Source organism: Mobula hypostoma, chromosome 12 (genome assembly GCF_963921235.1).
Source record: "Mobula hypostoma chromosome 12, sMobHyp1.1, whole genome shotgun sequence".
Lineage (NCBI taxonomy): Eukaryota > Metazoa > Chordata > Chondrichthyes > Myliobatiformes > Myliobatidae > Mobula > Mobula hypostoma.
In genome coordinates, this window is record NC_086108.1 from 53,155,883 (window position 1) to 53,281,870 (window position 125,988).

Consider the following 125,988-nt stretch of genomic DNA (forward strand, 5'->3'; position numbering starts at 1 on the left):
GGCAGCATCTGTAGAAAGAGGACGAGTTTCAAATAAAAGCTCTTTTATCAGAAATTATTATTTTGTTTCATTATTCATGTGTGGTACACAGCCGTTACCTCCTGGATGTATTGTAGAAGTGGAAGGAAAGCGATAAGAGAAATTCCAAAATCACAACCCATTTGTTTATCTTCTGAAGACAAATCTAGCACATCGCTCCTCATGCTAATTTACCATCTCCCATGGTACGAATTTCAAAAATGAATCAGCAGTGTTTGTTGAAGGTGGCTATGAGGGAGTTATTACTCTCCAAAAAAAGGGCGAGTGATAGCTAAACAGATGGTGATTAGTTGAAGAGGAGAGAGACAGGCAATGTTCATGAAAGAAAGATTTTAAATATCTCATCTATTACATGTGCCTTTGATGCAAATGTACCTGACTCCATTCCATGGCACTTGATCTGGTCAAATCTCATCCTCAACCCAGATGGACAAGAGATCAAAAAATATATACCACATGAAAAAACAGCACGCCTTCACAGAATGACCATCAGTTTCATTACTGACATATGCCGTGAATTTGCTTGTTTGTGGCAGCAGCGTTGCAATATAAGTTACAATAAGACATATATATTTAAAATAAATATCAGTGCAAAAAGAGAGCAAACTAGTGAGGTAGAGTTCATGGGTTCATGGACTGGGCAGAATTCTGACAGTAGAGGGGAGGAAACTGTTCCTAAAAATATTGAGTGTGCTTCGTCATGCTCCTGTCCTTGATGGCGGTGATGAAAAGAGGGCATGACCTGGATGTCGAGGGTCCTTCAAGATGGATGCTACTTTACTGAGGCACTACTCTCTGAAGATACCCTTGGTGGACTGGAGGCTAATTCCCATGATAGAGCTGGCCGAATCTACAACCTTCTGTATTTTACCTTAATCCTCTGCACATGTGCCTCCTTACAAGATAGTGATGCAACTAGTTAGAATGCTTGCCACCATAAATCCATAGAAATTTGCTGGAGTCTTTGATGAATAATTCTCTTCATATTCCAAATGAAGTATAACCGCTAGTGTGCCTTCCTCATGATTACATCTTCATACTTCCTGATACCTATCTTGCAAGCGGAACAAGTCCCTGCCCTTACACCTCCTCCCTCACTACCATTCAGGGCCCTGAATAGCCCTTCCAGGTGAGGTACACTGCACCTATGAGTCTGCTGGGGTCACCTACTGCGCCCATAGCACCGAGACCACTCCTGGTATGGTCTCCTGTATATCGGTGAGACCCGAAGGAGATTGGGAGACCACTTTGCCAAGCACTTACACTAAGTCCATCAGAAAAAGCAGGATTTCCCAGTGGCCACCCATATAACCATAGAACAATTACAGCACGGAAACAGGCCATGTCGGCCCTTCTAGTCTGTGCCAAACTCCTACTCTCACCTAGTCCCACCAACCTGCACTCAGCCCATAACCCTCCATTCCTTTCCTGTCCATATATCTATCCAATTTAACTTTAAACGACAACATCGAACCTGCCTCAACCACTTCTACTGGAAGCTCGTTCCACACAGCCACAACTCTCTGAGTAAAGAAGTTCCCCCTCATGTTACCCCTAAACTTTTGCCCTCTAACTCTCTACTCATGTCCTCTTGTTTGAATCTCCCCCACTCTCAATGGAAAAAGCCTATCCACGTCAACACTATCAATCCCCTTCATAATTGTAAACACCTCTATCAAGTCCCCTCTCAACCTTCTACGCTCCAAAGAATAAAGACCTAACTTGTTCAACCTCTACACTCCAAAGAATAAAGACCTAACTTGTTCATTTTAATTCTACTTCCCATTCCCATTCCAACATGTCAGTCCATGGCCTCCTCTACTGCCGCAATGAGAGCACACTTTGGTTGGAGGAGCAACACCTTATATTCCATCTGGTTAGCCTCCAACCTGATGGCGTGAACATCAATTCCTCAAACTTCTGGTAATGCTCCCCACCTTCACCATTCCCATTCTCGTTTCCCTCTCTCACCTTATCTCCGTATCTACCCATCACCTCCTTCCCTTTCTTCCATGGCCTTCTGTCCTCTCCTATCAGATTCCCCCTTCTCCAGTCCTTTCTCTCTTTCACCAATCAACTTCCTAGCTCTTTACTTTACCCCTTTCCCCTCACACGATTTCACCTATCACCTACCACCTTGTACTTCTTCCTCACCTCCCCCCATCTTCTTACTCCGACTTCTTTTTCTTTCCAGTCCTGATTAAGCGTCGCCACCCAAAATGTTGACTGTTTACTCTTTTCCACAGAAGCTGCTTGGCCTATTGATTTCTTCCAGTAATTCGTGCGTGTTGCTTTACATCTTCATGATTACACTCTGGAGCAAAATGTGCTCCTGATGAATTTCTAAGTCCCAGAGAGCTACCAACACAGAAACCAGTCTCCAACCAATTTCATTTATTCCACATAATACCAAGAATTAGCTGGGAGCACTGTACGCAGCAAAGACTATGGAACCAGACAACACCCCAGCTATAATATTCTTCTAGTATATTTGTAATACTGGCATTTACTCAATAATGTGAAGAATTTCCCAAATACATCTCACCAGCATAAAGCAGGACAAATCCAATTGGGCTAATTACAATCAGTCTACTCTGAAACGTAAACAAAGTTTTGAAAGCTGCTGTCAACACTGTAATCAAGCAGCAGTTGTTCACTGCCATCCTGCTCACAAATGCCCAATATGGGTTTTGTCAGGACCACATGGCTCCAAATTTCATTATGGCCTCGCTTGAACATAGGTTAAAAATCTGAATTCTGGAGGCGAGGAGAGAGTGACTGTCCTTGAAGTCAAAAGAGTATTTGACCAAGAATGGAGTCAAAGAGCTCTGGTTAAATTGCAAGCAGTTGACTCCAAAAGGAAAATACTCCAATGGTTGGAGTGTTATCTTTCAAAAAGTTAATAGATGTGGTTACTGGATGTCAGTCACCCCAACTCCAAGATATTACTGCAGGAGTGCCTCAAGGCAGTGTTGTGGACTCATAAAACCAGAAGACATATGAGCAGAATTAGGCCATTCAGCCCAATGAGTTTTCATCATGGTTGATTTATTATCCCTGTCAACCCCATTCTCTGCCTTCTCCTTTTAACCTTTGATATCCTTACTAATCCAGAACCTATCTAACTCCTCTTTAAATATAAACAATAACTTTGCCTCCACAGCTATCTGTGGCAATGAAATCCACAGATTCACCATCCTCAGGTTAAAGAAATTCTTCCTCATCTCTGTCTAGAGGGACATTCTTGTATTCTGAGGCTGTGCCCTCTGGTCCTAGACTCCCTCACTACAGGAAATATTCTCTTTACATGCACTCTATAAGTTTCAATGAGATCGCCCCTCATTGTACTATAAAAATAAATTCATAAATTGGTTTATTATTTTTTAGAAGTTTGTAAAAATTCGGCAAGTCATCTAAAACTTTGTCAAACATCTACAGATATGTGCTGGAGAGGATATTGACTGGTTGCATCATGGCCTGGTATGGAAACACCAATGTCATTAAAAGAAAAAGGCTACAAAAACTAGTGGATACAGCCCAGCCCTTCGTGGGTAAAGCCCTTCCCACCATTGAACACATCTACAAAGAGCACTGTCACAGGAAAACAGCAAGAAAGTGAATCTCAGGGCTGTATATGGTGACATATATAGTGTATATTTTGATAATAAATTTACTTTGAACATGTACCAAGATACAATGAAAATCTTGTCTTGCATACCACTCACACAGATCAATTCATTACAACAGAATATTCAGGTAGGACAAGATAAAATATAGAATAAAGTGTTACAGTTACAGAGAAAATGCAGTGTGTGTATACAGTAAGCTTGAAGGTCATAAGGAGATAGATTCTGAGGTTTGGAGTCCACCTTATCGTATTAGGGAACCATTCAGTATTGCTATAATAGCGGGTTAGAAGCTGTCCTTGATCCTGATTCTACATGCCTTCAGGCTTTTGTTTCTGCTGACTGATGCGAGGGGGAAAAGACAAAATGTCCTGGCTTGGTTGGGTCTGTGATTACGCTGGCTGTTTTCCCAAGGTAGCAAGGTGCAGAAAAAGTCCATGGAGGGAAGGCTGGTTTCTGTGATGTGCTGAGCTAATGTCCACAATTCCCTGTAGTTTCGTGCAGACATAGGCAGAGTAGTTGTCATATGAAGCATCTGGATATCTATGGTGCATCAATAAAAATTGGTAAGAGTCAAAGAGCACCTGCACTGATGAGTTTTCTTCGCCTTAGTCTCAACATGCTTGGACCAAAGCAGGCCATTGGTGATGTCCACTCCAAGGAACTTGAAGCTTACAAACTCTCGACCTCAGTACTATTGATGTAAAAGGAGCATGTGAGCAAACACCATCCCCCCCCCACCCTTCCTGAAGCTGACGACAAGCTCTTTCATTTTGCTGTCATATAGAATAAGATTGTTGTCTTGATACCATGTCCTACCTGTACTCTGACTCATCGTTATTTGAGATACGGCCCACTACAGTGGTATTACTTGCAAACTTGTGGATGGAGTTAGAGCAGGCTATGCCTAGATAGTCACACATGAGTAGAGCAGGGGAATGAAGGCACAGTCTTCTGGGGTATCAGTGTTGAGGATAATTGTAGCAGAGGTGTTCCTGCCTATCCTTACTGATTGTTGTCTGTTGGTCTGAGAGCCAAGGATCCAGTTGCAAAGGGAGATGTTGAGTCTTCGTCTAGGAGTTTGGAGATAAATTTGCTTAGAATTATGGCATTATGGACTGAACAGTAGTCAATAATAATGCCCTCACCCTTTCCTCCCTCCACCCCACCAGGGATGGGTTCCTCTTGTCCTCACCTACCAACCCGTCAGCCTCCGCATCCAGCACATAATTCTCCATAACTTCTGCCATCTCCAACGGGATCCCACCACCAAGCACATATTTCCCTTCCCCCCACTTTCTGCTTTCTGCAGGGATCGATCCCTATGTGACTCCCTTGTCCATTTGTCCTTCCTGGTACTTATCCTTGCAAGCAGACTACTTGCTACACCTACCCCTACACCTCCTCCCTCACTACCATTCAGGACCACAAACAGCCCTTTCAGGTGAGGCAACTTGAACTTTAAGTGTGGCAATCATGCAAATGTATGTACCCTTATCATCCTGGAGACCAACATTGCTGTTCCAAGAGGGTACCTCCAAACCGGTGAAGACACCTGAGGCACGAATCAGCCAATCAATTTACAAACGTCTCAGCCCGAAACAGCGACTGTACTTTTTTCCATAGATGCTGCCTGGCCTTCTGAATTCCACCAGCACTTTGTGTGTGCATTGCTCAGCCAATAAATTGTTCAATTTCACGCTGTTGTCATTTTGAAGTCCTTGTTGGATTCTGTGGATGTCTTAAGAAGCAAGTTGTTGACTTAGGGCAGGCAGCTAGCGTATCTGCTTTGAGGTACAACTGGCTGGCAAGATACAGAGGAATGACAAAAAAATGGCAATAACAGTAGGAAAAGTAAATTGGAGTATAGATATAAAAATTTAAGGCGACACATCAGCTGTGAGTCTGTTAGTATCACCGTAAATCTGCTTCAACGTAAGTAGATTGAAGAGGGTCACGGTTGTCTGGGAGGCTGAATTTACAATTGTGCGTGCAATGGCCAACCTTGCAAAGCAATTACTGATGGTAGCTGTCAGAGCCACTGGCCAGTAGTCATTAAGGCACATCACCTTGTTTTTCTTAGGTACAGGGATGACAGAGGTCTCTTTAAAGCAGCTGGGAACTTCAGACTGGAGCAGGGAGACGTTTAAAATGTCTTCAAGTAACCCTGCCAATTGATCTGCACAGGAGCTAAGGATGCAGCCAGGGACTCCATCCAGGTCAGATGCTTTCCACAGGTTCACTCTTTGAAAGGCTGGGCATATTGAACACTCTCAATAGTAAGTATGGGTTTGGTGAAAGCAGACACAACTACAAGATTTTACACACTATTAGAGAGACACTTGAAGAGGCAAGACATAAGAGAATATGTAGCTAATGTGGACAAATGGGATAAGCACAGATCGGTATAGCACTCAGCATCGTCTTCTCTGTGAATGCTGAAGGAATCAATCACAAATGTTATTGGTTGTACAACTCAAGCATTTTTTTTAGCTTAAAAAGGAGAAAGACACATAGAAAGAAATTGAAATGTTCTGTGTAAAATGCAAAGAATTATTTGATGTTTTGGATGGATTTGTACAAATTTTTACAGTGACATTTGATAAAGTAATGGAAATCTTATGAGTCATGAATTAAGTTGCATTTAATTGAAACACTACCCTCGTAAGTAACTTGAGTGATTCTGAAATAATTAATATTAACTCTCTTAAAAGTAATAACAGTATCTCCCTCAGAGGTTGTGTTGTTAAGTGTCTCACCTACAGTGAATTTCAGTCATACAACCAGTGAAGTCTCAGGTTCAGGAGCTGGTCCGAAATACCTGATTTCAAATTCAGCAGCAGCTCTAGTGCTTCAACAGGTCTTAGATCCCCAAGGCTAGAAAATGAAAGGTTCCTCAATCTCATTTCCATTTACTGAACTTTTTTAGGGAAAAGCATGTGGATTAATGTAAGATGGGAGCTTCATCAGGCTTTGCAATGATACCCTCCATGTTCAAATATATCACTATTACCTAGGCAAATCTTTTAGAAAATGGCAACTTAAAGAGATGCTAAAACATACTTAGTACAAAATACAACCCACAGAGACAAAAAAAAAGCAGTGAGAAAATGCTTATTTGAAGAAAGGTTAATAATTCTGAGAAAGAAAACAATGCTTCAATAGACCCCAAATGATTCTGAAAATTAGCAACTCTACTGCTTCAGAATAAAAAAAAGTACTTTCTCCATGTTCATTCTCTCGAGAATACACTTACAGACAGAAATTATTATTGATTTTCTTTGATTAGTTTGTATTTCCAAGCAAAATTTGCTCCTCTACAGAAAGTTAATTTCAGCGACAGGCATATTCAACTTACTTTTGACAAAAACTTTTTTTCCTGGTCAGTTTATATGAAGCATCTTATTGACTATTTGTTTGGTGGTGTAACTTAAAAGACAAACTCAACCAAAGATCCGCTCACAAACTGAAAAAAATGCTACTGTGGTAAAAAAGTGCAAAAATAATAAATTAAAAATTTTAAAGAATTATAATACTCTTAACTTCAGCAATACTTACTGTGGAATACTTACCATCATAGCATCATGGAATGCTTTGTGAAAGTTTTTGCTCCAAAACTTTACATGTTCATACATCAGTGAAGATTGTTAACAAAAGTCTTTGCATATTTTTTCATATTTAAAAGGTATAGGACTTGAATCAAGGAGCAACTATCGATGGAAATTGTACCACAATGTAAAATATGGGAGTAAATTACAGAAGTCAATAGATAAGAGATTAGTAATCCACAAATCATAGAAAATTTTAGACCTTTAATCAATTTGTAATGGCTTCTCCACATCAGGGGGGCTGAAATCTAAGTTGACTTTGCTCTGTACATAATATGATGGTTGAACAAAAGGTAGACTAGAAATCTGGAGGTCTGAGCAAAACTACACCCGTGCAAATCCCTGCAGCATCCGGTGACCCTGTGACCTCTGTCTCAGAGGATGACATCAGAACATCTTTCAAGAGGATGAACCCTCGAAAGGCTTCAGTCCCTGATGGTGTACCTGGGAGGGCTCTGAAAACCTGAGCCAACCAATCTGTGGGGAGTGTTCACGGACATCTTCAATCTCTCACTGCTGCAGTCGGAGGTTCTCACCTGCTTCAAAATGTTGATAATCATATCAGTGCCCAAGAAGAGCAGGCTGAGCTGCTTCAAAGACTATCGCCCAGTTGCGCTCATATCTGCTGTACTTTGCGAGGTTGGTCAGGCCAGAATCACCTCCTGCCTAAGCAAGGACCTGGACCCGCTGCCATTTGCCCATCGCTGCAGTAGGTACAGAGGATACAATTTCACTGACTCTCCACTCAGCTTTGGATCACCTGGACCATAGCAATACCAACATCAGGCTGCTGTTTATTGATCTTAGCTCAGCGTTCAACACAATCATACTTTCAGTTCCGTTCATCAAGCTCCAAAACTTGGGCCCTGCACCTCCCTCTGCAACAGGATCCTTGACTTCCTCACCAGGAGACCACAGTCTGTGCAGATCGGAAATAACGTTACACCTTGCTGACAATCAACACTGGTGCACCTCAAGTAGGAGTGCTTAGCGCACTGCTCTACTCTCTCTACACTCATGACTGCGTGGCTAGGCACAGCTCAAATGCCATCTATAAATTTCATGGTGTCACAATTATTGTTGCCAGAATTTCAGAGGCATACGGGAATAAGTTAGATCAGCTAGTTGAATGGTGGGTTGCAGCAGCAACCTTGCACTCAATATCAGTAAGACCAAGGAATTGATTGTTGACTTCAGGAAGGGAAAGTCAAGGGAACATGAGGAATCTCATCATTGAGGGATCAGAAGTGGAAAGAATGAGCAGTTTCAAGTTCATATGTGTCAACATCTCGGAGGGTCTACCCTGGGACCAATATATTGAGGTAATTCCAATCAAGGCATGACAGCGTCTGAATTTCATTAGGAGTTTGAGGAGAATTTGTATATCACCAAAGTCACTCTCAAATTTCTACAGATGTACCCTGGGGAGCATTCTAACTGGTTACGTTACTGTCTGGTATGGAGGGACCACTGTACGTGATCAGAAATAGCTGCTGAAAGATCTAAACTCAGCCAGCTCTATCATGGGCACTTGCCTGCCTGGCATTCAGGACACCTTCAAAAGGCAATGCTTCAAAAAGATGGCATCCGTCATTAAAGACCCCCATTACCCAGGACTTTCCTTCTTCTCATTGCTTCAATCAAGAAGGAGTACAGGAGCCTAAAGACACACACTCAATGTTTCAGTAACTGATTTTACTCCTCTGCCATCAGATTTCTGAATGGACAATGAACCCATGAGCACTACCTCGGTATTTTCCCTCTCTCATTGCACTACTTATTTAGTTTAATTTTTTTAAATATATTTCTCTTATTGTAATTTTTTAGGTTCATTATTATTATGTATTGCTATGTATTACTACTGCAAAACAACAAATTTCACAACATATGACAGTAATATTAAACTTGATTCTGATATTCTGAACTAACAACCTGAAGACCCGAGTTCAAATCCAAGCATGGGACTTAAAGTCTGTAAATAAGGAGTTTAATTAAAAGTAATCAGAAGTAATGATAACCACAAAACTATTGGATCTGGCGTATGATTGTATCTAGCTGTATATGACTCCAAACTTGCAACATTGTGCTCAGTCTTTAACCGTCCGCTGAATGGCCCAGCATGCCACTCGGTTACAGTACGTGATCATTTCTACATTTAAATAAAGAACTGCATGCATCTCCTGATTCAGACATTACAAAGTCATTCCAGCTCAGTCAACCTTGCGGAGTGCTCCTCACAAACATCTGGGGACTAATATCCCAGTTGTGAGAATTGCCTCAGAAACTGGTCAAGTAACAACCTCACCACAAAGAATCATACCTTTCAGATAACGAACCAGATTCCTCCTTACAATTCCCACCACAGAAAGGAGCAGCAGGAGCAAGCTGTCATGATTGTGGATTAAATACTAAAAATGGTTAAATGGTCCAATCAGATTGGATAAGATGAGCAATCAAACATTCTGGTAAGTGAGTTTTATCGAAGCTATCCATTCGATCTCCAAAATATCACTGCTTACACAATCCACCTTGCAAATACATCATCCCATAAACAAGAGATTCTGCAGGTGCTGAAAATGCAGAGCAACATACACAAAATACTGGAGGGACTCATTAGGTCAGGAGTATCAATAGAAAGGAATAAACAGTTACGGTACATCATCCCTCTTTGTCTACATGATTCTGGATAAACAGCCTACAAAGTGCAGCCCAACTACATGATGAAACTTTGCAAAAAGATACAAAGAAGTACAAATAGCATGATACTTGTAAACTTCTGTAATGTTTCCTTCAACTGAAAAGATGGTCATCTGCATGGAACTTTAAGTGTGGCAATCATGCAAGTGTATGTATCATTGTCATCTTGGAGACCAACAATGGTGTTATAAGAGAGTGTCTCCAAGCCTGTGAAGGCTCTTGAAGCACAACTCAACCAATAAGTTATTCAATTTCACACTGTTGTCATTTTGAAGTCCCTATTGGATTCCATGGATCTCATAAGAAACAAGCTGTTGACTTAGGGCAGCCAGCTAGCGTATCTGTTTTGAGGTACAACTGCCTGGCAAGATGCAGAGTAACGACAAAAATGGCAATGACTGTAGGAAAAGTCAAATGGAGTATACATATAAAAAATTAAGCAAAAGGTCAAATGAAATGTGTAAATTACAAGAAAGTCAATCATGGTAGTGAGAAGCTCCAAGATACAGAGCACAAATTAACATGTATCACACAAAAATATTAGCTATCTCAAAAAAAACAAAGAAACTTTTGCCAAAACAAATCACAAAAACAATTACAAAAATTAAGGTAAAAAGATTTCCTTGAACTTGAAGAGGAAATGGAAGCTATAAACAAACTGAAAAAATGGAAAGGCACGGGGAGTGATAAAACAGTTACTAGCAATCCCAGAAAATACAGTTACCATTAATAGGATTAGTGAAGCTGTACATAAGATAATAAAGGAAAGAAAATGGATTTAGAAATGAAAGGCTGTGCATTAATAGGACCTTTATGTTACATGGAATCACTGAGAAAGTTTTGAATAAACAAGATGACAGCTTCATCATTTGGGTCAATGATTTTTGAAAGGAGCTTTGGTACTCAAAATAGTGGTACTTAAAACTGTTATGGATTTTCTTGTGTATATAGTTAAGAAGCAATGATGAAATTGAATATTACAGTAATTTAAAATGACAAATAAAACAATAGAGTGGTTCAAAATAAAATTAATGTATGACAAACATGTTTTATGGATTGCCAATATATCTCAATGTAAATAGTGCATCAGGAGGAAATCTGGACTCAGACAGACAAAATACAAAACAAGAAATCACTGATGGTATCACACTTTAGACAGGAAAGAAGAAATGCAAAGAAAAGTAAACCTTTTGAACAAAATTGAGTGAGGTCAGAAGAAAAATTACTCAACAAAGCATGAGTTGACATAAAGCTCAGAACAGTATAAAAGGTTGTTCATCAGTTTTGTAGTATAATATGCTGCATGCTCACGTTGGACTCCTGTTAGTAGATACAGTTGGGAAAACAGCAAAGGCATTTAACAAATTCAGCACCTATGACAGAAATAGCCAACTATCAAAAAAGTCATATCAAATGGCAGTAATCAGCATTAAAAGTTGGCCAAAAGCTGGAGAATGAACTATTGCTTTTGCCATCAGTTGTTTTCATTAGATACTCAACTTATATTAGGCAGAAAATGTGACAAATAATGTAAAAGAAAAAGGCAGTAATGATTATAAAACACAGGTTGGGTAGTGCGATGAATGTGAAATTACAAAATAGTAAACTAAACATTGAAAGGTATTTGAAGAAGAGAAATGTGGAAGTCCAAGCACTCTGAGAACAGTCCCTACAAAAGCAAGGAAGTGGTATAGCTGGTAGCTAAGATCATGTAGAAAATTAGTACACTGTAGAACCAATAAATGGTATGCAACCAACAAGCTATATAGTAATTAACTGTGAGTTGGTCATAGGATTTCTAGCTGCTAATGGAAATGCCAGTGGTTGCAATTCATGGTAAGCAACATAAAGCAAAATGGTTTGGATTCATTATTTACTGTCAATTTTTTTAGAATGCATGACAGAGGAAAGGAAGTTCATGTGAATGTTTGAAGCTTGAAATTCACAGTTTCTGGAAGCAATCACCTTCAAAGCTATAGATCTCCAGATCAAATTATGTGTCTTCACCAGAGCAATTAGATTTCCTTCCTTTGCAACTCTCTTTACTTCTTCATGTAGTATTGTTCAAGGAGCGCTATCAATTCTACTTCACCTTGCCCAAATGTATATTGACCTTTGGTTTTGATTTTTGAACCCCCTTTTCCTCATTCAACTAAAGACCAAGCTGGTGCACTATTGACATGGAGAATTTCCTTAAAGTTGTTAATTTTTGTTGAGAGAGGTGCCCTCTGATACAGAAAGAGGTTCACATTTTCCAGAGTCCTGCTGTGGACATTTACTGTTCAGGAGGAATGTTACACAACTGGAGAAGGTTGGTAGAAGACCTTTACTTTGTATATGTTTTGTGTAAAGCCCATTTTCTCCCTTATGCTTCTTTGAATAAGTTGACAATGATATGGAACTCAGCCCCAGCACATGCACATTTACAAGTACCAATGCTTACTGACTGAGGCTGGAGTGACCCTGGTCCTGAATTGGAGATTGAACAGCTTCTCACTCGTCCTGTCCATTAGCGTCACTACTGAGAGGAGCCATGTTAGGATGAAAGAGATGGGGAAAGGTACTGGAGTGATCACACAGCCTTGCTTGATCATAGTTTTCAATGGGATAGCGTCTATGATGCACCCATTGGTTAGAGCCCTGGCCTGCATGTCTTCCTGGCAGCATGGCAACACAAAAACACCACACGTAGTCTCAAAGTTATAATGGCCTACGCTTAAGTCTTCTGTCCTCAGGTGCTGTCTATATGAACTTTGCATGACCTTTCTGTGACTCTGTGGGTTTCACCTGGGTCTTTGGTTTCCTTTCACATTGCAAAGATGTACTTGTTGTCAGATTTATTGGCTAATTTAAATTTCCCCAGGTGTAGATAGATCGCAAAAGAATCAGTGGGCTATTCATGGACATGTGTGAAAGAATAGATGGTGGGCACATAAGTGGGGGAGTGAGACTGATAGAATTGCTCTCTAAGAGTGGACTTTGATACAGTGGGCCAATTTATAACTGCTAAGTGTTGAGGAAGCAGGGAGTCTGCAGAAGGATTTAGACAGATTAGGATAATGGGCAAAGAAGTGGCAGACGGAAGTGTATAGACATGCACTTTGGCAGTAGGAATAAAGGTGTAGACTATTTGTAATCAGGAAGCAAATTCTGAAAGATGAAAATAGATGGTAGAATGCTGGAATGGGAAGTGAAATTCAATGCTGAGAAATTGATAGTGTTGTTAAGAAGGGAGATGATGTATTAGTCTTCATTAGTCAGGGAACTGAGTTCAAGAGTCGCAAGGTAATGCTGCAGCCCTATAAAACTCTGGTTAGGACAAAGTATGTGACTTTGGGGCAAAGAGCTGATGGTGCTGTTTCCTTGTACCTGTTGCCCTCGTCCAGCAGGAGCAGTTACAAGATGCTGCTGAAGTAAGATAGTGAGTAGCCTTCCAATATAACAAATATAACTAGCCTATGAAGCATAATCATTTAGATGAAGATTTGGAAGATGGCCACCCCCACAGGTTTTGCAGTGGTGAGTAATTAGCTTAGGAGAAGAATTAGGATGCACAGTCACTAAAATCTGAACAATAGAGTAAGGATAAGAAATGGAATAAAGATTTTTGCCTTTGACCCTTGAGTTATCCAATGCACCAGCTCTTGGATTAAAGTAGATTCAGTTTTAATGTGAATCGTACAATCCTAGATCTGTGGAACTTGCAGAAATTGCTGCAATTCCTCAGAAATTGAATTCCTCAAATATAATTGAAATTATATTCAGATCGTGTCTGAAATAAGCAGTATCATGGATGATGGAAAAGCTAATTGATCTTCATTGTGAAAGCAAACAGCGCAAACCAACTGGTCTGAGTAAAGGGAATAAATGGAAGTGCAATAGTGTTCAGTGACAAGAAAGTAATTGCACTGCAGTTCCTAATTATTTAATAAGTGACCTTTATTGGTTCCACAAACACAATGACAATGCAGTGGAATTCCTTTTTCCCTCCTCCGATTTTCTCCCTTTCCCCTTGAAGAATCAGAATGACTCTTGAGTACAGAACGCTGGAGCTAGGAATGTATCAACACCCTCACTCCAGTACCCAGTCTCCATCTGTTGTCTTTGGTTCCTTGACTGATAATTCTTCAGTTATTCAATGATGAGAGTGCAGTTTAACCTGATACTCTGTGTATCCAATATCCTTACTTCCCTGCAAAAAAAACTTTCCATTTTAACAATAGAAACCCTGAAGTAAATATTAATACAACATTATGTTTGCTGCTATGATCCGGCCCTAACTTCCACCTCCAAATTATCAGCACAGTTTATACCCATGGATTGCTTTCACTACTCATTGATTAACTGCGACAAATGAGACAGAGAGCCCCAATTTTATTCCTAAGCTGGTTACTCTCGGCTGCAAAACTTATGAGGATGCTATAATTAGTCTCAAACCTCAGTACAAGGTAGAACGATCTGGACTCCTGCTGAAGATGTATGCAGATATGAATGTCAAGTCCAGACAGGATCCTGCTTGGTTTTAATTTACTCCAATGTCAAATCTCTAGTTCATAGCATCAATGGAAGGAAAATTTACTGGTTTATGCTATAAAATTGTGAGCCATCATCCCAGAATTTTCTTGCTATGCTCTAACCCCTGGCAGGGCATGGCAATTTGGCTGTAAATATTAAAATCTACCATAATGCCATCAAAAGAGATGGGTGGAAATGGAAAAGAAAAAAACAATGGGTATAAAATAGTGGCTGTCAGTGTTGATCTGCATATTCTCTTCAGGTCACCAGCTACATTATCTTAAACTCTAGAAAAAAAACCAATAAATTATAACTACAGGAAAAAATGGTCCATTATAACTTGCAATTAAAAAGTAATTTCATGCAACCTTGGGAATGACAATGTCAATTCATGCAGATGCTGCTGATGTTGAATTCTTCAAACACAGGCTGCAAAGTTAGGCCAAGATTATTATTATTATCATCATTACCTAAATTAGCTTATCTAGTTTAACATGAACAAAATACTCATTGTCATTCTGGGCAGAAAAAGAACCCTATAATATGAACATTTAGAAAAAATATTTGTGTTTTTTAAAACCTTTTCCTCACTGTTGATGGCACGAGTGCAATCCCCCCAGGATTAGAGGCTCCTGTAGCTTGTCTAGTAAGCCATTCATATTTAAACCCTGAAGTTGACTAGTTTTTCAATCATGGTAGGGTTACAGGAAATCTATTTCAGACCTTCATCAAAATCCAAATGTATTTGTCTCTATCAGCAATCACTGGATATTGATCAGGAACTATATGCTTGCTAAAAAATTTCCTCCAATTCGCTGGTACCTCTGTTGTCACTGATCAATTTACTCAATGCAGGCTGGTAATTCAGCAAGAGAACTTCATAGTTTTCAAAATTCTACACTTAAAGTACAGTTACTCAGCGAGCCAACCTGGAAATATTCTTGAATGTTTTCTTTCATGGCGCTTCCCTTTCAGCTCCATCATCCAAAATAATTAATTTCAGGATCTTTTAGCCTGATTTTGCAGATTTTCTCTGATATGTACAAAGACTTCCATTTATTTATTAACTTGTCATATCTCTTGGGAACCCTAAAGTCCTTATATATAATAAACTGCTTTACTGAGGTGTGTTACAGATCAACAAATGCAGTGTATAACAGAGGATGCCAATCGTATGAGAAATAATTTAACATCCTGCACACCGTCTGCCTGCTGCACTCAGCTGTCAATCTGCAGTGAGTGCTGAGAGCAACATTTATAATCAGTGGAGGTGACATAAATTTGAATCCAATTTAAACATATGAAACTGTATTTAATTTAAGACATGTATCAACATACAGTATATCTGTTATCCATAAAGTAAAATTGGGGGTTCCTCTGTTACCTGCTCTTATTCAGTTTTAATACAATAAGATCACGATTTTCGTTCTTAGAAAAGGGGATAAAATGATGGCTGTCTGTGATCATTTTCCAAAAGCTCAAACTTGATAAAAAGCCTTAATTGTTCAGATCAATAATTGGGAATTAAAGGAATTTGGGACATAAGAACATAAAAAGTAGGAGCAGGAGTAGGCCATCTGGCCCATCGAGCCTGCTCTGCTGTTCAATAAGATCATGACTGATCTGGCTACGGACTCATCTCCATCTCCTGCCTTTTCCCCATAACCCTTAATTCCCCATAACCCTTAATTCCCCTACTATGCATAAACCTATCGAAATTTGTCTTAAATACATTTACTGAGATAGCCTCCACTGCTTCACACAGAGAATTCCATAGATTCACCACCCTCTGGGAAAAGCAGTTCCTCCTCATCTCATCCTAAATCTACTCCCCCGAATCTTGAGGCTATGTCCCCTAGTTCTAGTGTTACCTATCAGTGAAAACAACTTTCCTGTTCCTATCTTATCTATCCCTTTCATAATTTTATATGTTTCTATAATATCTCCTCTCATTCTTATGAATTCCAGCGAGTATAGTCCCAGGCAACTCAATCTCTCCTCATTGTCTAATCCCTCATCTCTAGGAATAAACCTGGTGAACCTTCTCTGCACAGCCTCCAAAGCCAGTATATCCTTCTTCAAGTAAGGAGACCAGAACTGCTTGCAATACTCCAGGTGCGGCCTCACCAGTACCCTCTACAGTTGCAGCATAACCTCCCTGCTCTTAAATTCAATCCCTCTAGCAATGAAGGCCAACATTCCATTTGCCTTCTTGATAGTCTGCTGCACCTGCAAACCAACCTTTTGTGATTTATGCACAAGCACTCCCATGTCCCTCTGCACAGCAGCATGCTGCAATTTTTTACCATTTAAATAATAAACTGCTCTTTCATTTTTCCTTCCAAGTGCATGATCTCCTTTTTACCAACATTGTACTCCATCTGCCAGACCCTTGCCCACTCACTTACCTATCTATATCTCTCTGCAGACTCTCTGTATCTTCTGCACAGTTTGCTTTTCCACTCAATTTGGTATCATCAGCAAACTTAGATTCACTACACTCGGTCCCCTCTTCCAGATCGACAGGGGACATTTAACTCTTTGAGTGTGACCCACCCACCATTCATTTCAATATAATATTACTGCTTTCCAGACCTTTTGACACCATTCAAGTCTAGAAATGCATCTGTCCCATTCTTAAATGTATTTTGTGGTAGAGAATTCCACAGGTTTCTTTCTTTGAGTAAGAAATTTCTCTGCATCATAGTCCTAAATCTCTTGGTTTTTTTAACTTGAATTTGTAACCTGTGTTCTGGACACACCAGTTAAGGGATACATCCAGCTTAAATCCAGTTTATCTCACCTTGTCAGATCTTTCTATGTTTCAATTAGATCCCTTTTTATTCTTCTGAGCATCAGTACATACAAACCAAGTTGACTTAATTCCTCCTTATATGGCTGCCCCACCATTTTAGGAATCAGTTGTTATACTCCCTCTATTGGAAATACCCATATATTCTTTCTACAGTAAGGAAACCAAAATTGCACCACAATATTCCAAGTGTGGCTCACCAAGGCCTCATAAACCATCTTTGCTCTTGTCCCAGCATGCCTTTGCTTTAAAAGTCCACATACCATTTGCCGTCTTACCTGCTTGCTCCATGTGCATATTTTCTTCAGTGACTGGTGTACATGTAAATCCCAACACTTTTAGAATAAAATGGTGCCTTTTTGTTTCCTTTCTACCAAACTGGATATCTTCACATTTATCCAGGTTATACAGCATTTCCTTTCTTTTTGTCCCCTCATACCGCTCACTGATTTCTGCTGGACTCCATGAGTTACCATCTGTAACCCTTTAAAAGTCCTATTTATTTCTGTCAATAAGTTTTCAGACCATGCCAATACATTACCCTAGATCTTTCATTTTATACACTGAGCTTTTCAATGGGACATTGTTAAAGGCTTTCTGAAAATCTGAATATACCTCATCCACTGGTTTTCATAGTTCACACGACTTATAACCATTTAAGTTAATGGACAGAAAGTCATGGAGAACTCATCCATGGTTTCCCAATATTTCTTCTGAAAGGTACATCAAGAAATCAACAGGTTAACACTGCAAGCTCAATGGCAGAGAGAAAATATGATAAGAAGGCGTGAAGTAGATAACAACAATGCTGATAGTGTTTCTAGATGAATATATTTGTATCACTTATCCAGTGTTGACAGTTCTCTTATGGTCACTCCCAAAGACTTTAGTTGGTATTAGAAGCTCCATTTGTAAATACTTTTTTTTTGACAGCACCACAAAGAAAAAAAAATACCTACTTTATTTATTCATTTTTCAGGATCAAGTTCTTACTGAAAATGGAAGCATTTATTGCCCATCCTTGGTTGTCTTTGAGAAAGTGATGGCAAACCAATTTCAAGAACCGTTCATTTTGGTAAAAATGCTTCCAAGTCAAAATCAATTTTATTGTCATGTGCACAAGTGCAACGAAAAACTTACTTGCAGGCGCACATAGCATCATATAAGCAGTAGTTGCAAGAAAAACATAAATTAACTTAAACTATACACAATTTTTACAAGATGGAACACAATTACAACAACTTACAAAAAACAAAGTCAATTTTCATGCAATTTGATTGGAATGGTCATGGTGTTGCTTAACTGTAGTGATTATTGCTGTGCTGTTTGGTTCAATTCAGACTGAATGGTTGAAGGGAAATAGTCGCTCTTGAATCTGGTGGTGTGGGACTTCAGGCTTCTGTATTTCCTTTCTGATGGTAGCTGTGAGAAGACAACACAGTCCATTTGCTGGGGATCTTTGATAATGGACGTAGCCTGTCTGATGCTGTGCCTCTTGTAGATACTATTGATGGTGGGAAGAGATGTGCCCGTAAAGGATTGGTGACTCCATTGCTTTCTACAGCTTCTTGGATTCCTGTGCATTTGAGTTGCCAAACCAGACCCTGATGCAACTGATTAGGATATTTTCATCAGTATACCTACAGAAGTACTTTAGAAAAGGATTGCAGGATTTAGACTCTGCAACAACGAAGAAATTGTGATATACTTTAAATTCAGCATAGAGATACTGCATGCAGTAGTGTTCTTGTGCATCTGAAGCCCTTGTCTTTTCTGGAAGATAGAGGTGGTAGGTTTAGAAGGCACTTTCAGAGTACATTGGTTTTTACAGCTAATATGCACTTCAGCTAGAGGAGGAGGGAATGAGTGTTTAGGGTAGAGGATAGGATACATGGTACTGAGATGGAGCTGCAGAAAATTAAAGTGTATTCCATTACATTCCTTACTTGTGCTTTGTAGGTGATCAAAAGGTTTTGGAATGTCAGGAGGTGAGCCACTCGTCACAAGATATCCAATTTCTGATCTGCTCTTGTATGACAGTATTTATGTGACTGGTCCAGTTGAGTTTCTAGACAGCGCTGACACAGAATATTGATGGTGTATGACTCACTTGTGATAGTGTTATTGACTGTCAGGGTTAGTTGGTTAAACTCTGACTTGTTTGATATGATTATTGGCAGGCACTTTTGGTGGCATCTCTGCTTCTTGCCTCTTATCAACTCATATCTCAGTCTTGTCTTCCTGCATGGAAGTGGGCTGCTTCGTTTGCTGAGAAGTTACAAATTGTATTGAACCTGGTGCAATTATCAGTGAACATCCCAATTACTGATGTCTGATAGAGGAAAGGGCAACTTGACACCACCAACTGTCAAGTGCTCAACATTGTACGTTATCATTATTTTTATAACAGTAGCATTGTATCAGATTACGGGTTTCTTTCAGTCATCTAAATCTCAGAACCACAGCCCATTTCTCTTTACTCAATCTTTTATACAACAAATTCCAATAGACTACTACCTCTAATGATCTTTTGAACAAAGTTCTAGAATCAGGATAGAATGAATAAAGACGAAAACTACCTTATAAAAACCAATAAGGTCTGTAAGCAATACTTAAATGAAGTATTGTGCTGAAAAGTTGCTGGTAACATAAATATTGCCTTTAGTTTGTGTTTATATGGAACAGAAAGCGGTCTGCATCCTACCATTAATCCCCAGTATCAGAGGATTTTGCAGAGCATAAGACCATAGAAGATTAATTTTATGGCTTATCTGATTATGGGGGAAATGTTTATGGAAAAGAAATACTTTTAATTTCAGCTAATAACATTATAATAACGAAACTCATTAACTTGAATTCCGCTTACTAATTTGACGTAATCAAACGCCTAAAGGAACTGCATAATGTTACAAACCAAACTTGTACATAAGGAGGTATTGGGAAAAGTAACCAAAATTGAGGCAAAGATGAACAATTTAAGGAACACATTAGAAGTTGAGTGTCCCAGATAGAGAATCTAACGTGGATCGTATGTTTAAGGTTGTGGCAGCTGAAGACCACGGGTGGAGGAATGAAAATCAAAGAACTGTAATAGCCCAGAATGAAGGGAAGGAGAACCTCAACACAAGAGATTTTGCAGATGCTGGAGCTCTTGAACACACACAAAATGCTGGAATAACTCAGGATGTTAGGCAGTATCTATGGAGGGAAATAAATAGTCAACACTTTGGGCTGAGATGCTTCATCAGGACTGGTTATTTCATTCAATTATTTTTTCTCCTTTACACTTGTGTAATGGAAATAACATCAAACAATCCTGAATCTTCAATCATGAAAGGAGAAACTCAAAGGGTTAGAGAGCTGCAGAAGATTAGAGATGAGGAGGGACAAGGCTATGGAGAGATTTTAAATCAAGGGTGAGAAATTCAAAATGGAAGCTTGCTTTTAACTAGGAGTCAATGTTCAAGATAATGATTGAGCAGAACTTAATATGAGTGAGGGTCCAAGCAGCAAATCTTTGGAATTGTATACTTACTATGGAGAGAGGGTATAAGTGTGGATGCTAACCAGGAGAGCATTGGACAAGTCAATCCCAGAGTTAAAGAAGGTAATGCACAACATTTCCACAAAGATGTCCATCCATTTCCCCCCACCCCCCCATTACCTAAGATCATTACCCTCCCCTAGCTGGTTCCCTCTGCCCAACATTACTCCCTTATTTTGTTCCACCTTTCGCTTATCAGTCTCTTTCTCAGCAGTCCCCCTTCCCCTTCCCTCACCTGTCCATTAACCACCCCTGCAATCTCGTTCCACTTATCATCTACTAGCCTCAGTCTCATCCCACTCCCTCAATTCCATATACTGGCTATCAACTCTCAAAAACCCCTGTGTCCCCATTCCTCCACAAATGCTGTTTGACTCACGTAGTTCTTCCAACAGTTTTTGTTTTGCTCCAGATTCCAGATTCATCTGTCCCTTTCCTTAAAGGACCACATTCAGCTGAATGCATTCTCTGAAAATTACTTGAGGGCACCAATCAGAGAAGAGCTTGAAAAACTGCTGGAGGAACTCAGCAGGTCAGGCAGCACTTGTTGAGGGTTTATTTCTTCTCTTCATTCCTTTCCAAAGATGCTGCCCGACCTGCTGAGTTCCTCCAGCATTTTGAGTGAGCTGAGGGTATCCTGTGTCTCTAGAGAAAAATTTACTTTAGTGAAGAAAATGTCAGAGAGAAGTATGTTTTTACTGAAAATTGAATTGTTCTCATTTCCTTTATAACACTGGTGAACTCACAGCCAGTCTGATGATCTTAAAAACAACAACTGCTTACCCCTTGCTCAGCCCTTTAAGCGGTTTAGTTCCTGTGTCCATGGATGTCAGGGTATTCCCTCATTCCGGCATAAAATGAGGCTGACAAGAGGTGGCTACATAATCTCCTCCAGGTATGAGAATCCCCACACAACGCATAATGCACAAATAAGTTTCATGTCCTCACAAAATACGTAAGGATAAACAGCAACTCACTGTAGCAATCCATTTCAATTATTGGATCACTGATTTTTTTTTACGTTTTATAATCATTGGAGATGAAGCTGAAAAGCAGCAAGTGAGGAACCACTATGTCATCTGAGCTCCCTTACCTGATTATTACTGTGTGATATTGTTGTTAACCACTGGAGTGTCGTGAGGGTCACTTGACTTTATTTGAAGATTATCATTTTCTGGACTTATTGTCCCTCTGTCAAATCCTTTATATCCATGCCATCACCTCCTGGTTCTCCTGCTCATCTGCACGATGAGCGAGTGGATGCAGAGTGGGTTAAACCCGAGCTAGACTTCTTCCTCCTACTCCTATTGCTCCTGTTACCTTCAGGATACCTTGTGGCTCTTGCGTTCTGGGTCTCTTTGCCACTCACCCTCTGGCATCAGTTTGTTACACTGTGCAGTGCACAGCACAAAATAATAAAGTCATCACATTTGCTCCAGGCAACAGAAGCTCGTCTTTACCACTCCTTTGGCACTTTCCACCGTTATTCTTCCTACCTGATGACTCTCCCAGTCACTGCATTCAGTTGTTTTAGTTGGAGGGCACATTGGTGTAATGAGCCTTATAGACTTTGTCCCCCAGGATTTATGCCAACTACTGAGGATGTCTGGCACTGTGCATGTATTGAATATTGGGATTTATTTTTACATTGATCCACAGTATTCTGCACAGTGAGGGAGCAGAAACCTTTCCTATTCATAGACATATCAGGATACTAAAGGGATCCCTTAGAGCATACGAATGCGGTTAATGGCTATTTACATTCATGGAAAGCCACATCTTAGTTTCCAAGATGCCACTTCATCCTAGCTGAAATCCAAGTAGATGAAATCATTTATGAATGCAGGAGTCTGGATCTTCTCTCTGATTCTGACATGGCAGCAATCTGTTGCTACCATTTTTGAGGGCTCCTGTAGGGAGGGAGTTCAGGGTCAATAAGATCTTGACCTCTACGCAGCTTGTAGACCATATATGGGAGCACTGTCAAATGTCCTCATGGTTGAACGGCCAACTCAAGGTGACATGTACCTCAGTAATGACAGCCTGGAAAACTTGAGCATGTTAATACAGTATTCTTCAGGAGGATGTGGTAATTATGCAAACTAAATGTGGGGAGGCTGTTCATTAAAGAGTCAACCATTGCCTTGTGATCCAAATTGCCTGACCCATCCTAAGTAGGTAGCGATAGCCATTTAATAATGGAGCTCTATAGTAGTGACATTCCTGAATTCCCATTGCATGAATGTGTTGACAACCAAATGTGGGAAAAAATACTGCTTGTTAGTTGCAGTACACTCTATAAAGCTGCCCAGTGAGGTCTCCTAGTGTCAGCAGACTGTCTCTCTAAAAGCCAGAAATGCAACAAACTAGTGTATATGCTCTTTGTTATAATAACTTTTTCAGCCTCGGACATGGGTTGCATTTTAGTTTATGTCTAGAAAGGCAGAAAAGGGCATTATACCAAGGGTATATCATTAAGTGTGAGTCTGGTGCCTGAAAGAAGGTCAGAGGATGACAAACATTCCCATTTCATCCCAAAATGGTCACTTTCAGACTACATTCTGTTTGAAATATATTTTCATGTCTTTAGCTCCTAAAAAATGGATGCAAATTGATCCAGTTTGTGGTTTAGGAATCCAAAAGTTGCTGCAATGATAACATGCTCTTTCATGGACTGCTCTGTTGTAGTCTTTATGAAAGCAATCAACATGAATCCGTAATTTGATGTGAATTTCATTTTTTATCACTGCCCTTATAGTAAATTCACTGAAAATATTAAGACATTAACATGAAAACATTAAACGTGGTTAACATGAGATTTTGATGGTGTGCTGGACATAATTGCTACATAATAGCATCTCTAGCCCTAAAATTAGAATTTCTTTCCATAGCATGTTTAAAAAATTAAATTAGTATTGTAAACTCCTGGTTTGCTTTCTGTGAGAATTTTTTCAATCTGTTTAGCTAATGAGTCTCTTGACAACACTGATAGTGGTTATATCAGATTTCCAATAGAATGCAACTCATATTGATAATTTGGAGTCCTTGCCACATAGCCTGTTTAACCATGTGATCAGTTTTCTTTAAGATCAGTTAAACACAGCAGTCTTTTATTACCGACCACCAAACCTCAGACATCGTGTTCCGTGATAATGTTAGTTATATTGGTCTCCTAGATAGGCAAGCAGGAAGAACCACTGTAAAATAATCCAACGTGCCTTGTATTGAAGAGCAGTCACTTTTTAATATGGGTAAGCACGGTAATCGGCACCTATTAAAAGCGAAGGATAAATAGCATAATAATTCGCTTAGGTGGGAATAGAAGGGGTCTGGGTAGGCAGGATCCCTCATGATGCGCTCCCGTCTGCTTCCCAGTAGCATAGCATTGACCATCAGGGAGTTATTGAGATGACCCGCTTTGAGGGAGCCATTGCATCACCGTGATCTTCGTAAAAGTCCCAAAGAACCTCTTAAGATCCGAATAAATTACGAAAAGAGGTAAATCGTGTAACCACGCATCCAGTAGCCTCAGCATCTCGCTGAAATATCGAAGTGCTTTATGACTCCAGAGGCGGAAGTAATCTGAACTAAATACGTATATCTTCCATTAAAGCATTCAACTCATCACTTAAGGAGTGCGTTTATCATCCTTACTTCACGTGGATAATCTTCTATATGTTGACAATATAATACAATATTTGTTTTTATTACTTCAAGGTTCATGCCGGGTCAAGGCTCAACGCAGAACACCAGTAGTTCCAATACACAAGCGAACACGGAATTGAAAAGAATTCAGAAGTGGCTTGTAACGACAAGCTTGAGACATAAATGTCTACATCTAAAGTGGCGGAAAAATTATAAAAGGTAAGAAGTTGCACCTCTCTTAACTGTTATTTAACTGTTCCAGAAAAATGGTTGAAATTGAATATGCTGTAGGAACTCAGCAGGCCAGGCAGCTTCCATAGAAAAAAAGTGCAGTCGACGTTTCGGGCCGAAACCCTTTGGAAGGCCTCTTTAATGTATATTCGTTTAAACAGAAAACAGAAGGCACCTGTTGAATGCTTTATGCAATACGGTTGAACAAATATGGTACAGGTGGTTGTTCTTTGAACGAAACACAAAGATTCTGCTGATGCTCGAAACGTAGAGCAACATATAAAAAGTGCTGGAGGAACTCAGCAAGTCAGGCAGCACCTATGGACGGAAAAAAACCGTCGACATTTCGGGCCAGTCCTGATAGAGGGTCTTGGCCCGAAACGTCGACTGTTTATTCCCCTCCGTATAAGCTACCTGACTTGATGAATCCCTCCAGCACTTTATGTGTGTTATCCTTTGAGCGGATTTTTTTTCGAATATAGCGAAATGTCTCCTGTAACGTATTTGACCATAAAAAGTGATGGCGACAATTTCAAACAGATAAATCCTTAAGAACGTAGAAAACTTGCGATCTTAAAATTGTAGATTTCAACGTGGAATTCCCAAATAAGGCCACATATATTAAAAGAGCTGATCGGAAAGCTGTCCATTTTGTGTTATTAAAAGGTTAAAACTTTCACTGTCAGTGGGGTGAGCAGATCAAGCCACCCAACCATTCTGCGCAGACCTCTGCGTTACTTCGGTCGAGAGCGGCGCAGCGGTAAGCAGTGAAAGTGCTCGTCACTTCCAATTTTCATAAGTAATTACAACCTGATATTGCCCTAAGAAGGCAAGTTCTATATTCTGTTGTCCCCGGGACAAAGGACCAAAGTGATCGCTTTTGATTTCTTCGGGGATTCCAAAATACAGTACAGTAATCCGGAAGTCGGAAAACTCAGAAGTTTCTGTTAGTTTTGGTTTGCGTGTCTTTCCTTCTGGAATTTAATCATTATGCAATATAATAGCAATGCAATTTAAGGAGAAGACACGTCGATCTGTTTGTGAACGAGATGTTATATCCACACGGTTTATGTCTCGTACACATTCATACAAATTTGTTTTCAGCAACGTGCGTTTGAACTTGAGGCATAATTACTTCCTCCGACCTGTCTCAAAACTTTACTTTTAAGATATAAATCTACCTTATTCCCCTCAGATGAAAATCGCAATCCATTTTTCTCTATAGATGCTGCCCGACCTGCCAAATATTTCCGTTATTTTCCGTTTTTATTTCAGATTTCCAACATGTTAAACCAAAAAAAAGAATTGTTGCATTTTGAAATCTAGTTGTTCTGTTTTCGCTGGAGCATTTTAAGTTGGAATAAAACAGTAAACCGATCACGCATGAAAATCTGACAGACACATCATACTACAAAAACTTCAGGTAATTGTGTATTTAATAATCAATGGGCAATGAGATGACATTTTAAAATAATTGTAAATAATCCAAGCTGGAGTTATTTTTTTCAAAGAGAGCTTCGTGGAGCAAATAATTTGAACAACACGTGAATTTGAACTCAAACACAACAGAGTAAAACTAAGATGTAATATAAAGCACAACTCCTGTAAGAGAATAGCTGTTTAAAAAAAAACTAACTGTCTCCGAAGCCCAAACTGTACCATGCTACCCTATTTTTCTGGGCTGGCATCCGTCTGTCCAAATTACAGACTCGGGTTAATTCTGCTTAAGTCAGTTCTCAGTCGGTGACCCGTTCCTGGAATCTTGTCACCTTCACGAATCTCTCTTCAGGACCTTATTGACTCCTCTGGAGCTCATTCGGAGGCAACTGAGAAACAAACGGAAAAATGATGACACGTTAGGAATACGCGTGAAACTATCGCACAATTTAAAAAAGGAGGCCATAAGGTTTAGATTGATTATAATATGCATTGCTATTTAAAATTATTTATGACTTCATTTTATGGACGCAGGTAATGCTGAGAGAAGACGCTGGAACCATATTTCAATATTGCTAAAATGGCACGCGTAGCCGTATTAATACACAAATCTATACAATTGGATGAAATTGCGAGTAACTGGAGGAATGGCATTTAAATTATTGGTGGGGGGGGGGAAGAAGATTTTTGCCTGGTCGATCTTTCCCCCTCTTAATTGTAAGTGGAACGCTGTTAGGTACACTCGGAGCCGTGCCTGGATATTAAAATCTGCCTTGACGCTTTGTGAGCGAACCTTGAGAACACACTGACAGTACCATTGAATATCTCTTTTGTTCCGACCACTTCTCCCTGGATTTGAAAGCAGGGCTGCACGCATCGTATTTGCAAAAAAATATCAATAGATAAAAATGAGCAACTTCATGTTGTTTGACAGAGAGTTACACGTTGATGGAGTAGGTTCCTAAAGGGGGTGATAATGGCGAATCCAGCCCTTTTAGGAGCTAGAGCCGCAGGCTGCACGTGATTTGACCGTACAAAACCAAATTAAACATTTCTTTCAATAAAAAGTCATTTTTTATGTCTTTAAACAATAAACCCGCATGATGTAGAATCTCACATCGCGAGATAAAAGAAGTGTCTGCAGAACGATACATTTTGATTAAACCTGACATGCTGATAACTTCATGCTAATGTAAAATAATTAACATAATAACTATAATTAAGAGTGCGCCAACAATGCCATTAATTCATCACGAATTTTATTCGCATTCTAAATGCTGTCCAAATGCTGTATCCGATTTCTTTGAACCTTTAATTAAACGAGTTGCCTTTTTATTAAGCACTGTTTGATTTGTATAAATTGGAGTTATCCCACTTTTTACTATCCATTATCACCGAAGTTTGTATCCCTCCCCCTAAGTGTCTCAACTGGTTAAGTTACATCATATAAATACATGAAAGATTCTGTTTCACTATTTCTCTATATTATTGTAGTTAATTAGAGATTAGGATAAATTTAAAGATTTTTTTTTAAATTGCCGAAGGAGTTAACCGGTTAATGAGGAGGTTGCATGAAATATCACCGTCGCGTTATTTGGATCCAAACGTTGTGAAAATTACAGCATAAACATCTACTGTTAACCAGAAATTGATTATTTCAAAACAGAAAATATTTATTTTAAAAAATTCAATCAGTCGTCGCGGAGATGTTCTCTTTCCCCCTCTCCTAATAGCGCAGAGAAGTACCGGTGAAAGTGTTCTAAACGGCGTGGGGATTATTTTAATACAGACACTCAGACACGGTACACGGTGGGTAAAAAGGTTTGGTGCTGTTACTGATTTCAGTTAGACGGCTAGAAAATGTATTGATTTTACTGGATGCGCAAGCTTTGGAATGAGTATATGCCACAGGTAAGAATCTGCTGTTTGTCAGATATTTTCTGTGGTTGATGGTATTACCGTTAACATTACAATAATAAATCTGGAGTAGCTATCTTGTATGAATGCAAAATATATTCGTTTTATTCGTCACTGCTGCTCCGTTTTGTGCTGCCGAAGTTTGGAGTCAGCCCACACGTCGGAAGCTGAAAAAGAAGATTTCCCCACAACTCACGTTCCCTCCTTGCAACGCACATCATAATGGGATTTCTCTTTTAATAATCCGAGTATGGCGAGATTTTACATAATTCATCGTAGAGGCTAATAGGGTTTTAAGAGGGAAAATAGGACGTATTTGATACTCTTCCTGCGTTGCATTGAAAGCGACTGGATTCTGACAAGTGTATTTCGCGAGGCCACAGCCTTAGGGTTGCCGAGCCCGAATAATATCTGATCGCGACCGCGTCAGATGGGTCCAAATCTCAACTATATTTAACAGAGCAATTGGAAAACACTAATAAATGTATTTTGGTCGAATTTATGTCGCTCCTTGTGCATGAGAGGGATCAAGATCAAACAATAATTATTGCTTGAAAATATTTCCATTACTCTCTCGCTCTTCTGTAATTTCAGAAATAAGAATTTTCTATTTTTCTATTCGTCCCTCCCCCGCATGTCTTTTCATTCCTTTAACATTTATAGCTCTCTCTATTCCCCCTTTCATTCCTTCTTTCTCCTTCTTCCTCCATCCCAGTGCACCATCTTGACTGGATTAGGTGCCGGTTCCCATTAGGAAGATTCGCTCAGGATCTGTTATTATTTTGAAAGGGATCGGTGACGCCCAGCGTTGCTCGGCGATTTGCTCCTACTCATTAGCAGCATGATGTTAAATTAGATTATGAACGGTGCAAAAGAGAAGTCAGGTCGCTCTGTGGAAGAGAGGAGTTGCAGTTCTCTTTTTAATTATAATGTTCTGCGCCGTGTTGAAGTTTCACATAAAAGTAGCTGACTTTTAAAGTTTACTGATTTTGCCGAATAGTTTCCAATTCTGTTTGCATGTTTCCGTGTGCCCCTTTAATGATAACCTGTGTAAACCTGAAAATCTCGTTTATTTCCTAACATTACACTTCACTATTTAAACGGTGGCAATGATGCCCAGATCATTATTTTTTCCTAAATATGCCTGATTAAGATTTGCTAAATTGATCCAGAAAGCCTTTCTGTAGAAATCATTGTAGAACAGACAGATCTCTGAGTCAACACGGGGATTAGCACAATAGATCCCTAATCGAGGGGAAACAATCCTTTTCACGCTAAGGGTCATAATTAATGGTATGATTTAATTAATTTGACTTTTATTGTGTTTAAGAAATACGCATCAAAGGGACGTGCGTCCTGTAGTTGTTTTTTTAATTCTCTGCTAAACTCCTCTGAGAGTTAAGAAGATCATCGGAAATAAATAGGATGATGCTTTTGGAACAAAGACGGCATTTTATGCTTCTCTTAACGATGCTCTTCCGACTACGAAGCTGATCGCCATTGAAAGCAACACCCCAGATGGTTGCATATAATAGTTTATTTTAATCAAACAGTGCTCAAAAATGAAATCATTGATCTTATTCTGCAGCTACATTCCAAGTTCTGTGTGCATTTTAATTTCTCTCGAAGCCAAACAAAGAAACTAATTTTACAATATGGAACTTTTTGAACCTGGTTTCAAACAGGGAAAAAATGGACGCATTGGAAGAAAATGAGGAAAAAAAGAGAGACTTTGTGTGGAGAATTGTGGTTGCCAATATCTGTTAGTCTACAAGGCAGCCTATTTTAAATGATGAGTGATTATGGAACCCCTAGTTACAGTAACCTCTACTGCTCTCATATTACACTAATTCAGTATTTTTCTTCAATAATTGAAGTCCCATCAGTTTCAGCCGCAGAATATACATAATTTTCGTCAAATGTAATGCACTGGACGTTAATCGCGTAATTGTAACGAATAAAATCGAAAATCCTTAAAATGTATATGTATAGAAGCGAGTTTCTGATCTATTTTGTCCAAAAATGGATTTGGCTAAAAGGCTGTAGAATCAATTCATGTTTTTCTTTAAAAAAAAACAAAACGCAAGTAGCAGCCCGCCCAGGAACAAGTAAGCAAGTACAAAAACGAAGTGCTTTGTAAACTGAGATGTTCTGCCGTATTTACACAAATGAAAACAACAACCAACAAACACTCATTTATAACCAATTTACAACCGCATCGCGAGGTCCCCCCTACCCACCCACCCACCCTCTCCCCTCCAGGCTTGATTCATTTTTTCCTCTTGTCCTCGATGATTGCTTAACATATCTTCATTCGCTTGGATTCTGCACTTGTTAAAAGAAAAAAAGAACACATATCTATATATCTCAATTGAAGTTCATTAATTGAAGTAAACAGTGGTCTAATTTCAACAAAATGTAAGGCCAGATGCCTTCACGAAATATTACCGTTCTGTTTATAAACTAGTTTGATAATACTAATAGTCAATAATCAATGTTGAGAAAATTTAAATGATAATGTAAAACAGCAAGCAAGCAAAAAAAAACGAAGTGAAAATTTAATGCTGACTAAACCGTGCTTAGCTCTGTGGGGAAAACGCTTACAGTTTATAATATCATTTTGTGTCACAGGGAAGCCCTGTCAGGTTTAAATGGTTATTCATTCCTCCCATCGAAAACATGTCGTAAACCCATTCACATGGTTTTGTTAGTCTTAATAGGAGGGTGGAAAGAATAATTGATTCTTTTGTCACTTAAAGATATTCTGATTTGAGTAGGAGGAATTGGGAGAACAAATCAATTCGATTTTAACCAAACAGCAAAACGGAAAAAAATATTAAAGCCAGTTCTTAGATATACAACTTTAGTGGTGCATAAAGATAATGCTTTTGGGAAGGGATTATTGCGCTGAAATAAGGCCTTTGTTTAAAAGCCGGTGTCAGTTCCTGTTAAACTTATTTGGAAAAGTATAGTTTTCACTCTGTAGTTTAAAAACCTTTCCTGAGAACTGTATTGAGACAAACGCTTACCTTCAGCACTGTGAATAGCTTGTTCACATTCACCCACACTCTCCCATTTCCTAGTTTTTCATATGCTAACGCACAGGATGATTAGCTCGTTAACACCTCTGCACATCCTGGTCCAAATTTCTTTATTTGAGGCTTCTCTATTGTTACCGCATGTCTCCCCCAATAGCTACCACCCCCTCCCCATCCCTGCCCTTTTCATCCCCTCTTCACTAAAGCTAATAGATTAATCAATAACCATTTTGCTGTATGTGCGGCAACCTATCTGATGCAGTTATAATACGTCTTTCTTACAAAAAAAATGTCCTTTAGACGCTGGTGCCTGACTGTAAGACAATGTATATCAAATAAAATAAACCGATCATTGTCTATAAAGAAAGCGAGTAACACGTCAATCTGCATAAAAATCCAAACTAAATAAGTAGCGTCACATTCATTAAAATAGTTATATTAAGGTTTAATATCTAATTAACATTATTTTGATTGAGTGGCCAGAATGCCCTGGAATAAAACAAAATTAATAAATAAACAAAATATTTTGTATGTCCTATTTCAGCATTTTGGTCAAAAAGTGAAATTGCGAAGTAGAACATTCCAATTAAATGATTTGAGATCCAGTCTTGCTCCACCCTGCGAGCAAGTTTATTGATAAAGAATGCTTTGATCGCCTTAGTGAAATGGTACTTGTAGGAATGAGTGGTGCTACTGTTGTCTTGGCCGGATCTATGTTGACGATTACATGAAATAACTCGAGTTTTGCATGGCTTAACAGAGGGAAGTCTGACGTTAGTCCCTCACGTGACAACCCCGAGAGTATATCTTTAACTGAAACAATCACCAGTCTTTTTATATATATATAAAGGAGGCATAAAAGCTAAAGAGCTGCGTACCTGAAAACGCTTTAAAAATATTGCGAGAAATTATAGGAAAAGTTGCAATGTGCAAGTTGAAATAGGCTGTCAAAAAGTTAAAGGTAATTGTTATTGACAGCCCCTTGACCTGCATTAAAAAAGCGTTGTCATCTGATCTGCAAGGGACTGCCAGCTGAGACAGTGTGTATGTGAGAGAGTCGAGAGACTGGCGAGAGAGAGAGAGAGAGAGAGAGAGGGAGAGAGAGAGGGGGAAAAGAAGTTTCTGCAGAAAAGAAGCCAAGCTCTTACCTTTTTTTTGGTGATTTGCGAAAGGGAAGCGTGATGACCCTGTCAGGCAGCGGCAGCGCGAGCGACATGTCAGGGCACACAGTCCTCACAGCAGAGGATGTCGATATTGATGTGGTAGGAGAAGGAGACGAGGGCATGGGAAAGGACAGCGACTCTGAGAGCCACGCCACCCACGATCAGGGAGAAGAGGTGGAGGAGATCGGGGCAAGGGAAATTGCGGAAAGTCCTACCGCTATCTGCCAGCCTTCCTCGGAGGGAGAAATCGCCAAATCGGAAACTCAGGAAAGTGGCTCCTCGAACGGCAACAACGTTTCCAAACCCAAGAACAGTTTGGTGAAGCCACCTTACTCGTACATTGCTCTCATCACCATGTCTATCTTGCAAAGTCCCCAGAAAAAGTTAACCCTTAGTGGGATCTGTGAGTTCATCAGCAACCGTTTCCCTTATTACAGGGAGAAATTTCCAGCCTGGCAGAACTCTATCAGGCACAACTTGTCCCTGAATGACTGCTTTGTGAAGATTCCCAGGGAGCCTGGTAATCCGGGTAAAGGGAACTACTGGACGCTGGATCCACAGTCTGAAGATATGTTTGACAATGGGAGCTTTCTCCGTCGGCGGAAAAGGTTCAAGAGGCAGCCGACAGACCATCTGAGAGAGCAGACTGCCCTCATGATGCAGAGTTTTGGAGCTTATAGCCTGAGCGGTCCTTACGGGCGTCCCTATGCGCTGCCTCCTGCCTCTTACTCTCATCCCGCCGCTCTTCAATATTCCTACATTCCCCCCGTGGGTCCTATGCTACCCCCAGTCGTCCCACTCATCCCATCCAGTGAACTCAACAGGAAAGCCTTTAATTCCCAGCTCAGTCCCAATCTTCAGCTCCAACTCAGCAGCCTGAGCTCCACATCCATCGTCAAATCGGAGCCCACCAGCAGACCTTCTTTCAGCATCGAGAATATTATCGGAGTGACAAGCACGTCAGGCAGCTCACAAACTTTCATGCGGCCGCCAATAACCGCTCAGTCGGCTTTGGTCAGTCCTCAGCCCTTGTCCTTAGTGAGAACCACGGCTGCAATCACCCCAATCCTCAGTGTCCCCACGAACATAATTTCCGGACAATTCTTACAATCAGCAGCTTCGGCCGCCGGAGTGACCAAATGGCCATCTTAATACCTTCTCTGCTTCCAATCGCTCACTCACCATACCATTTTTCCTATGGTAGTGAGTTGCACTGAACTTGACTGCAAATTATAGACTATAATCTTATCTTATATAAAAAAGGAATGCTTTCTGTACAGGTAAATACATTTGTAAATATTTATATAAAGAACCTATCGGTTGATAGTCATTGAGTTTTATTTTTTAATTAGACAGTTTCACAGTTGTAGTATAGAGCTATGGGCTTTCTCTCTTAATGTCTTTTTGAAAAGTTCATTGCCGGTAGTTTATTGATGAACATGTACAGATATTATTGACGACTGAATCATTCTAAAGAATTAATCCAACGGGGAAAAACGGTCAATATTGTATACGACTACAAAAGCTTAAAGCCCTTTATATGAATTAAATATATGTATTCTATGTAGCGCCGCCGTCGTGTTGTACAATGGGAATTAAACTTTATAAATAAATTTTACAAATTGCAAACATTCATGTTCTTGTTCATTTATAAAAAAATATATGCTATCAGCTGATAGATAATTTTAAAGTTTTTTTCTCTATCATAATTGTATTATGCGCGAAAGGATTACCACCCCACTGTTCAAATACATTACCATGACAATAATCTCCAAAAGAAACGATAATATGACAGCTCGGCACATAATTATATTAAAAAAATCTCCAGTTGCGACGGCATTGAGGTCATTGCCTTTTTAAATTAAAAGCCATTTAATCAGCGGACATTTTGCGATAGATATAGGGACGAAATTTGAGCTGACAGCACTTACTGTATAACTTCATGGAAGAGAGGTTCACAAGGGCAAACTGAATCGGGCTCGATTGAAATCTTTTTTTCATTTTAGTAATGTAGAGAAATATTTTCATTGGGACATTTGTCATTTTAAAAGGCCGTGCTTAATAAAATCTCTAAACAAAGCGCTTTACCATGAGACTCATGTTACGCATATAATACACGTAATTCGGATTGTACGTGTTTTTTTTGCATGGGATCGCAGGAGATTGCATTACTTATATAGATAGGAAAGCATTAACTGCCATCACTCTAAACTGGTTAAAGAGGTGCGTTCGAGCAGATTTTGTTTTCTGGGAAGAACCCGCTTTGACGGCCTACCAGGAGTTACAGTTTAGATTTCTTAGCATAATTTTTCTCGTAGAGTCATAAGGTACAAGTTAAAATAAGATGCAGGGGCGCACCAGCAATATGGTATCTACAAGTTTCCTAAAACAATGAGAAGAATACGGATGAAATAAAACAGGAACAGTGCGTGGATCGTATGTGAAATAATATTAAACATTCAAAGGAATTAGCGCTCTGAGACGCAGATCTAAACGTTCTGCGAAGCTTCACCGTTCCCGGAGTTGCTCAGCTGCAAGCAGACTTAGAAATGTTGCATCTGAACGAATGTTCAATACGTACTAAACATTTGCTATTTAAATACATTCAGAATTTTTTTCCAATCAATTGTACAAATTCTGAAGCTGAACTCTCTAGAATGGAATAAAATGTCATGGAAATGGGAAGCGTGGTTCTTCCAAGCTGTGTAATATGAATTCAAACAAATAGAAGCCCACCACGCTGACTTCACTTTCAGTTCTTGGAAAGAAGGAAATATGATGTTCAGAAAGAATTCCGGCTTTAACTAATTTTTGTTTTAAAATATTGTATGGGGGTGGGGGGGGGGGGAGAGAATTGCCTAAGAAGACAATTTTCGTTTTCAATGTTAAATATTTTGCTAATAATCTCGGGCAACGAGGTTGTGTTCGCATCGCCAGCTCTTCTCTCTCGGCTGTTTGTCTATGTGTCGAGGCTTCAAGTGTCATTGCTGGTATTGAATTTCCTTATTTACTTCACACTCTGTGCTTAAAGAGAGTTGCGAGATGACTGACCCCGTCCAATATGAACAACATTTGCGCCCCGGCCAAGACACGATTTCTTTCTATAACCGTAAATATTATTTTACATGAGCAAACATTTATACCTCAGTATAAAAACACCAAATGAAGTGAGCCTCCCTGCTCGTCGGGGTGTGGTCTGAGTACTGGGATATACAGTATATTTGATAATCATTTGACACGGGTAGAAACGTCCACCTCCAACTTTATTTGAAGGGCAACATAATAACAGCAGATCCTTTCCCTAAATTGAATCTCCCCAAGTAATCCTTTTACAAGGAAACTGAAACTGATCTAAAAATGTATTGCCTCTTGTTTCTATAAACGTAACAAGATGTTAAGCATTTGCGACCCTACTTATGAGTCGCGTTTACACAAATCTAGCAAATGGCGGATGGTTAGTGAAATATGACCGTTAGTTCTATATTTAACTGATACCCCTGGGAAAGTAGAAGGCGACTCCTAAAGTCAGTGTCCGGCTCGCAAACTTGCCGATATAACCATTCCTAAATGACAACGCTCATTCCAACACTGATCCTTTGTTGCCTCCAACTTTTACTGAATCGTATTTATCCCCATTTGTAAACTTTGAGTCGCCTTCCAGTCAAATGTAATCTTAAAGTGATTTATGATTCTTGAATTTTCGCTCAACGAGACGACATAAAAATAAACTTCACAATCTTCTGCATTAACGGAGAATAGATGAAAACCACCAGTTTTAACCCCACCTGTTCAAAATGATTTTTTTTTTTAAATTAAGGAACTCTCGTCTGGAGCAAACTGCTTAATGTCACTCCAACCCAGAGGAGAAGGTACAAGTCCCGATTGACTAATTGACAACCATGAGACGAGAATTGGTAACCATAATCTTGGTCCTCGTTATAGTCAGAGTTTAGATCTCAGCGCTGTGTTGATAATGATGTGAGCAACATCATAATAATTATTTCAGCTTAACCAAATCTCGTTCCGTTTGGAAGATCGGGGTTTTCTTTGGACGGCTGTGCGATACCGGAACGGAGCACTAGATGGCACTTATGGAATGTGCTTGAAATGTCTACAATGTTAACAACTGTCTGACAGGTACTTTCAACACAAGAGCAAATTAGAGAAAAGTTTAACCCTTACCAATTTTTACCAATAAAACATGCGGACATATCATAAATGTATGCACGCGACCGTGTTGGAATTACGCACCTGACCTTCCGAGGAAGTGATCATGTTTATAAAATATTAAAATGTAATTTACTGGATTTTACCGGAGCCTATTTTCGGACTGAATCCTGGTAAAGGTGATGCCTCTGTTTTTGTTCTTCGGGAACCCAACTATTTTTGCATTTAATACGTAAATGAAACCTTCCCTCACCGAGGTCCAGGACCACAAGGTTTCAGCGTGAGAAATGAGAAGGGATTTTGTTTCGGAAAACCGCTGGCCCTGTACCGGGTCATGGGATTGAAAGAGGAGGCGTCCCTGTTGCTAGAGACGGATCACACACACACTGCTCGTCTACCTAGCACGCAAGGTGGTACACTAATTACAAAATTCATTCCCGATTCTTGTCCAGTGGGAGTGGTGTCCAATTCATTTCAACCTAAAATGTTATCTTTAGTAGATGTATCAGCGACCCTTTCTTAAACTAAATAAATCATTATTTGTTTTTTTTTGCCGTGACTTTTACTCACACGTTATTTGTGCTCTTACCTGCGACCAAACAGCCAAGTCAATTAAACATTTGATCCGTGATTATGTATTTCAAATATTGTATTATTTTAAAATAATCTGATCAAGTTCAGCTGTAAACAAGCAGCGGTACGATTCACACCGACCAGTCCGAGTTCAAGTCTGCTGTTTACTGCCAATCGATTCTCAGACACGCAGCCACTGAGTACCATGGCATATTTTCTACGCTTTTAAATGCACTTCGAGAGTACCGTTTACAAATATTTCACAGCGGTGGGTTTAAACGGCGTATTTTTAAAATGTAGTAAGTAAATTCAGCAACCTGGGATTATTTTGTCTGATAGATTCTACTTGGTTGGCTAAATTCTGTGGTCGTGCAGACGTTGTCCGAATTAAGCCGGTTTCCCGAGCGATTTTTCTCCTGATAATGAATTGAAATGAACAATTTCTATGTATAAATACACACAGTAAGCGTAGGAAATAACACGATTACTATGATAACTAGACCATTAGCAAGTATTTTCCGGTTATTGAATAGATAAATATATCATTCGACTTGGCGTAGCTGACAACATTGAAATATAAATAACAATATGAGCTGTTCGAAATTGACATTAATATCCAATGGAATATCCAAAGTAACAGTTACATTTTGCTTTTAGATTCTAAGCTTTAGACATTCGGGCAAGCACACAAACGAACTTGTTGGTCACAAAGGAATATGAGCATTTTCATTAAATTATTATTTTAAAAACTTTTAATAATTGACTAAAATCTACAAATCTGTTACTTTGTGCGCTTAAATAATTCCTTACAAGAGGAATTATCGTAAGAGGAAAAGACGAAAAGTATTTAGCAACCAAAGTTTCTCAGAATGAATGAAAACGAATCCAATTAAATTGTTCTACTTTTGTATTAAAACTAGGATATTCAATTAAATACCATTCTCAAATCTTGTCACTATCCAGATCAACTTAAATATATTCGAGGTTATGTATGAGACATCTAATTAGATAAAACTAATTGGCTCAACTGGTTCCATTATAATGTATGATGACAAATGAGGTTAAAATAATATTAATTTTGGCAGCAATATAAGGGAGCATAGCAGAAAGTTTAAAAACTGTCTGATGGTAGACATTGACATAAACGATTTTATAAAAACACGATCGCCCAAACCATTCGTTTGACGTTATCGCGAGGTGAACTCGTATGAGCATAAGCAAATTTCCCCTCACGGTTTCCTGAACTGTTTGACCCTATTACACCCTTATTAATAAATGATTGAAACACATGTAGTTCCATAACAGGTGTGGGTCATTCTATCCTCTATTCCTAAACAGTCGGCACAACATTGTGGGCCGAAGGGCCTGTACTGTGCTGTTCTATGTTCTATGTTCTAAATCTTAATTCTAAGTTTTCTACGTCCTGCTCTGTATCAGTATTAGCAGCCAATAACACACCTTTATGTGCAAAGGATAACATACAATTATAGCACCAATCCATATATATAAAATCAGGAATGAAATGTCAGTCCAGATATCTTACATTTGTCTATATCAGTTCTACTGTAAGTTTCGCTAAAATACGTCAAATTGAAATACAACCCAAATACGAATTTAAAATGTGGGTACTGTAGTTAGAATTGAAACAGCTTCTGAAATGGTTGTAGGTATCCAATGAACATTAACTTAAGTAGTTTTATAAAATGTATATATTGCAGTTATTCAATGAGAAGTTAAACCATTTTAAAGTTTATCTTTAAAAGTGACACTTAGAGTTTTCTCTGGAACTTAACTCAAACAAGCTTGCCGTAACTGAAAGTAAATTACTCACTGTCAATACACAACACTGCGCCTGATTTGGCTCTGTTAGAGTGCTTACGTCATCAGGAGGCGCCGGCGGAGTTGGATTGAGTTGAAGCGCATGCGCGGACTTCAGGAAGTGCCGGGCGGAGTAAAGGCGGACGAGAAGAAACTAGAGAAGGAATTGGTTTGGGGAAGAAAGTTGCTGCTCTCGACATGGAGCGATGGAGTCTCATTGCTGTAGTACTCATTGTCAATTTAACAGTTCGTTGGGCGGTGTCCCTGAACCCTTACTCAGGTCTGTATTGCTGTTGTTCAGCCCTCAAGATGGTAAAACGTACCCTCCCCTCAAGCCAGACTCTTGTGGTGCTTGTGCACAGAGTGGAAAGGTCAACAGTTGCCTCTACCATTCACCTGAATTGTTGTCGTTTCGGCTCGAGAGCCTTTATCAAATCTTGAACATCCTTCTGCATCCACATGTGTTTCTTGGCCCGCTGAATTCTTCCAGTTGATTTTCGCTCCAGATTACTACATCTGCAATCTCTCATTTTTTGAATGATATTTTGCTCATTAATGATTAAAGTCTATACAACTGTGATATAGTTTAAAAGTTCAGCTGAAATCACTTGCATGTGTGACATAGTCCTGCGAATATGAATGCATGAATTTTGTGCAACTTTCTCAATACTTCTTAAAATGTTTCATAAATAGTTTTCAAAGCATGAAGTCGCTGTCAAGCTCGCCTTTTATTTGGTTTCTGATTCTCCTGCTGCTGAGGCTGCCTTGATATGATCCCCAACCCACCCTCAAAGCTTTGTCTATTGACAATATCTTTTCATTTGTCCCACAATTCCTGGTTGTGGCTCCAACTGCAGTTTTATTGTCCTTTGAATTCCATGCCAGTGAGTCTATTTCACATCTTGTGCATTTTTTCTTTTTCCTTTTTAATTGTTTTATGAATGATTTTTTTGCGTAGCTGATTAGTCTTCAATAAGAAATTTCTGCTTTAAATTGACCATTTCTATTTTTATGCTATTTTAATTTTATTATTATCACAATATTGTTGCTGCAACAGAGCTTTCTTACCACTGCCACCTTTCTTACTCATTTTACATGGTCCATAGTTTGAAAATTCATCACTAGTAGTTTATTGCTTCCTTAATAGTTTGGGTTGTTGCCATTTGAGAATCTAGACAACATTCTTAGTCACTTTTTAAAACTGTTCTGTCAAGTTATAATCAGGGTTTGAGCCCACATTTCCTCACATTAAAATGCTTGTTGATTATTGGTCTTGAAAAAGCATGTTGTCATCAACAACTTTGTACAAAAGGCATTTTGAGGAGATAGGAGAATGTATCTTACTAAAGAACCTAGTCTTCTCACTTTATAGAATACTGTGTAGTCTGTTCTATGGTCTGTATCAAGAGTCAAGAAGCTTGGATAGTACTTTCTCACTACTGAAATGATACTCCTCACTAGCTGTACTGCTGCAGCAGGCAGGCAGTCAATTAACCTCAGAATGGGATTCTTTTTCTACTTTTTTTCCACTCTGCACATAGAGGCAATGCAGTTGCTCTCAGAAGCGTAACTTTCACTAAGAATGCTCTTTGATGTTATCTCTACAGCTGCTTTTTTTTCTGTGTTATCAGGTGCTAGTAAGCCACCGATGTATGGAGACTATGAAGCTCAGAGACACTGGCAGGAGATTACGCTCAATTTACCCATCCATCAATGGTTTGTGATTTTGCAGTGCAATTAACTAACTAACTAAGTAACTAACTAAGGTGTGTTTAAGTAAGGAGATAAGGACGTCTCTATTAATTTTTTTCTAGAATGTGATTGAAGAAAAAAATCTGTTTCTTTCCTCCAACCCTTTCTCTTCCATACTACTGCAGCAATGATTTGATTCTGACACTTTTGCAATAGTTGTATTAAGTTCTTTGTATGTGAGATGGGAAAAGGTAAACAGAGAGTAAGAGGTGGAAAATTTCTTAAATGCATTTATTTTAATGCTGGGAGCATTATAAGAAAGGTGGATGAGCTTAAAGCATGGATTGATACCTGGAAGTATGATGTGGTAACTATTTGTGAAACATGGTTACAGGAGGGGTGTGATTGACAATTAAATATTCCTGGATTTAATTGCTTCAGGTGTGATAGAATCGGAGGGACAAGAAGGGGAGGTGTTGCATTGCTTGTCAGAGAAAATATTACAGCGGTGCTCTGGCAGGATAGATTAGAGGGCTTGCCTAGGGAGGCTATTTGGGTGGAATTGAGGAATGGGAAAGGTGTAGTAACACTTATGGGGGTGTATTATAGACCACCAAATGGGGAGCGAGAATTGGAGGAGCAAATTTGTAAGGAGATAGCAGATATTTGTTGTAAGCACAAGGTTGTGATTGTGAGAGATTTTAATTTTCCACACATAGTCTGGGAAGCCCATACTGTAAAAGGGCTGGATGGTTTGGAGTTTGTAAAATGTGTGCAGGATAGTTTTTTGCAGCAATACATAGAGGTACCAACGAGAGAAGGGGCAGTGTTGGATCTCCTGTTAGGGAATGAGATAGATCTGGTGACGGAGGTTTGTGTTGGGGAGCACTTCAGGTCCAGTGATCACAATGCTATTAGTTTCAATATAATTATGGAGAAGGATAGGTCTGGACCCAAGGTTGAGATTTTTGATTGGAGAAAGGCTAACCTTGAGGAGATGCGAAAGGATTTAGAAGGAGTAGATTGGGACAATTTGTTTTATGGGAAGAATGTAATAGAGAAATGGAGGTCATTTAAAGGTGAAATTTTGAGGGGGAAGATACAGAATCTTTATGTTCCTGTTCCTATTAGGTTGAAAGGAAAGGTTAAAAGTTTGAGAGAGCCATGGTTTTCAAGGGATATTGGAAATTTGGCTCGGAAAAAGAGAGAGATCTACAATAAATATAGGCAGCATGGAGTATATGAGGTGCTCGAGGAATATAAAGAATGTAAAAAGAATCTTAAGAAAGAAATTAGAAAAGCTAAAAGAAGATATGAGGTTGCTTTGGCAAGTAAGGTGAAAATAAATCCCAAGGGTTTCTACAGTTATATTAATAGCAAAAGGATAGAGAGGGATAAAATTGGTCCCTTAGAGAATCAGAGTGGACAGCTATGTGTGGAGCCAAAAGAGATGGGGTAGATTCTGAACAATTTCTTTTCTTCGGTATTCACTAAGGAGAAGGATGTTGAATTGTGTAAGATAAGAGAAACAGGTAGGGAAGTTATGGAAGCTATGATGATTAAAGAAGAGGGAGTACTGGCGCTTTTAAGGAATATAAAAGTGGATAAGTCTCTGGGTCCTGACAGGATATTCCCCAGGACCTTGAGGGTAGTTAGTGTGGAAATAGCAGGGGTTTTGACAGAAACATTTCAAATGTCATTAGAAACGGGAATGGTGCCGGAGGATTGGCGTATTGCTCATGTTGTTCCATTGTTTAAAAAGGGTTCTAAGAGTAAACCTAACAATTATCGGCCTATGAGTTTGACGTCAGTGGTGGGTAAATTGATGGAAAGTATTCTTAGAGATGGTATATATAATTATCTGGATAGACGGGGTCTGATTAGGAACAGTCAACATGGATTTGTGCGTGTAGGTCATGTTTGACAAATCTTATTGAATTTTTTGAAGAGGTTACTAGGAAAGTTGATGAGGGTAAAGTGATGGATGTTGTCAATATGGACTTCGGTAAGGCCCTTGACAAGGTTCCACACAGAAGGTTAGTTAGGAAGGTTCAATTGTTAGGTATTAATATTGAAGTAGTAAAATGGATTCAGCAGTGGCTGGATGGGAGACGCCAGAGAGTGGTGGTGGATAACTGTTTGTCAGCGTGGAAGGCGGTGACTAGTGGTGTGCCTCAGCGATCTGTACTGTGTCCAATGTTGTTTGTCATATACATTAATGATCTGGATGATGGGGTGGTAAATTGGATGAGTAAATATGCAGATGATACTAAGATAGGTGGAGTTGTGGATAATGAAGTAGGTTTTCAAAGCTTGCAGTGAGATTTAGGCCAGTTGGAAGAGTGGGCTGAAGGATGGCAGAGGGAGTTTAATGCTGATAAATGTGAGGTGCTACATTTTGGTAGGATTAATCAAAATAGGCAATACATGATAAATGGTAGGGCACTGAAGATTGCAGTAGAAAAGAGGGATCTAGGAATAATGGTGCATAGTTCCCTGAAGGTGAAAGTTCATGTGGATAGGGTGGTGAAGAAAGCTTTTGGTATGCTGGCCTTTATAAATCAAAGCATTGAGTATAGGAGTTGGGATATAATGTTGAAATTGTACAAGGCATTGGTGAGGCCAAATTTGGAGTATTGTGTACAGCTTTGGTGACCGAATTATAGGAAAGATGTCAGCAAAATAGAGTACAGAGAAGATTTACTAGAATGTTACCTGGGTTTCATCACCTAAGTTACAGAGAAAGGTTGAACAAGTTGGGTCTTTATTCTTTGGAACATAGAAGGTTGAGGGGGTTATTGATAGAGGTATTTAAAATTATGAGGGGGATAGATAGAGTTGACGTTGATAGGCTTTTTCCATTGAGAGTGGGGGAGATTCAAACATGAGGACATGAGTTGAGAGTTAAAGGGCAAAAGTTTTGGGGCAACATGAGGGGGAACTTCTTTACTCAGAGAGTGGTAGCTGTATGGAACGAGCTTCCAGCAGAAGTGGTTGAGGCAGGTTCCATGTTGTCATTTAAAGTTAAATTAGACAGCTATATGGACAGGAAAGGAATGGAGGGTTATGGGCTGAGTGCAGGTCGGTGGGACTAGGTGAGAGTAAGAGTTCGGCATGAACTAGAAGGGCCGAGATGACCTGTTTCTGTGCTGTAATTATTATATGGTTATATGGTAAGAGGCTATTCAACCATTTCAGAAACATTAGGATCATAATCTCATTTAGCATCTTTCTAGAAAGAGGCATTAGATACTGATCATACATGCAATGTCCAACTCTCTGCCTCTTTACTCAACTGCGTGTGCCCTGCTGAGAATAGCTGACTCATCTCAAACCTTTTCCTGAATCTGAGAGAGTCATGATTCTTTATCATGCAGCACAATTACCTCTGGGAGGGCATTGCTAAAAACAGCATCGTTTAATAAATAAACTTCTTATGAAATGTGCATTATAAACAACCCAAGATCCAGCAATCTCTGAATGTATTGTTAATTTATTTCCCTCAGGTACTTCAATACAAGCAACAATGATCTCAAGTATTGGGGACTTGATTATCCACCTTTAACTGCTTACCACAGTCTGCTTTGTGCATATGTGTAAGTTCATTCTGCTAATAGTAGGGCAGTTTGGTATTTTGCTATTGTTCATCAGAATTCTTCAGTGTAAAATGGGTGTAGCTTTGAGCTCCTGATCAATAGCTGACCACTTTCTGCCCTGCAGTGGGAAAGTTCAATAGCATTGACTTTGGTTGAGATTTGGCTCATTCTTGATGTACCTTGATAATAACATTGTCCAAATATTACCGTGGGGCGCGATGGTGGCGTAGCGGTTAGCTCGATGCTATTACAGCTGGGGGCGTCTGGGTTCAATCCCAGCTTTCTCGGTAAGGAATTTCTAGGTTCGTAAAGAGAGCTTTTGGTACATTGGCCTTTATTAATCAAAGTATTGAGTATAAGAGCTGGAATGTTATGATGAGATTGTGTAAGGCATTGGTGAGGCCGAATCTGGAGTATTGTGTTCAGTTTTGGTCACCAAATTACAGGAAGGATATAAATAAGGTTGAAAGAGTGCAGAGAAGGTTTACAAGGATGTTGCCGGGACTTGAGAAACTCAGTTACAGAGAAAGGTTGAATAGGTTAGGACTTTATTCCCTGGAGCGTAGAAGAATGAGGGGAGATTTGATAGAGGTATATAAAATTATGATGGGTATAGATAGAGTGAATGCAAGCAGGCTCTTTCCACTGAGGCAAGGGGAGAAAAAAACCAGAGGACATGGGTTAAGGGTGAGGGGGTGAAAGTTTAAAGGGAACATGGGGGGGGGCTTCTTCACACAGAGTGGTGGGAGTATGGAATGAGCTGCCAGACAAGGTGGTAAATGCGGGTTGTTTTTTAACATTTAAGAATAAATTGGACAGATACATGGATGGGAGATGTATGGAGGGATATGGTCCGTGTGCAGGTCAGCGGGACTAGGCAGAAAATGGTTCGGCACAGCCAAGAAGGGCCAAAAGGCCTGTTTCTGTGCTGTAGTTTCTATGGTTCTATACGTCCTCCCTGTGGAATGTGTGGGTTTTCTTCCAGGTCCTCCTGCTTCTTCCCTCAGTCCAAATACATACTAGCTAGATTAATTGGCCATTGTAAGTAGTTCTGTGTTTAGACTGGGGTTAAATCGGGATTGTCGGAGGCTTGCTGGATGGTGCGGCTCATAGGGCCGGAAGAGCCTGTTCTGTGCTCTGTCGCTAAGTAAATGTGCAGATGAAGAATAGCTTCGAGTTGTGTTGCAAATGCGCTCCACTGTAAATTACAAACTAAATGTTGTGTGAAGTTGGTATTCAGGGGTTTTAGAAATTGTTCAGTTCACTTAAACTAGCAGCTTCTAATATTGAGTTAGCAAGTAGAGAACTTGGCCCTTTGAGGCTGCAGGGCCATTTCCACTCACTCCATTCCATATTCCCGTTCTCTCTTTGCATCTCTTGAAGTGTCTAGAAATCTCTTCATCTTCAGGAATATGTGGCGACCTCCACAGCCTTTTGTGTTACAGAGTTACACTTGCTCACCACCCTCTGGTGAAAAAATTTCTTCACCATTGCAGCCCTAAAGATTCTACCTTGTATCTTTGAACTATAAACACTGGTTCTGGACCTAGACAAACATGCTTCCTGCATTCATTCTCTCTTGGTAGTCAAATTTATGTATGTTACAATGAAATCCCCTCTCATTCTTCTAAGCTTGTGAATACAGTCCTAGTGGATCCAGACAGCAACTGATTGCATAAAACCATGCAGGTATGGTCAATAGGTTCAGTTGTTCAGTCCAAGCATCAGAATGGGGAAGAAATGTGATCTAAGTGATTTTGATTGTTGGTACCAGATGGGGTGGTTTGAGTAAGTCAGAAACTGCTGATTGCTTGGGATTTTCATGCACAGCAGTCTCTAGAGTTTACAGAGAATGCACATCTAATGAGCAGCAGTTCTGTGGGTGAAAGTGCCTTGTTAATGAGAGAGGTCAGAGGAGAGTGATCAAACTGGTTGAAGCTGACAGAAAGTCAAATAACCACGCGTTGCAACAATGGAGTGCAGTAGAGCATCTTGGACACACAACACATTGAACCTTGAAGTGGATGAGCTACAGCAGCAGAAGACAACAATGAACATACACACTTTGGCTACTTTATTAGGTACAGGAGGTACTGAATAAAACGTCCGATGAATGTACACCTTGTATCATATCTATTTTTGATTCTCTAAGCAAGTGCCTTGTGTGAGTTCTTCAATGGTTGATAGCAGTTCAGGCTGCTGTTTAAAGGTTGGGCACTTGGTTTAAGTTATTGAAGGCCTTCATACCAACAGCTATTTCTTTACTGGAGTAGGAGAAAGAGATATTGGGTATCCTTTCTTGAGGCTACATATATATAAATATATATATTTATAAAAGTAACAGTTAATTTAATTGTGTGTTTCTTTCTTACTCAGAGCTGAATCAATAAATCCTAAGTGGATTGCTCTTCGTATGTCTCGTGGGTATGAGAGTCTTGAGCACAAACTATTCATGAGAGCAACAGGTAACTAAGAACTTCAAATCTGGTGGGGCAGGGGAAGCACAGTGCGGGGGTGGAGAGTGGCAGCTTGCTTCACCAGCAAAGCTCTTTTGTCAGCCTAGGATCTGTTTTGGATGTTAACATTTTCAAAGGTCCTGTTTGTGCTGTAGTATCAGAAGGGGGTAAAAAAAAAGTGGCACAGTGGTGCGGAGATCAGCTCCGGTGTCAGATCTGATCTTGACTCGGATGCTGTCTGCGTCGAGTTTGCATGTTCCTCCTGTAACTGTAAGGGGTTCTCCATGATGGTCTGGTTTTGTCTATTGCACCAAAGACATCTTAATTGGTAATGTAATGTGTATGGTGCTCGAAACAGGAGGGCATCGGTTTCTGTTCAGAGGTGAGAAATTTAAAAGGAACCTTGGGCAGCTTCTTCATATAAAGGCCAGTGTATACTTGGAATAAGCTGCCAGAAGTAGTGGTTGAGGTGGGCCAATTTAGATGTCCAGTTGGACAGGAGGGGTTTTGAGGGCTATGGGCCAAATGCAGGCAGATGGGACAAGCTCACTGGGCAACGTAGCTGGCATAGACAGTTGGACTGAAGGGCCTGTCTCCTTTCTGTGTAACTATGACGATATTATCCACAGTGCAGGCTGACGGGTGGTTGAGGGAAGTGAGAGAAAAGTTATAGGATGAGTATAGATGAGTGCTTCATGGTGAGTGTGGATGTGATGGGTCGAAGGGTCTGTTTCCCTGCTATATGACTGCAGCATATTTAGATTTGGGCTGGCACATGTTTGTGTCACATAAATGCCAGGTGATCATCATCCCATACAATAGAAAGTATATCCTGACCTTTGATAGGACCTTCCTCATTGTCCTTCAACAACACCTTTTGTCTGGTTATTGACCGATTGTTCTTCAGAACCAGCAACATCAACATCATAACAGTGAGGCCAATGAAAAAGGTGGACCCTCTGACACGTGGCACATTTTTTGACTGTTATGAACATTTCCACTTTCATGAACTGATAACACATAAAAATTGCCGGTGAATGCAGCAGGCCAGACAGCATCCATAGGAAGAGGTACAGTCGACGTTTTGGGCCGAGACCCTTCGTCGGGACTAACTGAAAGAAGAGATAGTGAGAGATTTGAGAGGGGGAGGGGGAGATCTGAAATGATAGGAGAAGACAGGAGAGGGAGGGATGGAGCCAAGAGCTGGAAAGTTGATTGGTAAAAGGGATATGAGAGGATCATGGGACGGGAGGTCTAGGGAGAAAGAAAGGGGGAGGGGGGAAGCCCAGAGGATGGGCAAGCAGTATAGTGAGAGGGACAGAGGGAGAAAAATGAGAGAGAGAGAGAGAGAAAAAAAAAAATTAATAATAAATAAATAAATAACGGATGGGGTACGAAGGGGAGCTGGGCCATTAACAGAAGTTAGAGAAGTCAATGTTCATGCCATCAGGTTGGAGGCTACCCAGATGGAATATAAGGTGTTCCTCCAACCTGAGTGTGGCTTCATCTTGACAGTAGAGGAGGCCTTGGATAGACATATCGGAATGGGTCATGGAATTAAAATGTGTGGCCACTGGGAGATCCTGCTTTCTCTGGCGGACAGAGCATAGGTGTTCAGCAAAACGGTCTCCCAGCCTGCGTTGGGTCTCGCCAATACATAGAAGGCCGCATCGGGAGCACCAGACACAGTATATCACCCCAGCCAACTCACAGGTGAAGTGTTGCCTCACCTGGAAGGACTGTCTGGGGCCCTGAATGGTGGTAAGGGAGGAAGTGTAAGGGCATGTGTAGCACTTGTTCTGCTTACAAGGATAAGTGCCGGGAGGGAGATCGGTGGGAAGGGAAGCGGGGGGGGGGGAACGAATGGACAACTGGTAGCTGTTTAATTACACAGGCTTTATGCATGTTTTGCCCTTCGTTGTTTGGGCCGCCAAATTATCAAACGAAGACGTGCTCAGATCAGATTGTCAATGCCAGAAGTGGAATATCGGATATCCACAAATTTGTACAGAACACCTGGTAGTGACTGATATTCCTTGGGCATCTTATGGCTTAAACATGTGAATGACAAAGATGGAAATGTGTTTGTGTATGAAAATTAAGTACAGTGGATTCCAGTTAATTGGGACATGTCAGGAGCAGTATGTTGTGGCCAAATTAAGTGGCTGCGCCAATTATTCAGTTTCTTGGAAATAGTTTAAAAAGGTATTAACAAGACAAACCACCATTTAACTGAGTAACAGATGCATTTAAATGAAACACAGACCAAATTAGAGCAGTACTAATATTTCTGCAATACTATGAAACTGTAGTGGTTCGTAATGGAGGAATTCATGAGTATACGCTGGCATTGTACTCGATTGGTAAACTATCCATTCTTAGCCCCTTAAAGCATCAAGGTTTAATGCTTTTCCCAATAATCAACGATTTCTTGTTATCAGTTCCTGACGTATTTGAACAACGCAGCACAGTTATGCGATCCATTGCTTTATTTTGAACCTGATTATGTTGGTGTTTGTAGCAAAAGGAATCATCCAGTATGGCATGATTTTTTTTAAAAAAAAAAGGTCTGTTTCGTTGGCATTGTAGATGTCATCTGCACAAAATTTTTGAAGCAAGTTGGGGAATTTGCAGATTTCTATGTTTCTGCACTTATAGCATCAATACTACCTTTCTCACCACGTGCTTTCTTGAATTTAATGTGGTGTCCACATTTCCATTGGGATAACCAACGATCTGTTGCTTTAAAATCTTTGTGGCCCAGCTTCCTAGCTAACTCCTCTGACTTGTTTTTTGATATTGGTCCACTGACACGCACAACTCGTCCAGTTATAATGGAAAGCCATTGATTGAGACCCTTTTCAACATCTGGATCTTCACCTTTACATTTTCATTTTAGGGATGTTCTTTGTTGTCCCTCTCATAATGCCCATTCTTCTCACAGTTTATCTTGCTGATGTATCAAGTGTGCAATTGTAGATTTCGGCAATCCAGTTATCTATTCCAAGTGATGATAAGTGGTGTTGGGCGGATAACTTTTAATTTGGTCCGGTAGGGTATCTTTTTCCGCTAGTGTCACATTTTTTTTGTGGCAAGAGTCTCTACAATTTATTTTTAACGTCAAAATTAAAGAAAACTAAAATTAAAAAAGAAATAATAAATAACAAATAGGAAATAAATATCGAGAACATGAGATGAAGAGTCATTGAAAGTGAGTCCACAGGCTCTGGGAGCATTTCAGTGATTGGGCAAGTGAAGTTGAGTAAAATTATCCCCTTTGCTTCAAGAGCCAGATGGCTAAAGGGTAATAATTGTTCCTGAACCTGGTGATGTGAGCTCTGAGGCTCCTGTACCACCTTCCTGATGGCAGCAGCGAGAAGAGAGCATGTCCTGGGTGGTGGGGGTCCCTGATGACAGGTGTTGCTTTTCTGCAGCAATGCTTTGTACAGATGTGCTCAATGGTGGAGAGAGCTTCACATGTGATTAACTGGGCCACATCCACTACTTTTTGTAGGATTTTCCATTCAACGACATTGGTGTTTCTATACCAGGTTGTGATGCAGCCAGTCAATATACTCTCCACTACACACTGCAAACTCCTAAGGAAGTAGAGGCGCTGCCATGCTTTCTTTGTGATTGCACTTGTGTGCTGGGCCCAGGGCTGGTCCTCCAAATTAATAACATCGAGGAATTTAAAGTTGCTCTCCCTCTCCATCTCTGATCCTCTGATGCAGGTTGGGTCATGGACCTTTAGTTTCCTCCTCCAGAAATCAATAATCAGCTCATTGGTCTGCTGACATTGAGTAAGAGGTTGTTGTTGTGGCACCACTCAGCCAGCTGTTCAATCTGGGTCCATCTATATCAAGATCTGGATGATAAGGTGGTAAACCGGGCCAGCAAATTTGCCGATGACACTAAGATTGGTGGTGTAGTGGACAATGAGGAAGACTATCGAAGCTTGAAGCAGGATCTGGATCAGCTGGACAAATAGGGTGATAAATGACAGATGGAATTTAATGCAGACTAGTGCGAAGTGTTGCACTTTCGGAGGACCAACCAGGATAGTTCTTACACAGTGAGTGAGGAGTGTGTTGGAACCGATCTGGGAATATAGATCCATAATTCCTTGAAAGTCGCGTCACATGTAGGGTCATAGACAAATCCAGTGGCTCATTGGCCTTCATAAATCAACGTGCTAAACACAGGAATTAGGATGTTATCGTTTAAATTGTATAAGATGTTGGCAAGGCCTAATTTGGAGTATTGTGTGCAATTTTGGTCACTTACCTGCAGGAAAGATGTAAATAAGATTGAAAGAGTGCAGAGAAAATTTACAAGGTTGTTGCCAGGACTTGACGACCCAAGTTATAGGGAAAGGTTGAATTGGTTAGGACTCTGTTCCCTGGAACATAGAAGATTGAGGGAGATTTGATAGAGGTGTACAAAATTATGAGGGGTATAGATAGGGTAAATGCAAGTAGGCATTTACCACTGAGGTTAGGTGGAACTATAACTAGAGATCATGCGTTAAGAGTGGAAGATGAAATGTTTAAGGGGAACATGAGGTGAAACTTCTTCTCTCAGAGGGCGGTGAAAGTGTGGAACGAGCTGCCAACGCAAGTGGTGGATGCGATTAAGATTTTAATGTTTGAGAGATGTTTGGATAGGTACATGGATGGGAAGGGTATGGAGGGTGATGCTCCAAGTGGAGGTCAGTGGGACTAGGCAATTTAAATGGGCTGGCATGGACTATATGGGCCAAAGGGCCTGTTGTTCTGTAGTTTTTTTTAAGATTATGACTCTATTAAGTTGATTTAAAAGTACATTGCTTAAAGAGAAGTTATATGCTTCAGATTGCAGTGATAGTAATTCAAAAGATGTATGTGTACAAGTATTATAAGTAGCCTGCAGACTGTCACCATGGTTCACTGGCACCATCTTGCAAAATGAGGTCCAAATGGATAACATAATATAAGCATGTGCAACTGATGCAACTGTTCATTCTAAGCACAGTGTAGTGTCTTAACAGCCTCACAAGTACATGTGCCTAACCGTTTCTTGTCCCAATTAGGCAGAACGGTGTCCCAAATAAATGAAGGGAATCCCAGCTATGTTCTCGATTTGTTTAAGAGTTGTTCCAAATAATTGGCTGCCCCAGTTAACCAGAATCCACCGTACATGGGGAAAGTCACAAAACTGTATACTCATCATAATAAGGAATAAAAAAAAAACAGCTTTGTGGAAGCTATGCAGTTCTGATGGTTGTGGATTAATTCTTATGAAGTCAAGTGTTGTGCGGCTTCTGCTTTTGTAGATGAGGGAGAAATGTGTATGTTACTGTCAGCCATAGTCTCAGACTGAACGTTTTACTGCAGCACCCTCTGTCGAAAGTCTTAGATCAACTTTCATTAACACCTGTTCAGTGGGGATCTTGAGAATTCTGCTGGTCATGTGGACATAGAACTCAGATGGTGTAACACAGTGAAACCCTTCATCCCACAATGTTGTACTGACCTTGTAACGTTCTCCAAGATCAATATAAACCAGGGGTCCATGGACTCCTTGCTTAATGGTATTGGTCCATGGCATCAAAATCATTGGGAACCCTTGGTGTAAACCTTCCCTTCCAAATTGCCCTCCATTTTTCTTTCTTCTATGTGTCTATCTAAGAGTCACAAGTATCCTTAATGTATCTGCCTCTACCACAATCCCTAGCAATGTGTTGTATTCACTTACTGCTTTAAAAAAAACCTCTGACAGCCCCCCGAACTTAAATTACTTTAAGTTGTGTCCGCTCATATTAACCACTGCTGCCATGGGGAAAAAGGTGCTGGCTGTCCACTCAACCTACCCTTTTTATCATCCTCTGAGAACAGAACAGCGCAGCATATTCGCCCGTTCTACGAGGGGTGATTGATAAGTTCCTGGCCTAAGGTAGAAGGAGTCAATTTTAGAAAACCAAGCACATTTATTTTTCAACATAGTCCCCTCCTACAGGTATACACTTAGTCCAGCAGTCTTGGAGCACATATGGATCCCTTCTTTGTAGAAGTGGTCCACAGCAGGGGTGATGGATAAGTTTTTGGCCTAAGGTAGAAGGAGATGAAATATTAACTTCAAACTTTCTGCATTATCACTCAAAGAGTTGAACTGGACGTGCACATAACAAGAGCATCTTGGACCTCCAGGTGGTCCACAGCAGGGGTGATTGATAAGTTTGTGGCCTAAGATAGAAGGAGATGAGTTATACAGCTCTTGTTACATGCACGTGCAGTTCAACTCTGAGTGAAAATGCAGAAAGTTTGAAGTTAATACTCATCTCCTTCTTCCTTAGGCCACAAACTTATCAATCACCACTGCTGTGGACTGCTTTCTGGAGGTCCAGAACGCCAACTTCTACAAAGAAGGGATCCATATGCTCCACGACCGCTGGAATAAGTGTGTAAATGTAGGAAAAATAAATGTGCTAAGTATTCTAAAATTGACTCCTTCTACCTTAGGCCATGAATTTATCAATCACCCCTCGTAGTACTAACTTCATACTTGTTAAGGGTTCATTGAGGACCTCCCCTACCACCTTCAGCTCCAGGCACACATTTCCTCTTTTATCCCTGATCAGTCCTACTATCACTCATGTACTGTTCTTCATGTACATGTGGAAGGCCTTGGGGATTTCCTTAATCCTACTTGCCAAAGCCTTCTCATGTCCCCTTCTAGCTTTCCTAAGTCCCTTCTTAAGCACCTTCCTGACGGCATTATCACTTTCAAGAGTCCTGTCTGGATGGGACAGACCTATCCAGTGCCCCATGTAAGTGCTCCCTGAACAACTTCCACATTTCTGTTATACATTTCCCTGAATACATCCAATTCTAATTTGTTTCCCAGTTCCTGCCTGATAACATCATAATTCTCCCCTCCCCAATTATTACTTTCTCATACCATCTGCTCCTATCCTCCTGCATGACTGGTAAAGCTCATGGAGTTGAGGTCACTATCTCCAAAAGGCTCACCCACTGAGAGATCTGTCACCTGACCAGGTTTATTGCCTAGTACCAGATCCATTATGGCCTCTCCTCTAGTTGGCATGCCAGCATACATTATTGTGTTAAGAATTATTCTGGCTAGATTACAAGTATTATTTTTCTCTCTGTCCCATACATTAAAGATGTAATGTGTTGATTAAAATTAAATGTGAAATGTCTATTGATACCTGTGAGTGATGTGATTCCTAAACTGGAGTGCTATTGACTGACATGATATTAGAGATTTCCAACCAGTACTTTGAGGAGGAAGCCTCTGGGTTTCTACAAACCATTTTGGTCTGGTTCATTGCATGCAATGAGTCCCATTCACAATACATTGAACTGCAGTGTACAATTGCAAATTGTCCCTGTGGTTCAATGCTTTAAACCATGGAATGGACCAATAGATAGAATCGAGACAGTTCCTTGACCCACGATATTTTGTGATAGATTGCATTTGTGTGGGGGAATTGGGCTGTTGGTGGTCAGGGACTGGGCTGAATATATTCAGCCATAATTCGATAAGCTGACCCTATGGTGTGAAATAATGGACTTGAACTCGTGGTGGAACAAAGAAAATAATACCAGACCAGAAATCCAAAAGAAATGTGATGCATTGGAAATACTGCAATAAAATATCCCCATCGCCACACCAGCAGGATTTTTTCATTTCTTCTGGCTATTTCCTTGTGATCTCAGAGTGTCAGTTGGGTTCAGTTGGTTCTTGATTTCCTGCACAATCATTTCAGACAATGCAGATCAAAAAGAACTTGACCCTGCTCCTCCTCATACACTGCATGCATTAAAGTCGCATGGAAGTTGAGATGGACTAAAGCAGTAGAAGGGAAAGGGGACTGGAGTCAGCAGCAGTTATGTTTTTTCTCAGGATCACATTGCTGAATGCTGGATCTCTTTTTGATGGACCACTTTCAGACTACAGTCCTTAAAAGCTTGGGAATTAAGGATACAAAGAAAAGCAAACTTGAAGTTCTGACCAGGAAAATGGTCTGAATTCCATGATCTATTTAGTAAGCTGAGCTTGTAATCTCAGATGAACAAAATCAGAAAGCATTTTTGCAGAATGTTTGCGGAAATATGGAATACCCTTCCCCAAGTCACTTTGGATGTTGGGTTAATGTTATAGAATTTTGTGGGATATGCCGCAAAGGCAGACAAACGAAGTGGAGCATAGAACTGGTTTGAGAGAGTGAGCGATCTATACTCAATGCAAGCTGAAATATCTGTGGTATGTACAGAGTTAAGTGGTCTTGTTCAGGGTGGTGTTGGCACTGCTAAAATGGTGCTGGAGTCCTTAGCGGAAGGAAAGGGAAAGTAGTAAAATATTGATTTAGGCAAACTTTATATGATGAAAAGTATGTTTTTAGTTGTCTAGAAGTAGACCTAATGAAATCAGTAGCCTATGGAGGAGGTACATTGCAGTGACCGACAGTTGTGGAATGGTGTAACAGAGATGGTGAGCTAACTACCAAGAAAACCTGTTGAAGCAGATAGCACGTGGGTTCAACATTTGAAAGATAACATCAAAAGTCATACCTGTGGACTGAGGTTTCACCATTTGGAGGTTTTTTTTATTATCCTATGCAGTAAGATTCTGATTGACACTTCTAACATACTATTAATTTTATTTAGTGCTTGCGGCAGACTTCAGTGTATATATCCCGGCAATCCTTTACTATATTCTTCACTGTGAAGGCCCAAAGACCATGAAGGTAGGCATTGCATTCAATGTTACTATTGCAATTTTTAAAAATCAATTATTAAGCAAATGTTTGCTGTTAATTTTTTTAGCCTTGAGCCATATACCTAAAATATCAACTTTTTAAAACGATTAATTTTGTAAGTAGAAGATTGTCTCAGATAGTTGTTCCAAGAATCAAACAAATGGCATTGGTATTTTGTGAAGCAAAAAATTGCAGGTACTGGAAATCAGAAGTAAAACCAGAAAATGTTTGAAATAACTTTCTGGTTCTGATAAAAGGTCATTTCAAAGCTAGAGTTAGAAAATACAAGTTTCTTTCTATCAGAACAATTCTGTTAGACTATATCATTGGAGAACTAGCAGTTATTTTCTTCACTGCAACCTGCTACCGGGTATTTTTAATTATACATTTTGCTGACAGAGTAAACAGTGGTTGGCCTCATTAAGAATGAGAATGAGACGATGTACAGAGAGGAGATAGAGCAGCTGGTAGAATGGTGCGAGCACAACAACTTGAGTTTCAACGTGGACAAGACCAAAGAGGTGATTGTGGATTTGAGGAAGGTGCAAGCTGGCCACTCCTCACTACACATACATGGCTCTTCTATAGAGAGAGTTAGGAGCACCAAGTTTCTGGGAATACACATAATGGATGATTTCACCTGGTCCCTCAACACCACCTTTTTGGTCGAGAAAGCATTGCAGCGTCTCTGAAGAGACTGAGCAAGTGAGGGTCCTCCCCATTAACCCATTTTTACAGGAGCACCATTGACTGTCCTGACCAGTTGCATTACCGTCTGGTACAGGAATTGCACGGCAACTAACCACATGTCCTCTTACAAAGGATTACGACAACTGCTAAAAAGAGCATCGGTGTCTCTCTTTCACCCATTAGAGATATTTATCAAGAGTGCTGCATAAGCAGGAGCTTTAGCATTTTCAGTGATCCCTCCCATCAGTCCAACAATCTCTTTTATGTCCTACCATCAGGAGATACCGTAGCATTAGGACAAGAACTATTAGGATGAGAAACAGCTTCTTCCCTAGGCTGTAAGACTATTGAACTCCCTATCACCACCCAGTCTCTTCATGTATGAAGCACCAATAGTGTTACACAGTTTACTTTTTAACTTGTATTGTATATGCACCTTATTATTTGTTTAATTTGTGATAATATTACCTTGTATATTATGTGTGTGAGTTATATTTTCTGTCTTGTGCACCTTGGTCCAGAGGAGCATTGTCTCGTTTAGTGGTATACATGTGTATGGTTGAATGACAATAAACTTGAACTTGAACTCCTTCGCATGTAACTTCATTGTTTACTTCACTCAGAGAGTTGATGGTTAAGATAGATTTTCTGTGATGCAGCTGTGTGGATTTGAAGCTCCGATTTATTTGGCAGCTTCATGGATTATTATTGTACAACACCATGTCCTGTTCTGATGCACGCCATTCCGACTGTATATTTTTTCTTGTGTCATCCATTCATGTGCAGCTGAAATTGCAGGACATGACTCTCATTCAGCCTTGTGTGGAACTTGATGTGTGCTCTTCACTGCTTTATTTCTGTGCTCCATTTTGTGGCACTACTTGCTCCTTTCTGAAAACAATAGACTAGAAAAGAAATTTACATAGAAAAAGCAATGTGCCATGTTATTAGAGTGAAAAATATCCAGCAGCTTTCTTTGGCCTTGATCTGATAAGTGAAGTTATTTTCTTCAGGATCATGAGTTCTCTAAATTCTCAACCCCAGATGGCAGTGGAGGCAGTGGTTGAGAATATTGAAGACTGTGATTGGCAGATTTTTGGAAACTAAGGGAATCAAAAGACATGAAGACTTGGAAAGAATCTGGATTTCGACAGAACATTTGTGTATGACTGAAATCTTCTATTGGTATATGTTCTTGTGAATAAGAGAGATCCTTTGAATTGCAATTTGCCACAATGTTCACAAAAGCAGCATTTTGCCCTAACCTACCTAGTGAATTTCAAATTGCTGCATGTGCATATTTATTGGCTATTAAACTCACCACAGAAAGTTAATCTGGTAAATTAACAGTATAAGTACCCCTTTAACAACATAATAGTTGTTAATGACAGCCAGACAACTTTACTTGCCCAGAAAGTGAACAGTTAAATCGTGTAGTTTGTTCCTTCAGATTGAGAGTTATAGAGACTTCAATTAAAACTTTGTTTTCTTTAACTTTTTTAAAAAAATTAACAATTTGATTTTATTGGGGAAAGGGGATGGGGAATGGTGAAGGGGGGTGGAGAGCATTACTGGAAGTTCAGGAAGTCAGTGTTCATTTCGAGCACCTGTAGATTTTCTGGTTTGTTTTTTTGATGAGTTGCCTTGAATTCATATTTTTTTTATTTGTCTTCCTTTCTACCCCTATGTACCACTTAATTCTCAAATCTCTTTTGTTTAAGAAATAAATTATTTATCCCATTGATCATGATTGATAGTCCAAGATGACTTGTTTTCTCAACCACTGTTATTCACTTGTACTTTCATTAGTCTTCTGGACAAAATCTTTGAACTAAAGACTGCAGAAGCAAATCTAACCATTGAGTACACAGTGAGAAATTGTGGACATTATCATCTACTCAAATCGTCACTTGGATTTGGGAGGAGGATTCAATTTTGCCTTCTGTATCCTTTGTTACTTCTTAGCATAGTATCTACCACTCTCATAATGTATTCTGTAAAAAGTTCAACTAAATATAAGTTTATTTTCCAGAGCAGAGTATATTAAATTCATTACCAGCTCAAAGTATTGATAAAGTAATGGGATTCAGTGGGTTAAGTACATTGCAGAATCAAAGCTGTTCCAGATTCAAATGCCTAGCTTGAAATGAAGAAGCTAATTTCAGTTGCAAGTATTTGGCTGGGTGACTGTAGATATAAAGTAGTGAAAATCATCATTCGAATGTGGGTGGTGGGTTCAAGGTTGAGAATAATGGCCATTTTACCAGTAGAGAATGCTCCCTTTCCTAATCATCATCTCTGTGTGTATATTTCTGTATTGATGGACAAGTGTTGGGTGAAGGGAAATTAACACTCCACTGTAATGAGGCAGCATCCCATCAGAAAAATAGTTTGTTTACACCATGTAGGTTCAAGTGATGAGTGTCAACTTGGTTCAAAGAAACTTATGGAAGCATATCCTAAAAACTTATTTTCTTTGATAAAAAGCAAAAGCAATGTTCAGTGAAGGGAGAGTGCGGAAGAAGAAACTGAATAATTTCTATGGATTGATTAAGCTGCAGTTCTGAATCAACAAATGATTTACTGCAATTTGTCATTTTTGGACTTGAGAGTTTCAGTTATGTCCTTGGGATGGAGCATAACGGCAGAACAAATGAGGTTCATTTTTGGGATGTACTGACTTGAGGGTAATGTTATTAGAAACTGGCTTGAGGTCTTAAATTCTATCACATTATAGAATTATCATTAGATTTACTGATATTTTTGTATACTCAAACAACAAAGCCAAATCATTAACGTGCTTTAAATGCTGATAAAAGTCAAGGTGAAGGCTTCCTTGATCTCTGGTGGGTGCTTCAAGATAACAAGCAACATACATATGCCATGAAACCAGATCTGTTTGGCTAGTAAGCAATTTTTGAAATCGTTTCCTGAGAAGCTGGTTGGGGGTGGGGAAGCAGGGGGTGGAGACAACTAGGGCAATCAACAGCTGAGAGGGAGCAGTAATGACATTTATTTACTGTTCATCCCAAGTAATTATCAGTAGTTCATATAAAGGTAACAGCTGCGATTGTGTATTAACTGCCTCACGTTCTTAGTCGTGCGCAGTGAGCAAGTGTTCCTAAATTAGCATCTGCGTTGCGTGTCTAAAATCACAGAAGACCGCAGCGTGCTGTGTCATAGGGTATAAATCCTGGCAACCGTCTTAGCAAAATACAGAGCACAAATGTTTTTACTATCTCTGAATATTTTATTTCACTGCTTTCTCCTGAGGTCCCTAATCCTTAATGATTATCTTAAACAAGGTTCACGTTTTCCAATGTAGATAAGCAATAGTGTATTTGGTTGTGAAGATTATAATGCTTGAGCCTGATTCTGTTCTGGTATTGTTGCTAACTTCCTCCTTTGCCAACAAGCATTAAATCTTTATTTTCAGTGCCCTGGATGATTTGACTCTTTAATGAGACTGCCCTTCCTTCAAGTAAAGGAAGGAATGAATGTTACTACCTGTGGTTCGAATCCTGTTGACATCTATTTACATGTTCCAGGAATGGAACTCGGATCAGACCACCACATCCGCTTCACTCTTTCATTGAGTTCACAGTGCAAAGTTCTTGTAAAGCACCGTATTTTAGCTTTATTTTCTTGCATTTTGTATGGTTGTAATGTGTTCCACATACTGTTGTGTGGCATTTTCTGTTTGATAGGAGATTGCATTCGTTTATTGTCAAAAACATAAAGATGGTATAAATACCAATTTTCTTAAACTTCTAAGGAAGTAGAGATGCTGGTATGCCTTTGTTATAGTTGTATCCATGTGGTGGGCCCAGTGCAGGTCCTCTGAAATATTGATACTCAGAAACTTGAAGTTGTTCACCCTTTCCTTTGTGTACTTCCCCAATCTTTCCAAGTTGTATTGTTGAGTACACTATAAGTGATGTCTGTGAAATGTTTTTGTCTAGCATTCTCTCTAACTTATCTGAAAACTGTACCATGCAAAAGTGAGCCAAACAAATAAAGTTAAAACTTTTGTTTGAAATAGCAAGTGGGGTTACATAGAGCAGGCAGAAAAGTGACAGTTGAATAATAGGGTAGGCTTGAGGGGCCAAATGGTCTTTTACACTTCCTTCAATTGTATTGCTAATTGTTTTCAAATGAGCACTGCAACAAAATGTGTGTGTTAACGTTTTGTGAAGATTAGACTGTGCTCCATTATGGCATACCTGTGGTCAGAAAGCTTGATCAGAAACACTCTTGACTAAGATGACCATCATGGCCAGTTAACTTGCGCTTGCCATCTAACCCGAACTTGGGAAGAACAGATACTGAGACATTATGATTTGATGTCGTGAGGTAACACAAACAAAATAAATCACATAGACAAGAAGACCTTCGAGTTTTGGTTTGCAGAGAAAAAATAATTAGCCAGACTTCCCCATGCATGATTAGTATCAGTGGCCCCTTTTGGATGTATACACTGGTAAGTGTAAGTTAAACTCAGTCATTGTTTTTCTGCAGTTGTGCAAACTGATAAACGCCATGTGAGATGTGTGCCACACTGTAGACAATATAAAGTGTTTGCATTTGCAGCATATGTTGACATCTTAAGACGAAATGTAATGAAAGTTGAGGGATGGGGAGCTGTTGTCACTTATCAAAAGCCATGATTTTGTACGTTGCCAGAGGAAGCGATTGAGCTGATTATAATAATATGCATTTAAGAAGCACTTGGGTAGGTACATGGAGGGTGGGGCTTAGGGGTGTATGGGCCAAACACAGAACATTGGGACTAGTTGGGTGGGTGGGCATTGTGGTTGACATGGACTTGTTGGGCCAAAAGGCCTGTATCTGTGCTGCCCTATGGCTTTATAACTCAACTTAATGTTTGAAAGATATTACAAACTTACAAGCTCTACTGTTACTCTTCACAGGTATCGTATTTGTTGTGTGCATTACTCTATCCTGGACTACTGCTTATTGACCATGGGCATTTTCAATATCCTTACTGATGGTGGCTTTCAGATATTTTTAAAAAGGAGGTAATACCTAGGTCCACCCTGAGTGCTTCGATAGTGACTGTTTGATGTGGTCTGGCACTCAGCCTCATGGGGTAGACTGATCTCAGGGTCAGTCCCTGACCCTTACTAGTTTCTTGAATGCTGACTGAAATCTCTTATCCAGGGGAGGAAAATTAATAGTGGTTCCAGCTGCTGTTTGGTCCTCTGGGGAAAAATGTGTGGTAGTTGTTTGAGGACAGATAGGGTTCTGTTGTAATTTTCACTCATGGAAGGTAACAATATCAGCCCTGTGGCAACAAAAGCTTAGGTGTGGTCTGTGTGGAGGTTGCGCATTGTCCCTTTGACCAAAAGGGCTTCCTCCAGGTGTTCTGGTTTGTTCCAGCATGCTGGTTGGTAAGTTAATTGGCTACTGTCAATTGCCCCTGTGTCGGTGAATGATGGGAGAATTGAGGGAGGTGCAGTTAAATAGAATGTGAGAGGAAAAATTTGAGTGATGTGATGGGCAGTGTGAATGCTGTGGGCTGAAGAACCTACTGGTCTGTTCCATGACTCTGACTTCATTATCTATGACAGGGGTCCCCAACCTTTTTTGCACTGCGGACTGGTTTAATATTGACAATATTCACAATATTCTTGCGGACCGGCTGACCGGGGGGGGGGGGGTGGGGGGGGGTGTTCAAGTAGGGTTAAACTCACCTCACATGTCTTTTACAGTTAGGGTTGCCAACTTTCTCACTCCCAAATAAGGGACAAAAGTAGCAGTCAAATATGGACAGTGTTTACCCCGAGTAAGACTACCATGACCATGAAGCCTTGCATGGGCACCTATGTGCGCATGTGCGTAAGTGCTGATTTTTTTTTCCACAAGTTGGTTTTGACTTAATCTTCCCGACTACACTGTACATACCTTATTTCTGATTTATATAGGCTGTGTATTTATCATATCATTCCTGCTTTTACTATATGTTAGTGTTATTTTAGGTTTTATGTGTTATTTGTAATGATTTGGTAGGTTATTTTTTGGGTCTGGGAATGTTCAAAAATTTTTCCCATATAGGTTAATGGTAGTTGCTTCTTCACTTCACGCCATTTCAGCACGAAAGGTTTCATAGGAACGCTCTACATTAGCGGGTGAAATACGGGACAAGGGCAGTCCCGCATGGGACAAACCAATTTAGCCCAATGTACGGGATGTCCCGGCAAATACAGGACAGTTGGTAAGCCTATGTTCAAGTTGAACAGTGCGTGACGGAATGAGGAAAGGTGCAGCTGACTCGTATCGTTTCCTCACGGCCTGGTGGTTGGGGACTGCTGATCTATGAAACGAAGAATTAATGTCAAACATTCTAGAGGTGCTGATAGAATGGAAATAATTATGAAGTAAAATGCCACCTTTGACTGTAACTAAATCAATTTTTAAAAATTTTTAGTTTGTCTCCAAGAGGAATTTGAAAAGCATTAAATTTAATCTGTGTCCTGACACTTTACCTAAATCCTGCTTATATGATATATTTTGAAAATGTTCTGCTGGAAAAAAAATCCTTTTATGAAAGTAGGCAGCTTTGGTTTATTTCATATCTAGTCTGGGTTCATACTTTATTCAGTCCTTAACATGAAAGCACATACAACTGTATCAGCTTGGGCCTTGCCCTATGGGGGTTGCTGGGCCTTTTGAAAGGCCGGGTCCTGTTGGGATCCATGGCATTTTGCTTAGCTCTTAATTATAAGCAAATGGAACTTTATCATGCTCTCCCATTCTTCTGCTATCTACTTGGAAGCTGTTTGAAAGACCTGAGCAGTGGAGGGTGAGTAGCTAAAAACTAATAGAATTTGAGTTTTGGCTGCGTCAGATAAATCAGGTAAGGTCGTTTTAAGATTCGTAAATTGTTCTATTTTGCAATTGCTCTGTAAGCGACTTAAATACAAATCCAAGCATTATTTTTAGAATAACTAGTAGCTTCTTTCCAAATATTCCTTATAACTGAAATCTTTCGTAGAAAACAAGGATAATTTCCTGGTGTCTGAAGTTGTACAATGCTAGTCAGTAAGCATTTGAGTAGAGACTAATGTATTGTGGAATTGGCTATACATTCGACAGTGTCAGATTTGAGTGTCATTTTCTCTGATGGAAGTGTGGTAGTAATGCTGTAATTTACCTCTGAACTTGGAAAGTTGATGGGTTAGGAGTATGAACTGTAAAAGGACAGAATTTGACTTGCCTGGTATGACCCAAAGTTGGAAGAACTTTTTATCATTCTGTAGTAATAAATGTGCAGAATGGACATGTGCAAGATATTGACAAACGGATTTTTTTTTCAGAACTATAATCCACCTGGGATCAATGTATTCCAAAGAGTTGGTGAGAAAATAAGTGGATGATATATCTATTGATTAGAAAGTAATGATGTAATTCCTTTCACAACCCCTTAATCTCAAAAGCAATTCAGAGCCACAAGATATTTTCAACATTGTAAATTGGGGAAGCATAACATCAGGTTTATGCAACACTCACAACATGCTGGAGGAACTCAGCAGGTCGGGCAGCATCCGTGGAAACGTTGATTGATCATTTCCGCGGATGCTGCCCGACTTGCTGAGTTCCGCCAGCATGTTGTGAGTGTTGCTTTGACCCCAGCATCTGCAGAGTATTTTGTGTTTACATCAGGTTTACAGAGTTTCACCTAGAAGGTTGTAACAGATGTCACCTGTTTCAGTCATGTTACACTTCAGAAATAATATACAAGCTTCCGCTAGTACAGTGAAATAAAGAACTCTGTCTGTTTGAGGAATAACGACTGTTCAGTCAGTGGAAGTGTATCTGAAACGGGCCTTATCCAAAGACTAACATCTACAACAGCTTAGCATTCCTAGGTACTGCACTGGAGCATGAACTTGGGTTGTGATGGTCCAGAAATAGTTTTCATAAAACACCTTTCTTATTGATTAGATGTTAATGTTGAATTCACTGAATGATGACAATATAACTTCAGATGGTTATACAAAAATGTCAGGTTCAACAATATCAGGGTAGAAGTTTACCTTTCTTGCCTAATCTAGTGTAGTGCTAAGCAGGATCCCTGCTTGCGTAGTTCACTAATACCATCTACTGAAATGGCTATCAAATCACTCACTGCAAAAGGAATTAAGACCATAAGATATAGGAGCAGAAGTAGGCCATTTGGCCCATTGTCGCTGCTCCGCCATTCAATCATAGGCTGATCCAATTCTTCCAGTGATTCCCACTCCACCCCATACCCTTTGATGCCCTGGCTAATCAAGAACCTATCTATCTCTGCCTTAAATACACCCAATGACTTGGCCTCCATAGCTGTTCGTGGCAACAAATTCCACAGATTTACCACCCTCCAACTAAAGTAATTTCTCCGCAATCAGTTCTAAAAGGACGTCCTTCCATCCTGAAGTCGTGCCCTCTTGTCCTAGAATCCCCTACCATGGGAAATAACTTTGACATATCTAATCTGTTCAGGCCTTTTAACATTTGGAATGCTTCTATGAGATCCCCCCCCCCCGCCCCCTGCCATTCTCCTGAACTCCAGGGAATACAGCCCAACAGTTGCCAGACATTCCTCATACGGTAACCCTTTCATTCCTGGAATCTTCTCTGAACTCTCTCCAGTGTCAGTGTATCCTTTCTAAAATAAGGAGCCCAAAACTGCACACAAGTGCCTTATATAGAGCCTCAACATCACCTCCCTGCTGTTATATTCTATACCTCTAGAAATGAATGTCAACACTGCATTCGCCTTCCTCACAACCGACTCAACCTGGAGGTTAACCTTTAGGGTATCTTGCACAAGGACTCCCAAGTCCTTTGTATCTCTGCATTTTGAATTCTCTCCCCATCTAAATAATAGTCTGCCCATTTATTTCTTCCACCGAAGTGCATGACCATACACTTTCCAACACTGCATTTCATTTGTCACTTCTTTGCCCATTCCCCCTAAACTATTCAAGTCTCTGTAGCTTCTCTGTTTCTTCAACACTACCACTCCTCCACCTACTTTGTATCATCAGCAAATTTAGCCACAAATCCATTAATACCGTAGTCCAAATCATTAACATATATCGTGAAAAAAATAGCGGCCCCAACACCGACTCCTGTGGAACTCCACTGGTAATTAGCAGCCAGCCAGAATAGGATCCCTTTATTCCCACTCTCTGTTTTCAGCCGACCAGCCAATGCTCCACCCATGCTAGTAACTTCCCTGTAATTCCATGGGTTCCTATCTTGCTAAGCAGCCTCATGTGCAGCACCTTGTCAAAGGCCTTCTGAAAATCCAAGTACACCACATCTACTGCATCTTCTTTGTCTACCCTGCTTATAATTTCCTCAAAGAATTGCTGTAGGTTTGTCAGGCAGGATTTTCCTTTCAGGAAACCATGCTGGCTTTGGCCTATCTTGTCATGTGCCTCCAGGTACTCTGTAATCTCATCCCTAACAATAGATTCCAACAACTTCCCAACCACTGATGTCAGGCTAACAGGTCTATAGTTTCCTTTCTGCTGCCTCCCACCTTAAATAGCAGAGTAATATTTGCAATTTTTCAGTCATCCGGTACAATGCCAGAATCTATCGATTCTTGAAAGATCATCGCTAATGCCTCCACAATCTCTCCAGCTACTTCCTTCAGAACCCGAGCGTGCATTCCATCAGGTCCAGGAGATTTATCCACCCTCAGACCATTAAGTTTCACGAGCACCTTCTCGGTCGTAATTTTCACTGCACAAAGTTCACTTCCCTGACACACTTGGATGTCCGTTGTTTTTTTTTGTCCGCTATACTGCAGACATCTTCCACTGTGAAGATTGATGCAAAATACGCATTCAGTTCCTCTGCCATCTCTGCATCTCTCATTACAATATCTCCAGCGTCGTTTTGAATTGGTCCTGTATCTACCCTTGACTCTCTTTTACCCTTTAAATGCTTAAAAAAGCTTTTAGCATCTTTTAGTTGCCAGCTTCCTTTCCTAATTCACCTTTTCCTTCCTAATGACCTCTCAGTTTCCTTCTGCAAGTTTTTAAGAGCCTCCCATTCCTCTATCTTCCCACTGGCAGAGATTAAGCAGAGATTTAAAAAAAAAATTGGTGTTGCTAGTTAGCAAGTGTGAATGTATAAAATAAGACTTTAACTGTCTTTAGGATTTGTCATTTGAGTCCCATAGAATCCTATACCTACTTTTATACTGTATACTTGTAGTAGATGCTATAGGGATATGGAAAGATTAAAATCTGACAACTTAATTTTTTAGCATGGTTACAGCGTGCTCATTATAGAACAACTTTGTATAGAGAATGTTGAAGCATAAGGTAGTAAAGAGTGTTCTGGGGTGAGGAAGCATCAAGAAACTTCAGACACTATGACATTTTAGATGTTTTGCTGTAGAACCCAGAGCTGCTGCTATGATTTTTCTGATTGTGGATATTAATGCCGGAGAGTTGAAATGAGCTTTAATTGTTCCAAAAGTACAATATTTTCTCTTGTATTGCAGGTTAACCCGGTTGATCAAAATAGCTCTTGTTGTGTTGATTTCATTTGCTTGCTGCTGGCTGCCGTTCCTCACAAGTTTCCAGCAGTCTCTACAGGTGATTCAAAGACTTTTCCCTGTTGATAGGGGTTTGTTTGAGGTACGTTCACAAGATTGTTTATTATCAGTAACCACAAGTTTTGTGGTTGTTCCATTTACTAAACTTAGAGGTTGTAGCATATATGTGTAATTTCAGAAATAATTCACAAGCTGCCACTTTGGTATTTTATCAAGTTACTGAAGCATTAGGAATGTTTGGAAGCGATATTTTAACAGTCCAACAAAATAAACAATGGTTATCAGTCAAATTATCCAACTGTAACCAATCTGTAAGGCCAACTATCTTCATCTGGTGCAAGTTCATCATAAAATCTTCCTGATTAATGTTTCAGTGATGATAATATTAGCTTGGCAACAGTGTAAATGTCTGTCATGAAATACTTATTTGGACATGGGTGAGGATGAACTTGAGAAATTGTTAGCGTAAGCAAACCACAAGTTGTGTGATAAGTTGGCCATCTCCAGTTGCTGTTTTAAAAAGATATGCTGATGTGTAAATTATACGTTGAGCTATAATATTGATAGCTGCTCAGTTTGTTTGTAGAATGCCTCGTGTTAACCTTCTAACCTTTCTCTGTGTCCTCATCAAATTCGAGGCCGATATTCTATCTGTGCCATGTTTGAGGGAAATGGTTCCATTAGTCTGAGGCGTGGCCAGCTTGCCTGTGGAATTATGTCCCCTCCACTTGTGACATTGACAACTGTCTCTGCTGTTTCTATTTCCTGTCTTGAACAGAGGTATCAGATATTGCATTCTTGATACTGATATCATAGCCATCTACAGATAGCCCATTTATAGATCCATTCTGGCTCATACTTAACCCTTGAAATTGGCTTGCGTTCGTATCGTAAACGCTACAGATTCTGTTGACTCAGTCAGTGCTGTCTGTGCATATCAGTGTCTCACATTAGATTTATGCCATTTGGAATTTGCTACACTATGGGCAATAACTTTACTGGACTTAATAACAAACAAATTTGTGACAGAGAGATTGTTCTGATCCATTCAGTAATCAGTTTCAGCATAGTTCATTTCTATTGTTCTCCACAAAAGGAGTACTTTTTGAGTAAAAGAATATTGCTTACAAAGATTTTCTGATTCAGCAGAATGAATGAAGCAAGTACTGTATATGAAACAAACAAGAGAAAATCTACAGATGCAAGAAATCTAAGTAACACGCACAAAATGCTAGAGGAATTCAGCAGGCCAAGCACCATCTATGGAAAAGAGTGAGCAATCAGAATTTCGGGCCGAGACCCTTTATCAGAACCCTTCATCTGATGGAGGGTCTCTGCCCGAAACATAAACTGTTTATTCTTTTTCACAGATGCTGCTTGGCCTGCTGACTTCTTCCAGCACTTTATGTGTGTTATTGTACATGAAAGCAGTTTGAAAGTCTTAGTTGTTTTTATGTTGATACTGTTTGTGCATGTCAGAGCAGAAGAGGTGAAAAGTCTTGTTTGTTTCATGCATTTGTGGCATTCCAGGTATTGGCCACCACCCAAACATTAAAAATTGGTATTCCTACTGTTTGTGATATTAAATGACAGACCATTCTTATACATATCCTGCGTAGGCTTACAAATACTTTGCACTTGGTTCACTAATGTAACTTGGAAGCAAGCATCCACTTTCCATGTCTACAGTGTCCAGTACAACAATTGGGAGCAACATTTTAAGTTCAAGTTGAAGTTTGTTGTCATCCGACTGTACATATATACAACCAAACAAAACAACGTTCCTCCAGACTATGGTGCATCCACAAAACATATACAGTACTACACATAGCACATAAACCAAAATATTACCATACACTTCTCTGACATTAAATTTACCTATTGATTAAATAAGTTAATGAAATATAATTCAAGATGCATGTAGTGTGCAGCACAAGTAAATGGTAAAGAGTACCGTAAGCAGTTTGCTGCCCTAGTGACAGGACCTCGGTGGTGGCAGGATATTCATTATTCCACAGCCTAAGGGAAAAAGCTGTTACTCATTCTGGCAGTCCGAGTCCTGATGCTACTGTACTACTTTCTTGGTGGTAGTGGGTCAGAGAGATTGTAGGATGGGTGGTAGGGATCCTCAACAATGCTTTGGGCCCTTCATCTGCAAACACTCCCGGTAAATGTCACAAATGGGTGATTTTTACTATCCTCTATAGGGTCTTGTGGTCTGTTGCCTTGCAGTTTCCAAACCATACATAACACAGCCAGGCAGGACACTCCTGATGGTGCTCTTGTTAGAATGGGGCAGCGACACTCCTGTGCCTTCTTGACTAGCGGGGGGGGTATTGAGGTCCAGGTTAGATCATCTGTTATGTGCACACCAAAGGACTTCACTCTCTCCACAGCAGAGCCATTGATGTCCGTGTTGAGGCTCAGGTTATTCTCACACCATTTGACAAGCCGCTGTTCCTCCTCTCTGTATGCTGACTCATCATTGTTTCTGATGAGGCCAGTCACCGTAGTGTCATAAGCGAACTTGATGTGGTTTGAGTTAGATCTGGCAGTGCAGTCATGACTCAGCAGCGGACTAAGCACACAGCCCTGGGGTGGAGGCAGTAGTACTCACAGGATAGAGCTTGAAATGTTGCTGCTAGTTTGGACTGACTGTGGTCTTTCTGTCAAGAAGTCCAAGGTCCAGTTGCAGAGAGGGGTGTCGAGTCCCGACAAGGACAGTTTACCAGCTAGCCTCTGAGGGATGGTCACAGAGCTAAAGCCGATGAACATCATCCTGGTATATGAGGCATTGTCTTTTACACGGAACTGGATAGAGTAGAGGGCTGAGGCTATTGCATCATCAGTGGGTCAGTTTGTGCAGTAGACAATCTGGAAAGGGTCCAGTATAGCTGGAAGGTGGGATTTTATATGATCCATTACCAGCTGCTCAAAGCAATATCAGATATTTTCCTATCTGGCTCCCCAAATAAATCTCTATGGTTCCTTTAGCCAACTCAGCACAGATCAGGAATCAAACCTACTGCTTTTATGTCTGCTTGGTGGAGAGCTTTGTTGCAAAGGGCGTTTATTTCATTTGCCACTGAGCAACTTTGTTACTACTTAATACACCATTTTGTATGAGTTGTGGAATAAAAATGCTAATACACTACATCTATAGAAATAGTTAATATAGATAATTGTTTTGAACTGAAAACATCCGTAGTAAAACATCTTGTAGCTCTTTGCAACACTCTTCTGTTCCTGGCTTAATCAGATGCCATTTGATAAATTGATAAGGTAGACAAGTACTTAAGACCATTTGACATAGGAGCAGAATTAGGCCATTTGGCCCATCATATCCATTCTGTCATTCGATCATGGCTGATTTATTTTCCAACTAACCCCATGCTCCTGCCTTCTCACCTTAATCTATGATGTCCTTACTAGTATATAATAATATTCCTGTCCAGGAATATATTTTAATAAGTCAAATGTGTTTGAGTTTTTTGCTGTCTTATGGCAGACGTGAGAAGTGTGTATGGATTGAAACAGGTATCCAATTTTAATCCTCTTTGGAAGAAAGATTTTAAAAAGGCTTTCAGTTGCTTTGTGTGTAATTATTCTAAAGTACATCAACCACAATGGCTGAAAGGTTCATTGTAATAGGCAAATAATACAGAATCTTGAGCTAATGATCCAGAGATAGAAGTTCAAATTGGGAATTAAAATTTAGTTGATTAAATAGGTAGATCTGGAAAACACCAAGCTGGTGTCAGTAATATAATAATGAAACCACTGATTAATCTTAAAGAAACAGTCATACCACTAATATTAACCTTAACTACATTGTGACGCTTGGCTGACAACTAAGTAGTTGACCAGCCTGCAGGACAGCTCTCCAAATGCTCCACATATTAAAAGGGATTTGCTGGACTGACAGAACTCGGTGCCTTTGTGGTCAGTCCACATCTAGTCTTCATATAATTTATATGAAGCTGTAAATTCAGCTAACGGAGGGACTTGTAAATGATCTCAAGGGAGTTGTCTGGATTTCCACATTCATGTGTATGTATGAGGCAATAAAACTTTGCTATTTAGGAAGGATGCAGCATCCATATTGTGTGCAGCAAAATTCCATGAATGTTACTAAGATAAATGTTCAGGTACTGTATTTGTTGTGTTGACTTGGAGGGAAATTTGAAACAGATATTAACATTAATCAAAGTTCAATGCACTTCAAAGTCAGTGAAATGGTCAGAGGGGATATCACCAAAAAAAATTACAACACTAGGTCGGTACAGCACTAGCAGACTAGATTGTGTGCTGCAATAAACCTGACATAAGAAGGATCCTGTGCCTCCTTATAGTCTGTGCACACAGGCATTTGTTTTTCTCTTTCCTTCCAGCCCTTGTAGGACTGAGATGAAGCAAAAGCTGAAGGTTTCAGGATAAAGTGTTGGACTTTCATTGCGGATCTAGAAAAAGTAACTGTCTTGCTTATTTGTTGATTATAATATAATACTTCAAACATTCATAAAATGCCTTGTATGACAAAATATGTGAATAGAAAAATAGGAAACCAACCACTCTGGGACAGAGAAATGATGCTGGATCTGTTTTCCCAGCAGTTGCATTCGTGGAGAAAATTTTATAATGTGTTTCCTATTTAAGCTCAATATATTAGGAATGGCACATTAGCTCAGCTCAGAAATGCCTCACAGTGGCAGTGACCCAGGTGCAATTCTGACCTACAGTGCTGTCTTTGTGAAGTTTGCATGTCCGCCCTATGACCACATGAGTTGCTCCCAGCTGCTCTGTTTCCTCCCACATCCCAAAGATACAGTGACTGGTAGATTAAGCCCATAATTAAAATAGTAATTTAGCTGCTGTAAATTGTCCATAGTGTGTTGAATGGTACAAGCTGCGAAGAGTTAGTAGGAATGTGAGGGTAATAAACCAGGATGAATACAAGATTAGTATAAAGGGATAGTTGTTGCAGAATTGGTAGGTAGAAGAGCCTTTTTTCCATGGTAAATGTCTATATTTGTATTAACTCCACTATGTTTGTAATCACTAACATCCAACAGTTTTCCATTGCAGTAATCTGTATTTTATTGATAAAACAGTTTCTTGAAATTTGAACAATTTTTCCGAAGTTCCTGAAATGGTGCTTGCACGCTCTTATTCCTCCCTCTGTTCTATCATGTTGAAATTAAAATTTATTGTACAATAAACTGTTAATTATACATTGTTTGAATCTCAATACTGTGAAAACATTTAAACTAAGTTTTTCTTATTCCTCATAAAACTGCAAGCTTTATTTTTGAAGAAGACTTATGTTGACCCTTCAACTAATTAATGCTTCTCAACTAAGCTGATTTTCAATGTTCAGTCTTGTTATTGCCAAAAGCATAAGAACTTTAGGTTTTACTTGTATTTTCATTTTTAAAAATAACTGATTAATTATTTGTGACCGATTTTGATATTTCAACATGTTCTGTGAATGACCACTAGTCTGTGCTGTTGCATAGTTTAGTGATGACTTTCATGGATACTAGAAAAATTAAGTTGGACATTTTATTGTTACTTGCATAATTTATAATTAACATTGTCCAGTATTAGCAAGTGAAATGCTCTTAAGACTATAACACATGGGAGTAGAATTAAGCCATTTAGCCCATTAAGTCTGTTCTGCTATTCCATCATGACTGATTTATTATCCGTCTCAACCCCACTCTCTAGTCTTCACCCTATAACTTTTAACATCCTGACTAATCAAGAATCTATCAACCTCCACTTTAAACATACCCAATGAATTGGCTTCCATAGCCATCTGTGGCAATGAATTACAAAGATTCACCACCCTCTAGCTAAAGAAATTCCTTCTCATATCTGTTCTAAATGGACATTCCTCTATTCTGAGGCTGTGCCCTCAGGTCCTAGATTTCCCCCACTATAGGAAACATACTCTCCACATCTACTTCATCTAGGCCTTTAAGTATTCAATAGGTTTCATTGAGACAACCACTGTCCCCCTCCTCCCCTCATTCTTCGAAACTCCAGCGAGTACGGGCCCCGAGCCATCAAAATCTCCTCATGCGTTAAGATCTTCATTCCCTCCATGAACCTTCATGAACCTCCATGGACCCTCTTCAATGCCAACACATCTTTTCTTAGAAAAGGATCCCACAATTGCTCACAAGACTCTGAGTGCTATCTGAGCATTGTCATGGTCTGTTGCTCCAGTGTCATGAAAAATTGAGTGAGAATTATATCAGTGCAATCTAGGAGCAATAACTTACAGGGTTATTTCATTGGTGTGGATCGAGGGAGACCTCTGTTTACTTCAGTGGCCTACTTGAAGATGGCTGTATTCTAGGCCAATGCATCATCTCATTTGCAAAGGCTAAGTACAGTATAGACAGAAAAATATGTGCATGGATATAATGGTCTGACATTTCATGGCAATGGTAGGTTACTTGGATTTGTCGTTTAACCACCAACTTAGCTTTCTCAGCACCAAATTTCTGGGCACATTCTGTACGAAAACCACTCTTCTGCTTGAAGGCAAAGTCCTGTGCAGTTCAGGACTTTTGGGGGATATGTTCCAGCACATGGTGGAATCGATCATAACGTTGAAAAAGTTTACCTGCTGAATAAATTGTATTTCCTGTCTTAGTCAACTGTCAAAACCATGACTGTTTATAATTGTTTCTGATAGTCATAATCATTAAAATATTAAAAATTAAATAGCTTGCTAATAATTTTAACTGAAAATAGAAGACATTTAAAACATTTAAATAATTTGATTTTTTTTTAAAGTAAAGCTAAATGACTTGATACTTGGTCACTTGCAGCTGTTTCTCTGCATTAATATGATTGGAAGTTCTTCCTGTGCAAGACAACCTGGCATAGGTTTAGCTGGGGAATTAGACTCCATGACAACTGATTACACATTTTTTTGGTTGAGTCAAGAGGTTCAGCATATATAGTAACTGTACATTTAGGAAAATAACAATAGAGAAGAGATAAGAGAGGTTGGATAGTGAGGTTATAGAGTGTGGTGTTGTACATTTCTCTGATGTAGAATTCATTACTTAATGGACCTATATTTGGGTTGTTAGTTGTTTCCCTAGTTTGTCTCTTTAATACACCAGTATGGCCACACTTCATGATGGAATATCAAATAAAGGGATTCTATTCTGGTTGGCTGCCGGTTACCAGTGGTGTTCCACAGGGGTCAGTGTTGGGGCCGCTTCTTTTTACATTGTACATCAACGATTTGGATTATGGAATAGATGGCCTTGTGGCTAAGTTTGCTGACGATACAAAGATAGGTGGAGGGGCCGGTAGTGCTGAGGAAATGGAGAGTCTGCAGAGAGACTTGGATAGATTGGAAGAATGGGCAAAGAAGTGGCAAATGAAATACAATGTTGGAAAGTGTATGGTTATGCACTTTGGCAGAAGAAATAAACGGGCAGACTATTATTTAAATGGGGAAAGAATTCAAAGTTCTGAGATGCAACGGGACTTGGGAGTCCTCGTATAGGATACCTTTAAGGTTAACCTCCAGGTTGAGTCGGTAGTGAAGAAGGCGAATGCAGTGTTGGCATTCATTTCTAGAGGAATAGAGTATAGGCGCAGGGATGTGATGTTGAGGCTCTATAAGGCACTGATGAGACCTCACTTGGAGTACTGTGGGCAGTTTGGTCTCCTTATTTAAGAAAGGATGTGCTGACATTGGAGAGGGTACAGAGAAGATTCACTAGAATGATTCCGGGAATGAGAGGGTTAACATATGAGGAACGTTTGTCCGCTCTTGGACTGTATTCCTTGGAGTTTAGAAGAATGAGGGGAGACCTCATAGAAACATTTCGAATGTTGAAAGGCATGGACAGAGTGGATGTGGCAAAGTTGTTTCCCATGATGGGGGAGTCTAGTACGAGAGGGCATGACTTAAAGCTTGAAGGGCGCCCATTCAGAACAGAGATGCGAAGAAATTTCTTTAGTCAGAGGGTGGTGGATCTATGGAATTTGTTGCCACGGGCAGCAGTGGAGGCCAAGTCATTGGGTGTATTTAAGGCAGAGATTGATAAGTATCTGAGTAGCCAGGGCATCAAAGGTTATGGTGAGAAGGCAGGGTAGTGGGACTAAATGGGAGAATGGATCAGCTCATGATAAAATGGTGGAGCAGACTCGATGGGCCGAATGGCCGACTTCAGCTCCTTTGTCTTATGGTCTTATGGTATTGCTGCTGAATTGTGCTGCGTGATTAAGACATTAAAGGTAAAATATAAGCAGGAATCTATATTTAGATTCCACAGGAGAGGCACCAGATTTTAACAAAAATCAAAGTGATATAACTTGAAAGTGCAAAGAAATATCAGAGATGCTGTCATTTTAATCCTAGTTGAAGTAACTGCAGGAAAAATCTCCACAGGAATAAAAATTCGAACTCATAATTGAATCAAGACTCACTCAATATAAAATTGCAACTATTTTAGTCAATTCTACCTAATTGCTTAAGTAACACTGTCCATAGTCATGTGAACTGTACAGGAAACATTGTGTGCAGCTTTTGTTCCTCACTGTCAATTGTTTTTTTTTGTTGATTTCAATTTATTCAACTTTTTTTTTCAAAAATGTTTTCGTTGAATGGTCTGAGTTTGATCTCTATATGTTCTCAGTTCAAAGAGTTATAAAAGACTTCTAATTTCCAATTTTTCTTTCTTTAATACACTTACACTTAAGCTAAATAACTTGTTTATCAATGGTGTTCAATCACATGGGACAGATTCAACAAATGGATTTGAGAAGGCGAAAAATAGCTAATTCACAAACAATCCAGATATATATTTAGAAATCAATATCTTGCCATGGTGGTTCTATGGGCAGGGGAATAGTAGGAAAGAACATTGCAGGAGAATTGATAAATACTCGGAATGTTTGTGTCCCTATTTAAAGAGCGGCAACGAAGTCCATGACTCCACATTTTGTAAAAAAAAATGTGGGCCTAATGGGTTAGTGGTCTTTACCAAATGTGTGCTTTTTAATATTTTTCTGAAAATGCACTTTTGAGCCATCTTTTGAAATCCCAGGATCAACTTTAGAAATCGTAGAGCCTTAACCTCAATAATCATTTTGTTTAAAAGATAACTAAAATTCCCTGTATTTCAAAATAGTTAAAACACAGGAGGTTGTTCATTCATTTGAATCTCTACCAAGTGTGTAAGAGCATTCCAGCAAATCTTGTGGCCTTTTATCAAAGACTTGCTAGTTGATGCAATGCTCACAATCTGCATGTACCATGAAGTTCTTTTCTTCATAGCGGTATATTAGTAGATTAGGAAGCAATTGAATAAATGGCACTAGCCGTGTGGAGAGCCATTGAGATTACATCTGCCATTGCCAGACATCCCACCCTGCAAAAACTCATTTCAGGGAGGTGGCACCACCATTTCAGGGAGGTAGCACCCCCGCCCCCCGCAGCCCCATATCCCCCCCCCACGGTCGACCTCCAAGGGTGTATGTAATATTTTGTTTAGTGATTTTGTCTAATTTGTAAACCAAGTTGGGTATATGCAGAAAATGTGACATTAAAATATGTATTTATATTATATTATCATGTTTATTCTATTACAACTTTAAGCAAGTCTACAGGGAGTTTGGCCTCATCAAATAGGACATCAATAGCGTAGCTCCTTAGCAGCCAGCCAGCTAGTTTAAATAATGTTAGCTATGCTAATGAACAAATGACACCTGTTAAACTCACCTCAACATGTCTTTTACATTTTAACCCACCATGGGCAATAGAAAAGTCACTGTTGCAAATAGTGCAGCGAACAACACCGTCATTATTTTTGAGGTCGACTGTAAAGCCCGCCCACAGAGAAAACTTATATGTCTACTTAGCAGGGGGCCGCAATCGTTTTTGCACCGCAGACCGGTTTAATATTGACAATATTCTTGTGGACTGGCCGACGGGGGGCAGGGGTGTTTATCACAACCTGATAGGTGATAAGTCAATTGCATCCTAACATTTTAAGTGACGTCTGGATATTAAATACACAGCGCATATTTTCCCCGTATGAACATATAAAATCATTGCAACACACCAGTATCGCTGAATCAGTGGGAGTCCTGGGCTTGTTTTCCTGCAACAACACGGTCCTATCGAGGGGTGATGGGAGACAGCGATACTCGAAGGGGGTTCTTTATGTTCAGTCTATTCCGCAATTTAGTTTTCGTTGCATTCTTTGCAGAAAACCCCGCTTCAGAGATATGTTGGAAATGGAAGCAACGTTTTCAGTGCTTTCGTGGCTATCTCAGGATATTCAGCCTTGTCTTGGATCCAGAATGCCGGCAGAGGTGTTACGTCAAACATACTTTTCAGCCCACCATCATTTGCAAGCTCGAGGAGTTGATCTTTTTCCCGCACTGACATGGATGATTCACTGGAGACATTCACTAATGGTTCACGGACCCATTCCTTTGCTTGTCTCGGGTCACTGATGACCTCGCGTGCGTTAAAATTCAAAAGTGCGTGACAGGAAATGAGGAAAGATGCAGCTGACTCATATCGTTTCATATTGCCAAATCACATTGTTCCTTGCAGCCCAGTGGTTGGGGACCACTCTTAGCACGAAGAGAGACCAATCAGGATGCTCTCTCTCCCTCTCCCCCTCCCCCTCAAAAAAAATCTATTCCCGGGATATTGTATATAATTTCCGGGCGTCAGGGAGCCACTACCGAGATGCGGGAGACTCACGGAACTTCCGGCAGAGGTGGGAGGTGCATTGACCTATTGTGGCAATAGGCAAATTGCAGTGGGTCCAGGTCTGAGGCAGGAGTTCAGTCTAGTCATAACCAACCTCTCAAAGCATTTCATCACTGTCAAGTACTACCGGGTGATAGTCATTAAGGAAGCCCACATTATTCTTCTTAGGCACTGGTGTAATTGTTGCAGACTCTCTGTATACACATGACTGTGTGGCTAGGCATAGCTCAAATACCATCTACAAATTTGCTGACAATACAACCATTGTTGGTAGAATCTCAGGTGGTGACAAGAGGGCATACAGGAGTGAGATATGCCAACTTGTGGAGTGGTGCCACAGCAACAACTTGGCACTCAATGTCAGTAAGACAAAGGAACTGATTGTGGACCTCAGGAAGGGTAAGACGAAGGATCACATATCAATCCTCATAGAGGGATCAGAAGTGGAGAGAGTGAGCAGCTTCAAATTCCTGGATGTCAAGACCTCTGAGGATCTAACCTGGTCACAACGTATCGATGTAGTTATAAAGAAGGCAAGACAGTGGCTGTACTTTATTAGGAGTTTGAAGAGATTTGGCATGTCAATAAATACACTCAAAAACTTCTATAGTTGTACCATGGAGAGCATTCTGACAGGCTGCATCATTGTCTGGTATGGAGGGGCTACTGCACAGGACTGAAAGAAGCTGCAGATGGTTGTAAATCTAGTCAGCTCCATCTTGGGCATAACCTACAAAGTACCCAGGACATCTTTTGGGAGCGGTGTCTCAGAAAGGCAACATCCATTATTAAGGACCTCCAGCACCCAGGACATGCCCTATTCTTACTCTTACCATCAGGTAGGAGATACAGAAGCCTGAAGGCACACCCTCAGCGATTCAGGAACAACTTCTTCCCCTCCGCCATCCGATTCCTAAATGGTCATTGAAGCTTTGGACACTCTAACTCACTTTTTTTAATATACAGTATTTCTGTTTTTGCCCATTTAAAAAATCTATTCAATACACATAATTGATACTTATTATTATGTTTTATTTTATTATTTTTTCTCTCTCTGCTAGATTATGTATTGCATTGAACTGTTGCTGCTAAGTTGACAAGTTTCACGTCACATGCCGGTGATAATAAACCTGATTCTGATATTGCATGTGGGAAATTTAATCATTGAATAGTTTAAAGCTTTGAATGCAGTCCAACCTCTTCCTGATTCAAATTAATATTTTGTAAGACATGGCATCTGGTAAACTAGTTATGTTTTTCTAACTAGGATAAAGTTGGAAATGTGTGGTGCAGTTTATCTATAATATTGAAGGTGAAGAGGATTCTATCACAACAGACACAGATATGGCTCAGGTAACCTTTTTCTTGTTGAGCAATTTTGTGTGGTTTAGATATTTCAGTTGTTACTATAGCAATGAAAGGGTTGACATTTTTAAAGTAATTGTGAATACATTTAATAGTTGAATACTGTGCATTTAATTTAGTACTCTGTATGATCTGTATACCATAGAGATCACTTGGCTTTATGTATTCAGGGAAACTGTATTTATAATATGGGAATATTTATAATATGGGAATTTGCAAATGGGCATCAATTGAGGTGGCCGGGTCAGTTAGCTATAAATGGGTGTCAAAGGGAAACAAAACTTGTTCCAGGTGGGAAGGAGAGACGGTTGATTAGTACTTAGAATCAGAGTTATGAAGTTCTGTAGCACAGAAGCTTATCCAGAATTAATTCAAAACACAGCAGATTTTAATGGCAACAGTATCTGTAAATCACAAACTACATAATATGCACAGTTTTTTTGTTTTCTACAGTATTCAAATTTATTTTCTCTTGGACTATATTTGCCCTTTCCACTGGCTTGTTGGAGTGAATGAATGAGAATCAGGTTTAGTATCATTGGCATATATTGCTTTGTGGCAGCGGTACACTGCAATACATAATTAAAAATTGCAGTAAGAAATATATATGTAGGAGTGTGTGTGTATTTGTGCGTGTGTGTTTATTGACTGAGATACAGTCCTTTTGGTCCTTTGCACCACGACGTCCAGCAATCCCCTAATTCAACCCTAATCATGTCATAATTTACCATGACCAATTAAACGACTTACTGGTATGTCTTTGGACTGTGGGAGGAAACCGGAGCACACAGAGGAAACTTACACAGTCACAGGGAGAACGTACAAGCTCCTTATAGGCAGCAGCAGGAATTGAACCTGTGTCACCTGTACTGTAAAATGTGCTAACCTCTACACTACTGTGCATGTTTCTGTCTCTCCAAGTAGTACCATCGAGTCCCGATGATGCTGAGATCAGGGCTTCATTGAGACCGTACCATCTGTTCCAGAAATCCTTGTTCTTCTTTTCACTGAAGATAGTTGGTTATGACCATGGCCATGTGTTTGGGGTCATTGTCCTGCTGCAGAATGAAATTGGGGCTGATCAGATGCCTCCCTGATGGTATTGTGCGATGGATGAGAATCTGTACTCAGCATTGAGGATTCCATTAATTCTGACCAGATCGCCAACTCTATTTGCAGAAATGCAGTCCCAAATCTACAAGGAGCCTCCATCGTGCTTCACTGTTGGCTGCAGACACTCATCTGTGCAGTGCTCACCAGCTCTTCTATGGACAAACTGCCTCCTGCTTGAGCCAGAAATTTAAAATTTTGACTGGTCAGTCAAGACCACTTGCTGCCATTGTCCAGCACTCCAGTCCTTGTATTTTTGTGCATAGGTGAGCCTCTTGGCTTTGTTTCCACTTTGAGGAATGGCTTTTTGGTAGCATTTTCTATGAAGAGAATGTCTGACAAGACTTCCCTGGACTGCAAAGGCGTGTACTTGGGTTCCAGTGGTTTCGGTGAGCTCAGAGCTGATAGCAGCGCTGGACGACTTCTGATTTAAAAGGTGTGTCAGTTTGATGTATCTCTCATCTGCTGCACTCAATTTCCATGGCTGGCCACTACATTTCTGGTCTTCGACCTTGCCCATTTCTCTGTGCTTATTCAGAAGAGTTGGGCCAACTCATCTTGAAACTTCTGTTTGCTGCAAAATTTCCGCTTGGGAGAGATTTTGCTGATGCTGGATGACCACCTGGTATCATGTTGCTATGCTCACTCTTGCCAAGTGATAAGAACTGATGATTTGAAGGTTAAACTGTCACATTTGTCACACCGTCGAATTTTAGTTAAGTTGTCCTTTGGCCAGTTTTATTCCTTCTACACCTATTTCTGTTTGTTAATCAGTTTAGTTCATTCCATCATTACATCATTGATTAATAGAACCTGTTTGTATATCCTTGTTTCATCATGCACTGGGCTACAGAGTAATCAAGTTTCGATTTGAAAAGTGGTCCATTATGGCTTGCAGAAGGATCTGGACCAGCTGGAAAAATGAGCAGAAAAATGGCAGATGGAGTTTAATGCAAACAAGTGCGAGGTGTTGCAGTTTGGTAGGACCAGCCAGGGTAGGTCTTGCATAGTGGATGGCAGGGCACTGAGGAGTGTGGTAGAACAAAGGGATCTGGGAATGAAGGTCCATAACTCATTGATAGGGTTGTAAAGAAAGCTTTTGGCACATTGACCTTCATAAATCGAAGTATTGAGTACAGGACACATAGACACAGACACAATGTTATGTTGAAGTTGTTTAAGACTTTGGTGAGGCCTAATCTGGAGTATTATGTGCAGTTTTGGTCACCTATGTACAGGAAAAATGTAAATAAGGTTAAATGACTACCAAGAAAATTTACAAGGACATTGCCAGTCTGGAGGAACTGAGTTATGTGGAAAGATTGAGTATGTTAGGATTTTATTCTTTGGAACATAGAAAATTGAGGAGAGTTTTGATGGAGGTATACAAAATTATGAAGTGTATAGAAAGGGTAAATGCAAGCAACCTTTTTCTACTGAGGTTGGGTGGAACTACAACTAGATGTCATGGGTGAAGGGTGAAAGGTGAAAAGTTTAAGGGGAACATGAGGGGAAGCTTCTTCACTCTGGTCGTGAGTATGTGGAAGTAGACACTCTCTCACAATCCATTACTGTACAACATCCTACTCAGTTGGATGTTGTTGCATTACCTTTCCTTTGTGAAAGAGTACTTGGAAGTAAACACCTTTGTGTGAAAGCGATTTTTCACTATTTCCAAAATAGACCTTAACGTTGAATTTTGAAAAGTTGAATCAGAGTTACATCAGTGTTGTGTCGCTGCAATCTAGGGGCAATAATTCAGTGTCATTTCATCGGTGAGAAATGAGGGAGACTTCTCGTCCACTTGAAGATGGCTGCATTCTAGCCTTTGCATCATCTCAGTTGCAAGGGTTGAGTGCAATACTGGCAGAAAAGATAAACTCCCACTACTTATTAAATGCTCCAAATGTTGTGCATCCCAAGTAGCCTCTGACAACTCAGTCCAATTCCAGTTTGTTTTTCTTTCCCTAGGCATGTGTCCATTGCATTAAAATTGCCCACAATTCAGGACAAGCTGCAACTAAGTAGCAGTCTGTGTGATTCTGCTGGGATGGTGGTGTCATATATGACAGTGTTATGTGGATGGTGTTCGGGACAAATGTTCTGTGACATTGAATGTGCATCAACCCTGTATATTAGCTGAAAGTAAATACTTCTCTGGAAGAAGATGGCGCCGATGAATAAGGGCGACATCCTGCAGATGGTGCATGAAACTACCTCTTTTACATCTTATTTTTCTTTCAAATCTGGTTCTGCTATTGTTGGAGCCTGTGATCTGCATTTTGGTGGTGTATTATCGGGCACTCTGCTGTCTCCAAGGATGTTCAGTGAGGCTTTGACTGAAGCTTGTGGCATTGAGGCCAAGATGCCTGGAGATAGGGCATGAGCCTATGATCGACTCTATTTCTTGCCAATCTCAGCGGTTAAAGCACCAAGGAAGATTGAAATCATTGAGAGTGTAGAAGGCAGGCATGTGTTCAGCGCCATCTACCAGCCTCTTGCTGCTGCCAGAGGAAATTGTCTGCATGTGATGGTCACTCTCTCCCTTTTGCTCATTGCTCCCAAAGGAAGGTCCGTGCATTCAAATCCCCCTCTCACACCCCCCTCTCCCCCACCTGTCAGAGGATGGTGCCAGAGTCCTGGGACCTGGACAAGGTTTAGACAGCACAATTTGCGGGTTGGACTCTGTAACTTCACATTATGATCTATTTCTGGTCACTCCTTTCTTTGTTGCTATTTTGGGCGATTTTAAATTGGGGTGGCCTGCAGATAATGAATACTGAACTGAACTGAATATACCTGCACTCTTTCGATTTTGTGTTTTATATTCTGTGGCTTTTTTTTTGGCTGTTTGCAGGACTTTTTTTTGCATGTGGGAGGTGGATTTGATGTTTTTCTTTGAACGGGTTCTATGGTTTTCTTTGTTTCTGACAATAAATGTACTTTGAAATTTTGGAATATTGTAGGCAGTTTTGGCCCCCTTTTCAAGGAAAGGATTTGCTGGCATTGGAGAGAATCCAGAGGAGGTTCACAAGAATGATTCCAGGAATAGAAAGTTAACATATGAGGAGAGTTTGATGGCTCTGGCCTGTATTTGCTGGAGTTTACAAGAATGTGGGGGGAGGCGGGGGGAATCTCATTGAAACCTATCAAGCCTTGAAAGGCCTGGATAGTGGACGTGGAGAGAATGTTTTCTATAATGGAGGAGACTAGGACCAGAGGGCGCAGCCTCCGAATACAAGGATGTCCCTTTAGAACGGAGATGAAGAGGAATTTCTTTAGCCAGAGGGTGGTGAATCTGTGGAATTCATTGAAATGGATGGCTGTGTAGGCCAAGTCATTGGGTATATTTAAAGCGGAGGTTGGTACGTTCTTGATTGATCAGGGTGTCAAAGGTTATAGGGAGAAGGCCGGTGAATGGGGTTGAGATGGATAATAAATCAGTCATGTTGAAATATTGGAGCAGACTGTATGGGCCAAATGTTTTATGGTCTGAAATGGTTGATCATAACATAGGAAAACAATTTATTATTTTGAGAAGATATGAAATTGGGGAAAGATTTGAAGAGTAAACTCTTGTCTGTGAAGAACAACAATTTCAGGATGTATAGTTTATGCATTTCTCTCATATTGAGTAAGTGAGGAATAAAATAATGATTTGGTAGATGGGCTAATGAGTGGCAAGCAGCATTTAATATGGATGGATATAGGAATAATAGGAGAAAAATGTCATTGGGAATATGCAAAATCTGTTGATTTGGCAACACAACAGAAGATATATTTTGGGCACATAGCATGCAGCTCATTCAAGACAAAAAATACCAAGTGCATTATTGGTACAGCTAGAATGACAGTACAAATTCCAGGAAGTATTGGAGTGTGTTGCTCAGATATAAACATACAGAATGCTGAAGGATCTCAGCAGGTCAGATAGTATTTATGGAAGGAAATGGACAGTTGAAATTTTGGGTCGAGACCTATTTATTATTAGGATTTCAAAGAAAGGGGAGAATCCAGTTTAAAAGAGTGGAGTGAGGGCTGACAGGTGAATCTAAATGAAAGGAAGACAGATAGTGGAGGAGGGAGTTTTATTTGATATAAGCAACTGGGAGGTGATAAGTGGAAGTGACAGAAGACTGAAGAAGATGCAAACAAGAGAAAATCTGCAGTTGCTGGAAATCAAAGTAATACATGCAAAATGCTTGAGGAACTCGGCAGGCCAGGGAGCATCTATGAAAAGGAGTAACCAATCAACGTTTCAGGCTGAGACCCTTCATCAGGACTGCAAAAAAGGGATTAGAAGATTAGATTGGACTTCTAATTTCTTTTTTCCATGTTGACTGTTTACTCTTTTCCATAGATGCTGCCTGGCCTGCTAAGTCCTTCCAGCATTTTGCGTGAAGAAAATGCAGTTTATTTATCACCTACACATTCATCTCTCCAATTTCCTCCTCACCTCCTTCACTTTATTCCATGGGCCACTGTCCTGTCCAATCAGATTCCATCTTCCTTAGCCCTTTGTCACTTCTACCTGGAATTAAGGCTCAGATTTTGAGGAAAGGTGGAGTCATAGATTTATTTGGCCCTTCAGTTCTCCATGCCTGTCCCAGTGTATTGCTTATCTACACTAGTCCCTTTCTCTTGCTTTAGGACTGTATATTTCTAGTTAATTGCCTATCCAGATGCCTCAAATGCAGTTATTGTGTTTGAGTCCACCACATTCTCTGGCAGCACATTCCAAATATCAACCATTGCTTAAAAAAAGACCATCCCTCTCAGATTGCCTTTAAAACTCCTTCCCATCATCTTAAATTTGTGCCCTCTTGTTTTTGGAAAACCCTACTATGAGAAAATTTTTTTTTTTGATATCCACCCTATCTATTCCTCTCATAATTTTATATACTTGTATCATGTCACCCCTCAGGCTCCTTTGCTCCAGAGAAAAGAACCAATCCTATCCAATCTCTCCTCATAACTAATCCAGGTAACATCCTGGTGAATCTCCTTCCTACTACGTCTGGCACAACCCCATTCTTCCTGTAGTATGGAGACCTGAACTGCACGCAATAAATGCAGTATTGTGCAAAAGTCTTGGGCACATATATATATAAATCTGTAAAGCAAAGATGCTTTCAAAAATAATGAAATGAAAAGTTTCTAAATATATAAAGATAATTATAAAGAGCGGTAAACAGTAAAAAACTAAATTGAATCAGTATTTGCTTTGACCACCCTTTGCCTTTAAAAGTGCATCAATTCTCTTGGATACTCTGACGTGCACTTTTATAAGAACATCACCTGATAGGTTGTGCCAAGCATCTTGGAGAACTTGCCACAGTTCTCCTGTAGAATTGGGTTGACTCACTTGCTTCTGTCTCTCCAGTAATCCCAGACAGTCTCGATGATGTTGGGATCAGGCTCTGTGGAGGCCATACCATATGAAACCATTAAACAAAATATTGGGTGTCTAAGACTTTTGCACAGTAGTGTACATCTGTGCTATGGTTTAAATTATTCAAAAATGCAATGAAAATATTATGAGGACACATTGCAAGGAAAATACGAAGGGATTATTGGATAGAAGATTAAGGGCAATTAAGGGCCATCTTTTTTTTGGACATGCACTTGGCACATTCTTATTCTCTAATTTAGCTTTGACATTTAGACAGGAAAGCATTATTTCTAACCTTATGGTAAACGGAAGTGGATGAAGAATTTTCACAACATTCCAAATTGCTTTTATCAAGTGGTAAAACAGATCTGGGCAATGTTCTTCGACTGGTGTTTAAAGTCAAGTCTTTGCTTCTAATCAGTGATTCTCCAAACATTGATTTCCTGATCTTTCAAGTTCTTTCACAGAAATTTCACAAAACAGCTCGAGGCAAGTCATGTATATTCATTTTAATACGCGAGGGTCTGTTTTTCCCTTGATGTGAAGTGATTGAAATAACTCTATGTTTAACAATAATTGTTTCTCTTATCAGTTTTGCTGCAACACTTCTGACACTTCTGCCTACATGCATGAAGTTGACAATGAATCCCACAATAAAGGGATTCAAGTTTGCACTGGTAAGTTGCATTTTGTGAATTGACATGCATTGCATACAATTTTTTAAATATTAACTTACATTTGGCAATAAGAGCTAAAAGGATTTTAAGCTGTGGTGATCGGCATTGTATTCGATTCTGTGCCCTCCTGCCCTGTCTAGAATTGGTTCTTCTCAGCTAGAAGCAAAATTACCAGAGTTCTCTCTTTTCTTGCCTTAGTGATTCCTTTTGAAGTGTGTTATATTGTCAAGTCTGTTTGTGGACTGTTATTAACCTCCACATTGTTGAATACTTTTTTTGTGTGTTTATATCAAGAATAGCTAATTGGTTGGGACTGAAAGCAGATGTCACTTGAGGAGTGGTCTCCAACTCAGTCTATTTAGTGTTGGCCCACTCCCCAAGATCCTTTTGTTTGCAACTACAGGTCGACCTTCACTAATCCGGCACCATTGGGATCTGAGGAGTGCTGGATTAGTGAAAAGCCAAATTACAGAAGGATCACATTAAGCATAATCAGTGCCGGATTATTGAAGGAACCGGATTGCAGGTAGTCAGATTAGTGAAGGTCGACCTGTATTTCCTTTCTGGCGAAGGTGATGTCAAATAGAGAAATTGGCAGATTTTCCCTTTCCTAGTCCGAAGGACACTAGCAAGTCCATGTCACAATTGATTGTGTAACTCGAGCTATCGTCTTCCTGCTCTGTATTGTTCTGTTCATTTACTTGCCCTTTGTTTTTTGTTAATGCTTGTGGATTTTTTTTTGTTTTGTCCTCTGATAGTAAATTGTAACATTCATAATGCAGAACAAAAAAAATAATCTTTGTCTTTAGATTTTGATCTTCTGTGGCTTGGCAGTTATTCAGTGAATGTGATCTAATATATATGTGCATTGAAAAAAAATAGATAATAACCGAATCCCTTCATGTTGCATTTCTCTGTGATGCGGTGGAGTGATCCACTCTACAGACACACCATTGGAAAACCGTCATGTTAACTGTGCTCTTCCTTCTTCAATGGCCTGGTGGGCAGTGAAGGCACAGATCAGTGTAATTGTGCTATTGTAATTGGCGTCACCCTGTCTCTGAAGAGCAAAAATTGAATGCTTCCAGTCTTATCTGTTGTGTACCAATTCTGGCTGGATATGTGCCTCCTGTTGCACCAACACTTGCTGTTTAGTCAAGATTGATGGCTTGGATGAAATTCCAGAGGGCAGGCAGCTGCTGTAGATCTCAAATAAGAGTTGGTGCCTGCAGGAATGGAGAGGGATAAAATAGGTGGGAGAATAACCTTGACAGCACAATTATAAATTCAACAGTTTTTTTTTGCAACATGCTTCTAACTTTAAATTAAATTTACTTTCTGTAAAAATTCATGAATTGACTGTTTGCTAACATGCACTAGTAATTGACTTGAAAAACGTTCTATAAATCCTGTGGATCATTACAATTCTGTAAGTTCTGACAGCTTTGGGTGGATTGGGCAGCTTCGGGCAGATTTATTCTTGGAATATGGATTTTCTTTTACTTAATCATATTTCAGCTTTAGCTACTTTATGCACAGTCTAAGCAAATTCAAGCACTCTCTGGACTAAATTACTAAGTGTTATAATTCTGATCCAAATTTTTGCTTAGAAGCTACAGATATGAATGATGCACAATAATTTGATGGATAAGCATTCCTGCATCCTAATTACCCATACAAGTGAGATAATTTAATGCAATTTGTCTTTTTCTTGATTTCCATCATGCTTCTGTGGGCAGTTGTCAGGTGTAGTACCCCAGGGGAAAAAAAGAACAATATTCATCCTATTTTTAAAAAATCCCTCTTGCTCCGGGTGGAATTGGAACAGACAGTTCACTCAAGAATTGTTGTGCCATTTTGTTAGAAGGGGAGAGGCAATAATTTTGCTCAATATTCCATAAAGTCAATCTTTGAATGATTTTAGACCTGCACGTAGAAGCAAGTTTTTGAAACCTCTAGATGCATAGTGGACAGACTCCAATAATCACTAAATTTTATTTTGAGAATCGCCAAGTTAAAATAAGAAAGATTTTCTTCTTTGGCGATAATGATTAGACTTGGTGTTCTTTGTGATGAGGGGCTATCTTTTATATTGGATTGAGCTGGGACTTATGATGACCCCGCTCTTCATTTATACAATTATGCAAGTTATCCTTGTGTAGCATTTATCTCTGAGCCCCTATACATTAAGTAAGAGACTATATTTAAATAGTGATTAAAAATTTCTCAAGTCCATTTAGCCACTGCTCCACTTGAACATTTCTTGATCTGAGATAATACAAGTGGAAAATCACAGGACAAGCTCTGGACCCCATCCCTCTATCTTGAGTCATTGACAACTGGGAAAAGAGCAATAACTAAATTAAAGTTTCTCAGGGTTGCTAACATTTGTGAAACTGTACCATTCTATGTACTGAGATTCTTTAGAAGGGAACACAATTAAGAGTTTGAAGAAAATATGTTGATACTTTCTTGCAATATGTAACTGGCACAAGCTAAGTGAAATTTCTTCTCTTTTTTTTGTAATTTCTAGGTCAATTGTTCCTTATCATTTTTCCTGTTTTCATTCCAAGTTCATGAAAAATCTATACTTCTGGCAGCTATGTAAGTTTTGGGAATTTGTTCTTTAATGTCTTACAAGATAAACCCATGTAATAAGTGATCCTCGGCCTCACTGCAGTGGTGCTCTTCATGGGCATTGTTCTACTTTTGGAAGGTTGTTACAGATCAACCCAGGCCCCTCTTTTGCTGGGGTCACAGGAGTGAAAAATCTGTTTATTCCTCTGAATGATCTTCCTTTGTCAGGTGTCCACTTGGCATTGAATCTGGGACCTTGCTCTTCATGGGCCATTATCTCCTCAGACATGTTTGGTATTTTTATTGACCATGATGCTGTTATGATTTTTTTTTTATTGGAACATTTTCTCCCCATTTTGTCATTATACTGGGATGCCTCATAGGATATGTGGAGAGTCTAAAAGTTAACATTTCAGCCCATTGTTCCTTCATCAGAACTGGAACAGGTTTTCACTTTTTCTTGCAGTTCAATAGTTATCACTCACGTAACATCATGTTCTTTTGCTATGACTACAAATGTCTACACATTCTTAGATATATATATACACACACACTGTCTGTTTGCAGTAACGGAGGGAAAACGTGCCAATAATTCTAACGCATTAAGAAAGCTCCCTTAAGTGACTTGAGACACTTGTGCTGTCGAAGTAATACTGTGAGTTAGAGTTTTCAGTCTGTCATGTGCTTTGGCTAAGTGTTCAAATTAGTTAGTTGTCGATATTTAAAGTACAGTCAGCTGACTTACAAAGAGCACATTTTATATTGCACTTAATAGAACATAGAACCGCACAGCACAAGACCAGGCCCACGGCCCACAATGTTGTACCGAACCAGTTAAATTAGTCATCAAATGGCCAGCTAGACTAATCTCTTCTTCCTACACAATGTTCATATCCTTCCATTTTCCTCACATTCATGTGCCTTTCGAAACATTTCTTAAAAGTTTCTAATGTTTCTATCTCTACCACCACCCCAGGCAGTACATTTGAGGCACCCACCACTGTGTGTGTGTGAGAGAGAAAAACAAATGAACAAACAACTTACCCCTCACATCTCCTTTGAAATGACCCCCTCTTATCTGCTATTAGATATTTCAACACAGGAGAAAAAGATACAGTATGTCTATCTATCCCTCTCATAATCTTATAAATCTCAATCAGATTTCCCCCTCAGCTTTCCCACTCCAGAGAAAACAGCCCTAGTATTTCCATGCTGTCATAGCATATACTTCTAATCCAGGCAGCATCCCGGTAAACTACTTCTGCACCCTCTCCAAATTCTAAACTACTTCTGCACCCTCTCCAAATTCTCTACATCCTTCCTATAATGGGGTGACGAGAACTGTATACAATACTCCAGATGCGGTGGAACTAGGGTTTTATAAAGCAGCAACATAACTTCCTGACTTTTGAAATCAGTGCCTCAACTAATAAAGGCACACATGCTATATGTCTTCTTAACCACCTTATCAACTCGTGTAGCCACTTTCAGTGAGCTATGAACTTGGATCTCGCAATCCCTCAGCTCATCAGCAATGTTGAGAGTTTTGCCCTTAACAGTATACTGCCTCTTTACATTTCTGCAGCCAAGGTGCAACACTTCACATTTGGCTGATTAAATGTCGTCTGCCATTTCTGCCCATATCTGCAACTGATCTATATTCCACTCTTCTTTGCCAGTTTTCTATATTATCCACAACATCACCAATCTTCATATCATCTGCAAGCTTACTAGCCCACTATATTTTCATCCAGGTCATTTATATCATAAAGAGCAGAGGTCCCATTACAGATCCCCATGGAACACCACTGATCAGTGACCTCCAGCTAAAATGAGTCTCTTCGACCACTGCCCTTTGCCTTCTATGGATGAGCTGGCTCCGAATATAAACGTCCAATTCACAATGGATCCCATGTATCTTAATCTTCTGGATGAGCCTACCATGAGAGATCTTGTCAAAGGCCTTATCTAAAATCCATGTAGATGACATCCACAGCTCTACCCTCATCACTCTCATCACCTCATCAAAAAAAAACTCAAGTTAAGTTCAAATTCGTAAGACATGAATTGTCCTGCACAAAGCCATGCTGGCTGTCCCAAATTAGGCCACGGTCTTCCAGATGCTCATAAATCCTATTCCCAAGAATTCTCTCCAGTATCTTCCCTACCACTGACTTGAGACTCACCTGTCTGTAAGTTCCAGGATTATCCCTGGTTCCCTTCTTGAACAGTGGATCAACATTAGCCACTTGCCAGTCCTCCAAGACCTCACTTGTGGCTTGAGAGGAGAAGATCTTGGGCTCCAGCAACCTCTTTTCTTGCCTCTCTCAAAAACGGGTATATCCCATCAGGCCCTGGGGACTTATCCTTCTTAATTCTCTTTAAGAGACTCAACACAACCTCCTCCTTTATCTTGGAATGCCCTAGCATATCAATGTACTTGGCTCTTCTCGCCCTATTCTCCATGTCCTTCTCCTAGTTAAATACTGATATGTAAAGTACTTATTAAGGACCTAGCCCACATCCTCTTCATCCAAACAAATATTTCCCCCTTTATTCTTGTGGTCCTACCTTCTCCCTAGTTAGCTTCTTTTCTTGATGTATGTGCAGAATACCATAGGATTCTCTTTAACCCTTCTTGCCAAGGACTTTTCATGGCTCTTCCTAAGTTTTCCATTTCCCCTCGAGTTCTTTACTGATTTCTTTATAATCGTCAAGGGCACTGTTTGATTCAAGCTTCTGAAACTTTATATATCTTTCCTTTTTCTTCTGGACTAAATTCGTCACCTCTCTTGACAAACAAGGTTCTATTATTTTGTCATCCTTGTCCTTCCCTCTGACTGGAACATACCTGTTCTGTACTCTGTGCAGGACAGGTACCTCTTTAAACATTCTCCACATCCAAGATACAGATTTTGCCCAAAAACAGTTGTTCCCAATTCATTCTCCCTAGTTCCTGCCTAATGCTCTTGTAATTTGCTCTGATCCAATTAAATACACTCCCTCCAAATCCATACTTATCCTTTTCTATATTATCTTAACACTTAAGGAGTTGCAGTCACTGTTCCCTAACTGCGCATCCACTGAAAGGTCGGTCACCTGGCCAGGCTCGTTACCCAACACCATGTTCAGTACAGCCCCTTTTGTTGGACTTGTCAACATATTAATTTAAGAAACTCTCCTGGATGCATCTAACAAATCCTGCTCCACCTAAATCTCTTGCACTAAGAAGGTTTGTATTTGGGAACCCTATTAAACTCTTCTCAGGCTTCCAACCGGGTACAGATATTGAGTCAAAAAGTACAGGAGGTGTATCTGTTTGGGTTACCTGGAGAAATTGGCAATAGCAGAACATTGCATTCGCAAAGGCCATATGATTGACTTTGACGGCACAAAACTACTGTGCTGTGCCAATGACTTTGGGATCACCTGGTAAAGGAAACCATTGAAATAAAACTAGAGGAAAAGAGTTTTAACTAAGATGAAGGTCTTGCTATAAGTAAGAAATGGAATTCAATTGTAAACAAGGTGGGACAGCGGAAATCTTATTGGATGAGGACTAACCAATCAGGACAGATGATGGGGCTATAAATACCACCAGCCTGAACATGCCTGGGCATCATCCCTGATGAAGATGCCAGAGTTTGTTATCAAAACATTGGTTAAAATCAATACCTCTACCCGTTGGAAGTCGGAGAAGAGTTTATTCGTCATACATGCCAGGAAAGTACTAGATCCTTTTTTCAACAACCCTGCATATATGTTCCTCAATATTCCAGTAACTACTGGGGGTGGGGTGTGTTTCTGTAGTACAATCCCATCAGTGCGTTCTTCCTATTTTGGAATTCTACCCATATAGGCTCAGTAGACGAGCCCTCCATTATGTCCTCTCGAAGTGCAGGTATGATAAGGTCCCTGATTGGTAGTGCAGCTTTCCCTTCCCCTCTTTTACCCTCTCTCTATCTTTTCTAAAACATTGAAAACTTGGGCATTAAGCATCCATTCCTGTTCCTCTCAACCAAGTCTCTGTAATGGCCAGAACTTCAATGTTACCGGTACTGTACTTCCATGCCTTCTTCATGAGTAATGAAGAGTAATCACTGGCATGACTTCTTTGGCCAGGAACGTGAAGCTCACCCTTTCCACCACTGCTCCCTCAATGAGGACTGGTGTATGTTTTCCCAACTGCCCCTATCTGAAGTCCACAATTAATTCCTTGGTTGAGTGCAAGGTTGTTGTTGAAACACCACTCAACCAAGTGATCTATCTCGTTCCTGTACACCACCTCATTGTCTTCTGAGATTCTGCCAACAAGGATTGGTGTTATTGGCAAACTTATCGACGGCATTTGAGCTGTGCCTAGCCACACAGTCATGAGTGTGGAGAGAGAGATAGAGACAAATATTTAATTTTAAAAAAGTTTGATCCTTTGCTAGTGTTTTACTTTCTATTGTGGCCACATGTTTAGAATGGTTAACTGTTCAGCCTGATGTATTATTGGTGTAAAATAGACAAGGGAACTCCCATACTATCTTGATAATTTTGTGCTCTGAGTTGATCCTGGCAAGGTCAGTTACATCAGAGGTTGGAAAGAGGGAGCAAATACAAATCAAGTAAGTTCTTGCAATTCATTAAGCAGTTTGCATTGACTCACATTATGTTATGTCTAGCCTGAATATTCATAATGTATTGTAAGAACTCACTCGTGAAGAATGGTTAGTTGGATGGTGACCTATAACTCAACTGATGTTGATGCTGTTAAGAAAAAGGAAACAATGAAGCGTCATTGAGGTATACAGCTTGTCAATCGACCATTTGTCCCACAAGGTTCATGCTGACCATCAAGCTCCCATTCTCCCCTTATCAGCTTATTTTGTGCACTTCCTATAACTCCCTCCAATTCTGCCTTTCATTAACACACTAAGGGCAGTTTACATCAAACAATTAGATTATATATCACAGTGGGATGTGGGAGGAAGTTAGAACATTCAGGAAGATCATGCAAGCTCAACACGGAGAGTACTGTAGGTCAGGATTGACCCTGTGTTGCTGGAGTTCTGGAGCAGCACCTCTACTGACTGTGCAGTACTGTAGTAGCATCCAAGAACTTGTTGGGTGGATAGTGAAGCTGTGACTCAGAAGCAGGCGTGTTTTGAAGTTGTTTCAGTGTCCCATTCCGATCACATTGTGTGACTGCATTGTATGGAATAATATTGGCAATTTGCTGATCTTAAGGAAAAGATAAGGAAATTCTTGGGAACAGGAAAGGAAAATTAAGCCTTGCAAAAGAATTCCTTTTTGGTTAGACCAATCCTACCAATTTTGTTCCTTATTTAATTTCTCATTCTCTGGTTCAACTCTATGGTTCAGTGATCTTTCCTAGCAACTTGCTTTACAGGTCTGTTGCAAAATTATTTAGCTATTTTGCTTAACTACTTAAGCCACCATATTAATTTTTAATACCCCTTGGCATTTGACCTCAGTGATCTCTTTGTCTGGCTCAATTTATTTGGTTCCATTATTAATCTTCAAAATGTTATTTGTTTAGCTTATTGTAGAGTCTGCTTTTACCTAAGGGGAAAAGCTTTACTTGTAAATGGAAGATATTTTCCTTGTACCTGACAGGCTGATGTGTGTATGACGAATGTGAATCCAATCTCAGTTCCATGGTGATCATAGCAATCAATGCTTTAAGGAATAGACACATGAGTGATGAGTATATGGCTGAAAGCGACAGTATAATAAACACTGTGCACAGTGTACTTACACAGATAACATGTTACAATGCATTCAACTTGCATTAACTAAAAATTATTGCATTTTAGTTTCTGTATCTGCTTATGCAAGTTAGATATATTGCAAAACAGCACGTTAATAGGTTTAAGAAATTTCTATTTTTTAATGTCACTCTACTATCAGGTTCAGTGATCTGTCCTGGCAGCTTGGTTTACAGACCTATTGCAAAATAATTTAAATATTCTGTTTAAGGTATCATTTCAATAAATGCAACATTGAAATAGTTCCAATGCATTAAAACATTTTAGCTTCTATCCAAATTATGCTCAAGATTTCTGTCACATTACCAGCTTGGCCAATGCTTTAAGCTGTGGTAAATTTGTGGCTGGCATTGGTTAAAATTGACAAAATTAATTTATTGACCTGCACTGAAAGCTGATTGTGTAGCAAAGCATTAGGCTATACAGATGAGGAAGGTTCCAGAATTATCCACTAAGGCAGCGGTATGGTGCTATGATTGGCATGTGGGTTAGGAAAAACTTAAGACTTACAGCAATCATTTTACAACAACTATCTGGATTATACATTGGTACAGGCAAGTGCCTGCTTTTGAAGAATGATATTCCAGTATGAATTACCCCATTAGGAAAGCAGTCTGCAATAGAGTTAATTTTTTTTAATTGAGATTAATCTTATTTATATATCAAAAAAAAGTTTGGGATCTGTATGCAAGACTGAATGGAACAGCTGAAGTGAAGTATGTTCATGAATAAAATTTCTATTACTAAAGTGATTGGGAAAGATAAGAGATTAAATTATTATTCCATAGTTACTTATCTGATTCCAATTTTTCCTGTCAGTTAACAATCATGACATGACCTTGTTAAACGATCTTTTACTCTTGATGGAATACTTCACAGGCATTCCTCCTGTATTCATTTTCTTATTTAAAAATTTTTTTTTGTTCAAATTTCCTCTCTTTCTGAAGGGAATGAACCTTCCTGGTGCATAATTCCATTGGCACCACACACTCAAAGATTATTGACCCGCTTGTGTGGCTAATTCAACTGGCAAAGTGGGAGGGAGTAAAAGGGCAGAAATAATTTTCATTTCTTAGAAATATTTCAAAATAATTGTTCCTGTGCAATAAAGCTTGATTAATCTGGTTTACTATCAGTAATTATGAGCTGATGGGCATATAAAAGACAAAGGGAGATATAATAAGTAGAAGTTACAAATCTTTTGCACTTTCCCAGGAACGTTAGTGCTGTTATTTTTGGTTTGATACTGCTGTTATTCTGCCTCTTCCACACGTCCGTTCTTAATAATTTTTTGTCCTTGAAAGAAATTGAGTGGGCTGGTCATCTGATTGAATGTAGGATTATTTATCATATGGTCAAATAGACCATGGTATTTCCTGTCAACAATATCAATGAAGTGCCTGTTAAGATATAAGCTTTAAATGTTCATGCTGATTCATGTGAAAATGTCCAGGATTCCGTCTCCCCACTGCACAGAGCTTTAAGACTATTTGTGACTGCCCTGACTGAGGTGAGCTAAAGGAGCACAGACTGGGATTGAACCCCTGACCTCCTTTGTCTGAGCAATTCACCCCATATAAAGCTGTGAGTTTACTTATTGATATTTTCAGTTCGATTTTGTCCAAATCTTTGTTTATACTGCTCTTATTTTGCTGGTTTTCAGACCTGTAATATTGATTCTACATGAACTGCCCTTCATGACAACCTGGTTTTTGCTGGTATCAACTTTTAGGTAAGATCAATAATTTTACATGGCAGATCACTACATGTATATTGTTCAACTTGTGTTGGTTCTACGTCTAAATATTTCTTCATTTCTTTTCCTAGTAGAATTGAGAGGAAACTCAAGATTCAGGGGCAAAAAAAAACATTTTTTTAACAAGTTTTTAAAAAAATTTCTCTTATATAGTCTCAGTAAATAATCATATTATTCTTTTAAATGTTCAAAAGAATATTTTGGAACTGCTTCCAATTCTTGTGCTTAAAGGCATGTCTTCTTCCTGCTTTGGGTACTAGACAGTTTTTTTGGTGAAATGCCACCAAACCTGACTAATCTAATGATCAATCCATCCTTGCAATGTACTCACTAAAGCAAGCAACAGACGCTGAAGTCAGTATTGTTAATCTTTAGTTGCCACTACTATATCCAAGGTAACAGGTAAACTTGATAGCACTAGACACATAAATCTAATTGAGTTGGAATACAACTTTTCATTTGACATTTTTTTCCTTTGTGTTCTTACAGTATGTTTCCCCTGTTGCTAAAAGATGGCCTACTCCTTCCTTATATTGTTAGCTCTTTGACATTCCTTCTTGTCACAATAAAGTTGTTATCAGCCTTTGAGAAAGTGTCCGTGGAGGATCTGCAGCTCCAGCCGGTTTTGCAGAGCTTGAGGAGGTACATCCCACACTTTGCAATTTCATCATACGTTGCAAAGCTTTCAGTAAGTAATCTCAGTACTTTAGAAAAAATGGTTCATTGCAAAATCATTGTTTTAAATTTGTTTTTATTTTCCAAAGCACCCAAGCCTTCAGTATTGGGTCTTGGGTTGTAATCCAGTTCAGAGGAATTGAAAGGAAGCTAAGTATTATTAACTTAGCCACAGGAATGGCTAGTCCAGGAAATGGACACTTTCACAGCAGTACACGTCTAAGGTTGAAATGCTAATGAATTCAAGAGAGCTGCATATACAAATCTTGTAGAACTTACGAGGAAATGTACAAATACTGACAAAAGTGAATGTAAATACCTGGTTTCTGGATTGTGATGAATTTGAAGTGTGTTTTTGTATATGCACTGCATGAGATGGATCTCAAGATGCTTCATCTTGGTTTTTGTTAGTTCAGTGTTGCCCAGCAATTAGCATGAATCGTAATTAAAGGGGGAGCTTTCTTTTGAGGGGGCATGTGAAAAAAACAAGTGTCTATCTTTAGTTCATCTAATTGGTCTTCTTAACATAAAGGCCAATAAAGAATACATAGCTTTGAAATAATGCTAAGGAATCTCTTGTACTCGCCTGAAGAAGCAAACGGGCCGCTCTAGAATGTCCTATTTGAAAGACAGCTCTCTCTTCTGAGAAATGCATTGGAGTATGAGCCTAGAACTTGATGCTAATATCTCTGGAGTACCATATGGGACCGTAACCCTCTGACCACCTACTGAAGAGCTCTAATTAAAGAACAAACTGAAACTGGAGAACTGATTTTAATTATTTCACTTTCTCTTGCATCAAGAATTGATTGTCGATTTATTTTTCAAGTTGGTTTGTTTCGTAGTTTAGACATACTATGATACTATACAGCTAGTGTTGGGTTATAGAATCTATAGGTTATTCATGGTTTAAGATTATTAAATATGTTTCAGTATTTGGGATTTACACCCTTAAAATACGAAATGGATTAAAGAAATTGTAGTTGAATGTGTTAAAAAAAAAACTAACAAACAACTTTTTTTTTATTCCTACAGTTCCTTTTATCTGTGATAGCCATGGCGAGTCTTAGTTTGATTAGTGTAACACTAGTTCCTCCACCACAACTGCCAGACTTGTTCCCCGTCTTGGTGTCCCTAATTTCTTGCTTCCACTTCTTGATCTTCCTGGTGTACTTCAACATTCTGCATCTATCGGAGCCTGTGTTCAAGAAGCATCAACGGAAAGTGAAGTAGAGCACTGTTTGTTTTATTGCAGTGCAAAAATAGAATCTGTTCCACTGTATATTACAGTAAATAAATGATACTCTATGGTCCAAAATGTAAAAATTATCATTTTAAAAAATTATGTATTAACTTATCTGCCTCAATATATCAGTACATGCTGAAGAAAGCACCATGGATCCTGGGTCTTCCTGCTGTATTTGATCTAACAGTTAGGATGTTTCATGTGACCACGGAAACACCGATTTTAAAGAGGTGAGAAATCAGCCATGTTTGCTGCTCCTGACTATCAAATGAACTTTGATGACAAATGCAACAATTTGAGTATCTTTTGTGGAAAAGATTAAGTTTATATATGATGTCTCCAGTAATTATTATTCTGACAGTACTTTTACACTTGCATAAAGTAACCAAGATTAATGGCAATAAGTTAATAACATATCTTGGCATTGGCCATTCCCTTTGAGAGGAAGTGAAGAAAACAAAAAGGATACATGCACCAGCATGCTCAGATTTTGACCCTGGGCCATTTGTAAAGAGAACATTAAATAAGAAGTGAGTAAAACAATTGATGTGTGCTTCCTGGTTTTAGGGAAGAGAGGAAATACACTGCAAAGGTTTGGGAGTGTACTGATCTCACCCACAATCAGACAAAGATAAAATCCAATTAAAGAAATACTCCAATCTGTCAGGGTTGTTTTTAAGGTAGTACATCCAAAGCATTGTGAACAATGCCGGACTCTCTAAGAGTTAAGTTCCATTGTTCTTGTCGACTTAATTTACGTACTTTACCATTTTTCCTGAAAGTGCAGACTGCAATTTTTCTAGAGATGTTTCATGTGTGATTTCAGAGTGAGTGTGTGTGTGTGTGTGTGTATATGTATATATATATATTATGTACACCCACACACCCACCCATTTATAATTGTGGTATATCCTGCCCCTTTCTTAACCTGACAATTAAAATTTACATAAAAACTAATTTGGTAGCAGGAGTGGCCTATTCCATCCCTTGTGCAGATTCTCCAGCACTAATCCCTTCATTCCCTAATATCCAAAAATGTGTTGATTTCTATCTTGGATATAATTGCATGGCTTGGCATCTAGTTTGGGAGTTTCCAGCATTCCTCTCCCTCTGGCTGGACTCATTACTTATTTTAGTTCTCAGTGACCAATCCCTTCATTTCAGGCCGTGATCCCTAGTTCAAGATTCAACCTCCTCTACCAGACAGAGAAAATTTCATCCCCAAATCTACCCTGTAAAGCCCTCCAACAGTTTACCGATTTTGTATCTTTTGATGAGATTAGTTTGCATCTAAAATGGAGAATATAGATCCAGTCTGCTTGATTTCTGCTGAAAAGCCAAACCCAAATTCCAGAAATCAATTTGATTAACTTTTGCAACTATACTCTGCCGTGCGTGCAGAGGTTGGATCAATTTATGGGATTCCAGGTGCTGTCTTGCTGTCTTAATAGTTTGTAATAGGAGGATTTGGATCCTTTTGAACACCATCTTTTAATCACGTATCACTGAACAAACACTCCATTTTTGTTTTTTTAATGAAATGGATTACCTCTCTTTTGTGTGAGATTAGGTTAGCTTTATTTGTCACATGCACATAGGAAATACAGTGAAATGCATCATTTTTTTTATCAAATCAACAAGGATTGTGCTACTGAAGGGTTTGGCCCGAACCATCAACTGTACTTTTTCCATAGATGCTGCCTGGCCTGCTGAGTTCCTCCAGCATTACGTGTGTGTGCTGCAAAGTTTGTGCTAGGCAGCCTGCAAACATTGCCACGTTTCCAGTGCCAACATTGCATGCCCACAACTCACAAACAGTGGCGGTACATCTCTACTGTACTGTGGGAGGAAACCGGAGCATCCGGAGGAAATCCACATGGTCACGGAGAGGAACTCCTTATAGATAGCGACAGTGTAATCCATTGGCACTACTACTACCGGCCGTAATGGACTTCATTAACGATGCAGCTAGAATGGAAAATAACACTTGAATGTCGATTGACTTGAATTGCATGTTAACAACTGAGTTTTGAGAGTATTCATGTAGTTTACTGTTTTGGGTGTACTTAGTATCAGCCCAATTCTCAATAGACATGGGTCCATTGTATACACAGTAAATGTCTAAAGATCAGTTCAAACCCTACAGTGCCCATGAGCATCAGGACACCTGTCCAAAGTTGAGGAAAGCTGGTGCAGAACCCATTAAATTTTGCACTGTACCTCACCAGTATTGTATTTCATTGGGATGATTTAATATTGATACAGGGAATATAGCTTAGAGATTTCTTCCTTGCTATTATCTTAAAGGAAAAAAAAGGTTGTAAATGGGAGATATGAGAGTTGTGTAAAAGATGGTTACAGCAACTGATGTAGTTGCTGTTTTAAATTTTATCACAAAATATTTTCCATATGAATTGAGGTAGAATTGTCTTTTTGTCATTGTCAGTTGTTAATTTATTTAAGATTTATATATTACCAAAATGTCCATTTAATAATCTGAAACAGCTGAAAATTACTAATTTCAGTCACTTTAAATCTGAAGCTTGTTGTTATAATATGTATAACACAGCATTCATTCTGTGTTCATTTATATTCATTTCTAATAGTGAAGGCAACAAAGTTATTAGCAAATGGTTAATAAAATTAAGATGTCATGACCTACTGGAGGCCACACATTCCCACCTGCTTTCTCATCTCTTCTGGGTTTATTTGTGTTTTAATGGGCTTTGGAATTTGGAAAGCAGCATAACCATGAGGTGAGCAAGATTCTTTGCTCCCTCCAGCTGCACTGGAAAATGACATTCATGACATTCTGAGCAAATGACAGGCCCAGAACATTGAACGAGACACCTCCAGGGCAATGCAATGAAAATCTCTTTTTAATCATGTGCTTGGTAAGGGTCATGGCTGCCAAGCAGCTCAAGAATGCTCAGAAGAAATGGCAGTGATCTCTCATGTCAGTAGCTCATTCTGTCATATAGATGCAGACTGTCCTTTCCTGGTTATTACTGCAGTATAAAAACATTAGTTTTATGTTTGGGATAGTTTTCCATCCCCACCCCCTCTCTCCAGACCATCACCCTCCTTCCAGCCCCATCACCACCACCATCCCTTCTCAGTTTTTTTCCCAGTTGGCTTCACATGGTGATAAAGTGAGAGCTATATGATCTACCTGATGCACAACTGGAAAATGGATCTTGGAAGCACCAGCTGTCGAATGGCAGAAAGCTCCTGCATTAACCATTTATTGACTATGATCATCACTATGTTGTACGTGTCAGGCAGGGAGTGGGAATAGGTTAGTGAGAGTAAAGTAGTGTTGCTCCCAAGTATTTATGTAAAAATTTGTAATTTAAAAACAAAAGCTAGCCTCTGTGGAGCTACTGGAAAAATATATTTAGGCCTGTAGTCTCCTTCAGAATATCTTCCAATCAGTGTTATGCTGCTGGCTCAACTTTACATCTAAAGACAAAAAAAATTGCTACTATTTTTAAACATTGACATATGCAAGAATGCCATTGATTTGCTTCCTAGATTTTGCTTCCAATTTAAATTCTAGAAAAGTGTTGGAATTAATTTCTTCTATCAGAAGTCTTGAGCACATTGTTGTTGCTTTATTTGTCACGTACATAGAAAATACAGTAAAATGCATTTTTAAAATCAAATCAATCAACAAGGATTGCACTGGGCAGCCTGCAACTGTCACCATGCTTCCAGTGCCAACCACCAAATTAATTTCCTTTTTGAAAATCTCCTGCAGGATTTTTCCCACTCTTGGGCTTTCCTTCCATACTTCCCTCCTCCATTTGCTGATGCATCTACCTTTCCCAATTTGTATTACTCAATTTGTATTTTATTTATGAAGCTGCATTTCCGAATCCTTTAAGATGGTCAACCGAAGTCCAATATATCTGGATTTATGATTCTCAAAAAGAGGGTACTACACTGTAAGGCAATCACCCCATAATCAAGTTCTACTGTTTCTTTCAATCATGATTAATCTATAATTGAAACTTTTCCATAAACACTTTTCATGAATCCATGAACACTACCAAATTATTGCTTTTCTTTTGTAGATGTTTATTTTTTTTAATTTGTAGTAATTTAATGTCTTTGCAGTGTCTTGCTGCTGCAATACAACAAAATTTACATCATATGAGGCAGTGATGATAAACCTAATTTTGTGTCTATTTCCTTTGATGCCCTTAAATAACAAAGTTTTGAAAACCTCAATTGATCCTGTATTTTCAGCCTTGGGGTGGGGAACGAGATGGTGTCAGAGAATGCTTAAGACAAGTCTGCATGAAGTCATGGATATTCTTAGTCTTAGACTTTGATCTGACTAATGATGGCTTGATGAGTTTGATGTCATAATTTTGACAAATACTCATGTAATTAGGAACTTATGTCAGACATGATGGCAAGAGAAATGATGCATCTTGTGATTGAAGGTGGAAAGGGGGAGGTCATAAAATTGCTTTAGTGCTCAATTTGTAATAAGTTACATAACAGGTCTTCTGATTGGTATCAGCTGGTTCTTAAACTTTTACTCAACATTAAAAACTGGCAGTGATCATTTACTGGATTGTTCTTAATTGTCTTTAACTTGAGAACCTGGTCTTGGGAGTCGAGAAACAAAAAATTCAAAAACAAATGTGAAGCCAAAAGAGGAAGGTGAGAAGGACAAAACAATGCAGGGAGAACCTGGAGCTGTCATGGAACTTGGTTAGATCTTGGTTGGATCAAAGGGAATGGACCTGTGTTTGGATTAAATTTATTCAACTGAGTCCAATTAATTATTTCCCCCAGTGATCTGGTTGGTCTGAGGTTCGCTTTGGTTAGCATAAACCACTGGCAACATTGTAAGCTTGTTCTCACAATATTATGCTAAATTAAATATTATAGAGACAGATTTTACTATTTTACACATAATATTTAAGCAAGTTAGCGAATATTCTTTGATTTTTCTTTAGCAGGAGAAAGGTTGCTGAGAGAGAGAGAGCTCTCTGCCAGGGTAAATGACATTTAAATTAGGTGCTAGAAACTGAATCTTGGTGTGCACCTGTGGGAGCAGTTCCCTGCAGGCATTTTAGTGGACAGATTGATTTGCTTAGTGACATTTCTGTCATATATTTATATGAGTGGGCAGCTGCAATGATCTGCCCTTTCATATTCACACCAGACTCCTAAGGGACATTCCCTTGGGAACAGAACTTATAAAATTAAAATGCTGATAATTACAATACACACTTTCTTGTCTATTTTATCAGGTCATGCCCAATTAGTTCTGCTGTTTATATTGTGGCCAGTTAATGTCAAATGCTGGATTAAAATAACAATATTTTGTGCTCTCTTTGCTTTTTTTTGTCTCTTGGTGACATTGGCTCAGACTGGAGTGAGGTTTATCTTTGCCCACTGACTAATACCTCAGCCAAGTATCAATTCTTGCCGTGAGCCTCAACTGTAATATCTTGAGGTAGGCGAGGCATTAATGAAGATCTAGTGACTTTATTCTGTTACAAGTCTTATGTTCTGATAAATGACACTGTTTTGGAAGAGGCTGTGGAAAAATCAGCTGGTGAGGTTGCACTATTCAGAAATGGGCTGGGCAATGCTTTGACGGATTCAAGGCTCAATTTTAGTTCCCACAGAGTTACAAGCAACCAGTTGTTACCCGTCAATAGCAATCTAATAGTTTCAATAGTAATCTAATAGCCCCACCAATGTAACCAAGAGGGTAAAATGAAGGCTTTATATAATGACACCAAGAGTCAAAGTTAAAGATTAGCTTTATTTGTCTCATGTACATCAAACATAAAGTGAAATGTGTTGTCTGTGTCAATGACCAATGCAGTACCGCCCAAGAAATACATCCATCTTAAATTTTCATGATGAGGAAAAACTAAGATATACTGCTGCTTGGTTGAAGTGAAAGTCATTTTTTTTTAATTAAGAGAATTATGGAAGTTTATGCAAGAAAAGGATTTTATTAGTTTTGGAAATAAAATGACTGGAAAAATAGTGAAATTGGAAAGAAGTCAGAACTTCATCTAAAAGGCAATATACTTGGGGACAGTTTTGTGGAGGATAAAAATAATGGGTTCAAGAGGCCATTTAAATGTACTTATTGAAAGAGAAAGATTGAAGATTGGTAGAAAATCTGAGAACAGGACTATTATGCTAAATGGTCCTTTAATTTTTATAAATTCCTATTTTTATTCAAACATTGTCAGCAAATGATTAATTTTTTTAATCATTTACTCACTATCAGGTACAGAAGCATACCCAGCAATGGATTAGAAGAGGAAGGGTTAAGCCATTTTTTAAAAAAAGATACATTGAAGTGTTTATGAACAGTGATAAATTTATTAAATGTTACTTTTGACATGGATAAAGTCATAATTTATGTTTGAAAATTAGTGTTTAATTAATTGCTATTTTAGTTGTTGTTGGGCATTGCTGAGAACCTCACCCTCCCACTTCAGCATATCCTCAGATTTGATTAGAGTTGCAACCAGCAAATAAAACAACAAGCAAAGGTTGAAACATCTCTTTTGCAAACGTTTTGTAACTAGGCTACAATTGATAAAGTGATCCCTAATTGTTGAGAGACCAAAGAGAATTGAACGGTTTTCTCTGAACCAAATTTAAAGCCAGTGCAAAGACTGACACCTCCAACCCCATCCCTCAGGTTTATTTATATTTGTACCTTGCCTATCAATTTCTTTCCAATGCTGAGGTTTTCTTTTTTCCTCTAAAAGTCATAGTAAATAAGATTTTCTTGACCAAAATACCAATAAAATTAGTAATTAAGTGAGTTACAGTCAGCAAATATATGTGCAGTTCAGTAACAGTATCTGATCAAGGTCTTCAGAGATTGTTACATTTGTTTCTGCAGTAAGCAGAACTGTTTAAATGTTATTTATTTTCATGTTCACAAAAAATCTATAGAAAAATAAAATATTGATTGAATCACAACAATGCTGTAGGAGGAAAAAAATTTATGAAACCTCTTCTCAAATCCTTTAATTGAATTTTCCAAATCTCTCACCACACACAAATAATCAATATCTCCCAGCGTCAAGAAAAGGACCGGCTTTCTTTCCAATTTTGTTGTCATCAGCACATAGAAGAGCACTTGGATATCTGTAATGTCTTGACGAAGAATTTATATTAACCTCATAAACTATTGTTCCTTTGAGATACATTGAGACACAAAAAATCAAGAAAAAATAACTTTTCATAGCAGCAGCTGTGTCAGATCTTAAATATCCAATTTTTCTTTATTTCATTGAGAAACTTGGTTGAAATCTACAGCATGGGTCCATTGTTTAGGAAAAAAGTGCATTAAGATTTAAAATAAGTGGGAGAAGACAAAAGAAAGTGCTGGTTAAGTAATAGTACATTCAATTTTTAAAAGCCTGCAGCTTTGTAAGATAAAGCAAAAACTTTAGAGTGTTCCAGTGTGGAAGTGAGGAAATGAGGCTATATGCGGGAGACAGGTAGATGTATATTGAAATAAAGGAGTAAGGACGAATGCAGAAATTGTATAATTGTAGGTAGGAAGAAATACAGACTTGTTTTGAAGTGCAAATATTTTCACCTCATTAGAGACTAGCAAGGAGGGAAGAATCGACTATATATTTTGTTAAGGAATGCAAGAGATGTTGCAACAGAAAAATGGGATATGACAATTCTACTTATTAGCTGGAAAGAGTGGTGTAGGAGAAAGAAGCTGCCACATCCACAATGCACTTCAAAAGCAGTTAAAGTTGTGTAACTTGAGGAGGTGGGACGTTCAAATCTTCCACTGCTTGTCTAAGGAATATTGCCAGGAAGAGTTCGACATAATACATCATGATCAAATGCGATTTGAGCTTTAGTTTGCAGTGAAATTTTCATTTCATTCATGCCAGTTGGGCAATTTAGATGATACTTTTTAATGGACCCTTTCCACTTGCTTGGTAGCTTATATCACTATGCCTTTAAATATTGACCCTTTTGTATTTCTGCAGACAAGAAGGAGATAATTAGGGACAGCAGTGAATCACTGGCTGGTCAGTGTCCAGTAACCAAGGAGCTAGAGACTAAACAGAGCATCAGAGCAAAACACTTAGAATAAAAGCCATGTAATCTTACGTATATCCATGAATCAGTCCACCTGATAAATCATGCTGAATACCATGAATTAATTTAAACTATATATAAAGCAATTGCAAACCCTTGTGTTCTTCAGGGAATAGGAAGTTCATCTCTACAATATTCACTCTATCTGCTTTACCCTTGTAGTTCATATAATGGCCATTTGTCTCCTGAGACCCCTAGAGATCACGTCCTCATGACTGGACTTCAATTATGCCAATGTAATTACTGTAAATTAAAGTAGTGGAAAGAGTGGCACCAGATAAGTTAATAAATTGTCCTTCTATTGTTGCTTTATTTCTCAATGTTTACTCAGTCTGCATGAATATAAAATGTTGGCAACAGGTCAAGCAGCAACTATATAACCGTAAAACAATTACAGCACGGAAACAGGCCATCTCGGCCCTTCTAGTCCGTACCGACCCCTTACTCTCACCTAGTCCCACCGACCAGCACTCAGCCCATAACCCTCCATTCCTTTCCTGTCCATATAGCTATCCAATTTAACTTTAAATGACAACATCGAACCTGCTTCAACCACTTCTCCTGGAAGCTTGATCCACACAGCTACCACTCTCTGAGTAAAGAAGTTCCCCCTCATGTTACCGCTAAACTTTTGCTCTTTAACTCTCAACTCATGTCCTCCTGTTTGAATCTCCCCCACTCTCAATGGAAAAAGCCTATCCACATCAACTCCATCTATCCCCCTCATAATTTTAAATGCCTCTATCAAGTCCCCCCTCGACCGACCTTCTACGCTCCAAAGAATAAAGACCCAACTTGTTCAACCTTTCTCTGTAATTTAGGTGATGAAACCCAGGTAACATTCTAGTAAATCTTCTCTGTACTCTCTCTATTTTGTTGACATCTTTCCTATAATTTGGTGACCAGAACTATACACAATACTCCAAATTTGGCCTTACCAATGCCTTGTACATTACATTACATCCCAACTCCTATACTCAATGCTCTGATTTATAAAGGCCAGCATACCAAAAGCTTTCTTCACCACCCTATCCACACGAGATTCCACCTTCAGGGAACTATGCACCAGTAATCCTAGATCCCTCTGTTTTACTGCATTCTTCAATGCCCTACCATTTACCATGCATGCCCTACTTTGATTAGTCCTACCAAAATGTAGCACCTCACATTTATCAGCATTAAACTCCATCTGCCATCTTTCAACCCACTCTTCTAACTGGCCTAAATCTCTCTGCAAGCTTTGAGAACCTACTTCATTATCCACAACTCCACCTATCCTAGTATCATCTGCATACTTACTAATCCAATTTATCACCCCATCATCCAGATCATTAATGTATATGACAAACAACATTGGACCCAGTACAGATCTCTGAGGCACACCACTAGTCACCGGCCTCCAATCTGACAAAGTTATCCACCACTACTGTCTGGCGTCTCCCATCCAGCCACTGCTGAACCCATTTTACTACTTCAATATTAATACCTAACAATTGAACCTTCCTAACTAACCTTCTGTGTGGAACCTTGTCAAAGGCCTTACTGAAGTCCATATTGACAACATCCATCGCTTTACCCTCGTCAACTTTCCTAGTAACCTCTTCAAAAAATTCAATAAGATTTGTCAAACGTGACCTTCCATGCACAAATCCATGTTGACTGTATCTAATGAGACCCTGTCTATCCAGATAATTATATATACCATCTCTAAGAATACTTTCCATCGATTTACCCACCACTGATGTCAAACTCACAGGCCGATAATTGCTAGGTTTACTTTTAGAACCCTTTTTAAACAATGGAACAACATGAACAATATGCCAATCCTCTGGCACCATCCCCATTTCTAATGACGTTTGAAATATTTCTGTCAGAGCCCCTACTATTTCCACACTAACTTCCCTCAAGTTCCTAGGGAATATCCTGTCAGGACCTGGAGACTTATCCACTTTTCTATTCCTTTAAAGCGCCAGTACTTCCTCCTCTTTAATCATCATAGTTTCCATAACTTCCCTACCTGTTTTCCTTATCTTGCGCAATTCAATATCCTTCTCCTTAGTGAATACCGAAGAAAAGAAATTGTTCAGAATCTCCCCCATCTCTTTTGGCTCCACACATAGCTGTCCACTCTGATTCTCTAAGGGACCAATTTTATCCCTCACTATCCTTTTGCTATTAATGTAACTGTAGAAATCCTTTGGATTTATTTTCACCCTACTTGCCAAAGCAACCTCATATCTTCTTTTAGCTTTTCTAATTTCTTTCTTATGATTCTTTATATTCCTCATTTACTTCATGCTGCCTATATTTATTGTAGATATCTCTCTTTTTCCGAACCAAGTTTCCAATATCCCTTGAAAACCATGGCTCTCTCAAACTTTTAACCTTTCCTTTCAACCTAACAGGAACATAAAGATTCTGTACCCTCAAATTTCACCTTTAAATGACCTCCATTTCTCTATTACATCCTTCCCATAAAACAAATTGCCCCAATCCACTCCTCCTAAATTCTTTCGCATGGACCACTGTGGAGAAAGAAACACTTGAGTATTTCCTGTTATTTCCATTTTTATTTCAGATTCATATTCATTTATTTATCACATGTACATTGAAACGTACAATGAAATGTGTCGTTTGCATTAACAACCAACACAATCTAAGGATGTGCTGGGGGCAACCCTAAGTGTTGCCACACATTCCTGCAACAGAGCAACAACAGCAAAACAAGCCCCTTTCCTCCGTCTTATCCACCCACTCACACAGACAGACAGTCCTCCAGTCCCAGGACAGGACACCATTGGACTTGCAGACATCAAGCCCCTGACTTTCCCAGTGTGCTTGCAGATCCCAGAGCCAGATTTATTTTACATTTTGGTAAGAAAAAACTGTCAGTGTTGCAGCTATCATACTGGAAAATATATTCAGTGAACAATAGTCTCCTCCACCCTCTCAATAAAATTTGATCTGTTAACGAACATACTAAGAAAGGATAAGTCAATGACAGGCTACTCAGTCTGCTAAATAGAGTGCCTACTGTATGGTCTCTATTCCAGTCTCTCTGCATTCATTTAATTTCTTAAGAACCAATGTTTAATTAATCTGAATCGAATCTCTCTCAATTCACTGCTGATTTGTAAAACCTCAGAAATGACCAACTCTTGCTCCCACCTCCAACCATTACACTCCCTCACGATCCAATTATGTTACCAAACAGATGGGCTTGCATGGCCATTTTGAAGTTGAAATGAAGACAGCTCAAATTATTGATGGAATTTCTGTGTTTACGAGGCCCTTGTGTATGGGGCTGCAGAGCATGCATGGTGACCTCAAATGGCATAGAATAGAATTATATTGTGCATGCAGAGCAATGTTCCCTCTAATTTGTAATGACCAGTGTGTACAAAGATCATGTGCAGTGCATTGTTTTGCTCAGTGATAATAACATGTGCACACTGAATTTTTTTATATATAGATGTATTCATTTTAACAGCTAGAAAAGCATTGTTATTGAGAACTTCTCCTCAGTCTTTCTGTTAATTTGCTCTGTTACAAACCATCTTTCCTGCCAACCCCACCACCCATGCTGTGACTCTTCTGCTGACTTGGATATGACCTGTACGATGGTGGGTGATGGGGCAAGAAGGAGATGATCCCACCACATGTGCTCTGTACCTTAATTCAACAGAAATCAAAGGCATCACTGAGGCAATCTGAGTGTTGTCATTAGCCACATTGAGCCAATAGATTGGATGTTCTTGTTTCTGAATTAACCTCCTTAACTGATGCCTAACCCAATAAGTTCAAATCTTTGTCCTAAAGATAACTAGATTTGAAAGGAATTTTTGGCATTTCATTCCTGCTTTTGACTTTTCTCAGTGTTCACAGGAAATAACACAAAACCATCAAAACTCTCACCATCTGGGACACGCCCCCTTCTCATTACTACCATTGAGGAGGAGCACAGAGGCCCGAAGACCCATAGTCAGCATTTTAATAACAGCTTCTTCCCTCTGCCATCGGATTTCTAAATGGTTCATGAACATGTGCATGAACACTACCTCACTATTCCTCTTTTGCACTAATTTTTTGTGACAAAGTAATTTTTGTGTCTTGCACTGTACTGCCACAAAACAATGTATTCCACAACTTAGGGTAGCAATAATAAACCTGATTCTGATTCAATTTCAATACAGTGCAATATGACTATCACTAACACAAATATACCAATTTTGCCCTGCAATAACAAAATGATTCCACTTTTATGCTGATTTTAAAGTATATTTAGTTTAACCAATTATTGTATCAGTTTTTGGTGCCAAAGTTTGCTGAACTTGGTTCTTGCTTTCCACAGCATTATTGATTGTGGTACAACTTTATCCCCCACACCTTTATTCAGTAATGCTAACCTGCTCCCCAAACACCCCACTGTACATGTATTATGAAATGGAAGAGATTTATAAAAAAATGAAGGAAACCCAGAATAATACCAATTCTGTAAAGAAAGATAGGCATAGAATAAATAGTACCACTCTGGAGATCCCTTTTGCTTCACACAAGAATGCCTATACATTCATATATAAATTTGTAAAGATGGCAATGAACCTACATTTTCTTAAGAGTGTAGAATTGTGCCACCATTTTTCCATAGCTTCAGGTATGCCAGTTAAAATGATAGTGGTAAACTAGAGATCTACAATATACAACAGGAATTCTGCAGATGCTGGAAATTCAAGCAACACACATAAAAGTTGCTGGTGAACGCAGCAGGCCAGGCAGCATCTCTAGGAAGAGGTGCAGTCGACGTTTCAGGCCGAGACCCTTCGTCAGGACTAACTGAAGGAAGAGTGAGTAAGGGATTTGAAAGTGGGAGGGGGAGGGGGAGATCCAAAATGATAGGAGAAGACAGGAGGGGGAGGGATGGAGCCAAGAGCTGGACAGGTGATTGGCAAAAGGGATACGAGAGGATCATGGGACAGGAGGTCCGGGGAGAAAGACGGGAGGGGGGGACCCAGAGGATGGGCAAGGGGTATATTCAGAGGGACAGAGGGAGAAAAAGGAGAGTGAGAGAAAGAATGTGTTCATAAAAATAAGTAACAGATGGGGTACGAGGGGGAGATGGGGCATTAGCGGAAGTTAGAGAAGTCGATGTTCATGCCATCAGGTTGGAGGCTACCCAGACGGAATATAAGGTGTTGTTCCTCCAACCTGAGTGTGGCTTCATCTTTACAGTAGAGGAGGCCGTGGATAGACATGTCAGAATGGGAATGGGATGTGGAATTAAAATGTGTGGCCACTGGAAGATCCTGCTTTCTCTGGCGGACAGAGCGTAGATGTTCAGCAAAGCGGTCTCCCAGTCTGCGTCGGGTCTCACCAATATATAAAAGGCCACATCGGGAGCACCGGACGCAGTATATCACCCCAGCCGACTCACAGGTGAAGTGTTGCTTCATCTGGAAGGACTGTTTGGGGCCCTGAATGGTGGTAAGGGAGGAAGTGTAAGGGCATGTGTAGCACTTGTTCCGCTTACACAGATAAGTGCCAGGAGGGAGATCAGTGGGGAGGGATGGGGGAGACGAATGGACAAGGGAGTCGCGTAGGGAGTGATCCCTGCGGAATGCGGGGGGGGGGGGAGGTAAAGATGTGCTTAGTGGTGGGATCCCGTTGGAGGTGGCGGAAGTTACGGAGAATAATATGTTGGACCCGGAGGCTGGTGGGGTGGTAGGTGAGGACCAGGGGAACCCTATTCCTAGTGGGGTGGCGGGAAGATGGAGTGAGAGCAGAAGTACGTGAAATGGGGGAGATGCGTCTAAGAGCAGAGTTGATAGTGGAGGAAGGGAAGCCCCTTTCTTTAAAAAAGGAAAACATCTCCCTCGACCTAGAATGAAAAGCCTCATCCTGAGAGCAGATGCGGCGGAGACGGAGGAATTGCGAGAAGGGGATGGCGTTTTTGCAAGAGACAGGGTGAGAAGAGGAATAGTCCAGATAGGTGTGAGAGTCAGTAGGCTTATAATAGACATCAGTGGATAAGCTGTCTCCAGAGACAGAGACAGAAAGATCTAGAAAGGGGAGGGAGGTGTCGGAAATGGACCAGGTAAACTTGAGGGCAGGGTGAAAGTTGGAGGCAAAGTTAATAAAGTCAACGAGCTCTGCATGCGTGCAGGAAGCAGTGCCAATGCAGTCGTCGATGTAGCAAAGGAAAAGTGGGGGACAGATACCAGAATAGGCACGGAACATAGATTGTTCCACAAAGCCAACAAAAAGGCAGGCATAGCTAGGACCCATACGGGTGCCCATAGCTACACCTTTAGTTTGGAGGAAGTGGGAGGAGCCAAAGGAGAAATTATTAAGAGTAAGGACTAATTCCGCTAGACGGAGCAGAGTGGTGGTAGAGGGGAACTGATTAGGTCTGGAGTCCAAAAAGAAGTGTAGAGCTTTGAGACCTTCCTGATGGGGGATGGAAGTATATAGGGACTGGACATCCATGGTGAAAATAAAGCGGTGGGGGCCAGGGAACTTAAAATCATCGAAAAGTTTAAGAACGTGAGAAGTGTCACGAACATAGGTAGGAAGGGATTGAACAAGGGGGGATAAAACCGTGTCGAGGTATGCAGAAGCGAGTTCGGTGGGGCAGGAGCAAGCTGAGACAATAGGTCGGCCAGGACAGGCAGGTATGTGGATCTTGGGTAGGAGGTAGAAATGGGAAGTGCGAGGTGTGGGAACTATAAGGTTGGTAGCAGTGGATGGGAGATCCCCGAGTGGATAAAGATCTACAATATTGATTGTTTTCAGGTAATATTGATTAATTGTGTGTTATATAACTAAATGGACTAACTACCGACAGTTCTATTTTAGACATTTCCACAATATTTACTCCTGTGGGGGAGGGAGTTAAGTGACAATTGAAAATAAAGGGAGAGAATAAGAAGGAAAATTTTAGGAATGATATGATACAAACTTTGAGCGATGAATGTTGCTTATTTTCACACATTTAGCAAATATAGGAAATTATGAATGTTAGAATTATGATCAATTTGACATTAATTTGACATTAGTAGGATCCTGATATCTTCAACAGATCTTCTCAGCATATACCACTAGAAACAAGAGCAGCAGGAAACTACACTTGCAATTCACCATTTAATTTGCACACGATCATAACTTGCAACTCAATTAAATTTTCTTTATCATTGCTGGCTCTATTTACGGCTATTGGCTATCCAACAACATTGTCAGAGCATTTTCAGCAGTTGGTTTATAGCGGTTCCAGAATATGCTCACCATTTTCTTATCAAGGCATTACTAGTGAGGGATAATTTTGCCCTTATCAACAATGACGATATCCCACAAATGGATAAGTGAAAGCTGTCCCACCACAGGACCTTACTATGGATCTGGTTTTCCATTCTGGGTGTGAAAGGAACCTCCAGCTACTCAATATTACCACCATTTCTGTGTGTCGTCTTTGGAGCCAGCTCAGCTAGCTCCATTACAGGTACAACCCTCTCCACCATCAAGGATATCTTCAAATGAGAGGACTTACACAAGCCTAAGACCCACACTCAACATATTAGGAACCATTTCTTCCCCTCTGCCATTACATTTCTGATCAGTCCATCAGTACTGCCTCACTCCTCTTTTGCACTATTTCTTTATTTTTGTAACACATATTAACTGTAATGTCTTGCATTTTACTGCTGCCACAAAACAACAAATTTTGTGACATTTATCAGTGCCAGTAAACCTCATTCTGATTCAAAGCCTTCTATCCTGTGGATGGAGTTGGTAAAAAAATCATCTTTTTTCTTTCTTCAGCTGTGACTGTATTGGACATCATTCCCATTCAGAGGCTATCTATCAAGTAAAGGGGATAAAGAAATTATTAAGAAGTTTTCCTAATTGTTTAAAAGATTTTGTGAAGGAAATCCTGATAGATTCATAATAGGATCACTGGGAGCTATGAGAGTTGAATCTCGGCAATATTGTAACCCAATGGGAAGGAACATTCAGCCATAAACTTTCAGTCAATTACAACTAGAATCTCATCCCAAGCCAAAATTTGTATCATTGTTTGTTCAGTTATTGCACATCCAAGCGGTGGTTGTTCTTCAGGAATGTGCCAAGATAATTAGAGTTGATAGGCTATTTGATTGTGAAATGAGAATTAAATCTAATCTCTAGTTAATCGGATTAGTAGCAGCAGATAGAAGTGGAATAATACTACTTCACCCAAATATCCAACAGCCTGAACTGCCTAATATTGTCCTGTTAAGATCAGTTAACATTAAGCAACCTAGGATCTTTCTGGAGGATGCAAAGAAGGTTTTAAAGCAAAACTCTACTACAGCTTTGAGAGCAAAGTTACACAGACTAGCAAAGCCTCAGATTCTATAGCGGTTCAGTGGACCCCAATTATTATCTAGTATAGTAGATGGAAAAATACAGTTGATTTTAGCAACTATTGTCTGGTTGATAAGAGTTCTCAGTGTTTCTGCTCCTTAATCCCATTTGAAGTTCCATGTTAGATGGCATGATGCTGTGATACTGTCAGCTGCACTACTGTCATTAATCTTATAAAACACCACCATTCACTTCGTAGGTATTGCTCTGCTTAAATGTCATTTGGCAACTTACATGTTGAAGATGAATTAGGGGAGGGGGAAGGAAAGACATGGGAGGAGGTGATCAAGAGGAAAGAAAACTGGGGTATCAGTTCTCAAAAAGAATAATCACAAGTTTTTTTTACTTAATTCTTATCTGTCCTGAAGTAATCTTTGTGGGAAATTGTTTCTTTCATGCTGTAATACTCATATTTCCAATAAATGGATTTAAAAAGCATGATCTTTTATGTTTGTATTACAGCCCTTCTGAAATTATGCAATGCTATACAAACACTGTCATTTTGCTCTTGTAATTCAATCACATACTCCTTCCACTGTGCAAACAAGCTAATCAGAATGATGATATAAGTATTGTTGTTCATTGTCTCAGTAGTTCAGTTATGGTCATCCTTTTGAATATGAGTCATATTGGCTGATCTGCGTGGAATCATGACTGGTTTGTGTTGCCTTGCTGATGAAGAGTGACATCATTATCACATCGTCCAAGCTCTAAAACGTGTACTTAAGAAAAATAACCTTTACTTAAAGAATAGCACAAATAGATTCCCTTAGTTAATGGGTGTATTATTCCAGCACTACAAATATTCCTTTATGTTATTTGAAGTGAAAAGAGAGCTCATTGTCTATATTAAGCAAGCAAAAAATTGTTTACTCATGGTATGTAATTATACATAGGAACATTTTTAAAGCAAGAAATGTTAAGAACTTTGGCACTATCCAAAATTTGTTTCAGTTAAATTTTGGTGTATAGGTTGAGAAATATTTATACAATTCACTTAATCTATGTAAGGCCCCTTTATATTCATCCCCAAGTGTGCACTTTCATGACTTTGAATTCAATACAGTAGTTAGACATTGTGATCAACAGGAATTCTGCAGATGCTGGAAATTCAAGCAACACACATCAAAGTTGCTGGTGAACGCAGCAGGCCAGGCAGCATCTCTAGGAAGAGGTGCAGTCGACGTTTCAGGCCGAGACCCTTCGTCACGACTAACTGAAGGAAGAGTGAGTAAGGGATTTGAAAGTTGGAGGGGGAGGGGGAGATCCAAAATGATAGGAGAAGACAGGAGGGGGAGGGATGGAGCCAAGAGCTGGACAGGTGATAGGCAAAAGGGATACGAGAGGATCATGGGACAGGAGGTCCGGGAAGAAAGACGGTGGGGGGGGGACCCAGAGGATGGGCAAGGGGTATATTCAGAGGGACAGAGGGAGAAAAAGGAGAGTGAGAGAAAGAATGTGTGTATAAAAATAAGTAACAGATGGGGTACGAGGGGGAGGTGGGGCATTAGCGGAAGTTAGAGAAGTCGATGTTCATGCCATCAGGTTGGAGGCTACCCAGACGGAATATAAGGTGTTGTTCCTCCAACCTGAGTATGGCTTCATCTTTACAGTAGAGGAGGCTCGTGTATCCCTTTTGCCTATCACCTGTCCAGCTCTTGGCTCCATCCCTCCCCCTCCTGTCTTCTCCTATCATTTTGGATCTCCCCCTCCCCCTCCAACTTTCAAATCCCTTACTCACTCTTCCTTCAGTTAGTCCTGACGAAGGGTCTCGGCCTGAAACGTCGACTGCACCTCTTCCTAGAGATGCTGCCTGGCCTGCTGCGTTCACCAGCAACTTTTATGTGTGTTGCTTAGACATTGTGATGTCTGGTTTAAAATTTTAAGGGGCATGATATTGGTATTTAATTTTTCACAATTATTCTCCTGTCTCTCTTCAGTGTATTGATTTTGCTGATTTAAATGCAGAGGGAGATTCTCTATGCAACTGATTGACATGAACTGAACATAGGCACTCTTTTTAAATGTAAGAGGAAATGCAATACAATCACCACTTGGAGTCAGGAAGTAACTATAACAAATCCTTATTTAGTTGACATGAATGTACAATTGAGAATCCCTGGCAAAAGAGTCTCTCGGGATGTTTGAACACACATTTGAGACATAGACAATGTTTTGACAAGAGTGTGACATGTCCATACAATCGTAAGCAGGTTAGTGCTCTCCTACAAAGCATTGATTTGTTGAAATACTCTCAGTCCTTCAGTCTGAACACCAACAAGTTTCTACTCCCTGTATTTTTAAAAAAGAGATCTGTTTGCATGGCATGCTGCTGCAATAGCAATATGGGTGCCAGCAATCTAGTGCAAATCCTGCTCAGTTTGTTGCTGTGTAGGAAACCGACATGAATCCCTGTCCTCTTGTGTTTTTGCAGCAATGAATTGCTCAGTGGCTGAATGCTAATGGTGGCAGCACAGTGAACGTGTGTGCTGTTGCTGGAGACTAGCAGAAGTTGCTCTCTGTTTAGATAAATGGCCTGTATCCTGCAGGCTCTTGAATCACTTTCTATTAGATGTGGATGGAAGCTGCTGCCTTCCCTCTCTTTGTGAAGCAGTGCAGATCTTCCCAGGCCTGAGATTCCTTCACCCCAAAGTATTGTAGTAATTAATCCTGCAAATGCTGACTTGTACATCTTGAACAGCCAGCACTGAAGTAATAACTCAGGTTCCCTAAAGTCTTTCTTTAACGGAATATTCTGGCAAACTTTGCCAAGTTACAATCACAACATTGTAAGCCAGGTGTACTTTGAAGTCTGTACCTTACACACTTAATGATTTTGCAACCCAAATTATTGTGTACCATCATAAAACACTAAATGAATATTAGAGGCTGGTACTAATAGTAAAGTAATATTTAAGAATGATATCTAACATTAACAAAGCTAAATACTGTGTTCACTTGTCCTCCATAAATGTTCTTTCCTGCACTTCACTGGGTAGCAATCAGGAGCCAAAATATTTATGTTTTTTAAATCTTTTCACTAACTTGAAGGCGTAAGTTTTCACAAATAAGATGACGAGGCACTTTATGTTTAAGAAAGACCGTAACAACTCACTTATTGTACTCTTAAAAACTGAGCACGAAGCGCAGTACCAGAACTTAACATAATTACATCATCACATTAGACCAGATTCTTAAAGTGAACCCCAACACAATGCTGGTGGTTGTGAATTATGTATGTTTCCACCAATTACATTACATTAAAAAGGTACTAAAGCTGACTCTAATCATTGTATGCTTCACTGACTGAGATCAATTAACTTAGCACAAATGAGAGAACATGCGTGATACATCTCTATTGCTGATGTTTTCTAAGTGCAACCAGTCAAACTCAGCATCAGATAGTTGGCTGGTCCCTTTCGCTTTTTGGTTTACCACCATCTTCCTATACTGACTATAGAACCACTCAGCATATTCATCTCTGTAAAATCTACAGGAAAAAGAAATTCAGATTAGAATTAAGACGGAGGAGGTCTCCATGCATATTCCCTACTGTTGTGGATTTTTAAAAGAAAATCTCAGAAAAAGAATTAAAAGGTGTAAGGATCACCATATAGAAAAGCAAGTATTTACATTAATTATAATTATTTTGTATATATTTATCTAGAACCATTCCTTTAGTTCCTTTAGAACCGTCCAGTCTCATGGTCTCATGTTTCTTCACAGGTTTAACTGGGGTAGCTTTCTAGTTCCTACTCCATAACAGATTGAGGAAGTTTTAAAAAGGCTGGATCCATTCTTGGCTACAGCCTGGACTCTCTTGACTTAGTGGTGGACAGGAGGTCACAAAACAATCTGTTATCCATTATGGACAATCTGGCACATCCTCTCCATGACCTACTGAATAAGCAGAGGAGCATCCTTTCCAACAGACTCATTCAGCTCTGCTGTCACAAGGATTGTTACAGAAAATCTTTGCTACGAAATGCAATAAACATATACAACAGTTTATCACTGTGCGACGGGAGAACACACATCATAGTACAATGGTCTCTGTTTTATTATTTCGTACATTATTATTGCACATTGGTAAATTATTATTGTGTATATTATTATTCTGTACTTTATTATTAGTTAAGTTTGAACACTGCTAAATGTGTTTTTAAATGTTGCTGCAGTAATGAAAGGATTTCCCACTTGGGATCAATAATGTATTTATTATTATTATTATTAATAATTTTCTCCAGGATCTATGTTTTCTAGGATTTCTAAGAAATCTGAGGTAATGATGATCTGTAATAAGCTTATCCAATATATGCATATCTATGTAGCAAGGTTTTTTCCAGATTATGGTGAAACAGGAGGAAAATTAGGTGGGCTCTTTGTAAGAATCATAATTGGACAATGGAGAAATGATCTGTTACACAGATGAACTAGGAGCGGGTTCAGCACCTCAGGCTTGACTTACCATTTAATAACTTTGCATTGGCATCCAGAAAGATTTCATAATTCTAAAATCCCAATAATTTTCATACCTTGTGAACTGTAAAAAGCACAGTCTTTTCAAATCTGTAGGCTGGCAAGTAAAACCAGGGAAAATACAAAACGAGAAATAAAAACAAGATAAATTAAACTGACTCATTTATTTCAAGATCATCCTTAAGCCAGACATGGTTCATGGATTTCCTTTGGATATCTTTGAGATAGAGAAAATGGGCTATAATTTACTTAATAACTGTTATGTATGTGCAGTTTGATTGGCAGCTGTGTTCCTTACTTTAGATTTTTTAAAATTTCCTTTGATTTTTCCCCATGAAATTTTCTCAAAACTGATTTATCACATGGAAAATTGAAATTTCCACTTTTGGAGCATGTTTGGATTTCTTCAATCCTGTCAATGTTTGGCCAGATAATCTTCTATTCATTCTTAGAACTGGATACTGTTGGCTACAAGTACACCTCATTATGTGTCTCATTATTGTCCTTCATTTAATCCCACACAGAGGCCATGTGAATATCTTAGAAATTGAATTAAGTAAAATGATTATGATAGAAAGTGAATTTAAGGTTGGTTGATAGATACTGATTTCAAAAAGTGCACACACTACATAAAAAAAACAAAATCCATATCTAACAAATGGAAGTTCTTGCAATAATGATACTTGGTTCATACAGATAAAACACCCAGTGTTTATTATGGACAATATACCACAAGTAATTAATGGTCTTTATAATCATGGTAACCTGCTCAATGCGAAATTATTTACACTATAATAATTAATTTCATCCACAAATGAGTAAAACTGATGCCAGACAAATGATTTACAAATGCTAAATAATATAAAATATAGATAGTCACAGTCATAGAATTGTACAGCATGGAAACACACCATCTGGCCCACCATTTACACACTGACTAGAGGCACCCTTTATTATTAACTCATCTTCCAGCACTTGGCCCATAGCCTACTATACCTTCATGTTTCAAGTGATCGACTGGTCACTTCTAAAATACAATCAATAATTCTGCTTCCATCAAGCTCTCAAAATATAAATATTTCCTTAAATTTAACGACAGCTTAGAACAGGTAGTTTATGAAAATGTAATTTTATAATTTATTTTGTATTCTAATCTGGTTGAGAAAATTAACTGATTATGATTAGAGAAAAGACAACGTTGTTTGAATATAAAATCTTCTGGTTCCAATGATAAAATAGGTTCAAGGATAGCATGCCGAAGCTCTGTAGTGATATGACAATTAAATATTTTCAGAGCCATTTGAAATATTAACACTGAATCCTCAGGAGAATAAATAATCCAGGCAAGGGTGCGATTTCATGGACTGAACAGATTTTACATTTTCATGAGAGATTCTGTAGATGCTGGAAATTCAGGTCCCAATGAAAGGTCTCAGCCCAAAACATCAACCGTTTATTTCACCAGGAGTTCCCAACCTTTTTTATGCCATGGACCCCTATCATTAACCAAGACAGCTCTGGACCTCAGGTTGGGAACCCCTGTATTAGACTATAAGATACTGAAGCAGAATTTGATTATTTGGCCCATTAAATCTGCTCCGCTATTTCATCATGGCTAATCCATTTCTGTCTCAACCCCATTCTCCTGCCTTCTTCCTGTAACCTTTCACACCCTGACTTATCAAGAATCTATTAACCCCCACTTTAAATACACTCAATAATTTGGCCTCCACAGCCACCTGTGGCAACCTCGGCCCAAAACGTCGACTGTACCTCTTCCTAGAGATGCTGTCTGGCCTGCTGCATTCACCAGCAACTTTGATGTGTGTTGTTCCACAAATTCACTACCATCTGACCAGAAGAATTCTACCTCATCTTTGTTCTAAATGAATGTCCCTCTATTCTGAGGTTGTGCCCTCTGATCCTAGACTCCCCTACTATAGGAAACATCCTTTCCACATCCAGTCTATCTAGGCCTTTTAAACTCTGATAGATTTCAATGAGATCCCCCTTCATTCTTCTAAATTCCAGCAAGTACAGGCTCAGAACCATCCAAAACAATCATAAGATAAGCCTTTCAACCCTGGAATGATTTTCGTGAACCTCCTTTGAACCCTCTCCAATGTCAGCACATTCTTTCTTAGCAAAAGAGCCCAAAACTGTTCACAGTACTTCAGGTGAAGCTTCACCAATGCCTTATAAAGCCTCAGCATTACATCCTTGTTTTTATACACCAGTCCTCTCAAAATGAATGCTAACATTGCATTTGCCTTCCTCACCATCGACTCAACTTGCAAGTTAACCTTTAGGGAACCCTGCACAAAGACTCCCAAGTCCCTTTGCACCTTAGTTTTTGAATTTCCTTCCTATTTAGAAAATAGCCTACAATGGGCTGGCTGGTGGCGCAATGACATCAGTGCTGGACTCTGGAACAAAGGTTCCCGGGTTCAAATCCAGTCGGGGCCGCTCCTGAGTACGCTTTCCATCCGTGCCAGGTTGATTGTCGAGATCGCAACTTGACCTCATAAAAGAAAGGGGAAAATACTGCAATATGTCTGTGTGAGGAGTGGCGTGTCACGCAGTCTCTCTCTCGCTCCGCGCCTTGAAAAAATACATTGTCCCACCAACATCGCACACGCAGAGACATGCACGCCAAAAAAAAATAGCCTACACTTTTATCCCTTCTACCAAAGTGCATGCCCATACACTTCCCAACACTATATTCCATCTGCCACTTCTTTGCCCATCTTCTGCAGCCTCCCTGTTTCATCAACACTACCCATCCCTCCATTTGCAATCTTAACCACAAAGCCATCAGTTCCATTGACAACAAATAAAATGAAGCTATCCCAATACCGACCCCTGCAGAACACCACTCGTCACTGGTAGCCAATCAAAAAAGGCCCCCTTTAATACCAGTCTTTGCTTCCTGCCAATCAACCAATATTCTATCCATGCTAGAACCTTTGGTTAAGATTGGTTAAGACAAATGTAGGTCCCCTACAGACAGAAACAGGTGAATGGATTATGGGGAACAAGGACATGGCAGACCAACTGAATAACTACTTTGGTTCTGTTTTCACTAAGGAGGATATAAATAATCTTCTGGAAATAGTAGGGGACAGAGGGTCTAGTGAGATGGAGGAACTGAGGGGAATACATGTTAGTAGGAAAGTGTTGTTAGGTAAATTGAAGGGATTAAAGGCAAATAAATCCCCAGGGCCAGATGGTCTGCATCCCAGAGTGCTTAAGGAAGTAGCCCAAGAAATAGTGGATGCATTAGTGATATTTCTTCAAAACTCTTCAGATTCTGGATTAGTTCCTGAGGATCGGAGGGTGGCTAATGTAACCCCGCTTTTTAAAAAAGGAGGGAGAGAGAAACCGGGGAATTATAGACCAGTTAGCCTAACGTCGGTGGTGGGGAAACTGCTGGAGTCAGTTATCAAAGATGTGATAACAGCACATTTGGAAAGCGGTGAAATCATCGGACAAAGTCAGCATGGATTTGTGAAAGGAAAATCATGTCTGACGGATCTCATAGAATTTTCTGAGGATGTAACTAGTAGAGTGGATAGGGGAGAACCAGTGGATGTGGTATATTTGGATTTTCAAAAGGCTTTTGACAAGGTCCCACACAGGAGATTAGTGTGCAAACTCAAAGCACACAGTATTGGGGGTAAGGTATTGATGTGGATAGAGAATTGGTTGGCAGACAGGAAGCAAAGAGTGGGAATAAACGGGACCTCTTCAGAATGGCAGGCAATGACTAGTGGGGTACTGCAAGGCTCAGTGCTGGGACCTCAGTTGTTTACAATATATATTGATGAGCTAGATGAGGGAATTAAATGCAGCATCTCCACGTTTGCGGATGACACGAAGCTGGGCGGCAGTGTTAGCTGTGAGGAGGATGCTAAGAGGATGCAGGGTGACTTGGATAGGTTAGGTGAGTGGGCAAATTCATGACAGATGCAATTTAATGTGGATAAATGTGAGATTATCCACTTTGGTGGCAAGAACAGGAAAACAGATTATTATCTGAATGGTGGCCGATTAGGAAAAGGGGAGGTGCAACGAGACCTGGGTGTCATTGTACACCAGTCATTGAAAGTGGGCATGCAGGTACAGCAGGCAGTGAAAAAGGCGAATGGTATGCTGTCATTCATAACAAGAGGATTCGAGTACAGGAGCAGGGAGGTACTACTGCAGTTGTACAAGGCCTTGGTGAGACCACACCTGGAGTATTGTGTGCAGTTTTGGTCCCCTAATCTGAGGAAAGACATTCTTGCCAGAGAGGGAGTACAAAGAAGGTTAACCAGATTGACTCCTGGGATGGCAGGACTTTCATATGATGAAAGACTGGATCGACTAGGCTCATACTCTCTGGAATTTAGAAGATTGAGGGGGGATCTTATTGAAACGTATAAAATCCTAAAGGGATTGGACAGGCTAGATGCAGGAAGATTGTTCCCGATGTTGGGCAAGTCCAGAACGAGGGGTCACAGTTTGAGGATAAAGGGGAAGCCTTTTAGGACCGAGATGAGGAAAAACTTCTTCACACAGAGAGTGGTGAATCTGTGGAATTCTCTGCCACAGGAAACAGTTGAGGCCAGTTCATTGGCTATATTTAAGAGGGAGTTAGATATGGCCCTTGTGGCTAAAGGGATCAGGGGGTATGGAGGGAAGGCTGGTACAGGGTTCTGAGTTGGATGATCAGCCATGATCATACCTAATGGCAGTGCAGGCTCGAAGGGCCAAATGGCGTACTCCTGCATCTATTTTCTATGTTTCTATGTTTACTGTAATACCATGGGCTTTTATCTTAAAGCAGCCTCATGTGTGGCACCTTGTCAAAGGTCTTTTGAAAATCCAAGTACACAACATCAAACAATTCTTCTTTGTCTATCCTGCTCATTATTTCCTCAAACAAATTTATGAGGCAAGATTTTCCCATAAAGGGAACTGACTTTAGCCCATTTTATCAGGTCCATTCAAGTATCTCAAAACCTCATCCTAACAATCAACTCCAACATCTTTCCAACCACTGAGGTCATGCTAACTGGCCTATAATTATCTTTCTTCCGCCTCCCTCCCTTCTTAAAGAGTGGAGTGATATTTGCAATTTTCCAGTCCTCCGGAACCATATCAGAATCTTGAGATTTTTGAAAGATCATTACTAATGCCTCCACAACCTCTTCGGCTACCTCTTGCGTGTAGTCCATCTGCCCAGGTGATTTATCTACCTTCCGATCTTTCAGTTTCTCAAACACCTTCTTCCTAGTAATAGTAACTACACTCACTTCTGCCCACTGACTACGAGTGTCTTCCACAGTGAAGACTGATGCAGTTTTTCTGACATCTCCTTGTCCCCCATTACCACCTTTCCAGCAGTCTGATATCCACTCTTGCCTCTTTTTTTACTCTTCGTATATCTGAAAAAACTATTGGTATCCTCTTTGAGATTAGTCTGGCTTACTTCATATTTCATCTTTTCACTCTTTATGGCTTTTTTAGTTGCCTTTGTTGGTTTTTAAAAGCTTCCCAATGTTCTAACTTCCCACCAGTTTTTGATCTATTATATGCCCTCTCCTTTGCCTTTATGTTGGCGTTGACTTCTCTTGTCAGCCACAGTTGTGTCATCCTGCTTTTAAAATACTTTTTTGGGATGCATCTATACTGTACCTTCTGAATTGCTCCCAGAAACTCCAGCCATTGCTGCTCTGCCATCAAACCTGCTAGTGTCCCCTGTTGTTCTCTATCTGCAATGTATTCCATACTGCACATTTATTATGGCAATTAGTCACGAGTGGGGTCATGGTAAAAGTAAAGGGAATAAGTCACGTACTTGTGCTTTGTTCGGGGCTGTTTGCAGCTGGGGGTCGATGGATGTCGTATCCTTTGTTGGCCGCTCAATTACACTTAATTTCACTTAAGTATGCTTAAGTTTCATCGCTTCAAGATTATATGTTTGCTAATTGATAATAAAGGAACAAATACATACATTCGACTTTTGGAATAATCATTACTGGATCTGAGGGTGTCTTACAAATATAACAAACCTATGGGGGTCACCAGCAGCGGCAATTTGGTTTGGTTAGAATTGGACACTACATTCTTGTCACAAAAGATATCAACAATTATACCAAACGTACATCAGCATTCAGACATGTCTCAGAAATTAGAAGCCACACAGCCAGGAGCAGCTTATAGCAAGTAATGACCTTTTAGAAACCTTAGAAAAACTACAGCGCAGAAACAGGCCTTTTGGCCCTTCTTGGCAGTGCCAACCCATTTTCTGCCTAGTCCCACTGACCTGCACACGGACCATATCCCTTCATACACCTCCCATCCATGTATCTGTCCAATTTATTCTTAAATGTTAAAAAAGAACCAGCACTTACCACCTCGTCTGGCAGCTCATTCCACACTCCCAACACTCTCTGTGTGAAGAAGCCCCCCCCTAATGTTCCCTTTAAACTTTTCCCCCCTCACCCCTAACCCATGTCCTCTGGTTTTTTTCTCCCCTTGTCTCAGTGGAAAAAGCCTGCTTGCATTCACTCTATCTATACCCATCATAATTTTATATACCTCTATCAAATTTCCCCTCATTCTTCTACGCTCCAGGGAATAAAGTCCTAACCTATTCAACTTTTCTCTGTAACTGAGTTTCTCAAGTCCTGGCAACATCCTTGTAAACCTTCTCTGCACTCTTTCAACCTTATTAATATCCTTCCTGTAATTTGGTGACCAAAACTGAACAGAATGCTTGAGATTCGGCCTCACCAGTGCCTTATACAACCTCATCATAACATTCCAGCTCTTATACTCAATACTTTGATTAATAAAGGCCAAGGTACCAAAAGCTCTCTTTATGACCCTATCAACCTGTGACGCCACTTTTAGGGAATTTTGTATTTGTATTCCCAGATCCCTCTGTTCTACTGCGCTACTGAGTGCCTTACCATTTACCCTGTATGTTCTACCTTGGTTTGTCCTTCCAAAGTGCAATACCTCACACTTGTCTGTATTAAACTCCATCTG

At 39.7% G+C, this 125,988-nt stretch overlaps 2 protein-coding genes across 4 annotated transcripts; both read left to right on the plus strand.

The window, feature by feature from the left end:
- Positions 1 to 32,263: 32,263 nt before the first annotated feature.
- Positions 32,264 to 33,892, plus strand: foxd3 (forkhead box D3). The gene has a single exon (XM_063064943.1). It carries the CDS (start codon positions 32,291 to 32,293, stop codon positions 33,422 to 33,424), a length of 1,134 nt encoding a protein of 377 aa, XP_062921013.1. The 5' UTR covers positions 32,264 to 32,290; the 3' UTR covers positions 33,425 to 33,892.
- A 5,050-nt stretch (positions 33,893 to 38,942) lies between these two features.
- On the plus strand, positions 38,943 to 104,781 carry alg6 (ALG6 alpha-1,3-glucosyltransferase). 3 transcript variants are annotated; one of them, XR_010019894.1, is made up of 15 exons: positions 38,943 to 39,110; positions 40,462 to 40,546; positions 44,029 to 44,118; positions 46,495 to 46,583; positions 55,247 to 55,326; positions 60,960 to 61,024; positions 62,669 to 62,851; positions 66,557 to 66,692; positions 78,640 to 78,725; positions 85,832 to 85,916; positions 88,450 to 88,520; positions 95,934 to 96,002; positions 96,516 to 96,714; positions 97,737 to 98,177; positions 99,642 to 104,781. XR_010019894.1 is itself a non-coding variant. In XM_063064112.1 (14 exons), exons 1-14 carry the CDS (start codon positions 39,029 to 39,031, stop codon positions 97,932 to 97,934), a joined length of 1,476 nt encoding a protein of 491 aa, XP_062920182.1. In that variant the 5' UTR covers positions 38,943 to 39,028; the 3' UTR covers positions 97,935 to 99,630. The 3 variants fall into 3 exon arrangements, 2 of the variants coding, with proteins under 2 accessions (XP_062920182.1, XP_062920181.1); XM_063064112.1 differs by lacking the exon at positions 99,642 to 104,781 and having other exon boundaries at positions 66,557 to 66,650; positions 97,737 to 99,630; XM_063064111.1 differs by lacking the exon at positions 99,642 to 104,781 and having other exon boundaries at positions 97,737 to 99,629.
- Positions 104,782 to 125,988: the final 21,207 nt, after the last annotated feature.

Coding starts and splice junctions, on each gene's coding strand:
- foxd3 (XM_063064943.1), top strand. CDS start 32,291: ATGACCCTGTCAGGCAGCGGCAGCGCGAGCGACATGTCAGGGCACACA.
- alg6 (XM_063064111.1), top strand. CDS start 39,029: ATGGAGCGATGGAGTCTCATTGCTGTAGTACTCATTGTCAATTTAACA. Junction 55,327..60,959: donor AAGGCCCAAAGACCATGAAG/GTAGGCATTGCA, acceptor TACTCTTCACAG/GTATCGTATTTGTTGTGTGC. Junction 85,917..88,449: donor AGGGATTCAAGTTTGCACTG/GTAAGTTGCATT, acceptor TGTAATTTCTAG/GTCAATTGTTCCTTATCATT.